Source organism: Mirounga angustirostris, unplaced genomic scaffold (assembly GCF_029215605.1).
Source record: "Mirounga angustirostris isolate CCGP_5_RB_7025 unplaced genomic scaffold, mMirAng1.0.hap1 SCAF_17, whole genome shotgun sequence".
NCBI classification, from domain to species: domain Eukaryota; kingdom Metazoa; phylum Chordata; class Mammalia; order Carnivora; family Phocidae; genus Mirounga; species Mirounga angustirostris.
Genome location: NW_026991725.1, coordinates 49,498,542 through 49,642,014, shown reverse-complemented (window position 1 = coordinate 49,642,014; position 143,473 = coordinate 49,498,542). Strand labels below are relative to the sequence as shown.

Here is a 143,473-nt window from a genome sequence, read left to right as displayed (position 1 = left end):
CCCCAAAAGCTCACATTTTTGAAAAAGCAAGAAATAACCTTCTCAACCACATCAAAGTTTTTGAGCTATTCTTTTCATCATGGAGTAAGAAGAGTTCTAATGTTATCGTATTCTTTAAATTAGTCATCTAGATGGCAGAACTAAATCATTCACGTTTTGTCTTTCACAGGTGAATCTTCACGACAGCTAGATGAGAAAGAAGCTCTGGTGTCTCAGCTATCACGAGGCAAACAAGCATTTACACAACAGATTGAGGAATTAAAGAGGCAGCTGGAAGAGGAGTCTAAGGTGAGAATTCTCTAATTGAGACTTTCAATCACTTGAACTTTGTAGTGTGACACACTATTGAACTTCACTTACAGAATATCAATGACCAGAACATAAATGTACAATGCACACTTTTTGGTTGGTCCAGGCCAAGAACGCCCTGGCCCACGCCCTGCAGTCTTCCCGCCATGACTGTGACCTGCTGCGGGAACAGTATGAGGAGGAGCAGGAATCCAAGGCCGAGCTGCAGAGGGCGCTATCCAAGGCCAACAGCGAGGTGGCCCAGTGGAGGACCAAATACGAGACGGACGCCATCCAGCGCACAGAGGAGCTAGAGGAGGCCAAGTATGGGCTCTTAATGATAGAGGCAGAAAGAAAAGTTTAAAGGCAGTGAAGGAAAAATAATAAAAAAAAATAATAATATTTCAGGCATGAAGATAGGAGGAATATTTCAGCCTATCTGATTATACAGTGGTGGAAACCACCATCTTCTCCTTACAGACCAGTCACCTCCACTGAAGAATGGGCCAAGACCACAGCTCTCCCCACATTTTGGTCTATTACAAAAATATCTTAAATTTCTTTCCACCAAAATGAATTAAAATTATCAGCATACCCTTTATGAATTAAGTAGAATTAATTTCCTTCAATATAAGGAAAAATGGAGATAGTGGTATATTATTATGAATATTATAATTAACAATAATCAGTTTATCCCTATCTAGAAGTTCAAAATAAGACTATCATACTCTGTCATTTAACTAACAACCAGTATCAATAAACTGATTCACTAATTACACACACTTCTTATGGAATAAAACTCATGGGAGTGACACATGGAAGGGAAATAATCATTATGTTCCCAGTGAAGGAAGCTTCTCTAAATTGCATTTATGTCAGTAGTTGCTAGAATTAAACAGAATGAGGAGGTTTGGCGAGCATTTGCAGAGGGAACACTCCAGTTAAGTGTGAGCTGGTGAAGGAAGCAGTAAGACTTTGGAGGGTATCTGGGAAATATAATTCTAGAATAACATTTGCTGTCTGGGGCATCAGACCCAGAAAGTTAGTGATTAATCATAATCATATGACCTCGTATGCATCACTTTGGGCCACAGTTTCATTTATGAAGAGGACCATGTTAAAAAATGCTTAACGACACTATCCAGTGCTAGCATGCTTTGATGATACGCCTCCGGTTCACAGCTGTCACGTGCTGCTCCCTCAGGTGATGCAGGGAGGGCTATGGTCTTGGCACATTCTTCAGTGGACATGACTGTCTGCAAGGAGAAGATGGTGGTTTCCACCACTGTATAATCAGATAGGCTCATTCATTCTCTCTCTCTCATAATGCATACACCACCGCCACCACGCATACAAAAAGACCTCATGAATATGTTTAACAACCCCTGACATAAAGATAAGAATTCACTAGGGAAAATTAAAGACACAAAATGGGTACTGATAAGACATTTTAGAAAACCTAAACAATTTGTGGACAGAGAAGCAAAGAATCTTGCGGAAAATATGCTTTCCTAGTCAGCAGCTTTATAAAGTTCACTGTCATAGCTCTGAATCTGCTCTTGGTCACTCGCACTGACCAACATTTCAGGAAGAAGCTGGCCCAGCGTCTGCAGGATGCTGAGGAACACGTGGAGGCCGTGAATTCCAAATGTGCTTCTCTAGAAAAGACGAAGCAGCGGCTCCAGAATGAGGTGGAGGACCTCATGCTGGACGTGGAGAGGTCTAACGCCGCCTGCGCCGCCCTGGACAAGAAGCAGAGGAACTTTGACAAGGTGGCCCACAATGACTGGCTTCCTGGGGGAAAGTGGCCTGATTCTTGATCACAGAGGCTTAGTTCTGATGTACTTCCAGGTCCTGGCAGAGCGGAAACAGAAGTATGAGGAAACTCAGGCTGAACTTGAGGCCTCCCAGAAGGAGGCCCGCACACTCAGCACTGAGCTGTTCAAGGTCAAGAATGCCTATGAGGAATCCCTGGATCACCTTGAAACCCTGAAGAGAGAGAACAAGAACTTACAGCGTGAGTCTTTGTAACCATTCTACTTCAAAAGTGGTGGGGAGACATCTTTTCAAGTTTTCATTTTTCTCAACTGAATCTGATATTTTATTATTAACTACAGAGGAGATTTCAGACCTGACGGAGCAGATTGCAGAGGGGGGAAAGCATTTCCATGAATTGGAGAAAGTGAAGAAACAGATAGATCAAGAGAAGAGTGAACTGCAGGCTGCTCTGGAGGAAGCAGAGGTACACGTTCCATTTGCCCAATTATGCATTACAAACAAACTGAAAAATTAATCCCGACTGAGAGCAGCTATCATGCTGCAAAGCTACTGGGGATAACTCCTTAATTCAGTGAGAAATACTGCACTGTTCCTTGGGAAGGCAGAACGAAGAGGCTAAATTAAGATGTATGAAAGTTTGTGGTTTTCTGAATGCCTTTTTCAAGAAAGCATCATATTGTGCAAAACAAACAAGCAGCTCTCTAGGTGACTACCAGGAAAACACCATCAAAAGGCGTGACTGCGGACTGACTGTTCCCCTATCCCAGGAACGTGGGTTCCGCTTGCCCTTCCTGCTCCCAGAGATTGCTCCAAAGACATAGCCTTGAGACAGCGGTTTGGTGTTAAGAACACCTACGTGGTACATGTGACTAAATCTACCTAGGGTCTCTTTGTAAACTTTTAAAATTGGGTGGGCAGATGTGGGATCCATTCATCTTCCCGCCACCCAAAACTAGCCTCTCACATAAGTTCCCTTTGCTGTTATTAAGCTGCCACTACCAAGCTGGAATGGCCTGCCTCTTCCTTTGGTCTTCTCACTGCCCTCCAAGTACAGGGGCCAGTTTCAGATTACACCAGGAAGATCCCGAGAGGATCAAAAGCCAAGAGTAACCTAACTGTTGCTTTTTAAAAAGGGATCTCTTGAGCACGAAGAAGGCAAAATCCTTCGCATCCAGCTTGAGTTAAACCAGGTGAAATCTGAGATTGACCGGAAAACTGCTGAAAAAGATGAAGAAATCGATCAGCTAAAGAGAAACCACATCAGGGTGGTGGAGTCAATGCAGAGCACCCTGGATGCTGAGATCAGGAGCAGGAATGATGCCCTAAGGATCAAGAAGAAGATGGAGGGAGACCTCAATGAGATGGAAATCCAGCTGAACCATGCCAACCGCCAGGCTGCAGAGACAATAAAGAATCTTAGAAACACACAAGGAATACTGAAGGTACACCGGGATAAACACACATGGTGTCATGCAGTCTGGGTGTTAACTGTAATTTATATGCCATAAATCTAAATAACATGGTAATCAGTTGAAAATTATACATACACAGCCAAAGAAGAGCTTACATCTGGAAAGTCTAAAAGTTCACCTTGTCAACTGAAGACACTGCACAAATCACTTCATTTAAATGAAATTCACTTGTATGATATATATAAATATATATACATACATTTTTAAATATACATATCTATATTTGTTTAATATATGTAAAACAACATCATTAGACCAGCTCATCTCTGAGGATGCTTTCTTGATCCAATATTTTATAGCTTTAGCCATGGTTATTTTTTTATGATTTAGAATCTAAAATATAACATCCTGTTCTTTTGAGGAGACCTACTATCCTAGGCTACAAAGAATTTGTCTTTAAAGGAACTTGCAGATTTTCCCTCCCTAATCATACTCTAAGTTATTGAGAACAAAGTGTGTACATGACCGAAATGTGTACTCGCTTTAATGGAAGCATGAGTAAGAGTCTTTGCCTCTTTCTGTGTAGGACACTCAGCTACATTTGGACGATGCCATCAGAGGCCAAGATGACCTTAAAGAACAGCTGGCCATGGTGGAGCGCAGAGCCAACCTGCTGCAGGCTGAGACTGAAGAGCTAAGGGCATCCTTGGAGCAGACCGAGAGGAACAGGAAGGTGGCAGAGCAAGAGCTTCTGGATGCCAGTGAGCGTGTGCAACTCTTGCACACCCAGGTGAGGTTCAGGACTCTGGCTGAGCAAATGGATTCCCTGAAGTTGAAGATAATTTGAGGGGAAAACCTTGGCAAGGATCCCTTCCTGAAGTTCTGGAAAATGTGTATTACTAAGAAGTACTAGGGTCTAGCCAGTTCACGGGTATATTTATGGGCTGACATAATCATGTTGATGTGAAAAAATTTAGAGTTCTAGAAACTTTTTTTAAAAAGCAGAAGGCCTTCTATTAATAACCATATATGTCACATTAGTGGCCATCTTGTCTTTTGCAACTCTAAGCTACAAATCAATAAGCAAGTAAACAGAGGAAAAAGAATAAGCCACCAAGTTATTTTTATGTATCGTGTATGCACATGAAGCTAACTACATGAAAGAAGCTCTTCAATTCAAATTCACAGAGGCCATCATTACTGCTACTCAGCATTTGCTGTTTACAATGCATGTGCTAAAATAAATGGCGGTGTAGCCTCACAAGGCTAATAAGCACCCATTATAGTATGCACTTATTGCCATGAAAAGATGTTCATAATACGTGAAAAGCGCAACTTAAAAATAATATATAAAGCATGATCATTTTTGTTGAAAATATATAGGAAACATCCAGAAGGATAAAAAAAGTGTTATCACTGGTTATCTCTGTGTACTGAGAGTACAATAATTATTCCTTACCTCTTATTTTGTTAATTTGTATATTCTATTTTTTACAATAAACATACATTATTACATACTTTTTAAAAATTGCAATATAAGGAAATAGCCATCATGGAAATGTTAAAATCACATACTACAAATACTTTTAAATTCAAATTAAAAAACATTTTTCTTACTCATTTTTAGTACCTTGAATTAAATATTTCATACTATCAACTTTCCAAAACATAACATATTCTTGGTTCATTTTAGTACTGATAATGATGCTACTTATGCTCTTTAAATATAAAGCTAATCAAACATGAATGAACTAAAAATTAATAATCCATTTTCCATGAGCTGTGTGGTGCTACATGGTACAGCACTTTAAATTTTTGGGGGGGTCAGGGTTGTGCTTCATGCTTACAAACAGCCACTGATAATTGTTGAACATCTCTGATACCAAAAATCAAATTTTACCTGGAAGAATTTCAGATAATGTTCATTAACAGAAGTATGGATAAAAAGAAGAGAGGGCATAACTCAAGAGTCAACTTTTGATTTGGTGTTTATTCTGAATTTTTCCTGGATCAAGAATTTTTGCCTGTATACACTAGTCAAAATGACAATGTAAACAGAATATAATTAAATGTGCTTCCCTTTCTTTTTTTATTAATTTGAAACAGAACACAAGCCTGATCAACACCAAGAAGAAGCTGGAGACAGACATTTCCCAGATCCAGGGAGAGATGGAGGACACTGTCCAGGAAGCCCGCAACGCAGAGGAGAAGGCCAAGAAGGCCATCACTGATGTGAGCAGAGGGCAACACGGTCCTGGTCAAACTTGAATCCTGATGTGCTAGCTCAGCTCTCTCAACTGGTTTTGTTTTACTGCTCATCAGGCAGCCATGATGGCCGAGGAGCTGAAGAAGGAGCAGGACACCAGTGCCCACCTGGAGCGCATGAAGAAGAACCTAGAGCAGACTGTGAAGGACCTGCAGCACCGTCTGGACGAGGCTGAGCAGCTGGCTCTGAAGGGTGGGAAGAAGCAGATCCAGAAACTGGAGGCCAGGGTGGGTCCCCATCACTTCATTCAATTCCCAACCTGCTCATACAGCTACTTACAGCCAAAGTGCTAAAAGCCTTTGTTCTTTTCCAGGTGAGGGAACTTGAAAATGAGGTTGAAAGTGAACAGAAGCACAACGTCGAGGCTGTCAAGGGTCTTCGCAAACATGAGAGGAGAGTGAAGGAACTCACTTACCAGGTGACCCGCCTTTCCATATTTCTCAGGCCTGCTGCTCTCTCAAGAAAATAAAAATAATGAGTCGTTTTCAAATAACACTATTTGCTACCTCTTTCATTTCAGACTGAGGAGGATCGCAAGAACGTTCTTAGGCTGCAGGACTTGGTGGACAAATTACAAACAAAAGTTAAAGCTTATAAGAGACAAGCTGAAGAGGCTGTGAGTAGCTTCATAATGAGAGAGAAAAGTTCAGGAGAAGGCCTGAACTTTAGGCCTTTGTGGAGCCTGAAGTTTATAGAATTTAAGAGCCTTTCTTTAAGGCAAAAGAGTACAAAATTAGGTATGAAAATGAGTATTTGGAATGAAAAAATTTTACCAGTAATTACTGGAGCCTTAGAGATTCAAGTGCATTTCTTCTGAGAACTCTTTAAGCAATTTTCCAGACATGTTAGTACAGAAATGTTTTTTGGTTACAACTCACTTCCCTATCTAGAACACTCCACCACTCCCAGCAATCTCCAGCACTCACAGGGGCTGTGCTAATGAGGGCTCTGAAGTCTAAGCTTTGTTAAATGACTTCACAATAAATCCATCAGAATATTTCTTTTTCATTTGGCTCCTTTCCCATCTTATCATCTTTCTCATCACAAACTTTCCTTAAGGTTCTCTGCACCCAATACTATCACCATGTCTACTTTTTAAAGATTCAGATTCCTGCTACTCTGATCTCCCTGTTGTCATTGTAGCATCTTAAGTTTGCCAGGAAGAGAATCAAGTGAGAGAGACCGAGCAGGGGGCATTGTGAGCCCACACGTTCAGAAGCAACTAGTGGGATGCCTTGCCCCCAAATTGTACATGACCAAATAACAGAACATTTTGCTTTCTCATGTATGAATTAAATCCAGTAGCTGCTCCTAGTAACAAAGGCAGTAACAATCAGAAAATGTCAAATTTTCTCGTTCTCTGAAATTTCTTTTCTCAGGAGGAACAATCCAATGTCAACCTTGCCAAGTTTCGCAAGATCCAGCACGAGCTGGAGCAGGCCGAGGAACGGGCTGACATTGCCGAGTCCCAGGTCAACAAGCTGCGGGTGAAGAGCCGGGAGGTTCACACGAAAGTCATAAGTGAAGAGTAATCCATTCTTATGCTGAAAGGTGACGAAAGAAATGTGCAAAATGTGAAGTTCTTTGTCACTGTCACATGTCACTGTAACATCAAGGCAATAAAATCTGCAGAGAATTTTCCAATCTAAAAATACATGTCTCTCTTAATTACAAGTTCTGTAGTGCTATGAGAACTAATTCATTTCTTCAACGCTTGTGAAGCTCCTAACTGTGCAATCAGATGAGTGTGGTCAGTGAACCAATGTTAACAGAAGGCAAATGTTCTCTGAGGGAATACAAAGGTGGTTAGTGCACCCCCAAACGCATTCAACCAATTCTACTGAGAACCAAGTGTGTGTCTGTACAGAAATGGGTACCAGGAATATGACAGTCATCCCTGCCTCTGAGGAGCTCAAGCCAGCAGGAGTAACAGCAATTCAAAAACAGCTCCTAGAAGATGAGTAGACAGTTATCTGGTAAAAGAGAAACGGAATTGGTCATTCTAAGAAGAGAAAACAAGCATGAGATTTCAGAGTAGTTTGAGCACAGGCCCCAGCCAGAGAGGGAAGGCCTGCCTGTGAAGGGAACAGCCTCCTGTGTGGTGCTGAGGAATCAGGATATGCATGGACCTGGTGAGATTTCATGAGAAAGAGAGCTGACCCATCTCTGGCAGTAGCCCAGAGGATGGAGCTGAGAGGAAAGACCAGAGCCTAGAGACTGCTGAGGCTATGAAAATAACCCAGATTAGGGGTGACAGTGACAGCAACAAACGAGAATGCAGAACGCAAGCAGGCCTCCAATTCTGGTCCAAGGAAAGGACTGGAAGAGCACTGAGGAGTAAATCAGTTTCACGGCCTTCAAACCTCGCAGTTAGCTTGTGATTATACATATTATTTCCTTTTGGGCGAAGTTCTCTTCCTCTGAACCCCTCCAAGAAAAGGGATAGAACCTTTTTTTTTTATTCTTATGTTAATCCCCATACATTACATCATTAGTTTTAGATGCAGTGCTCCATGATTCATTGTTTGTGCATAACACCCAGTGCTCCATACAGAATGTGCCCTCCTCAATACCCACCACCAGGCTAACCCATCCTCCCACCCCCCTCTCCTCTAGAACCCTCAGTTTGTATTTCAGAGTCCATCGTCTCTCATGGTTCGTCTCCCCCTCCAATTTCCCCCCCTTCACTCTATCCCTCCTGCCAGCTTCTTCTTCTTCTTTTTTCTTTTTTCCTTAACATATATTGCATTATTTGTTTCAGAGGTACAGATCTGAGATTCAAAAGTCTTGCACAATTCACAGCGCTTACCAGAGCACATACCCTCCCCAGTGTCTATCACCCAGTCACCCCATCCCTCCCACCCCACCCCCCACTCCAGCAACCCTCAGTTTGTTTCCTACAATTAAGAATTCCTCATATCAGTGAGGTCATATGATACATATCTTTCTGTGTTTGACTTATTTCGCTCAACATAATACCCTCCAGTTCCATCCATGTCATTGCAAATGGCAAGATCTCATTCCTTTTGACGGCTGCATAATATTCCATTGTATATATATATCACATCTTCTTTATCCAGTCATCTGTCGATGGACATCTTGGCTCTTTCCACAGTTTGGCTATTGTGGACACTGCTGCTATAAACATTGGGGTGCACGTACCCTTTCGGATCCCTACTTTTGTATCTTTGGGGTAAATACCCAGTAGTGCAACTGCTGGGTCATAGGGTAGCTCTATTTTCAACTTTTTGAGGAACCTCCATACAGTTTTCCAGAGTGGCTGCACCAGCTTGCATTCCCACCAACAGTGGAGGAGGGTTCCCCTTTCTCCACATCCCCGCCAACATCTGTCGTTTCCTGACTTGTTAATTTTAGCCATTCTGACTGGTGTGAAGTGGTATCTCACTGAGGTTTTGATTTGGATTTCCCTGATGCCGAGCAATATTGAGCACTTTTTCAACCGTCTGTTGGCCGTTTGGATGTCTTCTTTGGAAAAATGTCTGTTCATGTCTTCTGCCCATTTCTTGATTGGATTCTTTGTTCTTTGGGTGTTGAGTTTAATGAGTTCTTTATAGATTTTGGATACTAGCCCTTTATCTGATATGTCATTTGCAAATATCTTCTCCCCTTCTCTTAGTTGTCTTTTGGTTTGGTAGACTGTTTCCTTTGCTTTGCAAAATCTTTTTATCTTGATGAAGTCCCAATAGTTCATTTTTGCCCTTGCTTCCCTTGCCTTTGGCAATGTTTCTAGGAAGAAGTTGCTTCGGCTGAGGTCAAAGAGGTTGCTGCCTGTGTTCTCCTTTAGGATTTTGATGGACTCCTGTCTCACATTGAGGTCTTTCAACCATTTGGAGTCTATTTTTGTGTGTGGTGTAAGGAAATGGTCCAGTTTCATTCTTCTGCATGTGGCTATCCAATTTTCCCAACACCATTTGTTGAAGAGACTGTCTTTTTTCCATTGGACATTCTTTCCTGCTTTGTCAAAGATGAGTTGACCATAGAGTTGAGGGTCCATTTCTGGGCTCTCTATTCTGTTCCATTGATCTATGTGTCTGTTTTTGTGCCAGTACCATACTGTCTTGATGATGACAGCTTTGTAATAGAGCTGGAAGTCCGGAATTGTGATGCCGCCGGCTTTGCTTTTCTTTTTCAACATTCCTCTGGCTATGTGGGGTCTTTTCTGGTTCCATACAAATTTTAGGATTATTTGTTCCATTTCTTTGAAAAAAGTGGATGGTATTTTGATGGGGATTGCATTGAATGTGTAGACTGCTCTAGGTAGCATTGACATCTTCACAATATTTGTTCTTCCAATCCATGAGCATGGAACGTTTTTCCATTTCTTTGTGTCTTCCTCAATTTCTTTCATGACTATTTTATAGTTTTCTGAGTACAGATCCTTTGTCTCTTTGGTTAGATTTATTCCTAGGTATCTTATGGTTTTGGGTGCAATTGTAAATGGGATCGACTCCTTAATTTCTCTTTCTTCTGTCTTGTTGTTAGTGTATAGGAATGCCACTGACTTCTGTGCATTGATCTTATATCCTGCCACTTGACTGAATTCCTGTATGAGTTCTAGCAGTTTTGGGGTGGAGTCTTTGGGGTTTTCCACATAAAGTATCATATCATCTGCAAAGAGTGAGAGTTTGACTTCTTCTTTGCCGATTTGGATGCCTTTGATTTCTTTTTGTTGTCTGACTGCTGTGGCTAGGACTTCCAATACTATGTTGAATAGCAGTGGTGATAGTGGACATCCCTGCCGCGTTCCTGACCTTAGGGGGAAAGCTCTCAGTTTTTCCCCATTGAGAATGACATTCGCTGTAGGTTTTTCATAGATGGCTTTTATGATATTGAGGTATGTACCCTCTATGCCTATACTCTGAAGAGCTTTGATCAAGAAAGGATGCTGTACTTTGTCAAAAGCTTTTTCTGCATCTACTGAGAGGATCATATGATTCTTGTTCTTTCTTTTGTTAAGGTATTGTATCACATTGATTGATTTGCGGATGTTGAACCAACCTTGCAGCCCAGGGATAAATCCCACTTGGTCGTGGTGAATAATCCTTTTAATGTACTGCTGGATCCTATTCGCTAGTATTTTGGTGAGAATTTTTGCATCCATGTTCATCAGGGATATTGGTCTGTAATTCTCCTTTTTGATGGGGTCTTTGTCTGGTTTTGGGATCAAGGTAATGCTGGCCTCATAAAATGAGTCTGGAAGTTTTCCTTCCGTTTCTATTTTTTGGAACAGTTTCAGAAGAATAGGTATTAATTCTTCTTGAAATGTTTGGTAGAATTCCCCCGGGGAAGCCATCTGGCCCTGGGCTTTTGTTTTTTGGGAGATTTTTGATGACTGCTTCAATTTCCTTAGTGGTTCAGGTTTTCTATTTCTTCCTGGTTCAGTTTTGGTAGTTGATACATCTCTAGGAATGCATCCATTTCTTCCAGGTTATCTAATTTGCTGGCATAGAGTTGCTCATAATATGTTCTTATAATTGTTTGTATTTCTTTGGTGTTGGTTGTGATCTCTCCTCTTTATGATTTTGTTGATTTGGGTCATTTCTCTTCTCTTTTTGATAAGTCTGGCTAGGGGTTTATCAATCTTGTTAATTCTTTCAAAGAACCAGCTCCTAGTTTCGTTGATCTGTTCTACTGTTCTTTTAGTTTCTATTTCATTGATTTCTGCTCTGATCTTTATGATTTCTCTTCTCCTGCTGGGTTTAGGCTTTATTTGCTGTTCTTTCTCCAGCTCCTTTAGGTGTAGAGTTAGGTTGTGTACTTGAGACCTTTCTTGTTTCTTGAGAAAGGCTTGTATTGCTATATACTTTCCTCTTAGGACTGCCTTTGCTGCATCCCAAAGATTTTGAATCGTTGTGTTTTCATTTTCATTGGTTTCCATGTATTTTTTTTAATTCTTCTTTAATTTCCTGGTTGACCCATTCATTCTTCAGTAGGATGCTCTTTAGCCTCCATGTATTTGAGTTCTTTCTGACTTTCCTCTTGTGATTGAGTTCTAGTTTCAAAGCATTGTGGTCTGAAAATAGGCAGGGAATGATCCCAATCTTTTGGTACCGGTTGAGACCTGATTTATGACCTAGGATGTGATTGATTCTGGAGAATGTTCCATGGGGACTAGAGAAGAATGTGTATTCCGTTGCTTTGGGATGGAATGTTCTGAATATGCCTGTGAAGTCCATTTGGTCCAGTGTGTCATTTAAAGAGGGATAGAACTTCTTAGATAATTCCTAATTTCTACATACAAGTCTACTTACCAAGCCCAAGAAGCCTGATTTTTCTCAGTACCATACCTATTTTAAGGAGGAATCAGAAAGGGAATTGATTTGTTAATATCAAAAAGAATGTGACTGAGATTATACCATAGCCATTGCCAGAGTGGTCTTTTCTTTGATACTTTTTTAAAACTTACCGTTTGGCTTCATTGTGTAAGATATTTTAAAAATAAGGTAACAGAATCCCAATTCATTCTTTTATGGTGGTGGATATCCCTTCCTAACAAGGTGGCTGCTTCAGGAATCTCCTTCCCCAGTGTGAGAATCCTAATTAGTAATGAGAAGCCTGCTTCATGAGAAGAGGATTTAAGAGAGGTAAAAAGTAATTAATAAGGAATATTTAACATAGGCCATGATGAAGACTAATGAAATATCCTGCAGAGGGTAGGCATTTATTATCAAATTTTAATTAAACTCTGTAGACTTAACCTATTGACCTCAAAAGCACAGGGCAATTGCTTTATTATTCTGTCTCCTATTTAAATAATTGCTTATGTAGAGAGTTGGGAGTGGATCTCATTATGTATGGGTCGATTATCCTGGGGTCCCTGATTAAAGCAGAAAGGATTTAGGGTCACAGAAACACTGATTAATATTCTTCTTTATCTTCCTCACAGATTAGATGATTTATAGATGTATTTCCTTCTCTCTCACAACAAAGCCACACATGAACATACAGAAATGTTTACAATACTCTTGTCTTTCCTTTCATTGAGATGTGGGAACTTTTCCTAACCTACTGATGAGGGATATGAGGACCCAAATGAGATGCATGCAGGGAGGAGGGAGGAGGAAGGAGGGAGGAGGGAGGAAGCAGGAGACTGTCTCTGAGAACAACTCTGAATTAGGAGCAAGAGGGAGTTCACTCCTCCCAGACAGTAACACTAGGACTTACTGTGATGGGGAGAAACTGAGACTGGAAGGAGACTCTGGGCTGTCACAAAGGGCAACCTTGAGGTTACCTATAGATAAACCTACATAAAGCACATAAGTAAGGAACTAGGCAGAGATGGCCATGCCCTAGTATTTTTGGTATCCAGCCAGGCATCGTTACACTAATAAAATCTAAGAATCTGTAATAAGGCCAGATTCTTTACTTCTTTATCTTCTAAGGACTTCAAGACCATGGTTACTGAAAGCAAATACTGGTACCATTCACATACTGCTACTTGAAAATACCATGAATCTTTTTCCTCAACTCAATTCATAACCAAACAGGTATCAAGAACAAAAGAAATCTCAAGATCCCTCTCCTCTGGGGGCGCCTGGGTGGCTCAGTCATTAAGTGTCTGCCTTTGGCTCAGGTCATGATCCCAGGGTCCTGGGATCGAGCCCCACATCGGACTCCCTGCTCAGGCAAGAAGCCTGCTTCTCCCTCTCTCACTCTCCCTGCTTGTGTTCCTGCTCTCGCTATTTCTCTCTCTGTCAAATAAGTAAATAAAATTTAAAAAAAAAAAAAAGAAAGATCCCTCTCCTCTGAAACACTACCTCCCCTTCTCTTTTATATGTAAATCTCCCACTATGAGACTGAAATCTTAAGCATCCTGAAAGATGCTTATTTAACCTCCTATTAAATTCCTAGTAAATATACTAATTTCCACTAACACCCTAGCTAGCATTACTGGATAATCAGCTGAGAAAGCATCTAAAGAAAGAGGTCTCTTGAGATGTGCCTGAAGGGAGGGAAAGGGAGAGATGTAAAAAGTGCCTCTACAAAAGCCATCTGCCTGCACTGAGGCCTGACCCTGGGTATCCAGGCACCTGGCACCCTTCCTCATGAGGCTAGGGTCTATGTGAGCCTCCACATCAAGGGCTCTCAAATTCAGCATGCATCAGAACTATCTGGAGGCCTTGCTAAAACACAGATTAGGGGGCCCCACCTCCTGAACTTCTAATTTAGTAGGTCTAGGTTGGGCCCCAAGAATTTGCATTTCTAACAAGTTTCCAGGTGATGCTAATGTGGTTGGTCCAGGACGGCACTGAAAACCACAGTTCTACATTATCACCAAATCTTTCAAAAGGAATTACACATGATAACCTATAGTCCTGCATTTACACCTACAAATTCAGCTAAACCTCTCTGGGCCTGCCATGTAATAAGTGCTCAAGAAATATTTGTGGGACGCATAATAATTTAAGAAGAACTTAATCTGTGCCAGGCACTGAGCTAGGTATTTTACATTTATCATCCAAAAAAAATAAATCCTAAAGCAAAGGGTATTTTAGTACCTTTATCTAGTAATTGATTAAAAAAAAAAATCAGTAAGAAGACTTCTATTTCCAGGAAAATGGAGTTGACCTACTTTTCCCTCCCACTAAGTGCAATTAAACCCCTGGACATTATATATAAAACTAACTCAAATGATTCTGAATGGTGGAGAGAAGTAGATGGACTAGTAAGTTCCCTGAGTTTTCTTTTTGCCTCATGTGCCCCAGACTTGGAATTGAAGAAGCAGACAACACAGCAACACCAACAGGTACAGACAAAAAAGCCTCATAAAAAGCCTACTCACGCTAGTCAAAGGATAAAATAATGGGCAGCCGAGCAAGGTTGGTTTAACATTCAAAATTCAGTATAATTCAGCATATTCACAGAATAAAAGTGAACATTGTATGATCATCTCAATAGATGCAGTAAAATGATTTGACAATATCCAGCACCCATTCATGATTTAAAAAACAAAAACTCTCAGGGCACCTGGGTGGCTCAGTCCGCTGAGCGGCTGACTCTTACTTCAGTGCAGGTCATGATCTCAGGGTCCTGGGATCGAGCCCTGCACCTGGTTCTGTGCTCAGTGGAGAGTCTGCTCGAGGATTCTCCTTCTCCCTCTGCCCCCACCCCCGACTCATTCTCTCTCACTTTCTCTAAAATAAAACAAATAAATTTAAAAAAACACTCTCAGCAAACTAGCAATAAAAGAGGACTTTCTCAATCTACGTAACAGGTACTTACTAAAAAAAAGGGGGGGGGGGCGCCCTGGGTGGCTCAGTCGTTAAGTGTCTGCCTTCGGCTCAGGTCATGATCCCAGGGTCCTGGGATCGAACCCCACAACGGGCTCCCTGCTCAGCAGGAAGCCTGCTTCTCCCTCTCCCACTCCCCCTGCTTGTGTTCCCTCTCTCACTGTGTCTCTCTCTGTCAAATAAATAAATAAAATCTTTAAAAAAACAAAAACAAAAAACAGCACAGGGGCATCTGGGTGGCTCAGTCAGTTAAGTGGCTGCCTTAGGCTCAGATCATGATCTCAGGGTCAGGGTCCTAGGATCCTTGGACCATTGGGCTCTCTGCTCAGCAGGGATTCTGCTTCTCCCTCTCCCTCTGCCCCACCCCCTGCTCATGTGTGCTCTCTCTTTCTCTCTCAAATAAATAAAATCTTTACAAAAAACAGCACAGCTAAAATATCATGCTTAACCATGAAATAGTGAAGACTTTCTACCTAAGACTGGGACCAAGGAAATGATATCCACTTTCACCATCTCTAGCTAACTACATTGGAAGTCCTAGCTAATGTAGTAAGACAAGAAAAGGAAATAAAAAACATAGACATTGAAAAAAAAAAGAGGTAAAACTCTCTTTATTTGCAGTTGACAAAATTGCATAGAATATTTAAATAAGTCTACAAAAAACTACTTAACCCAAGAAGTAAACTGAGCATGTATCAAACTATAAGGTCAGTATATAAAAATAAGTTTGATTTTTATATTAACAGGAAACAATTGGAAAGTGAAATTCTAAAAATCAGGACCATTTACATACAATAGCATCAAAGAAATCACAAAATATTCTAGGAATAAACTTAATAAAAAATTTTTATAACCTCTACATCATAAACTATAAATCACTGCTGAGAGAAAGTAAAGAATATCTAAATAAATTATACACACATGTACATATACGTGTGTATGTACACACACACACACACACACACGGAAAGAGGGGGAGAGAGATACAAGTATCTTGGTTTGGAAGACTCAATATCGTAAGTCTGTCAATTCTCCCCAAGTTGATCTAAGTATTTAATGTAACCCTAATCAAAATCCCATCAGACTTTTTTTTTTTGAGAAATTGGCAAGCTGATATTAAATGCGTGAGAAAGAAGTACAAAGTTGAAGGATTCACTCAATGGTTTTAAAAACTTAATATAAAGCTACTCTAATTAAGACAGTGTGGTACTAGCATAAGGGTAGAAAAAATATAGATTGCTGGAATAGAACAGAGAGGAAAAGAGATCTTAAAAATAAATCCACTATATATACCATCAAATGACTTTACTAAGATGCAAATGCAATTCAATGTAGAAAGGAAAGTCTGCAAGAAATGATACTGGATCAATTAGACTTCTGTATGAACAAATAATAACTCATACAATATGCAATAATTAACTCAATATGGAAAACAAACCCATATGCAAGTCCTAAAATTATAAATCCTCTAAAAGAAAACGTGGAAAATATCCTTGTGATCTTGAGCAAAAACTCTTAAACAGAACACAAGTACTAAGTAAGAGAAAAAAATGATAAACTGTCCTCTTCAAAATCAAAACTACTGCTCCCCAAGATACTGTTGGGAACACAAAAAGGCAAATCACAAGCTGGAAGAAAACATATGCAATACATAAATGCAACAAAGAACTTCATTGTATCTATAAGAACACATACAAAACAATAAGGAAAACAATCCAATAAAAATGGGCAAAAGAATTTGACAGACACTTTCAAAAAGAAGGTAGATGAAGGTCCAATAACCACATTAAAAAGATGATCTATACCATTGGTCTGGAGGATACAGTTTAAAAACCACAAGGAAATTCCACTAGACATCCATAAGAATGGCTAAAATTATAAAGATGGACAATGACAAATGCTGACAAGGATGTTGGGCAACCACATCTCTCGTATATTACTAGTGAGAATGTAAAATAGTTCTATTTTTGAAAAACTGTTGGCCATTTCTTGTAAGTTAAATACACCCCTATATAGCTTTTCATCTGGCAATTCCACTCTCTCGAATTTAACCAGAAGAAATGAAAGATACATTCACAAAAAGATAAGAATATCCATCAGCAAAAGAACAGATGAACAAAATATGCTATACCCTCACAATGAAATACTACTCACCAATAAAAATAAATTAACTACATGCAGGAACACAGATGAGGGGTGCTTGGGTGGCTCAGTCAGTTAAGCGTCTGTCTTCAGTTCAGGTCATGATCCTGGGGTCCTGGGGTTAAGCCTGGCGTCAGGCTCCCTGCTCAGCCAGGAGCCTGCTTCTCCCTCTGCCCCTCCCCGCTTGTGCTCTCTCTCTCTCTTGCACTCTCTCTCTCTCTCAAATAAATAAAATCTTTTAAAAAAAGAACAGAGGAATCTATAATATTCCTCTTTGGCACGAGTCTTATGAAAGGCGAGTTGTTTCTTTGTTTGAAGATGAGATAATTACAGAGTTTCATACAGAAAGGCAGAGATGGGGCGCCTGGGTGGCTCAGTCGGTTAAGCAACTGCCTTCGGCTCAGGTCGTGATCCTGGAGTCCCAGGATCAAGTCCCACATCGGGCTCCCTGTTGGGTGGGGAGTCTGCTTCTCCCTCTGGCCCTCCCCACTCTCATCCTCTGTCTCTCTCTCTCCAATAAATAAATAAAATCTTAAAAAAAAAAAAAAAGGCAGAGATGCCTTTAGTGACTGTAATTCCTCTGCTTTTCCTCGCTGGAGGGAGAGAACACATAAATCCTTAGGGCAAAGGGAATCTTAGGAATTGTAAGCTAACTTCTAACATGAACCCCTAGAGTAGAAGGATCATTAGATAGAGTAATTTAATGCTAGCCTTGGGCTTAACTGTAAGCAGATACTAGCAAGAACAGCAAGGGCAAGGAATAAGAGCCAGACCCTGGAAGGGCTTTTACTCTAAGTTAAATGAGTTGTCACACAAGAATTGTGTGAAGAGATATCTGCACCTTGGAGAAGGGTTGGAATATACCAATAAATAGGCTTTAGCAAAAATCTATCTTGCAGTTCAGTTTTCTTATTTATATTGCCCATTAAAACTCTTCATTGTTATTTTAAATAAGGTTTTCCATTTCCAGGGTTACACCTCAAAGAAAACAAGTGGAAAACGTATTATGCTAATCCTATTCTCAAATTAAAGTGAGTGTTAGGTATCAACCACTGACCACATAATCGGAGCACCGTCATTTAACAGGTGGCCACTCAGCTAAATTACAAAGTAACTGAATGGACATTTGTTTCCAAAGTTTTGTTATTAGAAGAAATGCTAAATATACAAACTTGACATATCTTCCTAGTTCCCTGTGCTTCCGTAGAAAAAAAGAGTAAGAGAGGAAATTGCTGCAATTTCACATTTCAAAAGAAGCAACGAACTGCCCTGGAATTTTACACCCTTACCCAAACCATATGAGGGCATCCACTCTCCAACACCACCATGTGCTACTACGAAATTGTTTTATTTGTCAAGCTGATGGGTGAGAGAGAAGCTGTTATTTGATATTGCACCTCCTGGGGTTGAGTGTGTTACTAAGTTTACTGCCTCTTCCATGAACTGTCCACTTACATCTTTTCGGCTATCTTTTTCTATTTTCTTGTATCTCCCTTTCTTCTTGATTTGAAGGATGTGTATACCACTTCTACTACATTTATGATTGTACTTTGTTTTAATGCTTAAGACTTCAACTCACCTAGAACTTACTTTTATAAATGGTGTCAGGCAAGGACCTAACGTAATTACTTTGCAAATGATAAATCTCAACCCCACTTACTGCTTAGTCCTTCTTTTCCACCCTGGGATTACAATGCCATCTTTATCGTATTTTAAACTGCCATACATGCAAGAACCCATTTTGGAGCTATATTATGTTCTACTGATCTACTTGTCTTCACCTACACTAATGTTATACTATTTTAATCACCATATTCCTAAAATATGTTTAATGTCAGATAGGGTGACTTGTTACTTCATTGTCTCATGAAAGCTCACTCATAATTCCCAGAAATTTGCATTCTTTTACCACAAACTCTGAAATTGCAAGGCTCCACTGAGTTATATCTCTATCTTTTGTCTAGTACTTCCAAATCTATTCCATTTCCATGAGAAATATTATCCCCCAGTCTCAGGAAATTCAGTTTAATTTTAGTTGTCTTGAGGTAGAATAAACGTAGATGATTCCTGAACATCTAAAATTATTTCTATTTCACCAGCAGCAAGCAGTCGGTCTACAACCCAAGTACTTCTTGCTTACATCCCCTTCTTTTCTTTTCCAAGAGCTGCTGGCTTAGAGCAGGCTCTCAGCTCTCCTAAAATAGTACAACTGTTTAAGTGGGTTCTTTATCTCTGCCTCACTCCTCCCATCCACCTTCCATGCTGCTACCGTAACTGTGCTTAAAACGCAAATCTTAAGATGTCAGTTCCTTGGTTAAGACTCCAGTGATATTCCATGACTCACAGCGATAGAACCCTGTTTTTTTTAAATTTTCTGATTTTTTTTATTCTTATGTTAATCCCCATACATTACATCATTAGTTTTAGATGAAGTGTTCCATGATTCATTGTTTGTGTATAACACCCAGTGCTCCATGCAGAACGTGCCCTCCTCAATACCCACCACCAGGCTAACCCATCCTCCCTACCCCCCTCCCCTCTAGAACCCTCAGTTTGTTTTTCAGAGTCCATCGTCTCTCATGGTTCGGATAGAACCCTATTTTTTACACTGTTTTAGACACAGTGATAGTAGCCAATATTTTTTAAATAGTTTCTGTGTTGCCAGATGTTGTTCATCTTTGACAGATGAACAAACTGAGGCTTGCAGGAATTAGGTAGGACTTGCCTAAAATCATACAAAATAACATCTGATTCAATTGATATTTAAAACTGGATGGGTTAGCCTGGTGATGGGTATTAAAGAGTGCACGTTCTGCATGAAGCACTGGGTGTTATACGCAAACAATGAATCATGGAACACTACATCAAAAACTAACAATGTAATGTATGGTGATTAACATAACATAATAAAAAAAAATGCAACAAAACAAACAAAAAAAAAACATTGTACACATCATAAAAAGCATGCTAGCCAGTTTGCTGTCTTTAAAACTTACCTATTAAAAAAAGGCTCTCATACTGGATTTTTAAAGTAGCTACTACTTGTTTTTTAAAAGTTAGATATAAGGGGTGCCTGGGTGGCTCAGTTGTTAAGCATCTGCCTTCGGCTCAGGTCATGATCTCAGGGTCCTAGGATGGAACCCCACATCGGGCTCCCTGCTCCGTGGGAAGCCTGCTTCTCCCTCTCCCACCCCCCCTGCTTGTGTTCCCTCTCTTGCTGTCTCTCTCTGTCAAAAAATAAAATCTTTAAAAAAAGTTAGATGTAAAATAGCTCAGAAAGGCTAAAAATAAAGATATAGGAAAAGATCACCCATTTATATGCTACCAAAAAGTAAAAGCAAATATAGCAAAATATTAGAAAAAATAGAATTCAAAGAAAAATAATACTAAATGCAGCAGGGATACTTCATATTTTATTTTTAAAAGACACAATTTACCAGAAAGATAAAATGATCATAAATTTCTATGGAGTTATGAGCAGCTATCTTTGAATTATACAAACAAAACCTAAAAGATCTGAGAACAATAGTAGTGGAGTTTAACTTCAGCCTACTAGAGAAATTACAGACCAAGTAAACAAAACTAAAAACATAGATGACTGAATAACACAACAAGCTCAATTGTGAAGATAAATATTAAATTTTGTACATTTCAATAAAAAAAAAAAATCTAGAGTTTGCAATGGTGGCAGCCCCAGTCCCCTCAGGCTCTAACTGTGGAACCTTTCCTTCCCAACCTCCATGTTGAATAAATACTAAATTTTGTAGCCAACAATGAGAAACTATAAGTGCTTTTTAAGCATCTAATATATGCATTCTTTTTTTTTTTTTTTTTTTTTTTTTAAGTAATCCCTATACCCAACATGGGGCTCAAACTCACAACCCTGAGATCAAGAGTCACATGTTCCACCAACTGAGCCGGCCAGCCACCCTGATACGTGCAATTTCAATAGAAATGATATCACTCTTTAAGAAGTGGAAAATTAGTTCTTAGAGGAGCAAAACAAATCTTGGGCATTATAATTCTTGCATCTCTTCCCTCCCCCTGCCAAGCACAACCCTACCTGAAAAAAATCTTACTTCTTAATTTCTCTTGTTGGGGAGAAATTAATTGAATTTAAATGTATTTAATTAAAATACTATTGCTTAGTGTTTTATTTCTTAGCAAGAATTAAACTTAATTAATCAATTTAATTCATTTTCCTCTTCAGGGGGGGAGTAATGGGGAAAAAAGGCTAAAAACACTGATATAAAACACTCTTGGGGCACTGGGGTGGCTCAGCCGGTTAAGTGCCAGACTCTTGATCTCAGCTCAGGTCTTGATCTCACCATTGTGAGTTTGAGCCCCACGTTGGGCTCCACACTGGGTGTGGAGTCTACCTAAAAAAAAAAAAAAAAAAAAAATCCTCAAAAGTTGAGCCATGTAGGGAAAAAGAAAAAAAAAAGAACATATGTGTATTTGTTAATATATGCTTAAAACACCTATTAAGGGCACACAAGAATCCGGTAACTGTTGTTGACTCTGGGGAAGAAAACTATATAGTTTTCTCATACAAAGAGTATACGAAACGGTTTTCATTGTATATTCTTCTGTGCTTCTGGAATTTTGAAGCATGTAAAGGCATAAACTACATGCAAAGCAAATAGTTTCACAGTTTTAAAATAAGAAAAATCATCAACAGTTTTTGGCACAGGTACCAAGGTAATCTAGTAGGAAAGGGACAGTCTTTCCAACACATGGCACTGAAAGAACTGGCTATCTATATGTGAAAACAAATGAACCCAGACCCTTCCTTCAACCATACACGAAAATTAACCTGAAACTGAAATAGACCTACACATGAGAGTTACAAATACAAAATACATAGAAGAAAACATAAAAAATACTGGTGACTTTGCATTAGGAAATATTTGTAAAATGTATCAAAAGCATGATCCCTAAAAGAAAATACTGACTTCATCAAAAAACTGGACTTAAGGAGGGCACATGATGTGATGAGCATTGGGTGTTATATGCAACTAATGAATTATTGAACACTACATCTGAAACTAATGATATACTATATGTTGGCTAATTGAATTTAAATAAAAAATAAAAATAAATTCTAAAAACCTGGATTTCATCAAAGTTTAAAACCAACTCTTCAAAAGAACTCATTAAGAAAATGAAAGGAGGGGCGCCTGGGTGGCTCAGTCGGTTAAGCGACTGCCTTCGGCTCAGGTCATGATCCTGGAGTCCCGGGATCGAGTCCCGCATCGGGCTCCCTGCTCGGCGGGGAGTCTGCTTCTCCCTCTGACCCTCCCCCTTCTCATGCTCTATCTCATTCTCTCTCTCAAATAAATAAATAAAATCTTAAAAAAAAAAAAAGAAAAAAGAAAATGAAAAGACCCCACAGTCTAGAAAAAAATATGTTAGTCATACATCTGATAAATCTATCAACAACATACATATATAACTTCTAACAAGTAAATAGTAAGAAAATGACCCAATTTTTTAAATGGGCTAAAGATTTAGATAGACACTTTACCTAAAGAAAATACATAAATGGCAAAGAAGCACATGAAAAAGTAACCAAAATCATTATTCATTAAGGAAATGAAAATTAAAACCACATGAGGGACCTACCACATTACACTCAGGAGAATGACCATAAGCAAAAAGAAAGGACAACACAAGTGTAGGTGAGAATATAAAGAAACTGGAAGCCTCATATTATTGGTGGAAGTGTAAAATGGTACAGCCACTGTGAAAAAGAATTGGGCAGTTTCTTAAAAAGTTAAACCACCTAGCAGCTCAACTCCTAGTTATCTACCTAAGAGAAATGAAAACAAATGTCTACACAATGCCTTGTATGGACCATTCTTAACAGCAATTCATAACAGCCAAAAACCGGAAACAATTCAAATGTCCATCAGCTGGTGAACGGATAAACATGATGTGGCACATCCATACGAGGGACTCATACTCAGCAATAAAAATGATCAAACTACTGATACAAGCAACAACATGCGTGAAGTCCAAAACAGGCTAAGAGAAAGGAGCCCTACACAAGAGAACCCACACTGTAGGATTCCATTTATAGGAAATTTCTAGAAAAGGCAAAACTATAGACAGAAAGCAGATCAGTGTTTGCCTGCGGTCTGGGGCTGGAATGAGACCTGAATGCAAATGGGCACAAGGGAACATCTGAGTTGATGAAAGTGTTGATAAAACTGGATTACGGTGATGTTGCACAACTGCATAAATTTACTAAAACCCTCTGAACTATACTTAAAATGGATGCTTTTTAAGGTATATAAAATTCTACCTGAATAAAGGTGTTAAAGAAGAGGAGGAGGACGAAGAGAAAAACTGACCCATTACAAAACCACAAAAGAAATATCAACTATTTCTAGAACAAGATACCACAGAAGTGACAGTCACTGTTCATCTCGCAAAAAAATAAGTAAAATAAAAAGCTACAGCAAAAAATTAACAAGTCAGGAAATGACAGATGTTGGCGGGGATGCGGAGAAAGGGGAACCCTCCTACACTGTTGGTGGGAATGCAAGCTGGTGCAACCACTCTGGAAAACAGTATGGAGGTTCCTCAAAAAGTTGAAAATAGAGCTACCATATGATCCAGCAATTGCACTACAGGGTATTTACCCCAAAGATACAAAAGTAGGGATCTGAAAGGGTACGTGCACCCCGATGTCTATAGCAGCAATGTCCACAATAGCCAGACTGTGGAAAGAGCCAAGATGTCCATCGACAGATGAATGGATAAAGAAGATGTGGTATATATACACAATGGAATATTATGCAGCCATCAAAAGGAATGAGATCTTGCCATTTGGAACAACATGGATGGAACTGGAGGGTGTTATGCTGAGCGAAATAAGTCAATCACAGAAAGACATGTATCATATGACCTCACTGATATGAGAATTCTTAATCTCAGGAAACAAACTGAGGGTTGCTAGAGTGGGGGGTGGGGTGGGAGGGATGGGGTGGCTGGGTGATAGACACTGGGGAGGGTATGTGCTCTGGTGAGCGCTGTGAATTATGCAAGACTGTTGAATCACAGATCTGTACCTCTGAAACAAATAATGCAATATATGTGAAGAAAAAAAAAAAAGAAGATAGCAGGAGGGGAAGAGCGAAGGGGGGGAAATCAGAGGGGGAGACGAACCATGAGAGACAATGGACTCTGAAAAACTGAGGGTTCTAGAGGGGAGGGGGGTGGGGGGATGGGTTACCTGGTGATGGGTATTAAAGAGGGCACGTTCTGCATGGAGCACTGGGTGTTATGCACAAACAATGAATCATGGAACACTACATCAAAAACTAATGATGTAATGCATGGTGATTAACATAACAATGAAAAATTTTTTTTAAAGCTACAGCAAAAAACTGGGAACCCCATATTTTGTCTACAATAGAATACTATCATACAGGGGCGCCTGGGTGGCACAGTTGGTTAAGCATCTGCCTTTGGCTCAGGTCATGATCCCAGGGTCCTGGGATCGAGTCCCACATTGGGCTCCCCCTGCTCTGTGGGGAGCCTGCTTCCCCCTCTCCCTCTGCCTGCCGCTCCCCCTGCTTGTGCTCTCTCTCTCTCTGTGTCAAATAAATAAATAAAATCTTTAAATAAATAAATAAATATATATATATATATATATAAATAATACTGCACAGTAAAGAAAATAAAATAGTTACATGTAACCTCATGGGGAAAAAAAATCCCACAATAATGCTGGGTAAAAGAAGTGAGATACTAAAGAATAAATAAAGCTGTATTCATGTGAAGCCCAAAAACAGGCAGAAAAATGTATATGTATTATTTACAGATTCATACACAAATAACGAAACTATACAGAAAAGCAGAGAAATTATTATCATAAAAGTAAAAATCAGAGTTACCTTTAGGTGAGGGAAATCAGAGTTATAATGAGAAGGATCCTGAGAGGTTTCTGGGGAGATGATAATATCTTACCTGGATGCTATCTGAATTTTCTTATTACTTACACACACAAACAGAAACATACACACATGAACAACATCCCTCACTCCCATTGGGTCTACCAGGAAACAAAATGAGCACACATACACACACACGCACGCAATGAAAAGAATTAAAGCTAAAAGAAAACCCTCCCTCCATGCCCAAATTTATTCATCTGAAAATCTAAAAAACAAACATGCTTTAGATAATTTGGGGATTGAAATGGACACAGAAATTTTAAAGTAATTATAACTGAAGGTCAAGCAGAGTAGTACCTATCAACCTGTGAGAAGGATTCAGCCAAAGTAGTTACCAAAGAAAAATTTATAACCACAAATAAATCTGTAAGATCGTAAGAAAGAATGAAAATAAATGAAGCTTTCAATTTAAGATGGTGAATACAGACCAATAAAATAAACCTAAAGAAATTAAAGAAAGGAATGGATGAGATTAAAAGCAGAATAGAAACTAGAAAATAGGAAAAACAGGGAAAGAGAGTTATTTGGTAAAACTAAATTTAAAAGACCAACATAAAAGACAAAACTTTAGCAAATATGATTTGAAATAAAAAGAACAAAATTAAACTGTGTAGAAGAGGAATAAAAAGGAATAAAGAATACAGTGAAATCAATTAGGAAGTTTTTACCATAAAAAGATATGCACAAAAAAAGTCAAAATATCTGAAACCTCACATGAAATGGGCAATTTTCTAGGAAAATATAAAATTTCTAAATGGGCCAAAGAAAAAGGATAGAAACTCTGAACAGATTAATCAATAACCATTAAAAAAAAAAGCTTATAATACAAGAGTAAATAAAAGATTCCTCCTCCAAAGAGACTACAGGCAAAAGAATTCCACAAAGGAACTCTACCAAATGTCCGCAAAACAGAGTATTCACATTCTAAACACAATGCTGCAGAAAATAGAAACGGGAAGCTACTTATTTTACAAGACCTAGCATGATGCCGATATCAAAACCAGAAGAGGACAGCATAAGAAAAGAAAACCATGTCGTAGTCCCATAATGAACTCAGATGCAGAAATCCCACATTAAAAAAAAAAAATTAGTATACTTGATCAGCAGGAAATTAAACAATGTTATTTCTATAGGTTTCATTTCATGAATTTTAGTGGTAAAAGTGAGAAAATTACTACATAATTCTCTACATTAATGAATTTGAGGAAAAAAAATAAGCTCAATAAATGCAGAAAAAAAATTGATAAAATCCAATGCATTTTTAAAGGTATAATTCAGGGGTGCCTGGGTGGCTCAGTCGTTAAGTGTCTGCCTTCGGCTCAGGTCATGATCCCAGCGTCCTGGGATCCAGTCCCACATCGGGCTCCCGGCTCCACAGGAAGCCTGCTTCTCCCTCTCCCACTCCCCCTGCTTGTGTTCCCTCTCTCACTGTGTCTCTCTCTGTCAAATAAAATCTTTTTTAAAAACTTTTAAAAATTTAAAAAATAAAGATATAATTCACATGCCATAAATTCACCATTTAAATGTAAATTCAGTGGTTTTAGTAGATTCACAAAATTATGCAATCATAACCACTAATTTCAGAACATTTCATCACCTCAAAAAGAAATCCCATTAGCAGTCACTCCCCAATCTCCCCCCTTCCAGATCATCTTCTGGCAAGCACTAATCTATTTTTTGTCTCCATGGATTTGCCTGTTGTTGACATTTTTATAGATATGGAATCATCAAATGTAAGTGCACTATGTCTGTCACTTCAGCATAATATTTTTGAGGTTCAAGGTTCAAGGTTCATCCATGCTGTAACATGTATCAGTACTTCACTCCTTTTCATGGCTGAAGAACACTCCATCATATGGATATATCACATTTTGTTTATCCATCTGTCTGCTGATGAACATTTGAGTTGTTTCCATTTTTTTGGCTATTATGGATAACGTTGCTATGAATATTTGTGTATGAAATTTTGTATAAGCATATGTTTTCAATTCTCTTCGTCATGTACCCAGGAATGAAGCAGTTTAATTCATTTTTATGATTAAAATCACTGGCAAACTAGATATAAAGTATCTTGAAACGTCAGAGGCAATCCAATTAAAGTCAGGAACAAAATAAGGATCGCTTACCTTGTCTAGGGTGTAAGTACCTAGAGTGTTACTATTCAACATTGTCCTAAGTGTCTCAGACAATTCAATTAGAAAAAGAAAAAAAAATAACATAAAAATTATAAAAGAAAGAAGACACAAAATTGTGATTATTTGTGCATACTACATCAAAAACCCAAGAGAATCACATAAATTGTCAGAAGTGATAAGGAAGCTCAGCAAGGGGGCCAAATGAAAGATACCAGCTAAACCAACTTTCTGAAACACCACATATCTGCTAAGGACTGAGTTTGTATGTAACAGAAAATCTGAGTAAATGGTGCCTTATTAATATCAGTGGTTCATTTCCTTCTTCACGTATTAAAATTCAACTCACAGATGTCAACACTGTCTCTGAAATTCTCTTGATCTTTCTTTCAAGGCTATAGCTCTGCCATTACATCTGTGTTCTACACCAAAAAGGAGTGAGACAGGGAAAGGGAAAGGTAGTTACCAGTGGCGTCTGCTCTCTTTTCTGGAAGTCCCACCCAGCAACTCCTGCTCGCACTTCATCTTTAGCCAAAAGAGTGTCACGTGGCTGCCCTTTGCCACAAGGCATCTGGGAAATGGAGAGAGGTGGCATAGGGCTGCCACAGACAGACCTGAGCTTCTGAGCAGGCCATGCTGGCTGCCACATGCCAGTAATAATCAAGTGGGAAGGATAATCAGAAAAAGAATCCCATTCACCACAGCAACAAAACACTAAAAAATGTATACAATAGAATGTAAGAATGGTCAAGACATCTTTAAAATAAATGAATTAGGGATAATGTGTCCTCCTAGATATCAAAGCATATGTGCTATTGGCTCAGAAACAGTGGTACAAAATATGGAATTCAGAAACATTACACACACACACACACACACACAAATACAACTAGATTACAAATGTCAATATATATTTTTAAAGCATTAGATTGGAAATATAGAAGAACGTATTTATTACGCTGAGTCCTTGAGTTAGAGAAGGCCTCCTCTTACAATACACACAAAAAAGCAAAAATACAAATGAAAAGTGTTCGTAACTTTGACTACATAAAAATTTAAAACTTCCATTAAGACTGAGATGCCAAAACAAAGTTAAGATCACTATTAGACAAGGAGAAACCTTCTGGAATTTGTACAAAAAAGAAATGATTATAATCTAGAACAAAGAGAATTCTACATAGCAAATTTCAAATGAGTGATATCAAAATAATCCAGGGACAGAGTAGTAGGTTGGGATATATACAAAACAAGACTGACCATGAACTGATAATTACTAATGCTGGATGATGACTGCAATGGGTTCATATACTACTTTCTCTATTTCTGTTTTAAATTTTTGCTTACTTTATGTACTAACATGGAAAATGATCTAAGAATACAGAATGAAAAAAAACAAGTTGGTAAATATGTAAAGCATGATACTATCTCTAACATATTTTAAACATCTCATTATGTATTTTCTATGGGTCAATCTTCTTAGGCCAGTTTCATTAATTTATATTTTTCCAAATATAACTTAGTTAAGTTCACAGAAAAGGTCTGGAATATTACACACCAAACTGGTGTAAGTGGTTACCTCTGGAGAGAAGGGAGCTACCTCCATTGTGAGTTCATCAAAAGGGAATTTTAGCCTCATCTCCAAGGCTTTAATTTTTCATGTAATTTGAATATAAGAGATTACACAATGACACATATTTATTAAAACTCACAGAAATGGAACTGTTCTGTGTCCTGTCTGTGACAGTGACTACAAGAATCCGTTCATGTGTAAAAACTAGAACCATGCAACAGAGAAAGGGAATTTTACCATCAAGGTCAAAAATGTTTTAAATAGCAGCAAAAAATCTCATACAACTGCCAGCTAAAGAATGAATTTTGCTGCATATAAATTAAACCCCAATGTACTGGACCTTTTAAAAAAAAAAAAAAGGAAAGATTTTAATTTAAACAGAATGATCATAATATAATCTGTTTAAAGAATAAGGATGCAAACTAGATCACTGATATGAAAATTACCTACAATATAACTTTTTAAGTAGATTGTATACGTACTATATACACATATAGAGTATGATCCCACTTACACATCTTTATCTTATTTTATCTCTGCATGTTGGGATTATAGACATTTCTTCTCTCCGCTTATCTGTGGGTTTTTTTCCTACGATGAATACATACTATTTTGTACTGAAATAATAATGTTTTTCAGTCTTGAGGGGGTGGGCACTGGCCAATGGTGGAGGCTCAGCGGAGATTCTCCTCTCACCTTGGCCCTGCTGCCCAAGCCCAGACTCCAAGGGTGAGCCTTGGCAGTGACCCAGGGGGATGAAGTGGAGGGCTCCTGTGGTAACAAATAAGGAAAAGCGGAGAAGGCCCTGACAGCAATGTGTCGCTGAGAACCGGATCACTGGGTTACCACAGGTATGTGTAGAAGAGTTCGCCAAATCGAATATAGCTCGTGGGAATGGACTTTGAGGCCCCACCAGGCAAAGATCACCTTCCCAACATACTAGAAAGCATTCTCTGCCAGCAGATTGGTCCCTGTCAAATTATTTATAGGAGATTGGTCCACATACTCAAAATGATATGAATACTTCTAATTATATCCAAACATGCCAAATGTCAGTACAAATTATGCCGAGGGTCATGCTGCCAAATGTCCTGCCCTAACAAAGCGGAGAGAGCGCAGCGTCAGCACACTGGTGCCCATATAAGCGCGGGGACCCCGCCTGCCGTATCTCCACCAAGAACCCAGAGGTGAGTGATGGGGGCCTTGGGGCTTGAAGGACCCCCAGGGACAGGAAGAGCTGATCCCAAGGCCCACCTCTGAGCATGAAACTGTCCCTCCCCAGTCTGATTTTTATTTTCACAAAGCTGAGCGTTAGAGCAGGGCAATTATAATTCTGTAACTGGTTTTGCTGGCATGTCAGAACTTTGCTAAGGAGAGACCTTATTTTTCACAGTGTCAGCCACTTCTGAACCTGCGATTCATCTGGAACTCCCAAGGTAAGCCTCAGGTTTCTGGGCATGTTGACGACACAGGGCATTCGGGCTAACGAAGCTGGGAACAAGTCTTAATTGTACACCACTTCCATGTTCCTGCTCTTACCTAAGCAGGCGGTGCTTCCAAATGACTGCTTATAAATGCTGGGAAAATGCTGCTCCCCAAAAGCCTTCTCCTCTGCACTCCCCTCACCTGAGTTCCAGGCTTGAAGGACCATTTGGGACAGAAGGAATTCTGACAGACCAGGGGCAACAGACCAGTCCATGCCAAACTCCCTTTCCTGCAAAGCACTGACCCTTAGACATCTTACAAATATTTTTTAAACACCCCAGAAAAATCCTTACCAAAAAATGAAAAGACAAACAACTTGTGACAACCATGTTTTAACTACTTTTGATGATTCACTGTTACTTGTTTTTAGAAAGATCGATTATTGCTCTTCTAAAAAGTCCCCGGTGGTACACCCACACAGTGCTAAATACCGTGCCTAATTTAGAAGAGGTCCTGGCCCTTCCCCAACTAATTTACACCTGAAAGGAAAGACTCAACCAATCTAACAGGCCAACCCTGCAGAGGCATATCTATCAATTAGAGGACAATGGCTTACATGTGATGAACCCTTACATTTCTGTCTCTTTTTATTGATGGAAAGAAGAGAAGCCTGGGGAATGTACGTGGGAAGAAGGGCCTTCTTCATGCTGAAGCTCTCATTTCTCTGTGGTTAGATCTGTTAACTGGCAGTTGAAATCTCTCATGCAAAAAAAGAAAGTGTCAAAAGAGATTTTGGAATTAAGGCAATGCTAAGTCTCTTGGTAACAAGCCAAATGACAAAACCATACGGTATTAAGAATTTATTATGAGGTTCTTTTAACAACCCACTGAGAGATTTAACACTAAATATTAACATAAAGTAGATATTAAAAATAACACAAGCCTTGGGGCACCTGGGTGGCTCAGTCCGTTAAGCATCTGACTCTTGACTTCGGCTCAGGTCATGATCTCAGGGTCGTGAGATCAAGCCCCTCACCAGGCTCTGTTGCTCGGCAGGGATTCTGCTTGAGATCCTCTCTCTCCCTCTGCTCCCCACCCCCAATAAATAAATCTCTAAAAAAAATAACACAAGCCTTAAGAGAGAAAAAAAAAAAAGGCCACCTAAAAAGGTAAAGCAAGTCTTTGAAAGCACTGAAAATACCAACCTTGCTTTTGCACAAGACAAATCTTCTCTCCTAACGATGTGACTATCCTGGTATATGGCAGATGCAAACATCATGCAGAAGGAAAAGTAGGGATTAAAGAAAGACAGCTGCTAGAGAACAATCCCCCAGCTGTAGATATTGTTAACAGTGTAGAGATTCAAACATGCAAGGGTTCCACTGAAGGCACTCTGGCCCTGAGGATCAAGGTATGTGTCCCAGAAGGAAATCTGCAAAGTACTAAGAATGAAGCCTCCAGTCACAACCTCATGCCCGCCCAGTCCTTTGGCCTGTGTGAGAACACGGGTCAAGGGCAGCCTGGGGGAGCAGACAGCCCAAGCGATGCGGGCACAACACTTCTTTCATGCCACATCCTAGCTCGAAGGTATAACTTCTGGTTGCTTTTTCTCCCTCTGCCCCATTTCTTCCCCAAGGCAGAATCCTCTGCTAAATAAACTGTAGCCATGAGTGCGAGTTCAGACACTGAGATGGCAGTTTTTGGCAAAGCCGCTCCCTTCCTCCGAAAATCGGAAAAGGAGCGGATCGAGGCCCAAAACAAGCCCTTCGATGCTAAAACATCGGTCTTTGTCGCGGAGCCCAAGGCCTCCTACGTGAAGAGCACCATACAGAGCAAAGAAGGAGGGAAAGTAACTGTGAAGACAGAAGGTGGAGCAGTAAGTAAACACATGGGGAGAAAACGCTCCCAGTTGTCTTCTTCAGTTTCCTCATTCAAGGTGAAGCTCTAAGCCTCCTGCCACCACAGACACCCTCCTGGTCCATTATGGATGCCAGATTTGGACGGCAAAGGAGGTTCCCAGCAGTCACCTTGGGTGCCCCCTTCCCGGCTACCCACAGGACTTCAACACGCTAGAGTCAGCCACCACCATATCCCTCAACTCCCCACTTCGCATTATAAACCCCCAAACTTGGGGGAAATAGAAGCCAGCTTCTCCTGTCAAGAAACTATTATTTACTTAGCCAAATAATGTATTAGTATCCCCATTACTTCCCCCCAGAAGCTTCTTGTAATGAATGGCCGGGAAAAATTAAAAATTTAACCTATTAAGAGTTAAAAAGATATAAACTGATAAAAACTGGGAACAGGACAATATGGGAAGAAAAAAAATCTTTAAAAAAAGGGAGTATCCGGGGCGCCTGGGTGGCTCAGTTGGTTAAGCGACTGCCTTCGGCTCAGGTCATGATCCTGGAGTCCCGGGATCGAGTCCCGCATCGGGCTCCCTGCTCGGCGGGGAGTCTGCTTCTCCCTCTGACCCTCCTCCCTCTCATGCTCTCTGTCTCTCATTCTCTCTGTCTCAAATAAATAAATAAAATATTTAAAAATAAATAAATAAATAATAAAAATTAAAAAAGGGAGTATCCTAGTTCATCACAGGAGACCGATTTTCTTAGCATCAGACTCTGAAATAAATATAATTTCATGCCTTGATTTAAAGAATACTGAATAAATGAAAAGTGTCAGTAATTATAGTTTTATAAGCAAAACAGACAAACCAACCCTACGTCCCACCATTAATACAAAGTGGTCTCTCACTTTACTTGCCAGACTCTAACTGTCAGGGAGGACCAAGTCTTCCCCATGAACCCTCCCAAGTACGACAAGATCGAGGACATGGCCATGATGACCCACCTGCACGAGCCTGGAGTGCTGTACAACCTCAAAGAGCGTTACGCAGCCTGGATGATCTACGTGAGCGCCCTTCAGCATCTCCCTATTCCGTCCATCTCTCTGAGTAAAGACAAGATCCACATGTCACATCTTCTGGTTTTCTCAGACCTACTCGGGCCTCTTCTGCGTCACCGTGAACCCCTACAAGTGGCTGCCGGTGTACAATGCAGAGGTGGTGGCCGCCTACCGAGGCAAGAAGCGCCAGGAGGCCCCGCCCCACATCTTCTCCATCTCTGACAACGCCTATCAGTTCATGCTGACAGGTGAGTGACACAACTATTTATGTGCAAAAATGCAGAAACAGAACCTTTAACAAGCAGCCTCTGTCTGGGCCCTGATTATAATAATACATTGCAGCCACATGGGGCTTCACTGTATTCAAGGAACTTCCAGAGCTCCAGTGTCATATATGCTTCCCAGCAGCCATCCCCATTTTAGAGAGAGGAAAGGGAAGCTGGTTGAGCTCACTGACCTGCCCAAGCTAACCCAGCTAGTAAGCGGAAGCCAGGAGGAAACAATTAGCAGACCTCTGTAAACGCGTCTGCCGATTTCCCATAGGTTTTCATTTCTGATTCAACAGAAGAAAAGTTCAAATCAATTATTTTAAAACAAGCACATCCACAGCAATCAAGGAAAATAGTTACCAGCTACAGCTGGAAAGCTTTGTAATTCTTATCTTTATCGTTAAACGACACAGCTAATAGTGCCAGCATTTGGGGTAGAACACATGTAAAGAAAGAGCTACCAGGGCGCCTGGGTGGCTCAGTCGGTTAAGCGGCTGCCTTCGGCTCGGGTCATGATCCCGGAGTCCTGGGATCGAGTCCCGCATCGGGCTCCCTGCTCTGCGGGGAGCCTGCTTCTCCCTCTCTCTCTGCCTACTTGTGTTCTCTATCTCTGTCAAATAAATAAATGAAATCTTTAAAAAAAAAAAAAAAAAAAAAAGAAAGAGCTACCACTTTCCTCCCGAAGATTCTGAATCATTTTCCTATTAGAAATACCTCTTCCTCTGAAAATATTTTTGAAATCCTATCAAAGTCTGTTATTCCTGTCTTATCAAAGCATAAACAAACAGCTCTGATATGCATTACAGGCCCAAGTGCAGCATTTAAACCTTTTATTTTCACACACCAAATGTACTGCCTTTGGAAATACTCTGAATTCCAGAGTTTCCTGTTGTTCCATAGGGTTTTGGAAACTGAGAGGGTTTTGTTCTTTTTTGGTTTTTGTGTGTGTTGCTGAACTTGTTTTTAGGTTGTCTGTTAAAGGAGGAGAGAAGAGAAAGGAATAAAACGGGAATCTTCCATTACAAATTGGCCAGCAATTCCACAAGGATTTCATGCCAGTCAACTGTTCTTTGGTCGTCAGCAGAAGCTAGCCACCTTCCAGAAACGATCCAAAGGCTGGCTTGTTTCGGAGGGTTTAATACTCGGCAGCTGCACTTACTCTGCTTTGTACACCACCACCTCTGTGCCAAGGTCTCCACTCCCCAGGCTTCGGGACTGCTCCAAATTCAAGATCACTTACGGCTCCCAAACGTGATTTGCATAGAAAACCATGCTAAACTGTGGCATTTGACCTGGTTCATGTTACTTTAGCATCGCCAAAAGAGACCAGAACTTTTCTTATCAGTGCTCCCATGAGATGGGATACGATCTTTCATAATTTTTCTGCTACTGGAAAAAAAATCAATTTGACTATGTTCTAAAATCTGTATCTACTGCTCTGAAGAGAACTCTGAAGTTCTCTAAAGTCTACATGCACATCGAAATAACATCCAGATTTGTATCTATTTCTCTGATAGATTTTTAGATTTGAGAATCCACTCAAATAGAACTGGAGATTTAACATATCAGAAAATTGGTATAAATCCAACATACCAGTCATATAACTAGTGACAATGTCTGTTTTTATTATTTAGAAATGTACATAAAATCAAAAGGAATATAAGACTAAATGAACATATTTACAATTCCAGATCCCTTCCCTATTTAGTGTTACCAGCAGTCAAATTAGTCATATCAATAGCTGGGAGGAGGCCAGGTAGCAGAAAAATACATAAAGTGGCAGTCAGAAGACCTGAATACCTTTGACCTTATTAACAAGCTCTGTAATTATTATTCGAAAAGTCACTGATTCCTCTCTGGGTCTCAGCTTCTTTATCTGTTAAATAAAAGAGTTGGCCTCGGGAATTTTTCTAAGATCCCTCATGACTTCAAAATTCTATTAATTCTTACTGAAGTATTGATAGATGACATTATAGGATGCCTGGGATTTTTTTTTAAAATAATCCAGGAAGAATGGGACAGGAGTATAGAGGATATAAAATTGGCCAAGTGATGATAATTGTTGAAGCTGTATGATGGAGACATGGGGGCTCTCTATGTTATTGTCTCTACTTGGTATCTGTTTGAAATTTATCATCACAAAGTTTTTAAAATTAGTAAGATACAAAAGGAAACAGATGATAGCTTGCCTCTCATTGTCACAAATTTTACTCCAAGAGCCAAGTACTCTTTTTTTTTTTTTTTTAAGATTTTATTTATTTATTTGACAGAGAGAGAGATAGCGAGAGCAGTAACACACGCAGGGGGAATGGGAGAGGGAGAAGCAGACTTCTTGCCGAGCAGGGAGCCCGATGCGGGACTCGAACCCAGGACCCCGGGATCATGACCTGAGCTGAAGGCAGACGCTCAACGACTGAGCCACCCAGGCGCCCAAGAGCCAAGTACTCTTGGGGGACTAATCACAAAACCAAAATCATAAGTGACATCTTGCAAATATTAAAAGAACAAGCTGTGTTTGATCTAAACTGACTCAATAATCTTTATATCAAATGTTCTTTTTCTTTTTTAACTGCTGGTCTTGATTTCTCTTTCACAGATCGTGAGAACCAGTCCATCTTGATCACGTACGTGATTCTTCCCTTCTCTGGTTTTGATTGTCTTAGACATAGACAACATGAGCTGTAGTAGTTCTGATCTTTTCTCTGGTCTCTGTTTGACAGCGGAGAATCTGGTGCAGGGAAGACCGTGAACACCAAGCGTGTCATCCAGTACTTTGCAACAATTGCAGTCACTGGGGAGAAGAAGAAGGAGGAAGCTACCTCTGGCAAAATGCAGGTGGGTCTGGGGCCAGACTCAAGACTCTCACGGTTCTTGGGAAGTCTGGAGCCCCAGAGGTGAGGACCGCTCTTGCCTTTGCAGGGGACCCTTGAAGATCAAATCATCAGCGCCAACCCCCTACTGGAGGCCTTTGGCAATGCCAAGACCGTGAGGAATGACAACTCCTCTCGCTTTGTAAGTCTCCTGGTCACAGAGGGGTCTTCTCGGTCCTTCCGTGCTAGAAAAAGCACGTCTGAATTATCATTTCGATTGCATCCTTCTGTGTGTTTCAACTTTTCAATACTAAATAATCTTTCTCTTTTCAAGGGTAAATTCATTCGAATCCACTTTGGTACCACAGGGAAGCTGGCTTCTGCAGATATTGAAACATGTGAGTAACAGGACCACCAAAAATCAAAAGACAGACGAGTGATTTCATGTGCAGGATATTCAGGAACACTTGGCGTGTGCTGAGCCTGCTGCCAGTGTTGCCCATGAGCTCATGCCAGACTTACCCATAAGTCCACTGTGTGCTCCATCAACCTCAATGGAGACTGGCGGTTCTGGAGCACATTCTGAAATTCCTGCCACAGAAGCAGCTTTGGTATTTTTTCCAGGACAAACACTTGGGCTACTTCAGGTTCCTATGAGTTACCTATAGGTTTACAATATTGCTCTGTGACTTGCTCTTCATCTGAGCTTTGGTAGGTATTTCTAAGTAACCACTCACCACAAAGTCTCAGGTGACGTGAGGAAGGAGGAGATACTACAGATCAATAATAATACAGAAGTCACAGGTCCCCCATATTAAAAGCTTATTTTTACTAGAGCAGATAGGTTTCAGTCTCTACTCTTAGATAGTAAGAAACGTAGGCAGTTACCATATGTATTTGGAATTCTTATATCCAGCACCAAGAGGATCAGGCAGAAATCTCAGTGGAGTCTAATGTAATGTTCCCAGTCTCAGCAAAGACACTGAGGTTCATTTAATATTTCAGCAGCATTGGGGTGCCAGGGTGGCTCAGTTGGTTGAACATGCAACTCTTGATTTTGGCTCAGGTCGTGATCTCAGAGTCATGAGGTTGAGCCCCATGACAGGCTCTGCACTGAGTGTGGAGCCTGCTTAAGATTCTCTTTTTCGGGGAGCCTGGGTGGCTCGGTTGGTTAAGCGACTGCCTCCAGCTCAGGTCATGATCCTGGAGTCCCGGGATCGAGTCCCACACATCGGACTCCCTGCTCAGCAGGGAGTCTGCTTCTCCCTCTGACCCTCTTCCCTCTTGTGCTCTCTGTCTCTCATTCTCTCTTTCTCAAATAAATAAATAAATAATCTTAAAAAAAAAAAAAAAAAGATTCTCTTTCTCCCTCTCCCTCTGCCCCTCGTCCCACCTCACTCCCTTCCCTCCCTCCCTCTCCCCCATCTAAAGTGTGTGTGTGTGTATTTCAGCAGCATTGATTTTTTTTCTAATTTAATATCTGTTTCTATTTCCAGATCTTCTAGAAAAGTCCAGAGTTACTTTCCAGCTGAAGGCAGAAAGAAGCTACCATATTTTTTATCAGATCACTTCCAATAAGAAGCCAGATCTGATTGGTAAGGAATTTATAGATGAACATTAAATTTATAGGTGAACATTAATATTTTTATTAACAATTTCTAATGTAAATGTATACCCTGAATTATATGTACCCAGAAATGCTCCTGATCACCACCAACCCATATGACTATGCCTTTGTCAGTCAAGGGGAAATCACGGTCGCCACCATTGATGACCAAGAAGAGCTGATGGCCACAGATGTAAGTCACACACACACACACACACTGTAAAAAAAATTCCATTATGTGCAGGAACAGCCCACTGTAGGTGTGGTTACCCTAGGACACAGTATAAATTCTCCAAAATAAGTTAGTCTCTTCTGCCCTAATCTTTGTTCTGTCATTTCTCCTGGAAGAGCGCCATTGACATCCTGGGCTTCACTCCTGAAGAGAAAGTCTCCATCTACAAGCTCACAGGAGCTGTGATGCATTATGGGAACATGAAGTTCAAGCAGAAGCAGCGGGAGGAGCAGGCCGAGCCAGATGGCACCGAAGGTACCAGATGAACCTCCTTCTGGGTCTGAATTAAAGAATATGGCAGAAAAAAAAAAAAAAAAAAGGCCTATTCTAAACTCACATCTCCATCATAGCTGAACTTCTGAAGAGCATATACATTATCTACACACACCGCACACTTTCCTCACCCCCCTTCCTCCCTTGTGTGTCCATATCTCCATCATTTCTAAGCAGCCCAAATAAGTTAAAACGAACCCTAATAGGCGCTTATAAAGACATATCTAAAAAGCACAACCGGGGCCAGATCGTGAGAGAGAGAAAGAGATGGCACAGTGCTCCCGCTCTGCCGTGGCAACGGTGCCTGTGTCCGCGAGCCAACCTGGCACGTGAGCCTCCTTCAGCACTAGCTAGGTGAACTAGTGGCTGGCGAGACAGGAGCTGCCCAGCACAAAGCTGGGGGCGAAGGGCGTCCCTAGACATCTGTGCACATGTGTGCTCTGTCTATATATAAACCCGCAGGCACTCTAGGCAGTCAGATAAAAAAAGAACTGAGAAAGAAAGTCCTGTATTCCATGTGCAGAACATAAAGGACCTACCAAGGAAGCTAAAGTTGTCTGCTCTTTGAAGCCTTTCTGACCCCCACCCCCCAGCCTGTAAGATTCTCTCCCTCCTCTAAACTTTTCAGCAGTTACTGTGGTACCTGACCTGTGGCATTTACGTTACAGTCCTTGGCACAATTTCAGAAAGAGACTCCGTAGGGGGCACATAGTGAAATTTAATACCTACATTTTCAGATAATGAAACTGAACAAGTGGGTTTAACTTGGGAGGAGCAAAACTGAAATAAGGATCCAAATATTGGGACTTCTATCTCTCCCTAACAGCAGATATTACGATGTATTTATCTTTTCCCTCCAACCACACCTAATGTGTCTGCCTTAAGAGCAGGCACCATGGCCTTTGCTTACATAAAGTGTTGCCATAAACACTGGACACGTTAACTCTTGATGAATTTCTCAAAAGCTACTTGCAATAATCCCCAAAGACCAGTGTAACTGACTATTTATTAGCAAGTATGAGCTCTAATGTACGGGGAACCTCATCTGACCTCCTATAGAATTACTTAAAGCTTTTTATTTAAATAATAAAGAGAATGGACTGGAGAAAAATAGAAAAATTAGGTAAAAGGGGATATCCACCATTAAACAACATTTCTTGAATTGTGACTCTGCAGTTGCTGACAAGGCAGCCTATCTCCAGAGTCTGAACTCTGCTGACCTGCTCAAAGCCCTCTGCTACCCCAGGGTCAAGGTCGGCAACGAGTACGTCACCAAAGGCCAGACTGTGCAGCAGGTGAGTGCATGACCTCATTGAATGACACCCATCCCAGGCCTTCACAGCATGTCTTCTGTAGCATCACGATCACTACTCTGTCCACGAAGGTGTACAACGCGGTGGGCGCCCTGGCCAAGGCCGTCTACGAGAAGATGTTCCTGTGGATGGTCACCCGCATCAACCAGCAGCTGGACACCAAGCAGCCCAGACAGTACTTCATCGGGGTCTTGGACATCGCCGGCTTTGAGATCTTTGACGTGAGTTGTCTTCATATTAACAAAAAGTGACGGGCGCCTGGGTGGCTCAGTCGTTAAGCGTCTGCCTTCGGTTCAGGTCATGATCCCAGGGTCCTGGGATAGAGCCCCGCATCGGGCTCCCTGCTTGGCAGGAAGCCTGCTTCTCCCTCTCCCACTCCCCCTGCTTGTGTTCCCTCTCTCGCTGTGTCTCTCTCTGTCAAATAAATAAAATATTTAAAAAAAAAAAAAAAAAGTGAGAGAAAAACAACGTGGGCTCTGACATACGAGGAATTCCTGTACATTTACAGTGTCCACATTGCTTCCTCCAACACTGCACCCAGAACAGGAACTACCTCCCCCATATCTAGGCAATACCAGAAATGTAATGTTAACCATAACTGGCATTTGTGGAGGAGTGAGGGTATTTCTGGCACTCCACTAAGCACTTCAAAATGTTACCTCATTTAATCTTCAAAACAACCCATGAAAGGGTAACGAATATTACTATTAATTACATGTGGAGAAACAGAGATGCAGGAAAATGAAAACCCTTGCTAAAGATCCCACAGCCATCTAAGGCAAAGCCAGGACAAGAACCCAGACGTGTAGACAGGGCATCTCCCATGGAGGAGAAAGCACACAGGTCATGGTCTCTCCTGTTCCAAGTTCATCTGACATGTACTATTTCACCTCTGGGGTATCAGCTGCATCATGTGTAAAATGCGGGTGTAAATTATTACAAAGACTCTTTCAGATCATCAATTACTTCACCACGTCAGGTCCCTACTTTCACAGACCTGACAAAGGGAATTTGCCAGATGTTTGACATGAAGACGAGACAAACTTGCCTATTATTCCACTTTGTACATCAACTAAAAGGTCTTAGGAGAAGCTTTTCTTATGTGACAGCCAAGAGTGAAAATGTGAACTTTATCCTGAATTGGAGAGTGGGGTGGTAAAAGAAGTGAAACTTTCCAATAAATTACTTTCACCCTTAAATCCAAACCATAACTCATGGGGACCATGGTTGTACTTTTAATGTATGCTTTTGCTATGCAATCTTAGAGCTGGGAAGGGGTAGATCTTACCAGAAGTCTTGTGTATAATTGATACCTGTGCCTTTAAATAATGCCCAGAATTCATAATAAAGGCTCATGTCAAAAAAAAATGATCGTTTTTTTCCTTGAGACTTCTGAAGGAACAACAATTAGTTTAAATTTTATTTCATTACTGTATTTCATATTTTTTCAATAAAAGAATTTTTCAGTAATGAATTTTACTGCTAAAAAATCCATTTAATGTTGAAAATTTTGTTTTATGCAGTTCAACAGCCTGGAGCAGCTGTGCATCAACTTCACCAACGAGAAGCTGCAACAGTTCTTCAACCACCACATGTTCGTGCTAGAGCAGGAGGAGTACAAGAAGGAGGGCATCGAGTGGGAGTTCATCGACTTTGGGATGGACCTAGCTGCCTGCATCGAGCTCATCGAGAAGGTCTGTTTTACTTTTTTTTTTTTTTTTAAGATTTTATTTATTTATTTGAGAGAGAGAGAATGAGAGACAGAGAGCATGAGAGGGAGGAGGGTCAGAGGGAGAAGCAGACTCCCTGCCAAGCAGGGAGCCCGATGCGGGACTCGATCCAGGGACTCCAGGATCATGACCTGAGCTGAAGGCAGTCGCTTAACCAACTGAGCCACCCAGGCGCCCCAGTCTGTTTGACTTTCTTATTTGTTTTGTTAAGTAGGCTCCATGCCCAGCATGCAGCCCAACTCAGGGCTTGAACTTACAATCCTAAGACCAAAACCTGAGCTGAAATCAAGAATCGTACACTTAACCAACAGAGCCACCCTGGCACCCCAGTCTGTTTGACTTCTAAAGAAAGGCAGGCTGCAAGGATAACTTTCCCAAGTGTCTGAAGCAATTCTAGAAAGTATCACTGTGACCTTAGATAGACGGGTATCAGAACAAATAGAATTACTGTTTAAAACTAACTTCCTCTTTTCAACTTCTACATAAGGAGGATCAGAGTGTTTAGTTTCATTCTGTTCTAGCCAGTTTTGTTCTAACAGCAACTCAAATCTGATTTTAAAGCAGCACTGAAAACTCAATTGAGACGATCTGCTCCACCAGCAGAACTACCTCACTAGTTCTGAATCTATCTCCATTATGATCCAAGACGTCAGCCACATAAATAAATCTCTTTTCTAGATAAAAATTAGTACACATGTAACCCAGCTAGGACCTCTATGAAAGATAAACTGTATGGAAGTCAAGAAGTCTAATTGCTTACGCTTTTCCATAATCCAACTTTAAGGAGATTAAATACAGAAAATGTTTAAATAAGTCTGGAATATGTATACTACTGAACTACTGCATATAAAGTAAACATCACTCTTAAGTCAGTAAATCCTTTTCATAATAAAATAAAATAGTGACAGTAGATTAATTTAATAAATAGGCAAAAAGTGTGATAATACAGAACACTTTAACAAACTGCCCACACATGTTGTGCTGACTGACATTTGAAGTTTGTATTCCGCTATTCTTTTAACTGAAAGTGCTGCTATGGACTAGATATGACAAGGAATGGTGGGAAAGTCACTCCAGTGATAACAAAAGGATTTCTTTGTGAGCTATGACCCTGGTTTACTTCATATACATATTTACTTGGCAGTTCTGATCATTCAATCAGATACAAATACAGCCACCATGTTTGCATCTTTTGGGAAAGATACATTGAGGCTAATGTCCACCTTTCTGAATTCAGCCACTGGGCATCTTCTCTATCCTGGAAGAGGAGTGCATGTTCCCCAAGGCCACAGACACCTCCTTCAAGAACAAGCTGTATGACCAACACCTGGGCAAGTCAGCCAACTTCCAGAAGCCCAAGGTTGTAAAAGGCAAGCCTGAGGCGCACTTCTCTCTGATCCACTACGCCGGCACCGTGGACTACAACATTGGTGGCTGGCTGGACAAGAACAAGGACCCCCTGAACGACACTGTGGTTGGGCTGTACCAGAAGTCTGCGATGAAGACTCTGGCCAGTCTCTTTTCCACCTACGCTAGTGCTGAAGCAGGTACATTCTGTGCCCTTAATCTAAATCAAGCCCATTCCCACAAAATGTTCAGGTAACATTCCAGCCTCTAGGATTCTGCTCTAATTGATGGGTTTTTCTTTCTACCTCAGATAGTGGCGCAAAGAAAGGCGCTAAGAAGAAGGGCTCTTCGTTCCAGACTGTGTCAGCCCTTTTCAGGGTAAAGTACAAATTTCACCCAAAAACTCTATTCGGTTTCTATGACTTATCATAATTACAGGGTTTAGAATAAATTAGGAGAGAAGAGAATGTTCAAATATTCACTCTTATCATGGTAGAACCAAGCAACACTTCTCTTACAGGGTGAGATGCTCTACCCATTATTCTTCATTATGATCATCTGATGTGTTCAGGAATGCCAAAATATCATTAGAAGCTTTCTTACTATGTAATTAGGCTGATTTTTAAAGAAGCACAGCCAAACTTCAAAGCTGTCCCTAAGGAAAGCTGTTATCTTCATTCTACTAATGTTGCCCTTTGAGAATGCTCCTGAGTTCCTCTTTAAAGACATACTCTTTAGCACATCCTTCCCTCAATACACATCTCTGTCCTCTGAGGAGGATGTAATTTTTTGTAATGGCTGAAAATCATCTAAAATCAAGCCTAGTGATTTACATGAATGATTAAGCTAGAAAATATCTCTTAAGATTAAAATAACAGGGTGCCTGGGTGGCTCAGTTGGTTAAGTGACTGCCTTCGGCTCAGGTCATGATCCTGGAGTCCCTGGATCGAGTCCCGCATCGGGCTCCCTGCTTGGCAGGGAGTCTGCTTCTCCCTCTGACCCTCCCAACCCTCCCCCCTCTCATGTGCTCTCTCTCTCAGTCTCTCTCTAATAAATAAATAAAATCTTAAAAAAAAAAAAATTAAAATAACAAATAATTTTACTACAAATCATGTGATTTTGTTAGGTAGCTTAACAACTGACTCTTCCAAAGGGAAGTGTGTGAAATGTCTAGACTCACGGCTGCTTTGTCAGAATCTGTATGGCTAAGTCTCATTCCTTTTAAAGGATATAACCTGTGACTGAAACAGGAAAACTGGCCTGTTCTTTTTCTTTCTCACTACCAATTTGCATTATCTCACCAAGTAGGCTCTTGCTTCATCAACTTATCCTTGTACATGTCTTCAAGATTAGAAGACCACAGTACTCATTTTGTTTCCTAATAGTTAACTGAGATATGAAAGAAAGAAAAAAAAGCAACTCTGCCTTCCCAAAAACTATACCTAAGAAATATTGAGAAATATTTACATGTGAGTTTTCTACAAATGAGTAAAACAACATCATCGGTCATAAGCAACTACTCTATTTCTGGAATAACGCCCCCCAGATGCTTCAGGCTGTGGATCATTCCCAGGCACCCAAGATCCACCCACACAAGATTATGTAGTAGCATGATTTTAGACTCTTCAAAAAAAAAAGGAAAACAGTACAAACAAGAAGTCACAGGTCCCAGGGATAATAATAACCTCGAGGAAGGAACAGCAAAGGTGGGACAAGGGCTAACCTAGGTTCCCAGTGTAAACTACAACTGTGAAAATTACTAGCACTGAGACAGATGGAAGAGGCTTTAGAGGTAATCTCAACTCTTTTCAGATTAAGGCCCAGAGAGACGAATGGGATTTTACAGAGTCAAGCAGCTCATTAGTGGCAGAATGAGACCACAGTCTTTTGTCTTCTAATTCCCAGTTGAGAACAATTCCTGTGCATTAAGGCTACGAGATTTGCAGTTTGTTTATAGAATAGATCCTAGTTGTTATAAATGAATACCTTGGAGAGCTGCATTTCTTCCCAGCACTTTGGCCTTGTGGTTATTTGGCAGGCTAGAACTCTGGAGACCTTAAAAATACAGAGCAATTGAAGCCTCGGAGGCTTATACCTAACAGTTAAAGGAGTGCCTAGGTTCACTCCAAATAATTACAAAAAAGCAATCTGAGATAAAACTTTCTCATCAAGTCCCTTCTGTCTGGTTTTCTAGGAAAATCTAAATAAACTAATGACCAACCTGAGGAGCACTCACCCCCACTTTGTACGGTGCATTATCCCCAATGAAACCAAGACTCCAGGTAAGACCCTTCTGATGCCCAACCAAGCTCCAGGGTGTTTGCTTTAGACCATGAAATAAGGCATGCATTCTTCCTCTCAGGGGCCATGGAGCATGAACTTGTCCTGCACCAGCTGCGGTGTAATGGTGTGCTGGAAGGGATCCGCATCTGCAGGAAGGGTTTCCCAAGCAGGATCCTTTATGGGGATTTTAAACAAAGGCCAGTCTCTCTTTGTTGTATTTCAGTGAATGGTGTGAACATTTTATCATCTTAATTGTTGTCCTCTGTTCATCACATTTCATGTGCCCTGTTTAGTAAATACTGTAAAATTAAGAAGTCAAATAATATAGTCTTGTGGTAGCAGGACAGGATAATAGTTCGAAGAGGTGGTATTTCTTACAAATAGGAAGGACACATGCATTAGACTACAGAAAAATCATACTGTTTTACTATCTGAACTTAAAGGACAGCTGGATTTTCTACTTTTACTTTTTCTCTCAGATTTTTGGGGTCATTTGGTTTCCCCATATAATCATACGGCCCTAATCATTCTTTTCTTTGTTTGACTGAACAGATACAAAGTTTTAAATGCAAGTGCTATTCCAGAAGGACAGTTCATCGACAGCAAGAAGGCTTCTGAGAAACTTCTTGCCTCTATTGATATTGATCACACCCAGTATAAATTTGGACATACCAAGGTATAGCTGTCATTTATTCCTACCTGATCCACACCGTTCTGCCATTTCTGTGTCTCCTGTACCACGGGGAAGACTCGGGATTCTCCTTTTTCCCAGGTTTTCTTCAAAGCTGGCCTTCTGGGTCTTCTGGAAGAAATGAGAGATGAAAAGTTGGCCCAGATTATAACAAGAACTCAAGCCGTCTGCAGGGGATTCCTAATGAGGGCTGAATATCAGAAGATGTTGCAAAGGAGGTAACAACAGTGCAGATTATCTGAATTGTACGGTCCCTTTGGGACTATCACTCAGCCTTTCTCATTTATTAACACTCATTTTGTGGCTAATACATGCTTCTCGTGCAGTTCAGAACTCACTCCTACAACATATCCGCCTTTGCTTAACCTCTCATACTTGCACTCCCTCCAATTTCTCCCTGTCCATCCCCCTCAAATAGAGCTGCCAGAATAATTTGCAATAAGCAGTTTTCATCATGCTATAGCTCGGTCTGTGGCTCCCCCTGGCCTCCCATGACAAATCCGTGTTGCCTTGCGTAGCTGTCAAGGCTCTCTGTATTCCCCAGTACATCTGTCATTCCCAACCACACAGCCTTTTCCAGCCGGCCTGAACAATTTGCTTATCTCCTGTTTTCATGTTTGCCCCAGCCCTTCCCCCTCATCCTAATTTACCTATTTACCAATTCAGAACTTGCACTTTTCCTTTCTCCAATGAGCCTCATCCAGCTCTATCTACCCAGCACTGATGCACTCCCTGCCCCCCCGACACACACACACACACACATTTTGCATTCATTTTGCTCCTCTGTGCTTATTTGGATTTGTATTATAAGTGTTCCCAAATCCTCCCCATGTGTCTACATTATGGTTTGTCATGGTATTTGCCTTCTCAGAGTCATGGTTCTTATAATTTGGACCTATACAGAAAGAGAATTTACATTTTAATAAGCTTGAAGAGGCATACAGCAAACCTTGCTAGTCTAGTGCTACACTTTGCAGAAGGAGCATCTTTTATTACTATTTAAAAATTGTACTTAGATAAAACAAATTTGTGTGCTCAATGCATGCTAAATCATCTGTAGATATTAACAATCTAATTAAGCAAATAAGAATGAGGCATTTGAAATAATCTGAGGAAAGCCAGTACATTATGTGAAAAAGCTAACAAAAGTTTACGAGTGGGTAATTCAGTGTTAATCAAACTAAGACGAAAGGCTCCAAGAAAGATGTGCTAAATCCTAAATTCCTCCAGTGGGGCAAATCAGAAAGCACCCAGTGTCATCTCACAGCTCACTCTGTAGGCCAACAGCCCACAGCACAACCAACTCACAAATGCCACGTCCACTCCCAAATCACCAATATTGTAATATCTCAAATGAACTTAAATTGGTTTGTGTTTCTCATACGTGCAAAGTATTCCCACTCTAAGTCTGCTCCTTTGCTAGTGTGGTGAGGGTCTTGAGAACACAAAATTACTCAATATGAGCAGTACACATAGGCAAAGTGGTTACACTGAGCACTACTATGAGTGTGTCTGTGTCTCTATAAAGCCTGCAGTTAACATATACAAAATCTGATACATCATTTACACCTGGGGGAGCATCACAAGGGGAACTTATGTGTAAAAAAAAACGCCAACAATAACACTGCCCCTATTGAATCGATCTACACGGATATTTTTACGTCATTTCAGAGAAGCCCTTTTCTGCATCCAGTACAATGTACGTGCGTTCATGAACGTCAAGCACTGGCCCTGGATGAAACTCTTCTTCAAGATCAAGCCTCTCCTCAAGAGCGCGGAGACCGAGAAGGAAATGGCCACCATGAAGGAAGAGTTTCAGAAAACCAAAGATGAGCTCACCAAGTCAGAGGCAAAAAGGAAGGAACTGGAGGAAAAAATGGTCACTCTCTTAAAAGAGAAAAATGACCTGCAGCTCCAGGTTCAATCTGTGAGTATTCTGTATTCTGAATGCAACATGTTACTGAAGCGTTTCTAGAAGGCATACGTACTTCGGATTTACAAAGAGCTTTGTCTTGAAAAAGAAAAATCTCAAATTACTTTTTTTAGTATTTCACGTATCTTTCCGTAGTCCTATGACGAAGATACACACAATGACTTCTGAATTACAAATGGAAAACGGAGGACTGAAGAACATATTCAATAATATCACAAATCTAGCAGCCATGAAGGAAGCAGTTTAAAGGCGATGCCCCAGATCGCAGCCAGATATCTTACCCATTTGCCTTGCATGCTTCATCCCAGCCTTACAAGGATCGTCCTATTCTCTGAACGCAAGTCTGAGATTGTATTGAAATTAAAGAAAGACCATTATTCTTTTTTAATTCAATTAGCCAACATATAGTATTTCATTAGTTTCAGAGGTAGAATTCAGCGATTCATCAGTTGCATATAACACCCAGTGCTCATCACATAAGGTGCCCTCTTTAATGCCCATCACCCAGTTACCCCATCCCCCCACTCCTCTCCCCTCCAGCAACCCTGTTTGTTTCCTATAGTTAAGAGTCTCTCATGGTTTGTCTCCCTCTCTGATTTCTTCCCGTTCAGTTTCCCCTCCCTTCCCCTATCATCCTCTGCACTTTTTTTTATATTCCACATATGCGTGAAACCATATAATTGTCTTTCTCTGATTCACTTATTTCACTCAGCATAATCTCCTCCAGTCCCATCCATGTTGATGTAAAAGTTGGGTATTCATCCTTTCTGATGGCTGAATAATATTCCATTGTATATATGTACCACATCTTCTTTATCCATCTGTTGAAGGACATCTAGGCTCTTTCCACAGTTTGGCTATTGTGGACATTGCTGCTATAAACACTGAGGTGCAGGTGCCCCTTATTCTTATTTCTCTCCATCCTTACCCCTGAGATTTAGCTCAATAAATCTGTTTGCAGTTATGTGAGCTGAGCAACCAGAGTGTAAAGTAGAGCCAAGTTCCCTCTGTGATTCTTCCTTTGACAGACATCCCGAGTTCTTAAGGCTTCTGTTTACTAGCTCGGGAAGAAGTTGTAATCAGGGTGGGGGACAGTCTGGACCAGTGCTCTGTCCAAGCATAACCTCCCATTTCCATGGTCCAAAAGCCCACCAGTGTCATGAAGAAACCTGTGAAAGGGATAGTCTTCCTAAAATCTTTAAGCTATTTTCAACTTTCCCTTCTGATACCTTCACTTATGTGAAGGTTACATTTTCCCAAAACACACAACCAACAACCACTTCAGCCTAGCGTCCCTTCACAGTTCTTATCATCAGTCAGTGTGTAAACACTGACTGAATACATCACTATTAAAAATAAAAGCAAAGGAACCCTGGGAAGTCCCCATTATCATCCATTTAAGCATTTAAAAAACATAAGCTATGAACAAAACAAACACTGACTGAAAAGTTAAAGAAATTCCCCAGGCCAGAGTAATCTAATAAGGCTGAGCTGATTTTTATCTGAGTTCTTCAGTCACTCATAGAAACTGTATGGAGCTATGTAATGCCTCAAAATTATACATTCTTGTGTATTCTAAAATTCATGTTGAGACTAATAGGTGATCCTTAAAATACAAATGAAAACTGTGGACATTTACAGCACTGCTATGGACTATCAGGAAGGTTGTGAGTGTATAACAAATGGTGCATGGAAATGTATTCACAGGCATAAAATTATTTAAGTTCTTTTTCCTTTCCTTTTTAAATTCAGTCTAACAACTAGTTGCTTGAAATGAACAGGAAATGATCAAAACCAAATCTAACCAATCTAAGTCAGAATCTTTGGGGACGCCTGGGTGGCTCAGTCAGTTAAGTATCTGCCTTCGGCTCAGGTCATGATCCCAGGGTCCTGGGATCGAGTTCCGTGTCAGGCTCCCTGCTCAGTGGGGAGCCTGCTTCTCCCTCTGCCTGCCACTTCCCCTGCTTGTGCTCTCTCTCTGACAAATAAGATCTTTAAAAAAAAATCTTTGACTATCACAGCTGAAATGTTCCTAGTGATCATTTATTCCCACCCCCTCAACTACATATGAGAAAACTGAGGATAAAGGAATAAAATAAATTTGCCTACATTCATCCATATGGAGACAATGTTGAGACAAGACCTCAGGCTTCCTGTGGCCTATCACTCTTCTAGACACTACTTTATAGTCGACTGATTCAATCCAATCATTTTTCAGATTAATTTGCTTCTAAGTCTATAGTCTTGCTTTTAATTAGATCCATTTCTCCAGGCCATATAATAATGTTCAATTAAGTTTAATTTATATTCACACTGAAAAAGTCACCAGAAGTCAGCAAATGCTACTATTTTGTGCAAAGAACAAGTTCAAAATCGTAACAAACTCTCTAAAGACCTTAATGAATCTCTCCACAGGAAGCTGACGCCTTGGCTGATGCAGAGGAAAGGTGTGAGCAACTGATTAAAAACAAAATCCAGCTGGAGGCCAAGATCAAGGAGGTGACCGAGAGAGCAGAGGATGAGGAGGAGATCAACGCCGAGCTGACCGCCAAGAAGAGGAAACTGGAGGACGAGTGTTCAGAGCTCAAGAAAGACATTGACGACCTTGAGCTGACCCTGGCCAAGGTTGAAAAGGAGAAGCATGCCACGGAGAACAAGGTAGGAATCATATTCTGTTCCACCATATAGAGGGTCTGCCACCCTACTAAGATGCTTTAGCACAGCTATCATTTCTCTTTTTAATTTTTCAAGGTGAAAAACCTCACAGAAGAGATGGCAGGCCTGGACGAAACCATCGCAAAGTTGACCAAGGAGAAGAAGGCCCTCCAAGAGGCCCACCAGCAGACCCTGGATGATCTGCAGACAGAAGAAGACAAAGTCAACACCCTGACCAAAGCTAAAACCAAGCTAGAGCAGCAAGTGGATGACGTAAGTGTGTTTTTGATATCCATTTGAAGGATTTTTTTAAACACACTTTCAATGTTTAACATATTTTCCTTTCGCGTTAGCTTGAAGGGTCTCTAGAGCAAGAAAAGAAACTTCGAATGGATCTAGAAAGAGCAAAGAGGAAACTGGAGGGTGACCTAAAATTGGCCCAAGAATCCACAATGGATGTAGAAAATGACAAGCAGCAACTTGATGAGAAACTCAAAAAGTAGGAACTCCAGAAAAAAATTCCATGTGATATCATCTTTCAATTCATGAGTACTAATATGTCTTATTCTTCTGTCTACAGGAAAGAATTTGAAATCAGCAATCTGCTAAGCAAAATTGAAGATGAGCAGGCAGGAGAAATTCAACTACAGAAGAAGATCAAAGAGCTGCAGGTGAACCATCTCACCTTCATTTTTTTCTGTACCCCGAAAACCCTGAGATTGAGATGAGTTTATGTTAATGTTGATGTGTCACTCCCAGGCCCGCATCGAGGAGCTGGAGGAGGAAATTGAGGCAGAGCGGGCCTCCCGGGCCAAAGCAGAGAAGCAGCGTTCTGATCTCTCCCGGGAACTGGAGGAGATCAGCGAGCGCCTGGAAGAAGCCGGCGGGGCCACTTCTGCCCAGATTGAGATGAACAAGAAGCGCGAGGCTGAGTTCCAGAAACTTTGCCGGGATCTGGAGGAGGCCACCCTACAGCACGAAGCCATGGCGGCCGCACTCCAGAAGAAGCACGCGGACAGCGTGGCCGAGCTCGGGGAGCAGATAGACAACCTGCAGAGGGTCAAGCAGAAGCTGGAGAAGGAGAAGAGCGAACTGAAGATGGAGATTGATGACCTTGCCAGTAATGCAGAGGCCATTTCCAAAGCAAAGGTACCCAATACCAACTCTAAATGATGTTCATTAATAACCTGATAGAACACTCATTGTTCTGTCACTAAACACTGTTTCCGGCAGTTTATAGCACTAATCTAATATTTCCTATTATAATATATTCCATTCTACTTCATTTTTGATAGTGCTTGCTTATGACCTATTAAGACTGTTTCAAAATCTACTTTAAGCAAGTGTCAGTATCACTGGAAAAAATATACGGGCTCCAACAATGGCCACGTCCGGGACATCCCTCACTCACCATGCTTGAATCTTAGCCTGTCCCATCAAGTTGGTGCCATAACTTTCTACTCACACTTGAATTTATTCACTCTAAAAATAGTTGAAGACTCAAGTTTTAACTTTTTTTTACTGCATTCAGTGTCTCATCTTTCACTGCCACATACCCTGTAGGGGAACCTTGAAAAGATGTGTCACACTCTGGAAGATCAGGTGAGTGAACTTAAGACCAAAGAAGAGGAGCAGCAGCGGCTGATCAATGACCTGATGGCTCAGAGAGCACGTCTGCAGACAGAAGCAGGTGAGGACCTTTCTCTGGGCCCTGAAACTACATACTAGATAAAAGTGATTCCGGAGGTTCTGGAGAAATAGCACTATTTCCTCCCATCTTAGAGGGGAATAAACAAACTGGTAGACTCTGCTGAGCAGGTCAGAAAGAATGCAAAGCAAGAACTGGAAGAATAGTTTACTTGTTACACTTCTGTGGCATTTCTGCTTTTTGTCTCCAGTTCTAACCAGTTCTATTCTCATATTTAGAAGCAAATAAAATATATTTAATATATATAAGTATACAGTTATATATATATATATATATATATATATATATATATATATATGAAAGCTTAAGCTTATTTCTATGCCATTAACCAATTCATTTACTTCTATTATTCCTAGGTGAATATTCCCGACAATTAGATGAGAAAGATGCTTTAGTCTCTCAGCTTTCAAGAAGCAAACAAGCATCTACGCAGCAGATCGAGGAGCTGAAACGTCAGCTGGAGGAAGAAACTAAAGTGAGTTTTACCAAAGATCTTGGCTGAGTAAATCCAAGCATGTCCAGTTACATTCTACTCTGGGTATGTAAATTATGTGTCACTGAATAAATGAATTTAAGGCACTGAACTAGTCCTTCTGCAGGCCAAGAACGCCCTGGCCCATGCCCTGCAGTCCTCCCGCCACGACTGTGACCTGCTGCGGGAACAGTATGAGGAGGAGCAGGAATCCAAGGCCGAGCTGCAGAGGGCGCTGTCCAAGGCCGACAGCGAGGTGGCCCAGTGGAGGACCAAATACGAGACGGACGCCATCCAGCGCACAGAGGAGCTGGAGGAGGCCAAGTACGGGCTGTGAACACTGGGGGAGGAAGAGGACATGGTTTCCTAGGTGCACAACTCAGCAACTCCCAGAAACACTATGATGATGACGTTGATGATGGTAACATAATAGTAATAGCAGACACTAAATTTACTGAGCACACACTACACGTCAAGTACTATAAATACACATTAGCTCATTTCGTTTTCATAGCAACGTCATGTTTTATTCCTACGTTACAGATGAGGAAACAGGCTGTGAGAAGTTAACCAACAAACCCAAGGGCACATGATTAATAGATAGTACAGCTAGGATAGAATCAGACATTCTGATTCCAGAGCCCACCTTCTTAAGTACTGCAGTAGGAAGATACAGCTCTTCAAACTCATGCTGGAGGCCACCAAACTGTACATAATGTACAGGGTTGGTCTAAATAAAATAAAGCCTTAGCCTGTGTATAGACCAAAGTAGATCTTCTTGGGCTTCAGGGCGAAAGGCTTTTCCGTACCATAAAGATGTAGAGTTGGCACACAATGGGGAATGAAGAATGTAGGTGATTCAGAAGGAAAAAAGAAAACCCACCTTGCGTAACTGTCCTGATTTATCCATCAATTTCTTTCTCTGGTGAGAACTCCAAATATATATGAAAAGAAACTACTTTTCTTTAGGGAAAAAGTACATAAAATGAAAGAAAAAGTCTGAGAAAGCAAATGAATATGCTCAGTACATTTTTGCCCAATAAAATATCTAGTTAGCCTCAAATCCTTTTTGGAATGAGATGAGATATATAAATCAATCAATAAAATTGTCCTGGATAATCATTTTCTGCAACTCAATCAAAAGTCCTGAAAACCCCGAATTATTTATATAGTAAGACACATACAACAGAGCACTAACAGCAGCCTCTAAGAACTGAATTCAGGTGCCCACCACTTTGGACCTTTTCATGCAGGACCAACGGAGAAAGCAGCTCTGGCTGCCACAGTTTGGATAACCATATCTTATCTGCCATTATAGAAGCAGACTGTCAAAGGACATTATTGCTGGCCCTGTTCCAGAGCACTCTCCTTAACTGCCTGGCTAACGTTTCAGGAAGAAGCTGGCCCAGCATCTGCAAGAAGCCGAGGAGCACGTAGAAGCCGTGAATGCAAAATGCGCTTCCCTTGAGAAGACAAAGCAGCGGCTCCAGAATGAGGTGGAGGACCTCATGCTGGACGTGGAGAGAACCAACGCGGCCTGCGCCGCCCTGGACAAAAAGCAGAGGAACTTCGACAAGGTGGCCCGGCCTGCTTAAACTTCATCAATGTTTACTGGGTCTCCCTTTCTCCTTGCAGCGGCTGACAATTTGCTGCTTTTCAGGTCCTGGCAGAGTGGAAACAGAAGTATGAGGAAACTCAGGCTGAACTTGAGGCCTCCCAGAAGGAGGCCCGTGTGCTCAGCACTGAGCTGTTCAAGGTCAAGAATGCCTATGAGGAATCCCTGGATCAAGTGGAAACCCTAAAGCGGGAGAACAAGAACTTGCAGCGTGAGTGCTCTTGAACTTCCGTACCTCCAACAGCCCTGGCAAGACCCTTCCATGTTGCATGAGTCTGACCACCCCTCCCTTATCTGTTCACCCACAGAGGAGATTTCTGACCTCACTGAGCAGATTGCTGAGGGAGGGAAGCAAATCCATGAATTGGAGAAAATAAAGAAGCAAGTGGAACAAGAGAAATGTGACATTCAGGCTGCCTTAGAGGAAGCAGAGGTACATATTATTATGTTGTTCGGGAAAATCAAAGACATGGGTGAAAACACTCAAAGTAGGTGATGGATCCATTATTACAGAGCTTGTGAGAATATGAACTTGTACAGCCTTTATGAAGGACAAGCCTTAAAAATGTAATACTATGACCCATCAATTCTATAAGAATCTACCTCAAGAAAATTATCTCAAATGGACGTAAATCTTTAAGCACAAAGATGTCCAATTCAAGAACAAGATGAAGCTAACTATGGAAAATTCATATGCTGCAACTGTATATGACCATTAAATATAATATGGGGAAATACTTATGGTAGACAATAATTTTAAAGCAAACACACATAAATATATATAATTTCATGATGCAAAAATATATATATAAGTAGGAAAAAGTCTAGAAAAAATGTACCACATTTAAATGGTCATCTTTGGATGTGGTGCACAATAGGAGGTTTTTCTTTGTTTTTATACATTGCCCCATGTTCTACACTGTATATTTTGTAATCAGAAAAATGTTTTTAAATTGAGAATTTCTACAAACATTTTAATGTATAAAACAGACTGAGAGTTCATGCTTACTACATGAGTTTAACTATAAGTTTTGTTAGTACTCACATGAATAATACTTACATAGCACTTCATAGTTTATAAAGCACCTTTATTACAGAGCTGCCCTATATAATCTATGACTGAATAAACAAGAAAAAAAATGATTTACCTAACAGGCTCCTGGAACTGTTGTATTGTACTTTGTAAAATCAGACAAACTGATGTTAGTAAGAATTTGGCTCACAAGGGAATACACTCCAAATATTCAAGTTATTTTCCATTATTAATTGATCACTGTTTTGTTAAGGCATCTCTTGAACATGAAGAGGGAAAGATCCTGCGTATCCAGCTGGAGTTGAACCAAGTCAAGTCTGAAGTTGACAGGAAAATTGCTGAAAAGGATGAGGAAATAGACCAGCTGAAGAGAAACCACATCAGAGTGGTGGAGTCGATGCAGAGCACCCTGGATGCTGAGATCAGGAGCAGGAATGATGCTCTCAGAGTCAAGAAGAAGATGGAAGGAGACCTCAATGAGATGGAAATCCAGCTGAACCACGCCAACCGCTTGGCTGCAGAGAGTCTGAGGAACTACAGGAACACCCAAGGCATCTTGAAGGTAAACGGGTCCACATAAACAGCTAAGTCAGGGAAGTGACCTGTCCTCCATTCAGCAAAACATCTTCGTGTTAAACAATCCAGTTTTTTACTTAACAAATTATACAGCTCACAGTATGGAGACAACTAAATTAAATATGCATAGAATATATTTTTACAGAAATGCTATATAAAAGAACAAACAGAAACCCAGAGATAAGCTTTGATATGAGAGAAAGTACAAGACTTTGGTACCAATAAGCCTGAGGCTGAGCCTTAGTTGTGTTACTTACTGGCTGCCTGATTTTAGGCAACTGATTTAACCTCTCAGAACCTCTGCTGCTGCTTCTACAAAATAAGAATGAAACTACCCAGGGCGCCTGGGTGGCTCAGTTGGTTAAGCGACTGCCTTCGGCTCAGGTCATGATCCTGGAGTCCCAGGATTGAGTCCCTCATCGGGCTCCCTGCTCAGCAGGGGGTCTGCTTCTCCCTCTGCCCTCTTCCCTCTCCTGCTCTCTGTCTCTCATTCTCTCTCTCTCAAATAAATAAAATCTTTAAAAAAAAAAAAAAGAATGAAACTACCTACTTCACAGGGTTCCTGTGAGAATCAAATGAGATAACAGATGTCAGGTACTAGGGAGAGCATATGGAAAATGCTCTATAAGTGACATTAGTTACTTGCACATGAAAAAATAACCAGTTAATGGCATAAATAGAATGAGACTCTGTCTCCTGATCATTCTCGCTCACCTTAGCTGGTGACATCACCATTTGCACACTCATTCAAATGACAGGCCTGTCACTTCCTGCTCCTGGCACCAGGACATTCTTCCAGTTCGCCTCCTGGGATGTTCACATCCTCTTCAGAGTGTCTAAGGTTTTGTGTTGTTTTGTTTTTTGTTTTTGTTTTGTTTTTTTTTTTTTTACTTAACAGGACACCCAGCTACATCTGGATGACGCTCTCCGGGGCCAGGAGGACCTGAAGGAGCAGCTGGCCATGGTGGAGCGCAGAGCCAACCTGCTGCAGGCCGAGATCGAGGAGCTGCGGGTCACTCTGGAGCAGATGGAGAGGAGCAGGAAAATCGCAGAACAGGAGCTCCTGGATGCCAGTGAGAGGGTCCAGCTCCTGCACACCCAGGTAAGACCCCCCATCAGACAAATGCTGGTGTACTGTTAAGTGATGGATGAGAATTATAGTATAGAAATACTCCATTTATATAAATACGTGTATATAAAAAAAAGGATGGGGGATATGCTCTAAAATATTAACTGCAGTTATCTTGGAAAGATGGGATTGTAGGCAATTTTTTGGTGTGTGTTCCTATACATCTTTTTTAAGATTTTCTACCCAAAAAAGGAGAGAGTTTTATTTAAAGATAGTTTGGCTCTTTAGGTTTTGAAAACCATGATACAGAATAAACTTGAATAAAGATGATTTGTTAACTCCAGAATCCAAAAATGTGCCACGTAGTATTTCTCATTAGGAGTCCACACATTTAGCATTGTGTTTACTGTCCGTGAGTCTTGCAGGACACTGCTGATCTGCCTGGACATTAAATGCAGTAACACCAGGTAGTCATTTTAACAAGCAAAAATACCTACCTCCAAAGGTTTCCAAATACCTGTTGAGGCAGTGTCGATTCCCTTTGAGAAGCACTGGGTTAAAATTTTAATAAAATGTTTTCTTAAAACTAATTCAGTATTCCCCCAGGGAGCAAACCATGAAAGTTAACAGAGAATAGATCCTTTCTAACTGAAAAACTCCCAATGCCAGGCACTCACAAAAAGAATCAATTATTTTCTATTATTTCCAACCTTTTAAGGATAGAATACTAGTAATGTCTAATTGAAATATAATTGAAAGAGCAATTAATTAATATAGGCATTCTCAAATCTCAAAAGTCCTTATGCATAAATTAGACACTGAGACAGTGGGGGGGGGGCTGTTCCAACCTTTCAAATGATTAATATTTTGCACTGGACAAATATTTAAACTTGAGTAAACTGTTGCCATCAGGTCCCCTGCACAAGCCAACAAGTAAGACATCTGTAAAATCCTGCGTTGGCAAATAACAAGTCTTATAAATTTCCATTGACTACTTTTAACAGAACACCAGCCTGATCAACACCAAGAAGAAATTGGAAAATGATGTTTCACAACTCCAGAGTGAAGTGGAAGAAGTCATTCAAGAATCACGCAATGCAGAAGAGAAGGCCAAGAAGGCCATCACTGATGTGAGCAAGCTAAGCACTGGTTTTTCTGATACACGTGTGTTGCCTGCCATTACTAGGTTTCCTTATTATCTTGGTGTATTTTCTAAATAGGCAGCCATGATGGCCGAGGAGCTGAAGAAGGAGCAGGACACCAGCGCCCACCTGGAGCGCATGAAGAAGAACATGGAGCAGACGGTGAAGGACCTGCAGCACCGTCTGGATGAGGCTGAGCAGCTGGCCCTGAAGGGTGGGAAGAAGCAGATCCAGAAACTGGAGGCCAGGGTGGGTCTCTCAATCTCTCTGAATCTGGGAAGGGGAAAAGGGCACTCCCTCTATCTTTCTCTCTCTACATATTGATGCCCATCTTTGTCCTGAGGCTGAGGACATCCGCCCAGTATCTTCAGCAGGTCCTGAGCTAATTAATATCCCCCAAGACTGGCTGTGTACATATCTTTCTTGGTTATAGGTACGTGAGCTTGAAGGAGAGGTTGAAAGTGAGCAGAAACGTAATGCTGAGGCTGTTAAAGGTTTGCGGAAACATGAGAGAAGAGTAAAGGAACTCACCTACCAGGTAAAGGGAATAACTTTCTAGAAAATCCAGACTTCCTGCCCAAAGGGAAACTGACAATCTGTTAACTGTTTATGTGGTGCTCACAAACAGATCCACCTGAACTCGATATATATAAATATAAGGGGCAAATGATAAAATTGTTTATCTCAGACCCTTTCCTAAGCTAGGAAAGGCATGGAAGTCTTTAGAAAATAGCATACCAGAGAAAAGGATACAGGTTTTAAAGCCACATAAACTGGGTATTAGTCTTAATTTGGCCCCTTAATTTTTGAACGTGGGTAGGTTACTTAACACTCTAAACCTTAGTTTCATTCCCTATAAAACAGAGTAACAGCATGTACTCTCCGGAGCAGGGAGGCAAGAATCAGAGAAGATGTGTAGAATTCCCTAACACAGCACCTGCACAGAGTGAACATTTAGCAAGAACGGCTACTGTTAATACTATGGAGGAAGGCTCAGAGTTGACCAACTTAACCCCAGGCCCACCTGCCATCATATCAAAGTGGTTTATTTTACCCCTTGTAGGAGGCTCATTTCACTGTACTGAATGCAGACTATTTTTTCAAACCCCCAGACAGAGGAAGACCGCAAGAATGTTCTCAGGCTGCAGGAATTGGTAGATAAATTACAGGCGAAGGTGAAATCATACAAGAGACAAGCTGAGGAGGCTGTGAGTATCTTTAAGCCCTTGAGGGAGGAAGAAAACTTCTTTTGGGGTAGAAAGTATATTAAGAGAATGTGTCAATGAGAAAAAAAGCACAGTAAGAATATACCACTCATATTTTTTAATTGTTTTGTTTTTTAATTTAAATTCAATTAATATACCACTCATATTTTAAGAGAGATATTATAAACATGAATTTACCTCCAAATCCTGATTACAGAATAAGACTTTAAGAGGAGATGTTTTTATTATTAAGCATTTTGTAAGGGTTGGGGAAAAAAAACAGTAACCTACCTTGATAGCTGCAGAGACTATACTATCACAACTGTAGTCCATGATAAATACTCCTCTCCCTCTAGAAATGCACAAAATCAAGTGTTCTAAACATAAATCTTTTACCCCAGCTGACTCCTTCATATACTACCAGTATCATCAGGGGCTCACCTCTCCACATGTACTGTGGCAAATAAGGACATGCTGGAAGATTCTCCAGCCGCACTTTTCCTGATTGTTCCCCATTCTTCCAGACACAATGTGGTAGGTCGGAAGTAGACAGTAAGTTAGGAGAGGGAAGAAGGAAGGGAAAGGCTCAAATGGTAATAAGTAAAACCAACAGATGCATGCTTCTTCTCAGACCCACCTTTTCCCTTTCTCTGTATACCAGAGTCAAAATATATGACAAAACTTGTTAAGTGAGGTTGTCTCAAAGTTGAAATTTGACCTTGTATTTACTTACTAAACTCTGTCAGGGTACATGGCTCTCTTCCTTCTTTCTACCCAGTCCATGCATCACAAATAGATTTCATGTACACATGAGTTTGACACACTAAGGTTGTCCTTCCACTCTAAAAGTGTTTCTTTTTTCATTCATTAGAGTGAAAAAAAAATACACAACTGAAGTCACAAGTTCTGTCCAGATTTAAAGTCAGACATGGCAAACACCGTAAGAAGGACATATCTGAGTTGAGGAAATAATCCTGTTTGGTGACAAGCGCAGTGAGAACCACAAAGTCTAATTCTCACAATTTTATCTTTCCTCTTAGGAGGAACAATCCAACACTAACCTTGCTAAATTCCGCAAGCTCCAGCACGAGCTAGAGGAGGCTGAGGAACGGGCTGACATTGCCGAGTCCCAGGTCAACAAGCTGCGGGCGAAGAGCCGGGAGGTTCACACGAAAGTCAGTGCAGAGTGAACACATCTGCCTGATGCTGCCAAGGGGCTGAAGAAATGAACAAAATGTGCTATTCTGGGCCACTTATGAGGTTTATTTTTCTCTTAATGTTGAGTAAATAAAAACTCTAGTAAACTTATAAATTAAACCAAACTCATTTTTTCATTTGCAAACTTATTTACTCTTAAATACAGTTCTCACCTATTTTTTAGTACTATATATGGCTTTGCAAAGCATTCGATATTTTGTACTTCCATTACCATGCAGCATCACCTTTCCCACCCCTACCACACACACACACAAGTATCTTTCGCTGGACTTGATTTTATTAAATCTCTCCAGGTCGTTACAAATACTAAGGAAAACACTCCCTAAGGCTACTTCTCCAGACAGGATCCATTCATTGATCCACTCCACAAGTAGTTATTGAGCATCTACTCTGTGCCAGGCACTGTTCTATGCTCTGTGGGTACAGCAGTGAGCAAAAAGAGTTCCTGCCCTCTGGGAACTTACATTCTACAAGGGCAGAAAGGCAACCAACAAATAAGAAGGCATGTAACATGTCAGATGATAAGTGCTAGTGGGAAATAAAGAAGCAGGGTCGGGCTCCCTGCTCAGAGGGGAGTCTGCTTCTCCCTCTCCCTCTGCCCCGCTCACGCACACGCAGACACACTCTCTATCTCTCAAATAAATAAAATCTTTAAAAAAAAAAAAGACATTTGAGCAGAGACCTGTAGGAACCAAGAGAGTAAGCCAAATGAGTATGTGAGGTCAGAAATACTTCCAGGCAGAGGGAAAAACAGAAAATGCACAGGCCCTGGGGCAGGGGCAGGGGCAGGTTGGCATATCTCAGGGGCTGGAGGAGAATGAGCAGGACAAAGAGTTATAACATAAGAGAGGAACCAGGGGCCAGATCATGTAAGGTCTGAGGGTCTTTCCACAGACTTGTGTCTTTAGAGTGAGATGTCAAAGCTTTGGAGGGTTTAAAGTAGAGAAGAAATATTAACACACATTTTTTAAAAATTACTCTGGCTGCCGTGTTGAGAAGCAGACTAAAGGTGGCAAAGGTGGAAACTGGGAGACTAGTTAGGAGCCTACAGTAAAATAAAAGGTAACAAATGACAGTGGCTCAGACTGGAGAAACAGCCCCGGGAAATGATGAGAGTACAGGATGCTAGGTGAATTATGAAGGTAGCACACAAGGACTTTCTGACCAACTGAATGAGGAAGTCAAGAGAGGAAGAGAGAGGGGGAAAAAAAAACTTAAGAGGGACAAAGGATAAGCCAAGAAAGAAGTGGTGGAGTGCAAACATTAGGAGTTTGGCCTCCAGAAAGAGGGGAGTCAGTAGAGCAAAAATGGTGACCTAGGCGAAGATCGTATTTTATGGGCTCCTATCCCTCTTCCAGCATCTACTCCCCCCTAGCTGCCAACCCTGTCAGCTTCAGTCTTTTACAGTATGAACTGTACAGCCCACAATCTCAAATATGTCTAAGATTACTAACAAAAGTTTAGTAAAATGAAAGAAATTTCAAAATAAATAAAATTTTCTTAAGGAAAATTTTCGATCAAAGAGAAAACTAAAACTACAGTCACAAAAACTTCTAGAAGTAAACATGAGAGTAAATCTTTGTGACCCTGGTTTTGGCAAAGATTTCTTAGCTACAACCAAAAGTACAAGCCAGGAAAGAAAAATTGATAAATTGGACTTTATCAAAATATAGTTTCTGCTCTTTGAAAACACTGCTAAAGAGGATGAAAAGACAAGCCACAGACTGAAAGTATTTGCAAATTACATCCCTGATAAAGGACTAGTATCCAGAAGATTTGAAAAAGTCTAAAAACTCAATAAAAAGAAAATAGATCACCCAATTTCTAAAGAGGCAAAAGATTTAAATAAACATTTTACCACCTATTACCTGACAGAATGGACAGGCGAGAAACAACAAGTGTTGGCGAGGATGTGGAAAAAAGGGAGCCCTTGTGCACTGTTGGAGGGAATACAACCTGGTGCAGCCACCATGGAAAACAGTACGGAGGTTCCTCAAAATTTTTTAAAAAGAACTACCCTATAATCCAGCAATTCCACTTCTGGCTATTTACCTGAAAAAAAACTGAAAACACTAAGTTGGAAAGATACACGCGCACACACACACACCCCCCACCCCGTGTTCACTGCACCATTATTTATAGTAGCCAAACTGTAACATGCAGTCTTACATGCTGTGACATCCCTTATGTTGAATTTTTGCAATGCAGTCATAAAGGATGTCCTTTTTTGCAAAAATGTATGATGGCTTCATCAGTATTTTTAAGGGACTTCCTAATCCTTTGATATTGAACTCATTCTTGTGAAACACTTACTGGATCATCGTCATTTTCAGTTCTTCAGTTGTCCGCTTGAGACCCTCTCTCCCTCTGCCCCTCCCTTCCCTTCTCTCCCCCTTCCTCCCTTCCCCTCTCTCTCCCTCCCTTCCTTCCCCCCTCAAGTAAATAAATCCTTTGAAAAAAAATCATGATGTGGAAGAAGAGTTAATACCACAAGAAACTTTTCATCATCTCTTAAATTTTAAAGGCAGGCCACAAAATCCTGTCTGTTGGCTGATATCCCAGTTGCGTGCGTGTTTAAAAACTTGTTTTTAAAAATTGTGTATAGGGGCGCCTGGGTGGCTCAGTCGGTTAAGCGTCTGCCTTCGGCTCAGGTCGTGATCCCAGGGTCCTGGGATCGAGCCCCTCATCGGGCTCCCTGCTCGGCGGGAGGCCTGCTTCTCCCTCTCCCACTCCCCCTGCTTGTGTTCCTGCTCTCGCTATCTCACTCTGTCAAATAAATAAATAAAATCTTTAAAAAATAATAATAATAATTACACTTGGGGCACCTGGGTGGCTCAGTCAGTTGAGCATCTGACTCTTGGTGTCGGCCCAGGTCACGATCTCAGGTCATGGGATGTATCTGCTTGGCCCTCTCCCTCCCTCTCTGCCCACTTCCCCACACCCACTTGTGTATGCAGATGCACACTAACTCAGGGGAGCATGCTCTCTCATAAATAAATCTTTAAAAAAACTAAAAGAGGGGCGCCTGGGTGGCTCAGTCGTTAAGCGTCTGCCTTCGGCTCAGGTCATGAACCTGGGTCCTGGGATCGAGCCCCGCATCAGGCTCCCTGCCCCTCGGGAAGCCTGCTTCTCCCTCTCCCACTCCCCCTGCTTGTGTTCCCTCTCTCACTGTCTCTCTCTGTCAAATAAATAAATAAAATCTTTAAAAAAAAATATTAATCTTGGGCGCCTGGGTGGCTCAGTCGGTTAAGCGACTGCCTTCGGCTCAGGTCATGATCTCAGGGTCCTGGGATCGAGCCCCTCATCGGGCTCCCTGCCCCTCGGGAAGCCTGCTTCTCCCTCTCCCACTCCCCCTGCTTGTGTTCCCTCTCTCGCTGTCTCTCTCTCTGTCAAATAAATAAATAAAATCTTTAAAAAAAAAAAAATTGTGTATATGTCTACAAACATGGGGGGGGGGGAAATGCAAAAGAATTTAGCCCAAAATTTAGATAAACGCCACACTAAAGTGTTAGGAGTGACTTAAAATTCTCCTTTGAGGTCTGATTCTATTCTGCAGTCTTTCCATAATGCAAACACTAGTCGTGCAGAATTTTTTGGAGTTTATTTAAGCAATCTCTCTACCCAAGGTGAGGCTCGAATTCACGACCCTGAGGATCAGGAGCCCCACGCTGCCCTGACTGAGCCCGTGAGGAGCCCGGGGTTTGGAAATTTTTTTTTTTTCCTAAAGATTTTATTTATTTATTTGAGACCGAGAGAATGAGAGACAGAGAGCATGAGAGGGGGGAGGGTCAGAGGGAGAAGCAGACCCCCCGCCGAGCAGGGAGCCCGATGCGGGACTCGATCCCGGGACTCCAGGATCACGACCTGAGCCAAAGGCAGTCGCTTAACTGACTGAGCCACCCAGGCGCCCAAAATGGACCTTTTTTTTTTTTTAATTTTATTTATTCATTTATTTGAGTGAGAGAGAGAGAGAGAGCACATGAGAGGGGGGAGGGTCAGAGGGAGAAGCAGACCCCCCGCCGAGCAGGGAGCCCGATGCGGGACTCGATCCCGGGACTCCAGGATCACGACCTGAGCCGAAGGCAGTCGCTTAACTGACTGAGCCACCCAGGCGCCCAAAATGGACCTTTTTTTTTTTTTAATTTTATTTATTTATTTATTTGAGACCGAGAGAATGAGAGACAGAGAGCATGAGAGGGGGGAGGGTTAGAGGGAGAAGCAGATTCCCTGCTGAGCAGGGAGCCCGATGCGGGACTCGATCCCGGGACTCCAGGATCACGACCTGAGCCAAAGGCAGTCGCTTAACTGACTGAGCCACCCAGGCGCCCAAAATGGACCTTTTTTTTTTTTTAATTTTATTTATTTATTTATTTGAGACCGAGAGAATGAGAGACAGAGAGCATGAGAGGGGGGAGGGTTAGAGGGAGAAGCAGATTCCCTGCTGAGCAGGGAGCCCGATGCGGGACTCGATCCCGGGACTCCAGGATCATGACCTGAGCCGAAGGCAGTCGCTTAACCAACTGAGCCACCCAGGCGCCCTGGAAGTTTTTTTAAAGGCTCTTTTTTTTTAAATAAAGAAATAAAAGCAGCCTGCTCCTTGCGGAGATTTCACACGCACTTCTCACCAGAGACGTGCATACAACTGACTACAGAAACGTGAAGGGGGAGAGGGGCATCTGACGGATGAGCCCATTAGCCCAGCTGCTGAAAGCCTCCGCCCTTCATCCAAGCTTTCGGGCGGGACTCACAGCCCAGGGCGAGCGCCGCAGCTGCCACGCAGCAAAGCTCAGTTCTGCCTCCCGGCCGTGGCAGGCGCTGGCGCCCATGATACCCGTGTCCCCGGCCTCCTTCGCGGCGGCCTCCCCGGGTCACGTGTTCCTGAAAGACCCTCACTCAAGGATGGGCTTTACCAGCCTGATTCCTCCCTCCCTCCTGGCTGCCAGGGCCGCCACCGAGCCGCTGCCTCCGGGGCCCACAAGGAAAAGCAATGCCCCTCCGGTGGCGGAGGTTCGACGAGCAGCCGCCTTTGCGGAACGCGCCCCGAAAAGGGCTTCACGGGAGGGCGGGCCGTGCCCTCAGCCCCTCACAGAAACGAGGGGCCAAGGCTCGCCCTCCGGGCAGACGGAGGTCCTGGTTTCAAGGGGCCAAGGCCAAGGGCTCAAACCCGGAGACTCGCTGTGAGCGGCGGGGATGAGAAGGGTGGCGCCTTCCGAGCGCCCGAATCCCACCCTTTCTCGGGACTCGGAAAAACGACGCCGCTGCCACCCACAGCGCGGAACCCAAACCGGATCCGGCACGACACGGTACAGGGCCACGTTCACTTTGACCCCACGCCAGCGCGGGATTTGGACGCTCAAGAACGTTCCAGAACTAGTCCCCCGGCCCCGCCTTCAAATCCGCTCCCCAGTCCCAGTTTCGTGCCCTCCCCGCCGCACTGCCTCAGGGGGTTCGCCTCTGTCACCTCGAGCGCACACCCCTCCCGCCTCACAAAGCCGGCCGCGCGCACACTCACCGGCCACGTCCCGCCGTCGTCGCCGCCTCCCGCCGGGTCCCAACCATGGCGGCGGGTCACTTCCGGCCTTTCCTTCCCGCCACCGGGCTCCTCCCATGATGCTCTGGGGCGCACCGGAAGTGGCCCCTCCCCTCTCCGGGCATTGAATTCTTTGCAGTAGAGCCGTGAGCCATGCGCCACCGCCCTGCAGCCCCCAACTAGATTATAAACTGAGACCCGGCTTTTTGTCCCCGTTGCGTACCACAGTGTCTTCATGAGCCGTTTGTTGAGTGGAGAGCAGACACCAGATTCTTTCTGTTCGGCAGAATGAAGCAGAGACGCCAAGAGGGGCCAACACTCAGAGCACAATAAAGAAGAATAAAGCTGCCATTGTAATAACAACTGATGGGGCGCCTGGGTGGCTCAGTTGGTTGGGCAGCTGCCTTCGGCTCAGGTCATGATCCTGGAGTCCCGGGATCGAGTCCCACATCGGGCTCCCTGCTCGGCAGGGGGTCTGCATCTCCCTCTGACCCTCCTCCCTCTCATGCTCTCTGTCTCTCATTCTCTCTCTCTCAAATAAATAAATAAAATCTTTAAAAAAAAAAAAAAGATAAGGGGCACCTGGGTGGCTCAGTTGGTTAAGCGACTGTCTTCGGCTCAGGTCATGATCCTGGAGTCCCGGGATCGAGTCCCACATCGGGCTCCCTGCTCGGCGGGGAGCCTGCTTCTCCCTCTGACCCTCCCCCCTCTCATGTGCTCTCTCTCATTCTCTCTCTCTCAAATAAATAAAATCATGGGGCGCCTGGGTGGCTCAGTCGGTTAAGCGACTGCCTTCGGCTCAGGTCATGATCCTGGAGTCCCGGGATCGAGTCCCGCATCGGGCTCCCTGCTCGGCGGGGAGCCTGCTTCTCCCTCTGACCCTCCCCCCTCTCATGTGCTCTCTCTCATTCTCTCTCTCTCAAATAAATAAAATCATGGGGCGCCTGGGTGGCTCAGTCGGTTAAGCGACTGCCTTCGGCTCAGGTCATGATCCTGGAGTCCCGGGATCGAGTCCCGCATCGGGCTCCCTGCTCGGCAGGGGGTCTGCATCTCCCTCTGACCCTCCTCCCTCTCATGCTCTCTGTCTCTCATTCTCTCTCTCTCAAATAAATAAATAAAATCTTTAAAAAAAAAAAAAAGATAAGGGGCACCTGGGTGGCTCAGTTGGTTAAGCGACTGTCTTCGGCTCAGGTCATGATCCTGGAGTCCCGGGATCGAGTCCCACATCGGGCTCCCTGCTCCGCAGGGAGTCTGCTTCTCCCTCTGACCCTCCCCCCTCTCATATGCTCTCTCTCTCTCTCTCTCTCGAATAAATAAATAAAATCTTTAAAAAAAAAAAAGATGAGGGGCACCTGGGTGGCTCAGTTGGTTAAGCGACTGCCTTCAGCTCAGGTCATGATCCTGGAGTCCTGGGATCGAGTCCCGCATCGGGCTCCCTGCTCGGCGGGGAGTCTGCTTCTCCCTCTGACCCTCCTCCCTCTCATGCTCTCTGTCTCTCATTCTCTCTCTCGCAAATAAATAAATAAAAAATCTTAAAAAAAAAAATTGATAAACCTTGGGGCGCCTGGTTGGCTCAGTTGGTTAGGCGACTGCCTTCAGCTCAGGTCATGATCCTGGAGTCCTGGGATCGAGTCCCGCATCGGGCTCCTTGCTCGGCGGGGAGGCTGCTTCTCCCTCCGACCCTCCCCCACTCATGCTCTCTCTCATTCTCTCTCTCAATAAATAAAATCTTAAAAAAAAAATTTTTTTTTTTTTTAATAATAACAACTGACGTTTAAAACCCGAAGTCCTTACCCTGGCTTGCAGGGCTCTAAACCATCTGGCCCGTGGGCACCTCTGCCGCTTCATTCCCTGCTACCGTTTCCCTGGCTTCCTTTGCCCCCGCCCTACTGGCCTTTTTTCCCTTCCTGTGCAGGCACACTCACCTCCCAGAGCCTTTACTTCTGTTTGCTCTGCCTGGAGTAGAGTCCCCCTTTGATGTTCTCATGGTTTGCTCCTTCCCTTCCATAGGTGTCCGCTCGAACATCACCCCTTCAGAGAAACTTCCCCGGATCAGTCTGTTTAGACACCGCACGACCACTACATCCTTACCCTGCTTTTCTTCCCCTTAGGAGCATTTATCACTAATTGGCGTCAGATAGGTCCCCAGACAACAATGCATTCGCGCTCGAATAGAACCTCCGTGAAGGCAGAGACTTTGCCTATTTTGTTCCCCGGCACTTAAAATCAGCATATAGTAGAGGCTCGATGAATGTTTGATGAATAAACGATTGAACCAGTGCATGCTCACTATTTTGCTAGTTCTGTGCATTACAGCCTCAAAGTTAACAGTCCCAGGTATGAATTTTGTCACCATCCTGGCTTGGTGGGAGATCTTCAAGCTGGTTCCATGGAGCCCCACCTTAGCCAGGTTTGAGGGCTTTGCCATCATACCCCCAACAACCTTTCAGATAGGGTGATGAACTTATCTGGGTTGACCCAGGACTGTGCTGATTGTAAAACTGAAAGTCTCAGGAACCACTTTGATCCCACGCAAACTAGGATGGCTGCTCATCCTACTTTCCAGTGTCCAGGCTCCATCCTGCTTATTTTGTTTTATTGTTGTGTGTGTGAGTGTGTGTTTGGGGGGGACCGGGGGGAGTTGCTGTTGCCTTGAGAGTGTTCTGAGCCATCTGAACAGGAATTTGGCTAAACTCTGGGTAGGATGGGAGGAGTGGATGGACAAAGGTCAGGCTGTGGTCAGCTGGCAAGCTTCACCAAATAGCAACATAAAAGACATGAAATAACAACAAAGACCTTGTCCTGGCTTCCAGGGCCCTCTGGCACTGACAGAGAAAGCTCTAGAGAAAGCTCCAGGTTTCTAAATCTTAGGCTGTCCTGGTGACATAACCCCACCTACTCTTCCCTTTCCCAAACCATCACCTCACTTCCATGATGGCATACCCTGCCGTGCATCCATTAACTCGATTGTCACAAGAACCCCATGAGTTATGTATTATTATCATCCCCATTTTACAGATGAAGAAACAGGCTCAGAAAAGTTAGCTAGCTTGCTGAAATTTACAGAGTTTAAATGATGAAGTCAGGATTTGAACCTCAGTATGTTGACTCTCAAAGTCCACTCTTAGTTATTACGTTACATGCAGATTTTATCCGTATAAATACACATTTTGGGCTATGTCCGGCAAGGAATGTATACATTTTAGGATACATCATTTAAGACCCCAACAGTACTGGGGCGCCTGGGTGGCTCAGTTGGTTAAGCGACTGCCTTCGGCTCAGGTCATGATCCTGGAGTCCCGGGATCGAGTCCCGCATCGGGCTCCCTGCTCGGCAGGGAGTCTGCTTCTCCCTCTGACCTTCCTCTCTCTCATGCTCTCTCTCATTCTCTCTCTCAAATAAATAAATAAATCTTTAAAAAAAAAAAAAGACCCCAACAGTACTAATTAAAAGTAATCAGTCATGGGGCGCCTGGGTGGCTCAGTCGTTAAGCGTCTGCCTTCTGCTCAGGTCATGATCCCAGGGTCCTGGGATCGAGCTCCACATCGGGCTCACTGCTCGGCCAGGAGCCTGCTTCTCCCTCTTCCACTCCCCCTGCTCGTGTTCCCTCTCTAGCTGTCTCTCTCTCTGTCAAATAAATAAATAAAATCTTTAAAAAATAAAAAATAAAAATAAAAAAGTAATCGGTCATGCTGTTCCTCGTTCTAATGAGACTTTAAGCAATCGAACTAACCAAAACACAACTAATAGACAAAAATGACAGGCAAAGGACAAGGAGACCCTAACGCTCCCAGGCACCGATCCAAGTTATGAGACCAGGCAGGGAAGTCGGAAGTTTACTGAACAGACCTAGCCAGTAGAAGTTCTTCCTCGAACAGTGTTCCCAGATCATCCACACCATCTCTCCGTGTTGTTTCAGAGAAGGATGCCTGTAATTCTGAGAAGCGTGTATAATTCTGAGAGCATTAGTGTCTCACAGGATCTTACAAAGCCAGAAGCAGCTGTCTTGTACTGAAAAGACAAGCCGGACTTGGAGACAAAGATGTTTGTCCTAGTTCCCACTCTGCCACTGACTAGCTGTGTGACTAGTCCCTTAGTCTTGCCAAGCCTCCGTTTTCCCACAGGTAAAACTGATTAATCTATCCGCTCCTTGAGATTTAAGGATAATCCATTTAAATGATTCTCTTGATAATCCTCTATCAACTGTGCTTTGCAAAATTTCCATGTATAAACGCGAACAGTGAAGAAGGGTATACGTTGCATCTGAACCAGTTCTGAACTAGGTCTCTTGGGTTTGGGAGTAGAACGGGAATGTGGGGGGCGGGGGGTCTGTTTCTACCTTAGCTTTAACGAGGTACTTTGCCCAGAACCTCAATCTCTGATTCTGTAAAGTCAGAGTTAGATTAGCTAATATTCCAGGGCCCCTCTGGTTCTGGAATCTAATATTCTCACCCAAATTTTAATTAGGCAATTCAGATAGGCATTAGTGTCATTCACTAATGTACCTGTCCTACAACATTCACCCAGAAATTTCTGTTCCTGGCTGAGGAACTTCCTGCTGCTTTTTGAAATTTCATCTGTTACATAAGTTCTGGCATAGCTGAGAGGGATAAGGTATGATCCCACCATCAGCACAATTAATTGCCCTTTCTTCTCAAGTAGCCCTCTGAGGAATGACCTTCATCACACTTGTTTCCTGGTCCTCTCTATTTGGCCTCGCTACTGCTCTCTCTCTCCTTCTTGCACCAACTAAATCTACGGTTCCTCTGAATGCATCTTGTGTAGTGATTGGCAGAGAGATTCGCTCCTAGGAAAACCAGGAAAACTTCTTCCTCCTCCTTAACACATGCTCACTCCTTAATCCTTTGCCTTCAAAGCTTCCACCCCCACCATCCTGCTGACGTGAATGTCAAGATCACCTCCCTGACCACTCCAATGCCCTTTTTGGGTCCTGTTTTCCTCTGGCTTCTCTGCAGTGCTCTCCGTGAGATCCTCTCTCTCGGAAATATCACCTCCCTTGACTTCTGACAAGCTGATTTTGTAACAAGAAGGGAGAAAGCCCTCGTTCACAGAACTCATCTCGGATGTGGGAGAGATGGGATGATGGTGTGGTGTGTGAGCTACGGACTATGGGGGATAGCAGTGGGATAAAGATAAGAACCCCAAAAGGGCGTATGAGTATAAAACTAGGTGGTCACCAAATTGCTAAGGCCAAAAGTGGTCTTCTTTACTTGAAGACGTTTATTTTGTTGAGTAACCAGATGAATAGGATGGGAATGCAGGTCTAAGGCAAAGCTAAAAGGCTCCCATAACAGAGGCACAGCTGAGTACCAGCAGTGGTTGGGGGAGACACCCCGGGGAAAGAAACGAAATAAACCACCGGCATCCGTGTGAAGGAAAATGGACTTTGTAGAGTGACATTTCTCTTCTTTTTTTTTTTTTTAAGATTTTATTTATTTATTTGAGAGAGAGAGCACAAGCAGGGGGAGAGGGGCAGAGGCAGAGGGAGCAGCAGGCTCCGTGCCGAGCAGGGAGCCCGATGCGGGACTAGATCCCAGGACCCCAAGATCATGACCTGAGCCGAAGGCAGACACTTAACCAACTGAACCACCCAGGTGCCCCTAGAGTGACATTTCTGACGCACCCTTTGAATAGTTAACTCTAGGGTATGCAGTATAACCCTCCCATGTCTCTGCTACAAAATCTTTAGTAAAGTCCACATTGCTCACTTGGGTTTTTGGTGCTAATGGATTATTTGCTTCGGTCTACATCAAGGATGACACGGATGGAGACATAATGTTTGGCATGGACTGGAAACAGACTGCATGCAGAAACAGCCATATCTAGATGGAGATGACAGTATTTCATTTGATCCCCCACACCATCCTCATTGCTTGGGCAGAAACAGAATTATCTGCATACTTTTGCAGCTACAGGGAAAACACCATAGTTGCTAAAAGAGGTAATGTGATTTGCCACAGTCAATAAATGGCAGAAGTAAAATATGGACCCATTGGCTCTTTTGGCTCCAACAAGACCTCACTCAGGTATTTACTTATCTACAGAATAACCTTTTCTCCTCACTGTTTCTGTCTTCATTCCCTCCTCCCACCTCCTACACATGCAGGCGTCCGCTGAGAGCTCAACCTACTTAATGAGTTCAGGTGTCACCCCATACAGGGGACAACCCCCTGCCACTGCCCCCTACCCCATAGACCTACATCTTCCACCTTGACTTTTTTAAACTTTAACACTTGTCACTCCCTCCTGTCATCTCAACCTCAAAATGGCAAAAATCTAAACTCATCTTTTCCCTTTTCTGTATTTCCTCTGGACTGGGGTCATGCCCCTAGATTCCCAGGCTGAAATGAGGGCCAGAAGAAAGGTAGGAAAATCCTTCCTCCCTCCTCAAACTTGGCAGTCATCTAAGTCCTGTGGATCCTGCCTTCGGGGTATTCCTTGCATTTTCTCTTTCTTTTCTTTTCTTTTCTTTTTTTTAAGTAGGCATCACACCCAATATGGAGCCCAACATGGGGCTTGAACTCACAACCCTGAGATCAAGACCTGAGCTGAGATTGACAATCAGACGCTTAACCAACTGGGCCACCCAGGTGTCCCTTCTTTTTCCTTTTAAATCTCATTTCTATCTTACTTAATCAAGGCCCTCTTCATTTGACACCATGATTATTTTTTGTATTCAATGCAAGCAGATTTCAATAAATTGATATAACATGGGATTAAGTCTTCAAAAAATAAGCCTACAGCTCACAGAGGTTTTTTCACCTCCGGGGTTTAAAAGTTTTCTTTTCTTGCTATGCCTAAGTGGGCCAGTGAGGCAGAAAAACTTTGATCCACATAATGTTCTTCTTGAATCTGAAGGACTCAGAGACAGCTAGGCATAACCACTGTGACAGCCAGCCCTCCATTGCTGCAGAGAGTTTTCACACAGATCTGAGTTCATAGGGACATCCAGGGGATAATTCCAACTCTCTAAATGCCCACCTGCCCTGCTGGCTCTGATGAGCCTGTATAATCATTTCAGCAAGTTTTACAACAAGGTTTTTTAAATAGTTGCTAAATGGCTCTAGGCTCCCCTGGGTTCTCCCCTGTCCATTAAATCCTACCATCAGTTCTAGAATCATTCTCAAATATATATACATATATATGTTCATTTTCCTACTTAGAACCTCAAATGGTTCCCCAGTGATCTCAGAACAATGTCCTGACTCCTTCACTGGGCTTTGGAAGCTCTTTACAGACGAGCCCAGCTCATTTGTCTGGTCTTTACCTTCATACTACCCCCCAGCCCACCCCAACCCTCTGCTCCAGGCTTGCCCGACCAACCTTCCTGAAACACACCCAGAGCAGTCTTGTTCCAAAGCCAGGATCCCTAAGCCTAGAACCTCCTCCCTATTCCTCTCACCCATGTAATAGTCCCCCTTCTTTAAGACAGGACACAGAATGGGGGTGCCTGGGTGGCTCGGTCGGTTAAGCATCCAACTCTTGATTTCAGCTCAGGTCATGTTCTCAGGGTCTTAGGATCTAGCCCCCAGTCGGGCTCCACACTCAGCGAGGACTCTGCTTGAGATTCTCTCTCTCTCCCTCTCCTCCCCTATTTGTGCTCATGCTTTCTCTCTCTCTATCTATCTATCTCTCTCTCTCTCTCCCAAATAAACAAATAAATAAATCTTTAGGGCGCCTGAGTGGCTCAGTTGGTTAAGCGACTGCCTTCGGCTCAGGTCATGATCCTGGAGTCCCGGGATCGAGTCCCGCATCGGGCTCCCTGCTCGGCAGGGATTCTGCTTCTCCCTCTGACCCTCCTCCCTCTCATGCTCTCTGTCTCTCATTCTCTCTGTCTCAAATAAATAAATAAAATCTTTAAAAAAAAATAAAATAAAATAAATAAAATAAATCTTTAAAAAAAAAAAGAGCAAACAGAATAAAAGAGAAAGCAAGGCTTTGGAATCAGAAACCCTGGATTTCAATTCTGCCTCTATCGTCCACCAGCTGTGGGGCCTTTTAGCCAGTCACTTAACCCTCTTTGGCCTTAGTTTCCCCTTTTGGAAAATGGGAATAGTAATAATCTGAATATGAACACTATAAACCCCTAGGCTTGCAGAGAAAATTAAACATAATAAAATACACAAAAGTGCTGTGTGAACTGGAAAGTACCGCAAGGAGGTCATGATTATCTCCACAGTTCCTACTCCTCTCCAGATCTCCTTCTGCTCCAAAAGAGGATCACTACATCAATAACAAATCTGATCAGATTTTGCATATACAACATGCTTTAGGGGTTTCAGATGCCCTGTACCTACATCGAACCCACGGCGCATCCCACTCATTTTGGCACCTAGCTTGACCTTGGAGAAGTGGCTTATTCTTTCCTGTCCACGTGCTCCGTCCCCACGTCCCCATCAGCTCCTCTGGGGCAACGACCTTGTGGTTCTCAAGCCAGAGAAGGTTTGAATCCCATTTCTGCCACTTACTAGCTGTGTGGCCTTGGGCAGGTCACTTCAGTCGTCAGTGGCCCAATTTCCCTCCCTGTAAAAAGGTCAGTAGAAAAATATCAGCACTTAACCTCATGGAAGGAACCATTATGAAGTTTCAGCGAGCCAATATGGATCAAGCCCGGTGTGCAGTGAGTTCTTAATAAATGTAAGCCACGACTATTAAGTGAGACTGAATCTGACTCCATCCTTCTTCTTACCGCTTCACAGCTTCCCCATGAATCCTCTTGATTCATTTATTCACTGGAACATTTACTGAGCATCTGCTACACGCAAAAGGCTGTCCCTCGAATAAAAGCAGCTGTGTTTATGCCTCATGGCTCTGCTGCTTTCTTCTGGGCCAAATGCCACTAAGGAACAGAGACAACCTCTATGTGGATTACAGCCTTCAGGCTTCCCCCTGGTTTTCTGAAGCAGGGACTAGGATGCTGATCCCCCATCAGATCACCAGGTACAAAAGTTACTCCTCTTTCTTCCCCGAGAGACGGCTCCTATCCCTGAATACACGAATATCTGCGGTGAATCTCTGCGGCAGGGAACAGGATTTGCCACGTTTCCTAAACTCAGTTAACTACGGGACTGTTTATTTCACAGCTTCCCTCAGAACCAGCATTCTGTCAAACCCGCTTCGGAAAACACCATGCGGAGGTCCTATTCCTGTCTATTCCTCCTCTACCCACAATTTTATTCTGACTGGCACCAACTGTCCTTTGGCAATCCCCCACCTGTACAAGACTACCCACAGGAGGACTGAATGAGAATCTCGCTTCAGCAAACATTGCTCATATACGATTGAAACAGGTCATTCTGTATTGCTGTCAATGGCTAGGGGGGTCCTACACATTCAACCACCACTTATGTTTTAGCAAAAAACAAAAAACAAAAAAAAAATCCCTCACGGAACCATAAAAGTTGTCACAAAGACCATGTATTTGAACTCCAGAACTTCACTTGGAACTTACTAACCCTTCCTTTAGCCTGATCTGAATGAACTTTTTGGTCTGCTTCCCGGTCTATGGCAAATTAGAGAAAGCAAACTCAGGCTAGTAGAGTCAAGCATACTAACCATACCTGAGAGGCTGGCCATGAAGGTGAAGCTATGAAAAACTAAAAGATAGGGCGCCTGGGTGGCTCAGTCATTAAGCATCTGCCTTCGGATCAGGTCATGGTCCCAGCCCTAGCATTGGGCTACCTGCTCCGCGGGAAGCCTGCTTCTCCCGCTCCCGCTCCCCCTGCCTGTGTTCCCTCTCTCGCTGTGTCTCTCTCTGTCAAATAAATAAATAAAATATTAAAAAATAATAATAAATAAATAAATAATAAATAAAAAATAAAAAACTAAAAGAAACACAATTCATAACGTTCTAGAAACAATCAGCACAGGGGTAAAACCAGTCAAAAAAACCAATATCCCAGATGACTACATTCCATCATTCCCAGATGCCTGAGCAATCAAGAAAAAGTGAAATTCTATTCCAGATACAGATTTAAAAACACAAGATGATATGTAATACATTTTAGAAAGCTGTCCTTCACCAGCGGATTTTTTTTTAAGAATAAACAAATAATTAACACTGGATGTGTTAAATGGTCCATCTTAAATTTGCAGAAATTTCTGAGAAGGGGCACAAACCATCTCATATCAATGCTAGATGGTTGAGATGGATTTACGGTCCATGCTATTGATCGCCCATTGCTTGACAATTTATCCTGTGGTTCTGCCCTTCACTGACCTTCTTAGCACACTCTGCCCCAGTGCACTCAGCCCCTAGGACTCTCTAAGTCTCAAAGATCTGTGTCCAACGTCAAAATCCCTACACAGCTGACTTGGCATTATGCAGCCTCCGCTGATCATTTATCCAAGTAATTTAACAAGAGTGAGAGATCAGGGCTACGACGCATTTACATCTCACAAGTAAATGGTGATCCCCCAAATATAGCCAAGTTAGAATGCTGGGCTGGCAGATTTGGGAGTATAAAGAGAGCTGGGGGCCCACACTCTCGAAACTGCTTCGCCGCAGCATCTCAAGGTAAGTGCCCACAAGTGCCCACTTGTTTGCTCCATGTAGCTGTGATTAAACCTGATCAGGTTACTGGTCAAGGAGGACCGGCCACACAGTAGTCTTCACTGAAGACCTACTAAGTGTAAGGTCCGGTGTTAAGGGCAAGATGGGTGATGAGACGGCAAGACAGGTACCCGCCTTTCAAGAAGCTTTTACAAGGAGTAAAAAGACAAGAATATAAGCAATTATGAGACCAAAAAAAAAATAATAATAACCTGCAGAATAAAATGGAATATGATGCCTAACTCCCCCTCTCCTAATTGTTTAGGTCAGTGTTATACCATGCAGTTAGCAAACAAACACGTTAATTTTTTTTTTGTTTTAAAGATTTTATTTATTTATTTGTCTCAGAGAGAGAGTGAGAGCACAAGCAGGGAGAGAAGAAGGCAGAGGGAGAAGCAGGCTCCCCACTGAGTAGGGAGCCTGATGTGGGGCTTGATCCCAGGACCCTGGGATCATGACCTGAGCCAAAGGCAGACACTTAACTGACTGAGCCACCCAGGCATCCCTAAACACGTTCATTTGTGATATCTCTTCTGTAATTGCCTTGAACTAGTATTTGAAATTTTTAGTTACTGAAAATTTTGTTTCCATGTCAGGATTTCTGAGAAATGATGGCAGGAAGAATTTCTCCCAAGCATTTGATCCACCGTATGTGGACCACCATAGTGTGGTCATTATTGGCTGGTTTCCAGACTGGTCTTGCACAGCATGCCTTGTGGATTGTGCGCTGGGTCGTGTCTGACCCTGCAGGAGCATCCCTCGGAGGGGCTCCAGGCTTGGGAGGCTTGTGACATTTTGATTCCCAGCCACCATCTCTACCAGAGTACTTTCCATCATACATTCACAGGGCTAAGAGGAATCTTGGAGCTTTTTCTGGTCCATCTGTCCCATTTTAAAGAAGAAACAAAGTTCAAAGAAATCTTAGCCTGTATTAAGAAACTGAGATTCTGTCTCTAAGTCTTACTTCTTTTAAACTAAGGATTCGGGATATAATATGTAACCATTTAATTTTTTCCTGAAAAATTTGGTAAGACTTTTAGGGGATAGCTGGAGATTATCAGAGACTCATAAGAGAAAGAGAAGGAAGGGGCAACCAAAATAGTAAGCCAAGTGTTGAAATGTCTCTTCCTGCCCAAATGGCATTTCATGACATGTTCCCCCTTGGTTTCACAAAAGTACTGCGTAATAAATGGGAGTTTCTTTAAATTAAATTTGATGTTGAAATTTTTCCGACTCTCACAGCTCCTGGAGATCATCATATAGGTTATAAACTCCTGGACTGGAGACACTTTAGTCATAGATGAATTTTCAGCTGCCCTACCTACCTTCATCTTCTCTCTTTAAAGGAATGCCCTTCCTCGACTCCTTAAAGGAGCCTTTCCCATAATTCACCACTTTCTCTTACCGCCAAAATAATTTGGCTACTAGCTCCAAGCATCCAGGTTACAATTTGGATCATTTCCCCTCCCTCCTTTCTTTTTTTCCAGACCGCCCACAGCCCCCTACTGTCAGCCTGTAACATCATCTCTCTAAGTCCCCATAACATTTCATTTAGGCTCTTTTACAACTGGTGTTACTCTCCCTGGTTTGAAGATTTATTTGAGCGTTTCTCTTTTTTTTTTTTTTAAGATTTTTATTTATTTATTTGACAGAGAGAGAGATAGCGAGAGCAGGAACACAAGCAGGGGGAGTGGGAGAGGAAAAAGCAGGCTTCCTGCCGAGCAGGGAGCCCGATGTGGGACTCGATCCCAGGACCCTGGGATCATGACCTGAGCCGAAGGCAGACGCTTAACGACTGAGCCACCCAGGTGCCCTGAATTGAGTATTGCTAACCTAAGTTTTTCCTCTTCTTCGGATGACGTGTATCTAATGACCCTGTGTCTCATGGAAATGGTGGGAGAAGTAGGTCTATAAAGGAGGAATGGGGATATTTTACAAAATCTTCAAGTATCACAAGCTCATACAATGAAAGATTTGTGAATTCCATACAGTAAGTCCTGGCATGATACCTTTATGAAATATAAGAGCTCACCCTGAGCAAGGGGAGGTCGGTGACTTGTGCTTCATTCCAGACCAGAGCCAGGGGGAACAAAGTGAGTCAGCTGGGTGTTTGGACACTGTGGATGCTACGCGGTTGGCATCCTATTTGAGCATTTCTCTTAACCCTTACTAAATTTTGCATTCATGTAGGGCAGAGACTGTCTTTTTTTTTTTTTTTTTTTAGATTTTATTTATTTGACAGAGAGAGACAGAGAGAGAGGGGACACAAGCAGGGGGAGTGGGAGAGGGAGAAGCAGGCTTCCCGCTGAGCAGGGAGCCCGATGCGGGGCTCGATCCCAGGACCCTGGGATCATGACCTGAGCCAAAGGCAGACGCTTAACGACTGAGCCACCCAGGCGCCCCCAGAGACTGTCTTTATTCTTCTCTGCACCTCGTCTTAAGGAGCTGACATGGTACTTTGCACAAATAAGAGATACTTCTAAAAAAACTATTAATCAGGGGCACCCGATTCATTCATAAGAAACTGAAAATTGAGGAAATTGAACCCAATTACTTAAGTATTCCTAAAGGCGGATTTCAAAATATGTCGGTTTTACCAAAAGAAAAATCATTCCCCAAATTTGCTTATTATACTAATAGGCATAAAATACAGTGCAGATTTTTGACATGCAAGCTCCAGGTCACTATAGTTAGTTGGCCCAGAACATAATGTTTATACCGTCGTGATTCAGTTTTCACACACAGGCTAATTTTGCTATTCCTTGAGCAGAGTCTGCGCCCCTAAATCCACCCAGCTGTGCCTTCACTCACAAATAATGCTGAAAGGATAAAGAGCGATCAATTCAAACCTACACTCAGGGTGGTAATAAAAAACCCTTTCCTTGCCATCCCCCTACAAAATCTGTGTTTTATTAGAGACCATTCTAGATGAATTAGGACCAAGGAAAGCAAAGTATGATTGAGTTATGACCCCACGATTGCTGACAAGATATAGTGGCTGAGAAATTCCCAGGGGAGGGATGAAAGTCAAGAGCAGCGTCAGGTGCCCTGAGAGTAAACAGAGGAAGGGGGAGGGGTCAGAAGGTGGCAAATGGAGATTAGGTGGGCTGGGACGGCTGTCTCAATGAGAAGACACCTAAAGACAGGAACAGAGTTGGTGGTTGAAGGGACACAGCTATGCAGATATATAAGCAAGTCGAGCTTTTGGAATAGAGAAGGAGCTAATTAGGGGACTTTGGGAGGGTAGAGCCCAGGGGCACCATGAGTCATGCCTAGAGAGCGGGATCAGACCTAAGCAAGATGATTTAAGCTAGTGATTCCCAAACATCACGCACGCAGGCAGAGGATCGAGGGGCTTTGCTTGACGGTGAGCAGTGAGTCAGCACCTGGGTCAAGAGAGGTGAACCACAGGCTGCTGGAGGGCAGCATGTGGTTTGGATATCACACTTTGGGAGATTAACAGGAGTGGGGTCACCATGACAGTAAAGGAGATTCAGAAGCACATCATGGAAGAAGCAGATGAAGATACAGCTGGGGTTGTGTAACATGGAGAAGATAAAGCGAAGGAGAACACAGAGCAGACATCACATGGGTACAGGGTCGTCCTGTGGGAAGATGATTTGAACTCCTTCTGCTGTTAGCGAGAGCAGGAATGAGGATCGATTGTCCTGAGGTTACAGGAAGACAGATTTTAGTCTAATGCAAGAAGAATCTTCAGCCTGTGAAAACTGCCCACAAGGAAAAGAGCTGTCTGTCCCTGAAGGTGTTCAAGTAGGCAGGATAACGCCTTAGCGGGAATATTGCTGACACAAATCGTGCGTCATCCAGGTAGCAAAATTAGGAGATACTGGGTGCTGAGTCCTGGTTAGAGTAGTGGCCAAAAGGAGAAAAATCTGCACCTCCAAACTGGTCGAGACTTGAAGCCCACATGAAAGTCTTGTTTCTCGGAGATGCCTAAAAACTGAGTTTGACCAAGAGCTGTTATAGTTTCCCCCCAACTTTAGGCTTTAGTCTTATGCTACCATCACACATTTTGTGATATCCATTTAACACCAGTACTGCTAAATTCAGCTAACATTTTCATTTACATTGATTCCTTTTTTCCCTTAGATTTGTTTTTGTGTTTTTTTCTTTTTTAAGTAGGCTCCCCGCCCAGCATGGAGCCCAATGCAGGGCTTGAACTTAGGACCCTGAGATCAAGACCTGAGTTGAGATCAAGAGTCAGATGCTCAAGCCACCCAAGCGCCCCTCCTTAGATTTGTTTTTTTTTAAGATTTTATTTATTTATTTATTCGAGAGAGAGAATGAGAGAGAGAGCACAAGAGGGGGGAGGGTCAAAGGGAGAAGCAGACTCCCCGCCGAGCAGGGAGCCCGATGCGGGACTCGATCCTGGGACTCCAGGTTCATGACCTGAGCCGAAGGCAGTTGCCCAACCAACTGAGCCACCCAGGCGCCCCTTAGATTTGTTTTTTAAAGTCACCCCACCCTGTATGCTTGCTATGAAAATGTGGACCATCAGCTGAGATATGTGTTAGGTATTCAGAATTTCAACCCCACCCCAGATCTGCTGAATCAGAACACACATTTCAGCAAGACGCCCAGTTGGATTCGCATGCAAACTAAAGTGTGAGAAACACTGCCTTATATCACCGGCATAAACAGATAGAACACATATCACCCTACTTGATCAATTTTAATTTTCTTCTCATTTTTCACAAAATATTATCTCTGAACTTGAAGAGCATCTTACAATCAATGAAAGGAATACTGTCATAAGACACATTTTTTTCTTTATTTCTGAAACTCAAAATAATTTCTCTTACGCTTGATGACAATTCGATTTTGATAAAATAATAGATTTAATGAGCACATCATTATTAAAATTAAGAAATATTTGCCTAAAGTCATTTTGTATATGACCAACGGGACCATGCCATGGCTTTGGGAAGCAAGATAATGATTTAAGCTAGTGATTCCCAAACATCACTGGTTTTGAGGCCCTTGGGAAAAATTCAGATTCTCCAGTCCCAGCCACAGAGATTCTGTTGCAGATGATTTGGATGTGGATCATTTTCCAACATTTTGAGTACCATACTTAATGCTAAGTCATGCTGAATCATGTATGGGTCATAAACCTGCAACCTGACAAGATCCCCTCATAGTGCAACCATTCTCAAGAGTGGCCCATGGATCTTTGGAGATCCCTAAGAACCTTGCTAGAGAAACATGAGATCAAAACAATTTTCACCATAATACCTAGACACCATTTGCCTTTTTTCACTGTGTTAACCTAATGATGCAAAGCAAAGGCGGATAAAACTTCTGATGCTTTATTACAAATCAAGGCATGGCACCAAACTGGACTAATAGTCATTGTCATTGTTATATGCTAGCCCTGGGGGGAAAAAAGCTTTATTTTATTTAAAAATTTTTACTTAAAAATTACTTAAAATTTCCAGCAGCAAAAATTATTACTTTTAGTATAATTCAATTCTTGCATACATGTATTAATAATACTCTCTGAAATGGGAAGTCTGCATAAGGCACTCCAGCTGCATACCAGAGTTTGATGGTTGTCTCGAGGAAATGCACATGTACATTTGTCTGAGTTGCAATATGAACTAGCTGCTTTATCCATGCAGCACCATTATTACTTGAAAGAACTTCTAGTGTGCTTATCATTTCAAGGAAAACAACTGACAGCTTTTGTTACTAATGCTATATTTGAGCTTTCAAGCAAGAATTAGAACTTTGGAAAACATGCATCTGCTACCACTAACTTGACCACTTCCTAATACTTAAAGAATTTTCTAGTGAAATCAGTAGAGATGTTAATGATTGTGATTGTTTTATATTCTATGATGAAATGCGTCAACATTCAGAAGTTCTGTATAACTCCATGAACCAATATTTTCCAAATGACTAATGTAGGATATTCATACTTGGGGAAAGATCCATTCAAAGTTGAAATATAGACCAATGGATTATAATGTAACAGAGTACAAAATATTCATGGATACAGTTGCAGGTTTTATTCCACATTGCAACTAGCCATTAAGAAGTGACCACTTGTCAAGTTCTGGGATAATATCTAAGAGGATTATTCAAAATTATTTGAAAAGACAACAAAGGGGCACACCTGGCTGGCTCAGTCAGTGGAACGTACAACTCTTGATCTCAGGGTCATGAGTTCGAGCCCCGTGTTGGGTACAGAGATTACGTAACTAAATAAATAAATACATACATACATACATATATAAATGTTTAAAAAGAAAAAGAAAAGACAATGAAAATACTCTTTCCTTTTCCAAATTACATAACTGCATAAGGGCAGATTGTATTTACTTTAACCAAAAAAAAAACAAAAACAAAAACAAAAAGCCTTATGGCAACAGACTGAATACAGAAGCAGAAATGAAAATCCAGTCTTTTTCAGTAGGCATTAAAGAAAGTTCTAAAGGGGAGCCTGGGTGGCTCAGTCGGTTAAGCGTCTGCCTTCAGCTCAGGTCATGATCCCAGGGTCCTGTGATTGAACTCCGCATTGGGCTCCCTGCTCAGCGGAGAGCCTGCTTCTCCCTGCTCCCACCCCAACCCACCCCCCTCATGCTCTCTCTCTCAAATAAATAAATAAAATAAAGAAAGAAAGTCATAAAAATGAGAAACAATGCTACTCTTCCCACTAATTTATTTTCATTTTGGAAAATAGAATCATTTTCATAAAAATACGTTATTTATGTTAACATGCAATGTAATTTCTAGTATGATAAATATCAGTAGATATGACCAACATAAGCCAAAGCTTGCTGGGTTCTCAATTATTTTTGAGAGTGTGAAGGGATTCTGAGAACACAAGACTGGAGAATCACCACTATTGTAAAGCTCACTTAAGCCACAACCCTGGGGACCACTGTTAGGGAAGGGGAAAGCTATGTGTATGAATTCTTTGTTTTAAGATTTTATTTATTTATTTGAGAGAGAGAGAGAGAGCACAATTGGGAGGGAGGAGCAGGCTCCCCGCCGAGCAGGGAGCTGGTCACGGGGCTCGATCCCAGGACCGCGGGATCACGACCTGAGCCGAAGGCAGACACCTAAGCAACTGAGCCACCCAGGCGCCCCTGCACGAATTTGTCTTGATCCACTAGCCAGGAACAGATAAAGTCTGAACCAGCACAATGGCCACAGGCCAGGGGCCCTCTTTCTGGGACCGCTACTGACTTCCAGTCTCCTTCTGTGAAAATCTAACCACCATGGTTCAGCAGAGCCAGTGGCCAAAGTAAAACTACGATGCAACTTAGCCAAATAAGGTCCAGAGGGAAGCAGATGCTTTTCTTTCTGAAGGAATAAAACCCCACAGCAGCGCAGGAAGGAATAATAAAACAAGTTACCAAATGAAGAGTGATTTCATAACGGGGGAGCTGGGGGAGGCTGGCTTCCAAGAGAGAACCATAAAATGTTCAATTCTCCTACTTCTAATAGGAAACGTAAAAATCCTCATTAAAAAAATATGAACTTTTCTGAAGAGAGCTATGGGGATACGTGTGTGTGACTTCACTCTATAATCAGTTACAGGAGAATGAGTGGGAAGGGAAAGGGAAAGAACAGGGAAGGGAAGCGACGTGGGGAAAAGTGGAGGGGTCCAGGGGTGAGAATCCAGAGGGAGCTGGACAACCAGATGCAAATGCAGAAAAGGAATCTGAGAACCGCACCACCTGTAGGGGACTTAGAAATGAGCTCGACTTGCTACTTCATTTTTAAGTGGAAATACACAGCAGGCCAGAGAAGCTAAGTGGTTTGACCAAGTTCAGTGCTGGGACTTTAAAGCCAGATTTCCTGGCTTCCAAGCAGGGAAAAACAGAGAAGGGCCCAAGAAAAGGGGGATGGTTTGGGGAGGGAGTTATAGAGAGGATGGGTGGGAGGGAACGGGAGAGAGGGAGAAGCAGAGGCAGAAAGGCACTTACACACACACACACAAACACACACACACGCACCAGCCAGTGAATTATAAGGCAGATATTAATCTAATTAAGCACTGCTTGTCACACCCTGACATTGCTCTACACAACTGAAGTTTGGAGACCACTGCACTTAGACCTGATACTTCTCAGTCTGCTATGTAATCCCCCGGAGATCTCATTAAAAATGCAGCTTCTGATTCTGTAATCTGGGGTGGGTCAGAGATTCTGCATTTTTTTTTAAGATTTTATTTATTTATTTGAGAGAGAGAGAATGAGAGACAGAGAGCATGAGAGGGAGGAGGGTCAGAGGGAGAAGCAGACTCCCTGCCAAGCAGGGAGCCCGATGCGGGACTCGATCCCGGGACTCGATCCCAGGACTCCAGGATCACGACCTGAGCCGAAGGCAGTCGCTTAACCAACTGAGCCACCCAGGCGCCCCGAGATTCTGCGTTTCTAACACACTCCTGGGTGGTACGATATAACAGATTCTAGGACCACACTTGTAGGAAGGCTTTAGGCCAGCCTTTCTCAGATGTGGTCCCCGGACCAGCAGCATCAGCATCCCCTGGGAACTTGCTGGAAATGCAAATTCTCAGGCCCCATCCCAGACCTAAGAATCAAAACTCCAGGGTCAGGGGCTTGACCATCTGTGTTTTAACAAGCCCTCCAGGTAACTCTGGTGCACATTAATGTCTGGAATCACTGCATTTGGCCATAATGCCTCCCATCAGCTTGCTACCTAGAATGTGCTAAGCAAGCATGGCAAGACTTTACGTTAAAGTCATTACTATTCATTGGGCCGTCTGAGATTTCTACTAGGAATTATCAACATTCCAATCATTCTTTTCAGAAGCCCTTAAGATTTGGGGATGGCGCTGAGATCATGCGGCTCAAACATGATGTGTAATTAAGAAAGTGCTTCTCAAATCCCCCTTCATTGGGCTTACCTTTATTGGGCGCACTCTAATTGGTTCAGACTTCCTTCCATTCATGGGACTGAACAAATAGATATCCCCCCAAATCAGCACTCAGGGATGAAAACAACCCCTCAAATGTTTTTCCTAGAGTACGGTCTCTCCTTTAGCTCACTCCCACTTGCCCAATCTAAGTCCCTACACCTGGTTCTGGCTTCCCCAGGACCCAAATTAATACCAGGAGCTTTTGATCTGGCCCCCTGTCTGCATGGAAATAACAGGGTGCGGCCCTTCCCATTCAGGAGTCACTGCAAACTCCAGACTCAACCATCTCCCTGGTCTTCCCAGCGCCCCCTGCAGTCATGAGCTCTGATGCAGAAATGGCCATTTTTGGAGAAGCAGCTCCCTACCTGCGGAAGCCAGAGAAGGAGAGAATAGAGGCACAAAACCGCCCATTTGATTCTAAGAAAGCCTGCTTTGCAGTAGATGATAAGGAAATGTACGTGAAAGGTATAATCCAGAGCAGGGAAAATGACAAATTCACAGTCAAGACCCTGGATGACCAGGTAAGTGTTGATCTCCGATGTTCTCGATCACTTGCCTTTGGAGCAGGATATTAGAAATCGCATGCTGGTCCATAGGAATCTGAAGGTAGAACATAATGCATACACTTACCTCTTCCATAGTGAAGTAACAGGTGAAAGCTCCTATTGCAAACACCTTCACTCCTGCTTCTTTCACTGTTCCAGAACTTGGGCTTTGAGAGTTTTTGTGACGTTTGCTTTGGAGAAAGGGGAAATTGAGGGTGGCAGAGGTTGGACCGTTTAAGGGAGAGATTGGTGCTGATCACGGCTGGGTGGGCCTGGCAAATATCCCTCCCTGGGCTATGGAGTGACTTCCAGAGGAAACACTGGAGGCGATGCCTAGCTTAATGTCGAGAATTATAGTGCATCGTTCAATCCAATATTTACTGGACACCTACCACGTCTAGCATCTGTCCCTTTGCAAATGAAAGCAAATCTCAGCACCTCAAGATGTGCCTGGCAGGTATGACTCTCAGTTCACAAACTCAGGCATACGAGGCAGATCTTTCTTTTATTTCTTGTTTGTTTGTTTGTTTGTTTGTTTGTTGAACTTAACCTCTCATTTCAGCCTCTTTTCACTGGGAGGGAAATAAATTTTCCTCAGTCATTCTTGGGGTCCCCTCCTATGGTTGTGCCTCATTTTCAGGACCTTACACCATACCACACTGAGGATCTCACCACCACCACCCCACCCCACTCCGAACTATCTGCTAAGAAACAAGTCCTAGTCTTAAAGCTTCAGGATGCACAGACTTTTCCATCTCCCCTGTGCTACTTTGGGTGTCTCTAGTGTAGGGCAGTGGGGCAAAAGTCTCCTTTCCTCAAGAGATTTGCATGTACCAACAAATCCCCTTCCTTTTGTCTTTTCACTAAAACCCTCAAAGCTTCTCTAAGTCCTTAGGCTTTGGGAAAACAGAAGCCAGAAATCTTTATAGGCTCTTTCTCTTTTCTGCCCTATTTTCTACCTCTCCTGAGTAATGGAGTGCAGAGCCAGCTGTATGCTTGAGTGGGGGAGTCCGGAGGGTGCAAACCCAGAGGAGGAAAATGAAGTAATAGTCTCAGAAATATTGTTCAGCCACGGGCCATGCTGCAAGTTCAAATGTTATAACTATTAGAGCAGAGCTGTAAGGAATTATGGAAGCCTTGAAAAGACGGGGAGACAGGAAACGGGTCACGGAAGAGATGTGGCTTGAGCTGAACTTTGAGGGTTTCTGAACATAATTTCAATGAAGACAGTCCAGACAAAGGAACCCATGTAAGCAGAAGTATTGAGGTGGAAACGCACAGAATACATTGGAGTATTCCTTTCCCACCTTCCAACCTTGGTTTCATTGAGGCACTCAAAGCAAATGGGATAAGCAGAGGCAAACCGCCGTGGGGCCTGGGCCATCCTGAGTCTGACCGGGACCCTGAGGGCTGAAGGGCTCTGTTGCTGTGCTCACTGGTAACTCATCCTTGAGTTGGTGGCCGCCTACTGAGGCAAGAAGCGCCAGGAGGCCCCGCCCCACATCTTCTCCATCTCTGACAACGCCTATCAGTTCATGCTGACAGGTGAGCAATTTCTTCAATCCCTATTTTTCAAAAATAGTTTTTAGTTAATTATGCAAGCCATTTAACTGGACAGGTTCTTAGCTAATTATTCAAGCCTTTCAGAGGGACTTGATCATCTGAATGGGGCGATGGTCAAGGTGACCTTCAGAGACTCTGATGATTTCATGATGAAGAGCCAGAGGTGCATATCTCCCATTAGCAGCCACGGTGCATAGGCCAGTGCTCACGACTGGAGCCCCGCTGTGCACCTGCTTATTTGGGGGAATGCAGAATCCAGGGAGATGCCCTGCCCCAACCTCCAAAGAACCCCCCCCACACACACACACGGACATGAGCATGCTTAGAAGAAGAGAGATTAGATTAATAGCCACTAGGGTGCAAAATTGGAGAACCGGGCATAGCAATGTCCCTGTACAGCCTTCTTTCCTAGACTCAGGTTCTTCTTTCTCTTCCCTAAATTCCCAGAATGGCACAGGACATAGACACGTGGTAATACTGCCATGTCACTATGTTTTGAGTCACTTTTGTCTGTCCCACTTTCACCTGACTTGGTCTGGTGCAGACTCAGGAGGCAGAAGCAAGCCTGTGAGATCTGAAGACACTGATAGTCATCTACTAAACCTCCAGTTGCCCAAACCTCAGGCCCTCCTCTCTCACACTCAAGCCTAGCCATTCCTGCACACTTAATATTTGTCTTCAAATTGACCGAAGGTGCATCGGTTTTCAAGGGAAGATCAATAGCACTATTTGTAGGAGTTTCCTAGGGCTGCCGTATCAGAGTACCACAAGACGGGTGGCTTACACAGCAAAAATTATTGTCTCCAAGGCTGGAGGCAGAAAGTCCGAGGTTGGGGTGTCAGCGGGGTCCTTTCCTCCCCAGAGCTGAGAGGCAGAATCCGTTCCCTGACTCTCTCACAGTTACTTGGTGGTTTGGTGGCCGTCTTGGGGGTTCCTTGATAGAAGCGCCCCCCTGCTTACACAATCACCTATAGGCGGCATTCTCCCTGTGTGCACCTGTCTCCAAATCTCTCCTTTTGATAAGGATGCCAATTGTATTGGATTAGAGCCCCCCCCACTCCAGTATGACTTCATCTTTTTTTTCCTTAAGATTTTATTTATTTATTTTTGAGAGAGAGAGCGAAAGAGAGGGCCTGAGCAGGGGCGGAGGGGAGAAGAAGCAGGCTCCCCACTGAGCAGGGACCACGACGCGGGGCTCGATCCCAGGATCCTGGGATCATGACCTGAGCTGAAGGCAGACACTTCACCGACTGAGCCATCCAGGCACCCCCAATGTGATTTCATCTTCACTAATAACATCTACAATGACCCAGTTTCCAAATAAGGTCATATTCTGAGGTCCTGGGGGTAAGAACCTCAACAGATGAATTTGGGTAGAGGGGGCTACAACTCAACTCATAAATGATTGTAAGTGGAAAACCATGATCACCTTCCACAAGTATAGAGTAAAGGTAAAAGAAAAACCCAAGGACAACCCATCGGTCTTCATGGATTCTAATTAGAAGCTGCACCTTCCCACAAGCCCCAAGTCTGAGACTTGCTCTCTTCGTTAAAAAAGGAGATGAGGGCGCCTGGGTGGCTCAGTTGTTAAGCGTCTGCCTTCGGCTCAGGTCATGGTCCTAGGGTCCTGGGATCGAGCCCCACATCAGGCTCCCTGCACCGTGGGAAGCCTACTTCTCCCTCTCCCACTCCCCCTGCTTGTGTTCCCTCTGTCGCTGTGTCTCTCTCTGTCAAATAAATAAAATCTTTAAAAAATTAAATTAAATTAAATTAAAAAATAAATAAAAAAGGAGATGAGAAATTGCTGGTCAGCAGTTGAAGATCTATGAACAAGAATCACTTTCCGCTGTGGGATTCACTGTTCACTTGCCATGCGGAAAATCTACACTAATTGTCTCGAGGAAGATTAGCCACGCCCAAGTCCTCACACTGCTAGTTCACGGCAAAGCCATCCACTCCAATCACCCCCGATGCTGCCCTATTTTTATATTCCATGTGTTTGCTGTTCCTTTATTTTGTTTTCTCCCCTCTGCCTTTCTAGATCGAGACAATCAGTCCATCCTCATCACATGAGTAACCTGAATTTGCACCACGATGACTTGGAAGCCAGAGCCGTCCCTTCCACTCCTTTATCTTACTTGCTTTTAAATCGACAGTGGAGAATCCGGGGCGGGGAAGACGGGGAACACCAAGCGTGTCATCCAGTACTTTGCAACAATTGCGGTCACTGGGGACAAAAAGAAGGAGCCGCAGCCAGGCAAGATGCAGGTGAGGAGCTCCCTGCATTTAGAGGTTTGCTGGAGTAAGGACAGCTTAAAGACAGGGTGAGCACCGAGTGGATGCAAGGCTCAGTGCTCAGCAGAGATGCACCAGGCGGGGTCTGGTCCCACAGGTGCTTGCGGGGCAAGGCTGGTGGTGGACGCAAGAGGTAGCACCGGCTCCATCCTCAACAAGCCGAGGGACGGTGAGCAGCAACCTGCGTGCTCACCTGGAGAAAGGATGCTTTGGCGGGGGGGGGGTCTCTCAGACAGGAGTGCACATCAGGATCACTAGGACAGCTTGTTAACAACTGATTGTTAGGCCCCGGGCCCAGAATTTCTGATTGAAATTCCTAACTCCCATGCACAGTCTTGCTACTTTGCATTTCTATCATGTTCCCACTGTTCAGGCAATGGGTTCAGGGATCACAATTTGAGAACCACTGGGCAGGACAATAGTTTGAAAACGGCTCCGGAAGCAGAAGGATAAGCAGTCGTGGGGGGTGGGGGGAGTAAAAATTCTGCTTTCTATAAGCAGACTTTTTTTTTTTTTTTTTAGATTTTATTTATTTATTTGAGGGAGAGAGAGCACTAGAGAGAGAGGGCAAGCATGAGTCGGGAGCAGAGGGAGAGGGAGAAGCAGACTCCCCACTGAGTAGGGAGCCTGATGCAGGACTCAATCTCAGGACCCTGGGATCATGACCTGAACCGAAGGCAGACACTTCACCGACTGAGACACCCAGGTGCCCCTATAAGCAGACTTCTGAGCAAAAATTCTCATGACATATTTAATTCTCATGACTTAAAAATTTTTTTTGAGAACCACTATTTCTATTGTATGATTCCTTGGGTGACTTTCTTTGCTCAATTCTATTTATACTTCTGAACCCAAATGTCTAATAGATAGGTATGATGCATGCTGTAGCAGAGGATTCTAAAAATCCATGATTTATAATGGAGTGTTATCAGAGAGGAAAGAAGGTCTGAAAAATCAAGAGGAAACCTGGAATCTGGTATGGCCAGACTCACACTGATGCTGAACTAATGAGATCCTCTCCAAGATGGGACCTTGAAGCCTTCTCGGGTGATGGAGATGGGCCCATGGGTACCTTCACCCATCTGCACTGGCCACCACGCTGGGCTGGTCAGCTTCTCTCCCCGGACCCTGCCCAGAGCATCCACACTTTCGAGTCACCATGGGCTCCTTCAGAGGACCCTCCAAAGTCCTCCCTTTGCTTTTCCTTATTTATTATTAGGGGACTCTGGAAGATCAAATCATCCATGCCAACCCCCTGCTTGAGGCCTTTGGAAATGCCAAGACCGTGAGGAATGACAACTCCTCAAGGTTTGTAAGATCCAGTCCAATTTTAAGTACTCTCCTCCCCGCCCCCCCCCACCACCACCACCAAGAACCAAACCCTCTCCTCAAATGCTGGATATTAAAAAAAAAAAAAAAAAAATCCGACATAAACTAGAATATAGCCAGCCTTATTCTACCCTCAAGTGATTCAGATCAATTGAGCTGCTGGGATAATCAGATACACCATTGGCTCATTGTCGGCGGTGGGGGGGACGGGGGGGGGGGGGGACGGTTATCTGTCCATTCCTAACTAAGCTCATCACCTCAGTCAGAGCATCCTGAAGTCATGGTGATTCAAATTCCCCAAGTAGAGAGCAAATCCTTTATGCTACACTTGGTCTCACTAGAGGGAAGCATTTTAAAATTCTGAAGTCCATTGAGCAATCTCCATTGGCTTATTAGCCACAGAAACCTTAGTTTGAATTAAGTGAGCAGGTTTGAACTCCTCCAAGTCAGAAGGCACTGAGAGAAGGAAAAACCTGGGGAAGACAGGAGAGCTCAAAACTTGGGCATACGTTGATGTTGTAGATACTGAAGGATATGTTCCATCCTTCGACGTTTCGCTTAAGATTCGCTCATCCAAAGAGGTCTTTACTTCCCCATGGGCAAATAAACAAACATCCAGCCCTCTACCTAATCTCACTATATCACAAAATGAGCAACTACCATGAGGCGAAGCCCTCGCTTATGCCTATCGTTGCAAGAGAATATCAGGACTCCACACATCTCAGGAGCTGGATAATCTCAAGCTTGTGTTTTATTGTTGCTTCTCAAGGATAAATTGGTCACTGATGAGAAAGTAGATGCAGCCATCAGAGACTGTGGCTATGAGCCCTGACCTTTCTTTCTTTCCCTTGGTCCTCTGTGCATTGCCCATCCTAGTGCACAACTAAAAACTCTTGATTGTAGGGGATCTGGGTGCGTGTTACACAGCAGAGATGTGGGGTACATACTTGCACCAAGTTAGTAATTATGCTAACCTGGCACCAGCTTTAAAATGAAAGACAATGCCTTTAGATACTCCCATTGCCACTCCCATTTATTTAGTACTTGGGTCTCTCCTCTTGGCCCTGAGCCAGAAGTCACGATTGCCCCGGTTAGCCTGTCCACCTTCCACCCACCAGCAAACATTTGCAGGCTAAAACTTCCATCATCTTCTACTGAGCAGCTAGCAACACTGAAGACCAACACTTACAGTCCACTCATGCCTCCAATGACCCTTCAACTCTCCCCAAGCTTCATTTGGAAAACAGTGAGAAGATTATGAAGTGCTGACTACAGTCCAGACTCTGTGGGTAGATGAACAAAGCAACATTTTTGCCTTCAGATTTGCTCACGGTGTGGTAGAAACCAGTCGCTCATAAAATTTCACCTCTTGCCTCCCCTCCACAGGGGAGAACTCAGACTCTGAATGTGTATTTGGGGAGCCAGAGAACCTAGCCTGAGCCTAGGAGCTAGGTTTGCGTATAGTAAGGGATAAGGAAAACCAAAGCAAGAAATCTCAGAAAGAACACCCAGAGGCAAAAGAAAGAGAGAAGGGAGGGAGTAAGGGAGGAAGGAAAGGAAGAGAGAAAGAGAGAGAGAGAGAGGAAGGAAGGAAGGAAGGAAGGAAGGAAGGAAGGAAGGAAGGAAGGAAGGAAGGAAAGAAAAAGAAAGAAAGGAAGGAAGGAAAGAAAAAGAAAGAAAGGAAGGAAGGAAGAGGAAGGAAAGAAGGAAAGAAGGAAGGAAGTTTGGCAAGACGGTCCAACCAGGTCTATCAAAGGTATCATGAAGCATTTGGGAATCCAGGTATCAGAGAGCAGGATAAAAATCAAGGGGACCATCTAGAGTGATGGTGACCCCAAGCAGAAGTTGGAGAGGGAGCCTGTGGGTGTCCCCAAAACTGGAAGAACAGGGTCAGGTGCTTTGGGTAGAACTACCTGAGTCTTGGCTAAGCCAACTTGGGAATTCTGGGTGCCAGGCAGACAGAAAGGAGGGAAGTCCTCCCTTCTAGCATCACTTCCCTGACCCTACCCTTCCCACCTGTGGCTGGTAGCACCTGGCAAAAGCCAGCCACAGTACCATCTACATAAAATAACTGTGATGTTTGTCTACCTGCCATTGGACAGGGGAAGTTCATTCGGATTCATTTTGGAGCTATGGGAAAGCTGGCCTCGGCGGACATTGAAACCTGTGAGTCCCAGCGCCATATTGGGCCCCATGGTATTTGGCCACAAAGGCACCTCCCAGGAGCCTGAAACCACATTCTTTCTTATTCCCCTTAGATCTCTTAGAAAAATCCAGAGTGACGTTTCAGTTATCCAGTGAGAGAAGCTATCACAGTTTTTACCAGATCTTGTCAAACAAGAAGCCGGAACTCATTGGTAAGTTCTTGGGGTATTGGTCTCATCCTCCAAGTCAGTCACGTTGGAGAGATAGCCAGAGTGCCTCGCGCATGTGTGAGATGCTAACGGGACCTTCGTGTTTCGCAGACTTGCTCCTCATTTCAACCAATCCCTTTGACTTCCCCTTCGTGAGCCAGGGAGAGGCCACCGTGGCCAGCATTAATGACAGCGAAGAACTGCTAGCGACTGATGTAAGCACTTTCTCTCCTCCTTCTTCCTTTCAGCACAAAATTACTGAGTTTGTGAACTGAGAGGCACGCTAGAGATCGAATCAGAAACTGGGACCCAGGGATGCTCAGTGATCAGACCGGAGCTCTCAGAAATCAAGATGTCGAGGGAAATTTGTCCGGATGGTACCCCTCCCCACTCAACTCCACCCCAGGAGATGCTCGGGGGGCGTGGGGGGACAGAAAGTTCTCCAAAATGGGCCTCCAGTTTCGTTCTCTAGCATTTTAGAGTGGGGTTTTGCACGTATGAGATTTTTTAAAGGTTTTGTGGGAACTTCTCCGGCCACAAAACCATGTGGTTCTTTAAGAAAATTGTAAAAATACAGCAAAGAGCAAAGCAGGAAAAACAACCCACTCTGTAGGAGCAAGACGCTGCACACCTCATGCTACCTGCCCCCGCCCCCCAATCAGGCTCATGTTCGGCTTCCACACGTCCTCGGCGCACCTGTCAGGCCTCCGACCATTAGCTTTGGGAAGTATTTCCAACATTCATAACTAGAATAATAATAATAATAACTAAGTGCACTGAGCACTTACATGTGCTGGGAACTGAGATAAGTGGCTTTGCCTGCTTTATCTCATTTAAGCCCCCCCCAAAAAAAACTCTTGTAAAATGCCCCCATTTTACGAAGATGGAAGCTGAGTCTTAGAAAGAAAACACACAATTTGTTTCAAGACAGAGTTTGTCAAGGACAGAACATTTGAGGCCAGATCTGCCCAACCCCAGAACCTGCATTTTTTTTTTAAGATTTTATTGATTTATTTGACAAAGAGAGACACAGCGAGAGAGGGAACACAAGCAGGGGGAGTGGGAGAGGGAGAAGCAGGCTTCCCTCCGAGCAGGGAGCCCGATGCGGGGCTCGATCCCGGGACCCTGGGATCATGACCTGAGCCGAAGGCAGACGCTTAACAACTGAGCCACCCAGGCACCCCGAACCTGCATTTTTTTTAAACTAATAGACAACATCTCTGAGCAATTAATCTCCTGCGGAGATTCTCCTGGGTGATGGTTTATGGCCGAGCAGAGGGGGATTGCTCCCTATGAGGGTCTGCGTTCCCCAAGAGGCTCCCCAGACAGTAACACTTTCACCTGGTTCCTTTCAACCTGGAGTGAGAGGTTTTCCCTTTTAACCTATGGCAACCCCTTCCTACGACAGAGATACGCATCAGCTGGGGTGGGATATGGAGCCATTATGGCTCAGAATCTCTCCTCCCCAAGGTTGGCTCCTGGCCTGGACTCCCCTTCTCCAAAAGGGGGGCACCACCCCAAGAGTGCCTCATTGTTCAATATCGTCCTGCTGACACTGATCTACCAGCTTACCAGACACTTTCCAGACATGTCAACTCCTCCAGGGGGCATTGCTTAGGCTCAGGCTGCAAGTCCTGCTATATAATCAATACACATACCCCAAAGAAGGATTTTCTAGTTGACATCTTTGTGGTAGAAGATGGACCGAGCGGTTATAAAACCGAGTCGGCAACTGCCTATAGGCTCTGAAGTGACCCAGTGCTTACTCCAGCCCGTTTTATCCACAAGCTACCTGTGTGATTTGGGGCAGGTCCCTTACCCTGTTAGAACCTCCGGTCTCACCTGGAACTTTGGAAAGATCTGCACACCTCTAAGGTTCTCATAGAGATGTAGTGAGATGACATATGGATGGTGCTTCACCCCACACCTAGCACAGGGAGGCTCTGCAGAAGTTCAGCCCTTTCTTATTTGAAAAATGATGGCATTCTTTTGGATGACCTTCCCTTCCAGTTCTAACAGGCTGGCACGCCATATTGTCTCAATTCTGAACAACATCAGAGTTCCTGGGTTATAATGCCAGACTCTCGAGGTGTTGGACACTATTTCTCAGACACTCTCCATGAGAATTCCTTCTCCTGGTATCACACGGTGGTTCCCAGTGGTCTCCTCCAGAAAACAGCCCCAAATCTGTGTAAAGGATTCAAATCAGTCCTGATTGGATGGAAGAAAACGGAGTATTCACATTTTCTTCCCATCATCTCCACCCTCCCACACAAACATGTTAAAGAAACGGCTTTTAACCCCTAACCTAACATACCATCCCGTCATCCACTTCTTTGGGCAAATGCTGTCTCACGGGCTGGACAGAAAGGGTGACAACGGAGGGACAACTGAGTCCCTGTGACAACTGTCTTTTCTCTAACTCCCAGAACGCCATTGACATCCTGGGCTTCAGCTCAGAGGAGAAAGTCGGGATCTACAAGCTCACGGGGGCTGTGATGCATTACGGGAACATGAAGTTCAAGCAGAAGCAGCGAGAGGAACAGGCTGAGCCCGATGGCACCGAAGGTAACCACGTCTGGGCAGAGACTGCCGTCTGACTCTGCCCCTGTGTTCATGTGTGGACGGGGCCCCGTGGGATGAGCTCTGGGTTCATCCTGAGAGCTGCTCTTCAGAAGTCGCACAAACGGAATGTGAGGTGTCCAAAGCTCATTGTGCTTGCCCTGGGGAAGTCCACTCTCTCTGTCAAGGAATCCTATAGTGGTGGATCCTTGAAAAACAAAAGACATCATTCTCGTGAGTGAATAATCACTGTCCACCCTGCAGTTCACCTGTTATGTTAAGGTGGGCATTGGCGAGAGGATATAGTTCCGTGAACTTCACTTTCTCTCGATGCACATCATTATTCATATGCAGAATGCGGTCCTAAGCACCTGGGCCAGGTGAAGAGGTTTCCTCCTCCCATTGCCTTCAATTGCACTCTGATATCTGTTGAACTTGACCCTGAACCAAGGACTGGTGTACAAATCTCCGACCTTCCCCACCCCATGACTCTCACCTGGGTGGTCACCCCACCCCCCTCTGCCTGGTCCTGGAAACTGAGCAGAGGGCAGGGGGAGGGGCTACCAGCAGCAGGACCCACCCACCATGCGCCCTGCTCATGGGGCCTCATCTCTCACACTGTGTCTTACGAGCTCTGTAAGGAAAAGACTGCTTCATCTCCAGTAATTCTATCTATTGTTACATCCCCACAATGTGTGAAGCAGTGTGTCTTGAGCCCCAGATGATAGGCGAGAACAATAGCCTTGAAAGCAAGGCCAGGAAAATATATGGGACTTTATCACTGCCCATAAAGGCTCACCTGATTAGGGTCGGGTTGCCCGGGATAATCTCTTTTTATTAATTCCAAGTCGACTGATTAGTGACCTCATCGCAGGAGTAACAAAATAGCCCATCAACTTTGATCGATCCCACCCTTCGCACAAGTGGAGGGGATTATGCAAGGAATGTACACCAGGGGCGCCAATCCTCGGGGCCATCTTGGAATCCGGCGTGGGGCAGTGGTGCAAGATAAGTGGGCGCAGAGAAACTCTGTTCAGAGCAAGAGACGCTTCTGATTGGGGTAATCAGGGAAGGCTTCCTGGAGGAAGAGGGCACTGAAATGGACTTTGAAGGATGGGTAGGATTCTGAACGGTGTGTGGGGGTGGTGGGGGGAGAAGGCAGTCTGGGCAGAGGAAGCATAATGATCAAGGGGCGGGGGAAGGAATGTGAGGGGACTGAACAGCAGAGGGGTCCACTTTGGCTACAGAAGAGGATGTGTGCGGTGGATTTGTAAGAGATGGGGATTAAAAAGCGGCTATTTTGGTATCAGTTGGAGAAGGCCTTGAGTGCCGGGATGAATGGTTTAGAATGTACATGGTAGGCACCGGAAAGCATGAACTCTCCACGTAGCAGGGGAAGTTCATGGGAATTAATCTGTGAGCAGTCAGGCTCACCAAGAGTGTGGGACCTTGAAAAGAAAGTGTATCAGGCTCCTCAGCAAAGATGGATCATATGATAAATATCACGGTGGGGGCTCAGGCCCCCTTCAGCCCCAGCTGCTGTGTGTTCTGTGTGCAGGAGTTGAAAGATCCTACAAAGGGGAAAGTGGGGCTATAATCCAGCCCTGAGGTCCTCTGATGATGATGCCAGTCCAAGTGAACATTTGCTGAATGCTCGCCACACAACAGGCCCCCACTTCACGACAACCCAGCCAATGGGGTCCTGCCACAACCCTGCCCCCCACCCCCCACCCCCAGTTTACAAATGAGAAAACTGAGTAATAAGGAAGCAAAACCCAAATTTGAATGTCAGGCCGTCTGAGTCTAGAACCCAGGCTCTCTTCCACTATACTATTCCAAATGAGGGAGATGCCAGCTATTTTGAAGGGGCAGCGAGCGGGATTTGGTGCCTGTCTGACCACAGGCGGGTCAGGGATAAGGAGGAAAGATGTAATCACCCCAGGCTTTCAAGTTTAAGTGACTAGAAGAATATCATCCTCCTACATGGGCAGAGCAGGAGAAAGGGATAATTTGAGCAAAGAGGAAAGCATGCATTTGGCCTCTTATTAAGCACTTGACAAATACAGTCCTGGATTTTTAATGGCTCAACTCCCCAGCCAGCAATAATGTAATGGTCTTAACCAAGGAGGAGCTGGCCCTAGGGGAGCGATATTTCTCTACCTTCTCGATGAGCTCAGTGCAGGCAGCCAGGTCCATCCCAAAGTCAACTGAAGTCCCAATGAACTATATGAAATTGCCAATTCTCAACTGCTTTTGACCCTCTCCCAACACCTGAAGGCTGGGACAAGGTTTTGTAGTTCTCTCTCAGCTATGGGCATAGCATCTTGCAGAAATTTAGGAAGATGCTTTACATATATTGTTAACTGCCCAAATGGTGCCTCCTTTATTCATACTCCATTTTGTTCAATTATCAGACTCCAATATTACTGTGTAACTGTATCCTCCTAAAAATGAAATTTACGGGCACCTGGGTGGCTCAGTCAGTTAAGCATCCAACTCTTGGTTTCAGCTCAGGTCAAGATCTCAGGGTGGGGAGATTGAGCCCCAGGTCAGGCTCCAGGCTGACTGTGGAGCCTGCTTAGGATTCTCTCTCTCCCTCTCCCTGTACCCTTCCCCTGCTCTTTCTCTCTCTGAAAAAAAAAAAAGAAATTTAAATATCAGTAGGTCAAGATCAACCTTCAATTCAAGATTGCATCTAGAAGGCAAACTAAAAGTTCTGGAAAACCTGCACCCCTAGACTATGAGATCAAAGCCTCCTCAGACAAGCCCAGTCCTGGTGCACATAGGAGAACATAAAAACACCAGAAAGGATTATAGGAAACGTTTCCCGGAGGACCCGGGGCCTGACTGGCCATGTCAACTGCTGCCGTCTTTGTGTGACACCATTTCCCTCTTCTTTCAGTGGCTGACAAAGCTGGCTACCTGATGGGTCTGAACTCTGCAGAAATGCTGAAAGGCCTGTGTTGTCCGAGGGTGAAGGTTGGGAACGAGTATGTCACCAAAGGGCAGAACGTCCAGCAGGTAATGGAGATGCTCTGAATTCAGCTGACTCAGTTATTCCGCTATTTTAACCACCATCTTAAGGTTCTTTCAATTGCAAGCGTCAGAAATGCATATGCAACTGACTTCAGCATTAAGGGGAATTTCATTCTTAGGCCCCTGGGGTAGCTCAAGGAATGCACATTGAGGAGCGCCGTTGGGCACCAGGAGGGCTGGAACCAGGAACTGAAGGGCCCTCTGGAACTGGGCAGCCCCTCGGCAGCTCCTTCCCTGGGGCTCCAGAGACAGTCATTGCTCTCCTCTTCTGTGTCCTCACTGGGCAGACAAGCTCTTTCCACCTCTCCTGCCCATGGCCACCCCATAGCTCCCAAGTTCACATCTCTATAGTTCAGCCTCCCGCAGAGACTGAGACCAGTATCTTTGATCCCAATTCCAAATTCTCAGGAGAGACACTCTGCATAACCCAACTTGAATCAGAAGTCCACCTCTGGTTCAGTTATTTGCGGCCAGGGTCTAGAGTCATGTGTTATAACCATGGTTGTTAGAATATCCTGTTCAACCATAGCTGTTAGGATGTTAGGGGAACATCCTAAGCTGGCAAGTGCTCTAAGGAATATTTAATATTAGGTTGGACTATATGAAATGGCCAATCTCCAACCGCTTTTGACCTTGAAGATGTCATCGGCTTCATGCTTCAACTTTGAGGGTTGAGTGGGTGATCTTTCTTCACGAATTTGAGGGTTGAGTGGGTGATTTTTCTTCAAGGTGACCAATTCGGTGGACGCTCTGGCCAAGGCCATCTACAAGAAGATGTTCCTGTGGATGGTCACCCGCATCAACCAGCAGCTGGACACCAAGCAACCCAGGCAGTACTTCATTGGGGTCTTAGACATTGCCGGCTTTGAGATCTTCGACGTGAGTTGTTTGAATAAATGGCCTTTTTAAGGACCTTCCACTTTGTGTCTGCTTTGCTGAATCCCCACTGGATTTTCCAGACTCACTCAAATTCCTTGCTATTTGCAACACCTAGTTCAACAGCCTGGAGCAGCTGTGCATCAACTTCACCAACGAGAAGCTGCAACAGTTCTTCAACCACCACATGTTCGTGCTGGAGCAGGAGGAGTACAAGAAGGAGGGCATCAAGTGGACTTTCATCGACTTCGGGATGGACCTGGCTGCCTGCATCGAGCTCATCGAGAAGGTAGAAAAATAGATGCTGCTCCCCAGGGACAGCTCCTCCTTGGTTGGGAGCATCATCTCTTTGCTCTCACTCTAACCTGATGATAGAATGGTGATCCTAACCCAACTCTTCCAGCCTTCAGAGAGCTGAATTCCCTTGCACAGAAAAGTGTTTGGAAAGCATGCATAATTCAGACGCCTAAAGAGGTACATGGGGGTTAAGATCCAAGGGCTCAGTTCTCCCCAAGAATGTGAAGGGGACCCCGGGAGGAACTGTAGCATTTCATACCTTTTTGACTTATCCAAAGACCCAAGGATGACAGACTATGGAGCAGTAGAGTTCTTAGAATAATGTTACTATAAAAATAGCAGAGGAGGGATGCCTGGGTGGCTCAGTTGGTGAAGCGTCTGCCTTCGGCTCAGGTCATGATCCCAGGGTCCTGGGATCGAGTCCTGCATTGGGCTCCCTGCTCAACGGGGAATCTGCTTCTCCATCTTCCTCTGCCCCTCCCCACTGATTGTGCTCGCTCTCTCTCTCAAATAAATAAATAAAATCTTAAAAAAAAAATTTTTTTTAAATAGCATAAGACATTAACTGAAAAAAGGGAATTCCCATAATGTTTTGAGCACTGGTCATGTTGGAATGAGTTTATCTTCCTAAGGTGGCTACTGAGAAATCCAGACATGATTGTTTCAATATTACTCATATTATTTTATGTCTGTGTATGTAACTTTACTTTTTTGGGGGGTGGGGTGGTAAGCCTATTGCTAAAAGTGAGCCACATGTATACACATACATATGTATGTGTATGTTTCTTCCCATGTTCTCTTGTTCAACAAGCATTCATTAAGCGCCTACTCCGTGTCTAGCGCTGTACCCTGCGGTGCTCCTTAGCGACAGAGCAGTAACCACCGGAGAGGTTGTGTTTGGCTCCTGCAGACAATGGAGTCATTGAAACGTGCTATTAAATGCTGAGTCATGGTCTGTCATCCTACTCTCAGCCCATGGGCATCTTCTCCATCCTGGAAGAGGAGTGCATGTTCCCCAAGGCCACAGACACCTCCTTCAAGAACAAGCTCTATGACCAACACCTGGGCAAGTCCAACAACTTCCAGAAGCCCAAGCCTGCCAAAGTCAAGGTCGAGGCGCACTTCTCTCTGATCCACTATGCCAGCACCGTGGACTACAACGTTGGTGGCTGGCTGGACAAGAACAAGGACCCCCTGAACGAGACCGTGGTCGGGCTGTACCAGAAGTCTTCCCTAGAGTTGCTGTCCTTCCTTTTTTCCAACTACGCTGGTGCAGAAGCAGGTGAAATTCTTCTCCCCCCGCCCCACCGCCCCGGCCCCATGGGAAGCTCTGCATAATTACTTCTTGAAGTACGAGTATTCGAGTGTGAACTTCAGACTGAGCTGGATTTATTTGTCTGTCTCTGATATCCAATTTTCTTTCTCCTATTCTTCTTCCTTAAGAGATTGAGTTCTGTAGAGGTAAACAGGGCCTCTCAGGGGACAAAATAGCCAACACCACATTTTTAAATAGCTTTTAAAAATTGAGATAGGGTGGCTGGCTGGCTCAGTTGGAAGAGCATGTGACTCTTGATTTGGGGGTCATTGAGTTGGATGTAGAGAGTTCTTAAATAAATAAATGAAGACTTTAAAAACTGAGATATAGGGCGCCTGGGTGGCTCAGTCGGTTAAGCGACTGCCTTTGGCTCAGGTCATGATCCTGGAGTCCCGGGATCGAGTTTGGCATTGGGCTCCCTGCTCGGCAGGGAGTCTGCTTCTCCCTCTGACCCTCCTCCCTCTCATGCTCTCTGTCTCTCATTCTCTCTGTCTCAAATAAATAAATAAAATCTTAAAAAAAATAAAAAATAAAAAATAAAAAAATAAAAACTGAGATATAATTCATATGCCATGCAATTTGCTCTTTAGAAAATTCAGGGGTTTTGAGTATATTTACTGGGTGTGCAACCATCTCCACTCTCAAATTCGAGAGCATTTTCATCACCCCTGTTACCCCTTCGCCAGGTCCTGGCAACTACAAATCTACTTTCTGTCCGTCTCTATGAATTTGCCTATTCTGGTCATTTCAGGTAAATGGAATCATTTTGCATCTGGCTTCTTTCATGTAGCAGAATGTTTCCAGGATTTGTCTGTGTTGGGACACACTTCTTTTTATAGATGAGTAATATTCCAGTGCATGGTAACACATTTTGTCTATCCACTCATGAGTTGATGGACATTTGGCTACTGTGGATCATGCTGCTATGAACATTTGTATATAAGTTTCTATTTGGGCATATGGTGTCAATTCCCTTAGATAGATACCTAGGAGTGGAATTGCTGAGTCATACGGTAACTCTATATTTAATTTCTTTTTTTTTTTTTAAGATTTTATTTTTATTTGCGAGAGAGAGAATGAGAGACAGAGAGCATGAGAGGGAGGAGGGTCAGAGGGAGAAGCAGACTCCCCGCGGAGCAGGGAGCCCGATGTGGGACTCGATCCCAGGACTCCAGGATCATGACCCGAGCCGAAGGCAGTCGCTTAACCAACTGAGCCACCCAGGCGCCCTATATTTAATTTCTTGAGGAAACCCCAGACTGTTTTCCAAAATAGTTGCACAATCCAGGATCACTTGTTACCTTTACTCACATTATATTTTTAAAATAATTGCCAAAATAGGGTTTTAAGATTATGGACTGTCTTAAATGCATCAATTTAAAAACTTAATGTTCTTAATGTGAAAATACAGGCAAAATAATCATTCGTTCTATAATTAGATCATTTTAAAAAACAAACAAGAAGGTGCACCTGGGCAACGCGGTGGGTTAAGCGTCAGACTCTGGGTTTTGGCGGAGGTCATGATGTGGGGGTCCTGGGATCGAGCCCCGTGTCAGACTCCGGGCTCAGTGCAGAGTCTCCTTGGGATTCTCTCTCCCTCCCCCTGCTCTCTCTCTCTCTCTCAAATAAATAAATAAATCTTTAAAAAAAAAGAAAAGAAAAGAAAGAAAGAAAGAGAAAGAAAGAAAGAAAGAAAGAAAGAAAGAAAGAAAGAAAGAAAGAAAGAAAGAAAGAAAGAAAGAAGGAAGTTAAAAGAAACAAAAACCTTCAGCCCTGTTACATCAAAAGAAAACCGAAAGTCGTATTTCAGGGTTTCAAGGACATGGCCACCACTAAAAAAAGAAAATCCTTGAGGACTGTTGGTGGGAATGTAAGTTGGTGCAGCCACTGTGGAAAACAGTATGGAGGTTCCTCAAAAAATTAAAAATAAAATTACCATATGATCCAGCAATCCATATCTGAAGGAAGAAAAGTCACTATCCTAAAGAGATTACCTGCACCCCCATGTTCACTGCAGCATTATTTATGATAGCCAAGACATGGAAACAATCTAAGTGTCCATCGAGATGAATGGATAAAGAAAACATGGTGTATATTCAGCCATAAAAAAAAAGAGAAAATCTTGGGTTTGTGACAACGTGGATAGACCTTGAGAACCTGATGCTAAGGGAAATGAGGCAGACAGAGAAAGACAAATCCTGTACCATCTCACTTATATGTGGAATCTAAAAAAACCGATCTCTCATGGAAACAGAGGTCAGGCTTCGTGGTTGCCAGAGGTGAGGGTGAGGAGTGGAGGAACTGAATGAAGGTGCCAAAAGATACTAACTTCCAATTTTAAGATAAAGAAGCTCTGGGATGTAATGTACAGCATGGTGACTATAGTTAACAATACCGGATTGCATATTTAAAAGTTGCTAAGAGAGTAGATCTTAAAAGTTCTCATCACAAGGAAAGTAATTGTAACCATGGATGGGCACAGATGTCAACTAAACTTAATGTGACTATTTCAGAATATATACATGCATCAAACCATTATGTCAGGACACCTGAAAGTTACACGGTGTAATTTATATGTCAATGATATCTCAATAACATGGGTGGGGGGCAGGGAGAGGGCTCAGGGCTACATCTGATGCACCCTCTGTGTCTGTCTCCAGGTGACTCCGGGGGAAGCAAAAAAGGTGGGAAGAAGAAAGGCTCCTCTTTCCAGACCGTGTCAGTGGTGTTCAGGGTTTGTGTTTTGGCAGTTTCTACGTTCGGTTGTTTTTCTGCCCTGTGAAATGGCATTTGCTGAGGTAAATGCACTTGTTCTGATTTGTGTCCCAGGAAAATTTAAACAAGCTGATGACCAGTTTAAGGAGCACTCACCCTCACTTTGTGCGATGCCTGATTCCCAATGAGACCAAGACTCCCGGTGAGTAAGAATCCACCAGAACAGGACTCCCCGAGACGTGTGCAAACTTCTGCGTGCGTGCGTGTTTTCCTGAGCAGAGGGTTATGGTGTTTATCACCTCTCAACGTCATCTATGAAGTAACATGTCCAGATTTAGCAAATACCCATTAAGTTCAAATTTCAGATAAACAATAAAAAATGTCTTCATGTAAGTATGATCCATGCCGTATTTGGGATACACTTACACTAAAAAACGATTTATTGTATCTGAAATTCAAAATCACCTTGGCATCCTGTATTTTATCTGGCACCCAACTCTGAAATCATATCCCAAATAGTTAAATACATTTAGAGACACATCAGAGCCGTGATTTTCATAAGGTTCTCCAAGGGTTCTGTGACTCCTTTCCCTGAAAGAGCACGACTGCATCTCGAGTATTCCACAGTTAAAACACCTGTTTCCCGAGCCTATATGGTATACTGTTACCCTATCATCTCTACTGCTTCTAATAGTGAGGTGAGTATAGTTCTCCCCATTTTACAGATGGGAAAACTGAGAACTGTAGATCTTAGAACAATGCGCAGTATAGTAGATCCTTAACCATCACTCAGTCCCCGATTCAGAAATATTCTTCGAGGGTAGCAGCATCTCAGTGCCATTTGTCACAAGAGAAGAACACATAGTCACACGGAGCTCTGACTCAGAGACAGCTCACTTACAGCTGATAGAATTATCTATCCCAAACATGAGTAAGCATTCTGCCTCGCAATGTGAGAAGGGATTCAGAGGCCGAAAGGAAAAAAAAAAACCCATCTCCGTCTGTTACTGCCCATGGGACCCTTAGCTGCATACTCTAGCTTTCTGGGCTATAAAATGAAGATTAAAGTGGCATTTCATGCATGCACTCAGCTATTCACTTATTTATTTAATGAGCGCTTATAAACTGTAAATATTAATTCACTCAACCTGCTTTACGGGGTGGTTGTGAGGATCGCTTGAGTGAGTGCATGTCAAGCATTTCAAGCAGGACTAAGTGCCTTGTGAACACCCAGTGTATGGCTGTCAATGATAATACTAATAATTGTTATTAGTATAATTACAAGAAGAAGAAGAATTATGTAATAATGTTATGTATGATAATAACCATGAGAGAAATTATAACATCATGGGGAAATAATTTTATTATTACATTAAAGATTAATTGCTTGTGATATTATTACAGTATAATTACATTATTAATTCTTACGATATTTATTTGTATTACTATTATTACTGAAAACCGGGCATTTTAATTCTCCAAATGACCATGGCTGCTATGTGTAGTGGGATCCATCTTCCGTGAATAAGTCAAAGGCAAAAACCAGCCAGCGCCCTGTTTGGACCCTCGTTGTCTTTGCAGGCTGCACCCCTCCCAGTGCGCCCAGCACAGCCCATTTCTCCTCCAGGGTTGGAACAGAGCTGTTTCTCTGGTTACGCATCAAACGAAATTGCTGGCTTGTGTGTAGCTGTCTTGTCACAAAGAAAGCGGATTTCCATTATCGTTTTTGAGCACATGTCTGCACAAATCAAATGGGCCATCCATAAAGCACCTGCCTGCAAGGATCAGGTGACAGGGGATGGATGGCCCCTCGCTGGGTGCAACCTCTACCTTTAGGGGCCCCCAGGGGTCTGGGCAATCCACCGGTTTCCTTTTTCTCTTGGAAGGTGAATTGTGATGAAATCTCCATCCCTTCCTGTGGATTTTGCTTCTCCTTCGTTCTGGTCCCTCTCTGTTTTCTTTCTTATTTCTGAGAATAGACGAAGACCCTACGATAGGAACATGGGCGAGGCTTTGGAAAGGACCTAGTGGGGCCTCTTCATTTTCTAGAAGAGGGAGTTGAGACTGCGGAAATTGAAGGGCCTGCCCCAGGGCGTCCGGAGCTGGGGCTGGAGTCCTGGTCCTGGATCAAACGGCTGGCACACTCAGTGCATGGTGGATGGTGGCCGCTCGAGCAAGGGGATCGAGGGGAAAGCGTAGGGAGGAATGGGCGAGCAGGCTGAGCAGGTTAAGAGGGGCTAGTTTGGATCATTTCAGCAGGCCCCAAGGTGTGGGGGCTGCCCTGGTTGTCTGGTGCCTGGCCTGAGCGCGGCGGCAGCCTGATGGTTGGGGGACATGGGCTTTGGGTTGGTTAGCTTGCGGGGGGTGAGATGTGTGCTTCCAGGGGAGCAGTCTGCCACCCTAGGAACTGGCTCTCAGGGGCAGGCTCTCGGGCTCCGCCAAGGCCCCAAGTTGCCAAAGCATCATAAAATACAGACCGTAAGACACCCTGATTCACGCAAATGCCCCCGAAGCTGAGATGGCAGTAGAAAGGAATTTGTTGGAGGAGACGAATGAGGGATAAAGAGAAAATTCTTTAGCGACGGTAACGTGAGAAAGATAAGGCAATAGCTCAGGGGACTTTTAGAAGGTTTGCACACGGGTCAGAGGGCAGAGAGGATTGTCTTTACAGGCTTTCCAGACACCGTCTCTGCCTGGGTTGGGAGGGACACGGGGAGAGCCCTGGAAGAAGTCAAGCCAGTTCTGAGCCTGCAGCAACAGCAGGGGCCCCCGGGAAGGAGGGAGCCCAGTCTCAGCTCTGCGACTAGGTGGCAGGGCCCTCACCTCTCCAGGAAATGGGGGCACACAGCTAGCAAATGCCAAAACCGGCATCGGAGCCCCTCAAAATCCTCATCCGAGAAGTACTGGGAGCTGGACTTGGTGATCCGTCAGGTTCACTCCCACGAAAGGTCCTCTGAGTGTCTGATATGATTCTCCTGGGTCTTAACCACTCCTTCCTCGAGAGAATCGCTGGCCAGTAGAATCTTCTGGAACGATGGAAATGTTGCACGTCTGTGCCATCCAGTACGTTAGCCACTGGGTACGTGACATGCCGCTGGTGCAGGTAGGAAAATGAACTTTTCATTTTAATGAATTTAAATTTAAATAACCGCATATGGCCAGAAACTATTGTATCAGACGGCACAGCTCCAACAGAACCTTGAAAATTGTGTAAATGAGTAGTCATCTCTCCTCCCAGCCACCAAGGAAAGCTGTGAGCCTTCTAGCAGTTTCCAGAAGGTTCATCAGACACAGCTTTAGCCCTCCCGCTCCCCAGCAACCTAGGGAACCCACAAGGAAAAGCCATTATGCAGCCATAAGATGGCTCCTAACCCCTCACACAGCCCCAGTACAGAATTTTCCCAGTGCCCATTTGATTTGTGCCTGACCCAAGAGAATCCCTGATAAGAGCTTGTCCCTATGGCTCCTCTTCTTCCTCCCAGCATTAGCCCCCCCACCCACGCCTTCCCAGAGCTCATGCTCAGCAGCTAGCGGATAACTGCTCTGCATTCAACTCCCTGCACCCTCTAAAGCATAGCTGTCCTTCTCTCTGTTTCTCTGCTCCCACTAAAATCACAGCCTGCAGATGCTATTGCCCTGACCTTGAGTAGAGAAGGGCACATCACGTTATCTAATGGGAAGTCCAGAGGGTACCCATGCTCATTCCAGCCTAGCTAAGTCTCAAGGGTCACGAACAGGGTAAAGATCAATATTTTGGCTTTTAGCCCATAAGAATGGGATGCTCGAGTGTCCCCAGGAGGTTGGGATTATTTCTACTGTGAGACTATAGATAGGCTCCAGGCTCTCCCAGCCCCTCCATCTTAGAGTTGGCACTAACTTTATCCACTCAAGTCTGGGTGCACTGGCGTGTCTCTCGGTGGCCAGACCGTCAAAGACAATGAAAAAGCCACCGACATATCCCCGGGACACTCTCTCCCCAGGCGTGATGGACCACTACTTGGTCATGCAACAACTACACTGTAACGGGGTCCTCGAGGGCATCTGGATTTGCAGGAAAGGGTTCCCCAGCCGGATCCTCTATGCTGACTTCAAACAGAGGTAAGTCACCTGGCTTTGCATCTCTCTCTCTCTTTTTTAAGATTTTATTTATTTATTTGAAAGAGAGAACATGAGCTGGGGGAGTGGCAGAGGGAGAGGAAGAAGCAGATTCCCCCCCTGAGCAGGGAGCCCGACACGGGGCTCGATCCCAGGGACCCCAAGATCATGACCTGAGCCAAAGGCAGATGCTTAACCAACTGAGCCACCCAGGCACCCCGCATCTCTCTCCTTCTGAGGTCACCTTGTACATTCCCCAGAGGAACTCCTTGGGCTGGGTGTTTGGTGAGCTCACAGCTTCCCAGGGTTTCCATGAGCCTTGTCTTTAGCTGGGGGGATGATCTATGCCCAAAGTGGTCCCAGGATCAGAACCCTAACCCTCCCAGCTCAACTGTGCCTCCAGAGCGAGTTTCTCACCTTCCACACTATTGACGTTTGGGGCTAGGTAATCCTTTCTTGTGGGGGTTGTCATGTGTGTTGTAGGATTTTAGCAGCATCCCTGGTCTCTACCTACAGTGTTGGGAGCAAACCACACCCCACCCACACACTGGGACAATCAGAAATGTCTCCAGACATTGCCAGATGTCCCCTGGGCAGGGGGGAGAAGGGGGGGTTAAGTTGTCCCCAGTTGAGTCCTGCTGTTCCAGGCCAGCTCTCTCCTCCCAGCTGCCATCTGGGCCCACAATTCCAGGCCTTGTCTGGAGTAGAGGAAGGGAGAGAACACTCCAGAGGTAGGAGGACCAAGGTCTGCAAGTCACAGAGGATGTCAAGGATCTTTTATGCCGATAAGAACTATTTCCTCTGAAAACAAAATTCCAGCTGTGTACCCCCCTCTCCCAGACTAGCTGAATGATATTCCATTTCCTCCTAAGGCTGGAGCAGGAGAAGGTTCTAGAAGGCCTGGTCTTAGGTAGGGGGCGGGCCTTGTCTCAGCTATGGAGCCTCTCTCGGGGATTGAATCCATTCAGGAAATTTTGTCCCTCGATGGAAACTGCCTCCCAACCTAGCACTGTCAAGCCAATGAAGAGGGCCTAAGTAGATGCTAGGCCTGACCCAGCTTCCAAAGCTTGGAGTGAGGGTAAGGCGTCTTCTCGGCTTCCCGTGTGCTTGGCCAACTGCTCGGCGACTCTTTTTTTTTTTTATTTTTTTATTCTTATGTTAATCCCCATACATTACATCATTAGTTTTAGATGAAGTGTTCCATGATTCATTGTTTGTGCATAACACCCAGTGCTCCATGCAGAATGTGCCCTCCTCAATACCCACCACCAGGCTAACCCCTCCTCCCACCCCCCTCCCCTCTAGAAACCTCAGTTTGTTTTTCAGAGTCCATCGTCTCTCATGGTTCATCTCCCCCTCCGATTTCCCCCACTTCATTCTTCCCCTCCCGCTACCTTCTTCTTCTTCTTTTTTTTTTCTTCACATATATTGCATTATTTGTTTCAGAGGTACAGATCTGAGATTCAACAGTCTTGCACAATTCACAGCGCTTACCAGAGCACATACCCTCCCCAGTGTCTATCACCCAGTCACCCCATCCCTCCCACCCCACGCCCCACTCCAGCAACCCTCAGTTTGTTTCCTGAGATTAAGAATTCCTCATATCAGTGAGATCATATGATACATGTCTTTCTCTGTTTGACTTATTTCGCTCAGCATAATACCCTCCAGTTCCATCCACGTCGTTGCAAATGGCAAGATCTCGTTCCTTTTGATGGCTGCATAATATTCCATTGTATATATATACCACTTCTTCTTTATCCATTCATCTGTCGACGGACATCTTGGCTCTTTCCACAGTTTGGCTATTGTGGACACTGCTGCTATAAACATCAGGGTGCACGTACCCCTTCGGATCCCTACTTTTGTATCTTTGGGGTAAATACCCAGTAGTGCAATTGCTGGATCATATGGTAGCTCTATTTTCAACTTTTTGAGGAACCTCCATACAGTTTTCCAGAGTGGCTGCACCAGCTTGCATTCCCACCAACAGTGTAGGAGGAGGGCTCCCCTTTCTCCACATCCCCGACTGCTCGGCGACTCTTGTCACCTAAACCGGGGTGGCTCTCCAGAGTCCGTGTTCCCTCAGGGGATGGCGTGGCCTTTCTGGCCATAGGTCATCACAGAATGGGCTGGGCCCTTGCAGGGGTGAGGCCCCTGAGCAGAGAGGAGCAGGGTGAGGCCCTCAGGAAATTGCACGGAGGGAGCACCCTCCCAGCTCTGTGCGGCCAGAGGCCCTTCTACCCCAAGACCCCCCACACCCAGCTGTCTCCAGGTAGCCGACTGACCGTGCTCCGCATCCCGCCCCGCCCAGGTACCGGATCCTCAACCCCAGTGCCATCCCCGAAGGGCAGTTTATTGACAGCAAAAAGGCTTCTGAGAAGTTCTGAGCTCCATCGACATACACGCGAACAAGGGACACCTCCCTGCTCCACCCCATGTCACCCACAACCCCAGGCTGCTTGTCAGCTGGTGGGAGGAAAGGGCCTCTTTCCCCGTCCGGCCAACCTGATGACCCCATTGCGCAGGAGCCCACGCAGAAGGAGCCTGGGTCTAGGTATCGAGAATTCTGTCTCCATGTTGATTTCTAAGTGTCTAGAGGCTTGATTGGAAGCCAGCCCCCCTCACCCCCAGCAATGGAAGAAAGCAATAGAAAGCTCTAGGGTCCTAAAAGAGCAGAGCAAAGGCACTCTTACATGGGACGAGAGAGCCAAGGAAGGAGGAGAATGCAGCAAGGATTCCAGGAACAGTGAAAACTGGGAGGCAATGATGATAACAGATAAAAACGGCTACCATTTATTGAGCACAGGGGGATCCGGCCCTGTGACTCGGCCTCTATGCACCTTGCATTCGGTCCTCCCGATAACCCGAAGGTGATAAGGCTAGTCCTGACCTCGTGGGGTTACAGGGAGGGCAGGGGAATAAAGGCTCCCAGAAGGCAAGAAACTTGCTCGAGTTCACGTGGACAGTGAGGGACAAAGGTCAGCTTCAAATCCTGGCCTGACTGCAGAGCTCTCCCTCCTGGAAAGGGCCAGTCCGGGGCCTGTGTCCCGCCTCCCACCCCCCGGGAGTCCTGCTTCCTCGGAATGTCGGCCGTGTGGGCCATGGGTGAGTGGGCCAGAGGGTAGGACAGAGGGCAGACAGAGAGGAGGATGGGGAGGAAGAACCATCTCTGAATTTCTCCCAATCTGGGCACAGCTGAGCTCGGAGGGTACTTTCTGGACCCATCCTTGCCTCCTGTGAGTGAGCTCTGTCCGAATCGGTCCGTGGGGGTTGGAGGGGCCTAGACGTCCTGTGGAACAGAGCTCGGGAGAGGCCACTGTGGGGCCCAGCGGACTGCTGGGCCCAGGCCACGGCTCTGAAGGCTGAGGGCTGGGCTGGGCAGAAACAGGCTCCCAGGAGGGCCCCGGTTTGCACGGTGGCTGAGAACAAAGCAGGGCTCGTCTCTCCTCTGACGCAGGTGTTTTTCAAAGCTGGACTTCTCGGACTCCTGGAGGAAACGAGGGACGAGAAGCTGGTGACCCTGATGACGTGCATGCAGGCCATCTGCCGGGGGTACCTGATGCAGGTGGAGTTCAAGAAGATGACGGAGAGGAGGTGATGTGGACCCTCGCCCCGCCTTATCCTGCCCTCCCTACTTCGCAGGGGCTGGTTGCTTCCTGGTTTCGGTCTCAGGCATCTCTGTCCTCGCTCCTTCATTTAACCAACACCTGCCGAGCAGCCCCTCTGTGCTGGGGACCCTGCATGGCACTGGGGATACAGAGAGGAGTCCTGCCCTCCAGGAGCTCAGGGGTGGGTTGGAAACAGACCCTTGCATGGCTGACTGTAACATGCATGACAAGTGCCAAGTCAGAGTCACATTCGGGGCAATGGGGGATGGTGAGAACAAGCCCTCCACCTGGCCGGGGGTTGGGGCAGGCTGAAGGAGTCAGCAAGAGGAAAGAACTTTCGGAAGGAAGCTTTGCTTCCTTCCTGAGAAAGGATAGCCTGGAGGCCACCACGGTGGGAGCGAGGAGGGAGATGCACCCAATACAGGCTTTCCTGTACCACGTTCATGAGACCAGACGCGGGCGTCGGCTGGAAAGAATTGGCAGGTGCATATGGGGACAAGGGAGAGGATTGGGTTTGCAGACGATGACAAGGACCTGAACTAAGACGTAGTCCAGCTGTTGAGGGAGCAGGGGATGGATTCCAGGGACACTGAAGAGTTTTACTCCTTCGATAATTCACCGGCAACACTGGTGGCTGGTTACGTGCGGGAATTTGAGGGAGGGGGAATTTGGGGGGAGGTCCGTTCTCCTTGATTCCCTGATGCCCTCTATTGCCCAAACACTGGCGTTGCCACATGGGCCACCATCATGCATTCGTCAAGAACACCTCGTGGGCATCTAGCTGGGTGAAGTGAATGGAAGCCAGCACAGAAACAGGGGAAAGAAGAGCCCTCGGCAGGAGCCGGTTTATGGGAAAGGGAAGCAAGTTTTCAGGCACACGTGAACTCTGGAGGATACGGAGTAGGAGGTAAGGCAGGTGGCCCTGGACACAGGCAACACTCAAAATCAGGAAACTCGGCGAATTCTAGGAGAGCGAGTGTCGGGGAGACGGTCTTGGGTGTACATCCAGAGGTAAGCAGGAAAAGGGACCCCACACATCAGAGCACCCTGAGGCAGGAATCATGGAATCAAAGGCAATGGGGTCTTTCAAAAAGATGAGAGCCATTCAAATGTGGGAGACGGGCGCCTGGGTGGCTCAGTCCGTTAGGCGTCTGCCTTCCGCTCAGATCATGATCCCGGGGTCCTGGGATCGAGTCCCGCATTGGGCTCTCTGCTCAGCAAGGAGTCTGCTTCTCCTTCTCGCTCAGCCTGCCGCGCCCCCTGCTTGCGCTCTCTCGCTCTCTCTGTGTGTCAAATAAATAAGTAAAATCCTTAAAAAAAACTGGGAGGGGAGCAAGATGGCGGAGGAGTAGGAGACCTGGATTTCGTCTCCTCTCAGGAATTCAGCTGGATAGGGATCAAACCATTCTGAACACCTACAAACTCAACAGGAGATCGAAGAAAAGAAGAGCAACAACTGTCTCAGCAGAAAAGCGACCACTTTCTGGAAGGTAGGACGTGCGGAGAAGTGAATCCGAGGCGATATTCGGGAGGATAGACGGCGGGGGAGGGGCCTCCGTCGGCCGCTTCTGGCAAGTGATAGAGCCGCGGAGCACAAAATCGGAACTTAAAAGTCAGCTCCGCCGAGGGACGTCACTCTGGTGGCTCAGCGGGGGGTGGAACCCTCCGGGACAGTGTGGTCTCAGGACCCTCGGGGTCACAGAAAGACCGGGGGTGCCTGAGGGCAGCAGAGCTCCCAGGTAACGCAGCAGGGAAGCCGGCTGCAGAGGCGGAGCCCAGGCGCGGGCTCTCAGCTGGGGTTGCCATTAACCGCGATCCGCGGCCCAGTCGGGCCCCTGCTCCTCCAGCAGGGACCCCACAAGCGGCAGATCCGGGGAGACTCACCTTCCTCCCCCGGGAGGAGCCGCGCGGGAGTGCACCGCAGGGATCTGCTGGGTTTGGAGACTCCAGACCGGGTCCGGTGCCAGAGATAGAAACGCGTGGTCACAGGCCGGTTGAGCACGGAGTGCAGCTGCAAACCGGGGAGACGGGAGTGACTGACGGCTTTTCTCTGGGGGCTCACTGAGGAGCGGGCCCGAGTTCTCGGCTCCTCCGGGGCGGAGATTGGGAGGCCGCCATTTTCACTCTCCGCCTCCAAAGCTGTACGGAAAGCTCGCAGGGAACAAAAGCCCCGGAGAGCAAACCCGAGCAGATTACTTAGCCGGGAGGGGGCAAGGGCGGGGCACTTCCGCCTCCGGCAGAGACATTTGGAAACCACGGCAACAGGCCCCTCCCCAGAAGATCAGCGAGAACAGCCAGCCAAGACCAAGTTTACCGATCAATGAGAACAGCAGAACTCCAGCGCTAAGGGACTACTGCACATAGAATTCACGGCTTTTTTACCATGATTCCTTAGTCTTTTAAAGTTAATTTTTTTTTAACTGTCTTTTTGTCTTTTTATTTCTTTTTGAATTTTTCTTTTTCCCTTTTTCAAACAACATCTTATCAATCCCTTTTTTTAAAAAAAACATTTTTATTTTTCATTTTTAGAGTCATATTCTATCCCTTCATAGTAGTTACCCATATTTTTGGCTTATATATATAAGTTGTTCTCTCTTTAAAATTTTGAGATAGTTTCTTCTAACAGATTAAAATATACCCTAAATCTCTAGTATATGGTGTTCTCTATTCCCCTGCCTGATCACATCCTCTCCCTTTTTTTTTCTTTTTCTTTTTTCTTTTTTTAAATCCTCTTTCTTTTTTCAAACAACTTCTTATCAATTCCTTTTATAAAATTTTTTATAATTTCCATTTTTACAGTCATTTTCCATCCCTTCATCATATCAACCCTTATTTTTGTACATATATAAGTTTTTCTTTCTTTAAAATTTTGGGAGACACTTTCTTCTAAAAGACCAAAACACACCCCAAATCTAGTGTGTGGCACTGATCTATATACCATATAGATCATATTTGATCACATTCTGGTTTTTCTTTTGTTGTTGTTCTTTTGTTTTGTTTGTTGTTGTTTTTATCTTTATCTTTTTCTTTTTTTTTTCTTTTTTTTTTTTTCTCTCTTTCCCCTTCTTATCCCACTGCTTCAGGTCTTTTCTGATTTGTTTAGAGTATATTTTCTGGGGACGTGGTTACTCTGCTAGCATTTTGTTCTCTCATTAATCTATTCTCCTCTGCACAAAATGACGAGACGGAAAAAATCACCTCAACAAAAAGAACAAGAGGCAGTACCGACTGCCAGGGACCTACTCAATACGGACATTAGTACGATGTCAGATCTAGAGTTCAGAATCATCACTTTAAAGATACTAGCTGGGCTTGAAAAAAATATGGAAGTTATTAGAGAAACTCTTTCTGGAGAAGTAAAAGAGCTAAAATCCAACCAAGTAGAAATCAAAAAGGCTATTAATGAGGTGCAATCAAAAATGGGGGCACTAACTGCTAGAATAAATGAGGCAGAAGAGAGAATCAGTAATATAGAAGATGAAATGCTGGAAAATAAAGAAGCTGAGAAAAAGAGAGATAAACAACTACTGGATCATGAGGGCAGAATTCGAGAGATAAGTGATACCATAAGACGAAACAACATTAGAATAATTGGGATCCCAGAAGAAGAAGAAAGAGAGAGGGGGGCAGAAGGTATAATGGAGCAAATTATAGCAGAGAACTTCCCTAATTTGGGGAAAGAAACAGGCATGAAAATCCAGGAAGCACAGAGAACCCCTCTCAAAATCAATAAAAATAGGTCAACTCCCCGACATCTAATAGTAAAACTTACAAGTCTCACAGACAAAGAGAAAATCCTGAAAGCAGCTCGGGAGAAGAGATATGTAACCTACAATGGTAGAAACATTAGATTGGCAACAGACCTATCCACAGAGACCTGGCAGGCCAGAAAGGACTGGCAGGATATATTCAGAGCACTAAATGAGAAAAATATGCAGCCAAGAATACTCTATCCAGCTAGGCTGTCATTGAAAATTGAAGGAGAGATAAAAAGTTTCCAGGACAAAAAAAAACTAAAGGAATTTGCAAACACAAAACCAGCCCTACAGGAAATCTTGAAAGGGGTCCTCTAAGCAAAGAGAGACCCTAAAAGCAACATAGACCAGAAAGGAACACAGACAATATATGGTAACAGTCACCTTACAGGCAATACAATGGCACTAAATTCCTATCTTTCAATAGTTACCTTGAATGTAAATGGGCTAAATGCCCCAATCAAAAGACACAGGCTAACAGACTGGATTAAAAAACAAGATCCATCGATATGCTGTCTGCAAGAGACTCATTTTAGACCCAAAGACACCCCCAGATTGAAAGTGAGGGGGTGGAAAACCATTTACCATGCTAATGGACACCAAAAGAAAGCTGGGGTGGCAATCCTTATATCAGACAAATTAGATTTTAAACCAAAGACTGTAATAAGAGATGAGGAAGGACACTATATCATACTTAAAGGATCTATCCAACAAGAAGATCTAACAATTGTAAATATCTATGCCCCTAACATGGGAGCAGCCAATTATATAAGGCAATTAATAACAAAAGCAAAGAAACACATCAACAACAATACAATAATAGTGGGGGACTTTAACATCCCCCTCACTGAAATGGACAGATCATCTAAGCAAAAGATCAACAAGGAAATAAAGACTTTAAATGACACACTGGACCAAATGGACTTCACAGACATATTCAGAACATTCCACCCCAAAGCAACGGAATACACATTCTTCTCTACTGCCCATGGAACATTCTCCAGAATCGACCACATCCTAGGTCATAAATCAGGTCTCAACCGGTACCAAAAGATTGGGATCATTCCCTGCCTATTTTCAGACCACAATGCTTTGAAACTAGAACTCAATCCCAAGAGGAAAGTCGGAAAGAACTCAAATACATGGAGGCTAAAGAGCATCCTACTGAAGAATGAATGGGTCAACCAGGAAATTAAAGAAGAATTAAAAAAATACATGGAAACTAATGAAAATGAAAACACAACTGTTCAAAATCTTTGGGATGCAGCAAAGGCAGTCCTAAGAGGAAAGTATATAGCAATACAAGCCTTTCTCAAGAAACAAGAAAGGTCTCAAGTACACAACCTAACCCTACACCTAAAGGAGCTGGAGAAAGAACAGCAAATAAAGCCTAAACCCAGCAGGAGAAGAGAAATCATAAAGATCAGAGCAGAAATCAATGAAATAGAAACTAAAAGAACAGTAGAACAGATCAACGAAACTAGGAGCTGGTTCTTTGAAAGAATTAACAAGATTGATAAACCCCTGGCCAGACTTATCAAAAAGAGAAGAGAAATGACCCAAATCAACAAAATCATGAATAAAAGAGGAGAGATCACAACCAACACCAAAGAAATACAAACAATTATAAGAACATATTATGAGCAACTCTATGCCAGCAAATTAGATAACCTGGAAGAGATGGATGCATTCCTAGAGATGTATCAACTACCAAAACTGAACCAGGATGAAATAGAAAACCTGAACAGACCTATAACCACTAAGGAAATTGAAGCAGTCATCAAAAATCTCCCAAAAAACAAAAGCCCAGGGCCAGATGGCTTCCCAGGGGAATTCTACCAAACATTTCAAGAAGAATTAATACCTATTCTTCTGAAACTGTTCCAAAAAATTGAAACGGAAGGAAAACTTCCAAACTCATTTTATGAGGCCAGCATTACCTTGATCCCCAAACCAGACAAAGACCCCATCAAAAAGGAGAATTACAGACCAATATCCCTGATGAACATGGATGCAAAAATTCTCACCAAAATACTAGCCAATAGGATCCAACAGTACATTAAAAGGATTATTCACCATGACCAAGTGGGATTTATCCCTGGGCTGCAAGGTTGGTTCAACATCCGCAAATCAATCAATGTGATACAGTACATTAACAAAGGAAAGAACAAGAATCATATGATCCTCTCGATAGATGCCGAAAAAGCTTTTGACAAAGTACAGCATCCTTTCTTGATCAAAACTCTTCAGAGTATAGGGATAGAGGGTACATACCTCAATATCATAAAAGCCATCTATGAAAAACCTACAGCAAATATTATTCTCAATGGGGAAAAACTGAGAGCTTTCCCCCTAAGGTCAGGAACGCGGCAGGGATGTCCACTATCACCACTGCTATTCAACATAGTATTGGAAGTCCTAGCCACAGCAATCAGACAACAAAAAGAAATCAAAGGCATCCAAATTGGCAAAGAAGAAGTCAAACTCTCACTCTTTGCAGATGATATGATACTTTATGTGGAAAACCCAAAAGACTCCACCCCAAAACTGCTAGAACTCATACAGGAATTCAGTAAAGTGGCAGGATATAAAATCAATGCACAGAAGTCAGTGGCATTCCTATACACCAACAACAAGACAGAAGAAAGAGAAATTAAGGAGTCGATCCCATTTACAATTGCACCCAAAACCATAAGATACCTAGGAATAAATCTAACCAAAGAGACAAAGGATCTGTACTCAGAAAACTATAAAATACTCATGAAAGAAATTGAGGAAGACACAAAGAAATGGAAAAACGTTCCATGCTCATGGATTGGAAGAACAAATATTGTGAAGATGTCAATGCTACCTAGAGCAATCTACACATTCAATGCAATCCCCATCAAAATACCATCCACTTTTTTCAAAGAAATGGAACAAATAATCCTAAAATTTGTATGGAACCAGAAAAGACCCCGCATAGCCAGAGGAATATTGAAAAAGAAAAGCAAAGCCGGTGGCATCACAATTCCGGACTTCAAGCTCTATTACAAAGCTGTCATCATCAAGACAGCATGGTACTGGCACAAAAACAGACACATCGATCAATGGAACAGAATAGAGAGCCCAGAAATGGACCCTCAACTCTATGGTCAACTAATCTTCGACAAAGCGGGAAAGAATGTCCAATGGAACAAAGACAGTCTCTTCAACAAATGGTGTTGGGAAAATTGGATAGACACATGCAGAAGAATGAAACTGGACCACTTCCTTACACCACACACAAAAATAGACTCCAAATGGTTGAAAGACCTCAATGTGAGACAGGAGTCCATCAAAATCCTAAAGGAGAACACAGGCAACAACCTCTTTGACCTCAGCCGAAGCAACTTCTTCCTAGAAACATCGCCAAAGGCAAGGGAAGCAAGGGCAAAAATGAACTATTGGGACTTCATCAAGATAAGAAGCTTTTGCAAAGCAAAGGAAACAGTTAACAAAACCAAAAGACAACCGACAGAATGGGAGAAGATATTTGCAAATGACATATCAGATAAAGGGCTAGTATCCAAAATCTATAAAGAACTCATCAAACTCAACACCCAAAGAACAAAGAATCCAATTAAGAAATGGGCAGAAGACATGAACAGACATTTTTCCAAAGAAGACATCCAAATGGCCAACAGACACATGAAAAAGTGCTCAATATCGCTCGGCATCAGGGAAATCCAAATCAAAACCTCAATGAGATATCACCTCACACCAGTCAGAATGGCTAAAATGAACAAGTCAGGAAACGACAGATGTTGGCGGGGATGCGGAGAAAGGGGAACCCTCCTACACTGTTGGTGGGAATGCAAGCTGGTGCAGCCACTCTGGAAAACTGTATGGAGGTTCCTCAAAAAGTTGAAAATAGAGCTACCATATGATCCAGCAATTGCACTACTGGGTATTTACCCCAAAGATACAAAAGTAGGGATCCGAAGGGCTACGTGCACCCCGATGTTTATAGCAGCAATGTCCACAATAGCCAAACTGTGGAAAGAGCCAAGATGTCCATCGACAGATGAATGGATAAAGAAGATGTGGTATATATATACAATGGAATATTATGCAGCCATCAAAAGGAATGAGATCTTGCCATTTGCAACGACGTGGATGGAACTGGAGGGTATTATGTTGAGTGAAATAAGTCAAACAGAGAAAGACATGTATCATATGATCTCACTGATATGAGGAATTCTTAATCGCAGGAAACAAACTGAGTGTTGTTGGAGTGGGGGGTGGGGTGGGAGGGATGGGGGGACTGGGTGATAGACACTGGGGAGTGTATGTGCTCTGGTAAGCGCTGTGAATTGTGCAAGACTGTTGAATCTCAGATCTGTACCTCTGAAACAAATAATGCAATATATGTTAAGAAAAAAAAAAAAAGAAGAAGAAGAAGAAGGTAGCGGGAGGGGAAGAATGAAGCGGGGGAAATCGGAGGGGTAGACGAACCATGAGAGACGATGGACTCTGAAAAAGAAACAGGGTTCTAGAGGGGAGGGGGGTGGGAGGATGGGTTAGCTTGGTGGTGGGTATTTAGGAGGGCACATTCTGCATGGAGCACTGGGTGTTGTGCACAAACAATGAATCATGGAACACTTCATCTAAAACTAATGTTGTAATGTAAGGGGATTAAGATAAGAATAAAAAAATTAAAAAAAAAAAAAAAAAAAAAAAAAACTGGGAGGGACACCTGGGTGGCTCAGTCCGTTAAGCGTCTGATCTGACCTCAGCTCAGGTCATGATCCCAGAGTCCTGGGATCGAGTCCCACATCGGGCTCCTTGCTCAGCAGGGAGCCTGCTTCTCCCTCTGTCTCCCTCTGCTTGTGCTCTCTCTGTCAAATAAATAAAATCTTAAAAAAAAAAAAAAACTGTGGGAGACAGACTCAGGAGAGTAGAGATGAAGATGCTCCTAGCATTGGTAATCAGGATCTCAGGCACCGCATCTCCAGGCCAGCGATGGGGATGGAAGCCCGGGGGCGGGAGGGGGGAGGGTCCACAAATGACCCCGTGTCCTCTCTCACCTCCCCCCCTCTGTGCATGCTGTTGCCTCTGCCCCCCATCTGCAGAGCACACCCCAGGGCCCAGAGGAGCTGCAGACCTCGGCTGCCCCTGCTTCCCACCTAGCGGGGAAGGGTGAAGGGCCTGGGCCCCCAGGGCAGGGGGGGCGGACCCCAGTCCTTGCTGTGGTTCATTAACGCAGTCCGACGGGATGCACAGGGACTCCATCTTCCGCATCCAGTACAACATCCGCGCCTTCATGAAGGCCAAGCACTGGGCCTGGATGAACCTGTTCTTCAAGATCAAGCCGCTCCTCAAGAGCGCGGAGGCAGAGCGAGAGATGGCCACCATGAAGGAAGACTTCGAGAGGGCCAAGGAAGAGCTGGCCAGATCTGAGGAGAAGATGGTGGCCCTGCTGCAGGAAAAGAATGACCTCCAGCTGCAGGTCCAGTCTGTAAGTACCTTACCTGTGAGGATAGAGACGAGGCGCAACGCTCAGGCCCCAGCAGGTGCGTCAAGGTAAGGGGCAGTGGTGCCACCTCGTGGGTGTTCGGAGTATTGCAGCGCAGCCCAGCCGGTCGGAAGAGGGAGGGGGTGGGGCTTGGCGGCCGCAGAGATGCTGTTGGAAGCATGTCTGCGAAGGGAATTTCGGCTCACCCTCATTTCTGTCTGTCTTCCACAGCGGAGTTAGACCTAGTTTGCTGTGGGTATGAGGGGGAATGTGTCCTCGTAATTAAAACCTGTCAGGAATGCACCAGGTCTTTAAAAAAAAAAAAAATCATGTAAATAAAAAATTAAAGTAAATCACTAAAACAATTCAAAGGAGGAATGATTTTATTTGATAAGTGTATCAATTCACAAGTTAGGGCCTTTTAAGAAACTCCCAAATGCCTTGCATACAAAGCATTTTCTCCTCCCTTTTATACTTTTCCCAATCAGTACAGTGTGGTCATTAGGAGCACTTTCCCAAGCCCAGTGGGCAAGAGGATAAGTTTTGGAACCAGATAGCTGGGTTTATGTCCCAAACTGTCCACTTGATAGCTGTGTGGCTTCAGGCAAGTTACTTAGCCTCTCTGTGCCTCGGTTTTCTCATCTGTAAAATGGGCACAGTAAAAGCACACATGTCATGGGATTGCTGGGAGAATCGGATGAGTCCATGCATGTGAAATGCTGAGCCCATAGTACGTGTTCAATTAACACTGATGCTTATTCTTATCCATAACCTTGAAATGTGGGTCCAGTTTTTACAACACTCTCGTACAAGAAGATATAGCCCAATTAGGTTTAAGAATAGAATTAGCTAATCTTGGCCTACACAAGAAACTCATTACAGAGCCTTCTGGGACATGTATCTACTTAATCACTTTATCCCTATTTTGAACTTCCTGTTCCATGGCTCGAGGAGGCAGAGCTCACAGGGAGAGACCACAATTTTCCATTGGAAGTTAAAAGGTAGTAATGTTTTGAAAATACCAGTTAGCTTGTGGTAACATCGATTAGAGGAGTCATTTTTCAGTGGGTGGTGAAAGGAAGAGTGAAATGGCCGGCTGGCTGAATTTGGGCAAATTGACAGAAGCTTCGCGAACTATATGGACTCCTTTGTTTGGAATTATTTCAGGTGAATTTCTATTAAGTGGAAGTCTTTGGTGGTTAGAGAAAGGTATACGAATAATATACAAGCGGGGTGTGTGTGTGTGTTTGTGCATGTGAGTGTGTGCGTGTGTTACCCATTCCTTGGCTCAGGTCCAGAGAGTGGGCTTCTGGAGGGCAGAGCACTCCCCATGTAAGGTTTGCTGAGAGCCTTACCGAAACACAACCATCTGGTTCTTTCAGGAAACAGAAAACCTGATCAATGCAGAGGAGCGCTGTGAAGGGCTCATCAAAAGCAAAATCCTACTAGAAGCCAAAGTCAAGGAGCTGAATGAGAGACTAGAAGAGGAAGAAGAGGTGAACTCTGACCTCGTGGCAAAGAAGAGGAGCCTGGAAGATAAATGCTCGTCTCTCAAAAGGGACATCGACGACCTGGAGCTGACCCTGATGAAAGTGGAAAAGGAGAAGCATGCCACCGAGAACAAGGTGGGCAAACTGGGGAGTCCCACGGCTTCTGGAACCATCCTTACTCCCTCTCGGTGAGGAGCACTCATTGCCTGAAGTCAGAGGCAAGAGCGAGCAGACAGGCAGTGAGGTCCCACCAAGTTCTGTCCTTCTCTGCCTTGCTCTCTGTCCCACAGGCTCTTCTCAACCCTCCTCCTGCCTGGCTGGTGGGACCCCAAACTTCCAGCCCCCAACCCATCCTGCACAAAGCAAGAGATCCTCAACAAGGGTGGCGTCCTATTCATCCTTGTTTGCACTTGGCTCAGGAAGAGCAAACCAAAATGCCTCCAGGGGCCAGGCAGATGATGAGGGAGGCAGGTGGCAAAGGAGGCAGAAAGCGGGGTGACCCCACGCACTGGCAGGGACGTGGGCAAACAGGGACCCTCGTGTGTTCCTGGCAGAGTATAGACTGACGCAGCCTTCGGGAAAGCATTGGAAATACTTGGTCAAGTTAAGGATCCTCACATTTTACAGAAATGCGTGAAAAATACAGCACTTGATTCACATAATAATGGTTGCTCATGAGGCAGAGCAAGGGATGGGGCTGCCCTGGTGTGAGATGACCCAGAGTTGGTGTGGGCTAGACTCCCGGGAATGGTGGAAAGGGACAATCAGAAGGCATGGAGACTTGGCAGAAGCCCTGACCCAGCTGCTTCCAAGGGGAAATGCAAATCCCGCATCACAAAGCTCTGGATTTTCCATGTGCAGCCAGGAGTCCAGATTTTATGTGAAATTTCACTGCTTCTTTCAATGTTGATAACTTATGCAGCAGTTGTAAACTATTATGTGAATTAAAGAAAACCTGTCCCTGGCCAGATTCAGCCCACGGGGCAGGAGTTTAGCAACCTCTGATCTGGAAGAGTGTCGTACGTAGAGCGAAGTTCGATTTAATGCTTTAAGGCTTCATGTGTGGTGTCTCCCCTCCTGCTTCCTGACAGCACAGGCTTCCCATTCTGGATGTTCTTGCATGGCACGTTGTATCTTTCCTTACTCTTCCTGCCTTATTCTAAACCCCAGTCCCCCAACCTGGAAAACACATTCCCGTGGATATGGAATGATAAAGAGAGATTGATGGGTTGCCCTTCAGAAGCATCCTATTTGCATGTATCAGGGTACTCCCTCCTAAGATATAAACCCCTCTATGAAGGAACGATGCTAACGGGGGGATTTGAGGCTCTGTGGCGGGCCAGCAAGGAAGTGAAGAGCTGGGAGGCTTCCAGTTTCAGGATGATGCAGCCAACACAGTGAACACCTGTGGGGGAGGTAGAGACGCAGTAGCCAAAAAAGAAAGGAAAAGGAAAAGGAAAGGGGAAAAAAATCAATAGCTTCTGACTGAATTGTTTGAGCACTCCATTGGTGTTGATATCTTCCCAGGTAAAGAATCTTTCTGAAGAAATGACAGCACTTGAGGAAAACATTTCCAAACTGACCAAGGGGAAGAAGTCTCTGCAGGAAGCCCATCAGCAAACACTGGATGATCTCCAGGTGGAAGAAGATAAAGTCAACGGTCTAATGAAAATAAATGTCAAGCTGGAACAGCAAACAGATGACGTAAGGATATTTTACTACTGTGTTCTAATGGCTGTTATTTGCAGAGGCAGGGGTTAAGAGGGGGGTCTAACTTCTGATTCTGAAGCCAATGAACTGAGTCTGGACCTCAGCCCCCTCCACACGAGTCTGGAATGCTGAGCGAGCCACTTAAACTCTGCAGCCTTTGTGTCTACCTTGTGAAATGGGGCTACAACCAGCTCCATTTCAGAGGGTTTCCATGGAAAGCTCAGCACGGGGGCGCCTGGGTGACTCAGTCGGTTAAGCATCTGCCTTCAGCTCAGGTCATGATCCCCGGGTCCTGGGATCGAGCCCCACGTCGGGCTCCCTGCTCAGTAGGGAGGCTTCTTCTCCCTCTCCCTCTCCCCCTGCTTGTGCTTTCTCTCAATAAATAAAATCTTGAAGGACGGAAGGAAGGAAGAAAAGAAAGAAAAAGAAAGAAAGAAGGAAGGGAAGGGAAAGGAAAGGAAGAAAGAAGGAAAGGAGAGGAGGGGAGGGGAGGGGAGGGGAGGGGAGAGGAGAGGAGAGGAGAGGAGAGGAGAGGAGAGGAGAGGAGAGGAGAGGAGAGGAGAGGAGAGGAGAGGAGAGGAAACTCAACACGTAGAGAGTGTTAGTAAAACATTAGTCCCATCATCATCATCAACATCATCGTAATTAGCATGCATTTGCAGGTCCTTGGGTTCCAAAATCTCCAATCCTGTTCTAACATTGTTAAAATTGAGTTACTTTAACATTGTTAAAAATGAGTCCCGTTTGTGGCCATGACAATTACCATTTTTCCCCCCGTCGTGTTACTTTTTTTGTTTGTTTCTGAGGTAGACTGTAGTGATTCATCAGTTGCATATATGTTCCCTGGTGAAAGAGCCAGGCCTGACATTTTCAGGCTTACTCACGATTGTGGCTAGAACTTTTCCAGATTGCATGTTTTCCTGAGGCCAGAGCAGGCGAGCTCCACCCCTACCACCCTGTTCCCCACACCCACACGTGTGCACACATTCATGGACACACACACACACAGAGTAGCCCTGATCTCCCCATCGATGCATGGTGTCAGCTGGGAGGAGTGACAGTGTGCAGTCTAGACCTTCCCGGGCTTGGCTGTAGCAGAGCCCGTCCACAGATGCCCGGCTTGTTCCCGTCTGTGCACAAGCATGCACCTATGGGCACAATGATCCTACAGGGAATGGACAGGCCAAGTGGGAATCAGCCAAAAGAGGCACCAGAAGGCTCCCGAGAGATCCAGCCCCCTGGGGTAACCTTTGCTGCAGGAGGGAAGGGTGGGGACACAGGGGGAAACTTGCTCCCTCCCCGGGCCAGAGGCCAGCAGTCACGCCCCCATGGGAGCCCAAGGAAGCCGCGGGCATGGGTGCAGCTCAAAGGGCGAGCTCCAACCTTTCTGCCCATGTCTTCCCCAGCTTGAGGGCTCCTTGGAGCAGGAGAAGAAACTGCGGGCAGACCTGGAGAGAGTAAAGAGGAAGCTGGAAAGGGACCTGAAAATGTTCCAGGAATCCATTATGGATCTAGAAAATGACAAGCAGCAAGTGGAGGAGAAATTGAAGAAGTAGATATCTCGTGTTTGACCTCTGTGTTTGAGCCCGGATGCCAACTTAGCCCTTTATAAAAGGCTTGTATTTCATGTTATTTTAAAATATATACATATACATATGTATCTATTTGCAGGAAGGAGCTTGAAATCAGTCAGTTACAAACCAAAATTGACGAGGAACAAGGGCACAGTTTACAATTACAAAAGAAGATCAAAGAGCTGCAGGTAGAAGTTTCAAAACCCTTCCTGGGGCGCCTGGGTGGCTCAGTTGGTTAAGCAACTGCCTTCGGCTCAGGTCATGATCCTGGAGTCCTGGGATCGAGTCCCACGTCGGGCTCCCTGCTCAGTGGGGAGTCTGCTTCTCCCTCTGACCCTCCCCCCTCTCATGCTTTATCTCATTCTCTCTCTCTCAAATAAATAAATAAAATCTTAAAAAAAAAAAAAAAAACCCTTCCTGACCCCAAAAACCCTTTGCAAGGGTCCCTCCTGCCCTTTTGCCTTTGTTTCTTTAGCTGCTCATTTTCTTACTGTCCTCGGAGCTGGAAACAATGTCCTGTCCTTCCCTTTATTTTTTCTGAAATTAACATTTTAATTTTGTCAGTAGCACATAGATTTCCTTGAGAATATTACAGTGTTACCAATAAGGCTAAATATGATTGATAAGCGTGCTTTGATCACCACCAATAACCCTCCCTTCTCAGAAGTCGCTCTCACTTTTAGCTGGATTGTGTATCCTACCAGATCTCTTGCTATGGGTTTATGTATGCATTTAAGACCCAAAGACGGGCACCTGGCTGGCTCAGTTGGTGGAGCCTGCTACTCTTGATCTCGGGGTTGTGAGTTCGAGCCCCATGTTGGGTGTAGAGATGACTTAAAAATGAAATCTTAAAAAGAAAAAAGACTCGGGGCGCCTGGGTGGCTCGGATGGTTGGGCGTCTGCCTTCGGCTCAGGTCATGATCCCAGGGTCCTGGGATCGAGTCCCGCATCGGGCTCTCTGCTCCTTGGGAGCCTGCTTCTCCCTCTCCTCTCTCTCTCTGTCTCTCATGAATAAATAAATAAAAATCTTTTAAAAAAGAAAAAAGACCCAAAGAAACTGTCTATGGGAAATATATATATATATACATATGATACACACATATATATGTATATGCACATATATATTAAAATATAAAGGAGCAAGAACATAAATATATGCAAGCGTATATTATATATCTTTACATTTATGTTTATGCATATAAATATGTTCATTAAATATATGTGTATTTCCTATTCTGTATACTTTATATTTTTTAGCTTCAATATGATAATACAGAGACTATGGTTCTGCAACTTGCTACTTCCATGTAACAATGCATCTTGCAGAGCTGTCCGTGGTAGACGTGGGTCAAATCTTAACTGCTCCATGAACTTCTGGAACATGGTTCCATCATGGTGGATTTGACCATTCCCCTACTGATGGACATTTAGATTGTTTCCAAGTTTATTCCTCACTAACTTAATATTATCGTATAGTCTTTTCTTTGTGGTGCCTACCCCCAGTACCTCACCCTCACCCTCCCAAAGTGGGCTCCTCTCTCCCCCCAACATTCCTGATGCGGTGACCCTTTCAGGCCCGCACAGAAGAGCTGGAGGAGGAAATCGAGGCAGAGCGGGCCTCCCGGGCCAAAGCAGAGAAGCAGCATTCTGACCTCTCCCGGGAACTGGAAGAGATCAGCGAGCACCTAGAAGAAGCCAGTGGGGCCACCTCTGCCCAGATCGAGATGAACAAGAAGCGTGAGGCTGAGTTCCAGAAAATGCGCAGGGACCTGGAGGAGGCCACCCTACAGCACGAAGCCACGGCGGCCACCCTGAGGAAGAAGCACGCGGACAGCGTGGCCGAGCTCGGGGAGCAGATAGATAACCTGCAGAGGGTCAAGCAGAAGCTGGAGAAGGAGAAGAGCGAGCTGAAGATGGAGATTGATGACATGGCCAGCAACATTGGAACTGTCTCCAAGTCGAAGGTACCTGACCCCCTGCTCTTAGCAAATGCGAGGCAGCCACGTCCACCTACCCAGGGAGCAGACGTAATTTGATGCTCCCAAACTCACTGCCTGTTCTAAACTGCAAGGCTCTCCTGCCTTCTGCTTGCTCCCAGTCCTCCCCAAATCCATTCCTCTCTTGGAGCTTGACTCAGTGACCTACTATGACTCAAGGTCTCATCATCCTTCCAGAGTTTCAGAAAGCTCTCAGAATTTTCCAATCCATCTGGCATTTTCTAGAACGGATGGATTGTACCAAAGGGCCTTGCTAGGTATGGTTGTCTACATGCCACCTCCTTAGCCCATGGTATGAATCCCTGGGAGGCATAACCAATGTGAAGTTATGCATGAGAACCGGGGTAGATCCAAGTTTTATGCCACTCGAAGCATGTAAAATTCAGGAGGGGAGGGGCTCTTTAAGAAAATGTACACAAAATTATAAATACAAAGTTAGGCATGAAAGTAAATACTCATTTAGAGTGAGAAAAAGGGGCGCCTGGGTGGCTCAGTTGGCTAAGCAACTGCCTTCGGCTCAGGTCATGATCCTGGAGTCCCGGGATCGAGTCCCGCATCGGGCTCCCTGCTCGGCAGGGAGTCTGCTTCTCCCTCTGAGCCTCCTCCCTCTCATGCTCTCTGCCTCTCATTCTCTCTCTCGCAAATAAATAAAATCTTTAAAAAAAAAAATATTATCTATAGAGTGAGAAAAAGAAGTCACAGATTACTGACACCCTGGAGACTCATACCATCTGCCAGAAATGCCTCCCTAGAAATATATTCTGCTTGCATGTAGCTTTCCTTCTCCACCTGGAACCTTCTACAACTACCTGCATGATCTAGGGCCCATGCAAGTGAAGGTCATGAAGCTCAAACCTCACCAGCTTGCTGGTAAACCCACACCTGTGTATGACTTCAAGGCAAAGGCTTCCTCAGAGAGCGACAATGTGCTCCTAGATTCATGGGGCCTCTTGCTGTCTGGACACCCACAGCCTGGGCTTTCTCTTTATTTCTTCCTCAGTGCCTGACTGCCACTCCTTCTTTCTCTCTTGCCAGCTTCCCCATTTTTCTGCCCTTCTTGGCTTTTTCCTCCCTCTAAGAAGTTATGTCTGTATGTATTCTCTGTCTCTGTCTTTGTCTCTCTCCCCTGTAGCACCCAGGCCAGGTTGCAGAGTTGTCTGGATTGGAAGAGATGACAGCACCTCCTTACCATCTCCCTTCCTCCATCACTTCATGCTCTCTGTTCTCAATTTTAGAATCCAGTGGAAGAAATACCTTATATTGCTTTATATATTTTAAGTTATTGTATCTTTTGATTTTTCTCCTTGTGAGTTGCTGTCTCTTTTTCAACTACCCTAGATAAAATTATTTTATGTTCATATGTCATTTTCTCAAAGATATCCTAAGCCCCTGGAGACCTTCCTTTGAATCTAATATCCCTGCCTCTTCTGCCACCATCTTATACGTCCCAGTCTGAGGAAAAATATATGTTCAACATACTTGTTTTATGATATATGAGGTAGAAGGAGGAACTCTACAATATATGCAAGGTTTTTAAACAAACTTCACAAAAATATGGGCCAACTAGAGGCTGGGGGAGTGACTCCCTCCGTGCCACCTCCAACATAGGGAATCTTTTGTATTATCAAATGAAATGTGCAACAGCGTCACCTGAATAGACTGCTTGCAAACAAAAAAAAAAAAGTAATATTATTCACATGGCAACAGAATTACTTATATTACAAGAGGATCCTGGGATTCCTTTGAGTAGCATCTTCTCAAAGGGTTTTTTACAAACCAGTCAATTATCTACCTAAGATAAGTAGATAAGTAGATAGTTGAAAGCTGTTGCTTCAACCTCTTGGTGACTAAGCAGTCATCACAAATTAAAACTAAAGCAAATCTGAAGTGATTATAATTTTTTAAACTGACATGTATGTATTCTGCATTTTTATTTTTATTTGACCTGACAAGAAGCTAAACTATCCAACTTCCCAGTTCAGTACTGGACACCAGAAACCCATTTTTTCCATTCATGTTGACTTTTTTTTTTTAAGAGTATAACATGGAAAGAATGTGCCGGACTGTGGAAGACCAATTTAATGAGATAAAAGCCAAGGATGACCAACAGACTCAATTAGTCCATGATCTGAACATGCAGAAGGCAAGACTGCAGACCCAAAATGGTAAGGAGGGGCTGGGTTTCAGAAGCTACAGGCTATGGGTCAGCAATGGTCAGCAACACTCATACATCTGTTTGGTAGGGGAGCTGAGCCACCAACTGGAAGAGAAGGAGTCGCTGATTTCACAGCTAACCAAAGGCAAGCAGGCCCTCACCCAGCAGCTGGAGGAGCTTAAGAGGCAACTGGAAGAAGAAACCAAGGTAAGAATGCCTCTTTCTGGAATGGCAGAGTCAGAACCTGAGAAGCCACGAAAACTGGTTGGAGGTAGGGCTGCCGCATGAAGTCTGATACTTCTCCTCTCTGCTGTGTTTGAGGGTAGGAACCTGTTCTTTGAGGTCACAGGGCTTTGGCGTTGGATCTCCTTCCTCTGGGCTCCTCTGTCCCTCAACAGGGTGGTCTGATAAACACCCCTCACCAGCCAGGGCATCCCCTCCCGCCACTGCACCAGCTTGACCATCTCTGCCTCTGTGTATTCTTTCACTCTGCTCAGCCATTCAGCCTGGCCCCCCGAGATGCCCTCCTCTTTCTTCCTCCTCACTCACGTGTCACCTGCCACAACACCCGATTTTAAGTTCTCCTCCTCCGAAAAGACTGCATGGCTTTAGGGACACACTTGGGACATATGCATAAACATGAACCTCATCATCGTGTTCTTGACTTCCATATCTAGATATTTATGCTCATCATGCCCATCTCCCCGCTGACCTGTAAACTCCTCCTAGGCAAGAATGATTGTTCCCTACTGCTAAACAGTAGAACAGTGCACACAGCAGGTGCCTCATAAATGCTGTCAATGTGCGTTCAAGCATTAGAATAGGAATCCAGAAGTCCACCAAAACTGCATTCTGGGATTTTGAGGTTGCCGTGCACCAGCTAAGGCTTACAAGGCAATCTTCTGGAATTTTCCTGAACCCTACTTACTTCTTCTAAAAACAAAACCAAGCACTTTATTAGTCTCCCATCTTTCCGCTCTATGGTAAGGGTCTTCGGTGGACTGGGGTGGGGGTTGTGATAAGAACCAGAGTCGGAACGAGCAGTGAGAAGATCCATTTCAGGAAGGAGGCTGTCCTCTGGCCAGGATACAGTAGCAACTGAGTTCTCTTTCTTGGGTTAAGTTTTGCTGTGTTTTTAAAAAACAAAACAAAAACAGAAATGTACACATGACTGTGCTAGGTCAACAAAACTCTTTCTTTGATGGTGGCCTCAGAAAGTGTTTTGTGGGGTGCCTGGCTGGCTCAGTCGGTAGAGCATACGACTCTTGATCTCAGGGTTGTGAGTTCGAGCCCCATGTTGGGTGTAGAGATTACATAAAATCTTAAAAAAAAGTTTCGTGACCATCAAGATGAGAGCTAAATTGTCCTTCTGACCAGGCGGGAATGAGTGAGGGAGGCCTCTGGGCACATCCTCCCCTGCCCAGGAAGAGGTACCAGAGCCATAGAAACAGAACAACTCACATCAGAGTTCCCCAGAGTGTGGGGACACAGCCCCTGATGACACCAAAGAATACCTTTTTGGGTTTTTTTCACGGTGACAGCTTTCCATAGCATTGCATCACATAGCGAGAAAACGATCCCCTTCTTAATTCTGTTTTGATTCTTCTGCTTACATAAGGGAAAGAGCTCGATTTGGATACCATCTCTCTAGGGCATGCTCATTTTCCTTATTAAGGCGTAGAGCGAGTGGGCTTCAGGCACAGAGCCACACGGCAAGCACCTGGCTGGAAGGTGATCGATAACATTGCTTTACATTCATTCTTACGGTTCCCTTCTGTTTGTGGCGAATGTTAGTGTTTTTCTATTTAATGTAGTTTAATAGTTTACTTTTATTGAAATACAGTAAGGGAGTCCACTTGACAAAAATTAAATATATAAACAGGACATACGTGGATGTGGCAAAAGTTTGCAAAGGCAGCTTGGGAACAGCTCACGTTGGGAGATGCCAGTTTAGAGGAAAATACCTTAGCTTGGAAAATGGCCAAACGTCTTTGCAGTCTGTCACCACCGTCCTTCCACAGGCCAAGAACGCCCTGGCCCACGCCCTGCAGTCCTCCCGCCACGACTGTGACCTGCTGCGGGAACAGTATGAGGAGGAGCAGGAATCCAAGGCCGAGCTGCAGAGGGCGCTGTCCAAGGCCAACAGCGAGGTGGCCCAGTGGAGGACCAAATACGAGACGGACGCCATCCAGCACACGGAGGACCTGGAGGAGGCCAAGTATGGGCTCACCAGTGACAGCAAGAGAGGTGACCCCAAGATACTTCACAGTGAAGGGACAGAAAATTCTTCCTGCCTTGAGAGACTCTTTCTTCCAATCCAGGCCCTTGAATTTTGTTAAGCATTCAGATAGGGCGTCCCTGTCCTTCCCCAGGGACTGTCTTTTCCGCCCGGTTCCCTTGGTGGCTTCTTGGTGACCTGCTTTGCCGCCAAGCACTTTGGGATTCTTCAGATGATACCTAGACACTGCCCATGCATCCCATTCTATGTCTTGGTCTTACCCAGTCCCAGCCCCAAATAGACTGTTCATCCTCATCTGATCTGACAGTCATTTCTGAAATAGTCCACCTTTACCAAAAACAAAACAAAACAAAACAAAAAAATCTGGTTCTCTTAGGAAAACACTGGCCCAGAGGCTCCAGGAAGCAGAAGAAAACACAGAGGCAGGGAGCTCCAAGTGTGCCTCCTTGGAGAAAACCAAGCAGAGGCTCCAGGGGGAAGTAGATGAGCTGATGCTGGACTCAGAACTCACCAACACGGCCCGCGCCATCCTGGACAGGAAGCAGAGGGATTTTGATAAGGTCTGCCCCCAAAGAGCCACGGCCTCTCACCCTGGGATGTTGGAGAGGCACGGCAGTTGGGAGGTCCGCCGAGCATCAAGTCATAGTGTGGGCGGCTGGGCTTTGCAATGTCTCTTTGCTTTTGTGACAGTCCCTCCAAAGTGAATTTGTAGTCCAAGCTAATTCAGATTACTCTGAGATCCAAATACCTTTAAGAAGACAGTGGATGGCCCATAGGAACATCAGAGTCTGGAGCCTGTGATCTAGAATGGGGCCTACCCTGTTTCTTGGGTCCCCGGGATATAAGGGTAAAACCTTGGTGTTGCTGACGGACAGCCCTTGTTTTCGTGGGCTCTCCCAGGTGCCCTGGTCCTTCCTGCTGTTCACGTGTCCCTGTGTTATCTCCCAGGTCCTTGCAGAGTGGAAGCAAAAGCTGGATGAGAGTCAGGCTGAGTTGGAAGCTGCTCAGAAAGGATCCAGGTCGCTTAGTACTGAAATCTTCAAGATGCAGAATGCCTATGAGGAGGTGGTGGACCAGCTGGAGACGCTGAGGCGGGAGAATAAAAATCTGCAAGGTGAGCTTTCCCCTCCACCCATCCCAGGTGAGCACCTGTACCCCTTCTTGCCCCCTTCTTCCCACTGCCCCACAGAATCCTCCCATCTGCTCCGTTGACCCTGGAGCTCAGCCCTGCTGATAACACAGACACAGTCATAGTAAAGTGTCATTCTGGAACACGAAGGGCAAAAGGTGAGTCGCTAAACTCACCTCTTCTTAGAGAACAGGATCGTTTGTGGATTCTGTCTGTACGTGGCTTTGTGTCCTTGGGCATGTCGCTAAATCCCTTAGGACCTCAGACTCCAGATCTGCAAAATCAGACCAGACCCGATACCCCCTAAAGCCCCTTCCAGTCCCGAAAGGGTATGATTCTATATTCTATGCGTTGTCTCCAGAATTTTCTTCCCCGGCCCTCACCACACCCGTTTTATATACTTTGTGAAGTTTTAGCGTTCTTGCCACTCCACTCTCTGCATCGTTCAGGTGAGGCAACACACCTGTGTCGTGCCGAGACCTCACCCGAAGGGCTCTGCCGTATTCTCTCCTACATAAATGTAAATGAATCACCAGTCCCCAAGTTGCCAGGCAGGATGCCTCTGCTGTCAACTAGAGCCCCATCAAACAAGCTAAATCGAGCCTGTCCTTTGCAGAAGAGATCTCCGACTTAACCGAGCAGATTGCAGAAACTGGCAAGAACCTTCAGGAAGTGGAAAAGACCAAGAAGCAGGTGGAGCAGGAAAAGTCAGACCTCCAGGCTGCCCTAGAAGAGGCGGAGGCAAGTGTCTGGGAAGGTCAGGAGGGCAGGACACCGAAGGAGGGGGGACTAGACCAGACCTTCGGGGCTGCTTCCTGCCAGGAGGTGCCGAGGAGGCTCCATGGGGAAGAACATCCAGCCGTCCTTGGGGAAACAGCTGTGCTGTGCTTCATCTCCTGGGTGTCCTCTAGTTCATCACATTTCCCCTTTGGAAAATATATAAATGCATTCGTGATGTCCTCGATGTCTTCCTCCTGGGAAGCAAGAAATCAATCAGCAGGCATCCTGAGAGCTGGCTCAGAATTCCTCGGCCCTAACAGAGTCAGACGCCAGATGGTCTATGGCCACTGGGATTTCTGTAAAGTCAAAATAGGCCCAGTGTCCTGTGTGTGGCCAGCACAGGGCGGATGGTAGAGCTGTTTCTAGGGAAATTTGCATAATGCAGGATAAGGGGAGAGCGATTACCCTGTCATTTCAGGCAATAGGGTGGCTCCTGAGCCATGGTCCCTGTTAAAATAGACACACCCAATAAAGGTTTTACTAATTCAAAAAGGTGCTCTGTCCCTCTCCAGACATAAAATTGTTAATAACAGATACAAAGCTTTAGTCCCAGGTTCATTACTGGGAGGGACATTTGGGGGTCACATTATTTGACCTCTACTCATCTGTAGAATGGGTAGAATAATACTCATTTGATCATAACAGTGAAGAAAATACCCGTTCAGGAAGGGGGGCTGCCCATGATCCCCCCTCTGCTTTGATCAGGGTTCCTTGGAACATGAAGAGAGCAAGATCTTGCATGTCCAGCTGGAGTTGAGCCAGGTGAAATCCGAGCTTGACCGCAAGGTCACTGAGAAGGATGAAGAAATCAATCAGCTGAAAAGAAATAGCCAGCGGGCAACAGAGGCCATGCAGAGCATGCTGGATGCTGAGATCCGGAGCCGGAAGGATGCCCTGAGGCTGAAGAAGAAGATAGAGGGAGACCTCAACGAGATGGAGATCCAGCTGGGCCATTCCAGCTGCCAGGTGGCAGAGACCCAGAAACACCTGCGCACCGTGCAGGGCCAGCTCAAGGTGAGCGCGCAGGCTTTGGTGGACCTGGCCGGCGCTCAGCCTGTCCCAGGCTCTGGCCTCACATCTGGCTTTCCCTGCGGGACTCCCAGCTGCACCTGGATGACGCCCTGAGGAGCAACGAGGACCTCAAGGAGCAGCTAGCCATCGTGGAGCGCAGGAATGGGCTCTTGCTGGAGGAGTTGGAGGAGATGAAGGTGGCCTTGGAGCAGAGGGAGCGGACCCGCAGGCTGTCGGAGCAGGAACTGTTGGACGCCAGCGACTGCGTGCAGTTCCTCCACGCCCAGGTGCATCCCTCCTCCCTCCACTCGGGGCCCACCCTGGGGGCAGGCAGGACCCACACGGCAGAAGGGAGCACCCATCCTTCCTCCCAGACTGTTGCATTAAGCTTAGCTCTTGCAGGGAGGCTGGCTGGCACAGTAGAGCACGGGACTCTCAGTCTCAGGGTTGGGAGTTCGAGCCCCACTTGGGGTGTAGCGATGACTTAAAATCTTTAAAAAAAAAAAAAAAAAAACTTAGTTCTTGGAATAACGATGCTCCAGATGGACAGATTTCTGAGCTTTCTTTAATCTGAAGATAAAAGGTCGTGCATGTTGTGGGAACATCAGAGAAAGGAAGGATGAATTATTGCATCAAGGTGCTGGAGAAGGCTTCACGGAGGAAGCAACATCTAAGCTACAATCATAGAAAATTAGAATTGTCTTTCAAAATAATTATTTTTATTACCTTTATGAAAGTTTTTGTTTGTTTTTTAAGGAGATAGAAGTTTACTGAATACACCACAAGGGAGCAGTGAGCAGGACAACAGAAGACAGGCTGTCTGCCACCTTTATAAAAGTTTTATAAAAACAATTCTTTTTTTTTTAAGATTTTTTATTTATTTATTTGACAGAGAGAGCGAGAGCAGGAGCACAAGCAGGGGGAGTGGGAGAGGGAGAAGCAGGCTTCCCTTGGAGCAGGGAGCCCGATGTGGGGCTCGATCCCAGGACCCTGGGATCATGACCTGAGTGGAAGGCAGATGCTTAACCATCTGAGCCACCCAGGTGCCCCTATAAAAACAATTCTTTGTTACAAAATATAGAGCATACAAGCAAACAAATAGAAGAAAAATACCAGCCACAGTGTTACCACTTTGAGATCTTTCATTCCAAGCTGTCGAGGTCTACCATTATCATACTTTTGTAGAAATGTGATCAATGTTTTTGCAACTTATTTTCATTTTAACAACACGTCATGTACATATTTCCACACCTTTAAATAATCTTCTATGACTATTTTTTTTAAAAGATTTATTTATTTGGGTGCCTGGGTGGCTCAGTTGGTTAAACGACTGCCTTAGGCTCAGGTCATGATCCTGGAGTCCCTGGATCGAGTCCCGCATAGGGCTCCCTGCTTGGCGGGGAGTCTGCTTCTCCCTCTGACCCTCCCCCCTCTCATGAGCTCTCTCTCTCTCTCATTCTCTCTGTCTCAAATAAATAAATAAAATCTTTAAAAAAAAAAGATTTATTTATTTATTTGAAAGAGAGAACACATGCTTGCACTGTGGGGGAAGGGACAGAAATCTTCAAGTGGACTCCCTGCCGAGGGAGGACCCCCCCTCCCCCGTGCAGGTCTCGATCTCATGACCCTGAGATCATGACCTGAGCTGAAACCAAGAGTCAGACGCTTAACCGAATGAGCCACCCAGGCGCCCCCCACCATTACTATTTTCAGTGGCAGAAAAGTGGTCTGTTACAGTAGGGTGATATGGCACTTTTATTTAATCGATCCTCCACGGCTGGATGTTTTAATTATTCCCAATAAAATTTTTACCATTAGAAAATTTTCTTTGATGAACTTAGTTATAATTAAATTTTCACATTTTCCCATTATTCTTATTTCCTTAATATTCCCAGAAGTAAATAGATTGCTGGAAGCAGAATTTCATGGTCCAAACAATAAAGACATTTGCAACATATTGTAAATCAGCCTTCACAAGGTGGTCTCCATTTTTATTCTCATTGGGAAACTATGTAAGCGCTCTTGCCTCTAAATTCTCAAAGACCCCAGTTACACATCTTTTAATCCTCACCAACTTTATGGTTGGAAAACACCTCACCTTTATAATTTTGATTTTCTTGGGGTGCCTGGCTGGCTCAGTGGGTAGAGCATCCAATTCAACTCTTGATCTCAGGGTCATGAGTTCAAGCCCCATGTTGGGCGTGGAGCCTACTTAAAAAAATAAAATACAACAAAGTTTTGATTACTAATGAATAATTATTTCTTCTGGTGCGTTCCACCTATCTGTACTTTGTGCCCTGTTTTCTTGCATGATTTGCCTTTTTTAGATGTTAAGGAAGAGAATGTTTTTTTCAGCAACATACATTGCGAGTGTTTTGCACTTTTTCACAACCCTTACAATTCTATTTATGGTGTGTTTTGACCATTGGAACTATTTCTCATTTTATATACTATGTCTACCTATCCTTTGCTTGCTCTGACACCTTTTACTGAGTAATCTCTTCTTCCTCAAATATATGAAAATCTACCATTATCAGTTACTCAACTGATGTGCAGTTCTTGGGTCTGTTTGAGGACCTTCTGTTTGGTCAAGAATGAAATAGTATCTAGCAGATCCCCAGGTGAAAAATAAGAAACATGATCGTGATTGATTTCCTTCTGCATGCAACTTTCTCCCCCTCGATTGTTCCAAGCGTCCAAAGATAACCTACACCTCTGGCATCTAATTTTTCCTATAGAACACAAGCCTGATAAATACCAAGAAAAAATTGGAAGCAGATATAGCCCAGTGCCAGGCAGAGGTGGAGAACTCCATCCAGGAGTCCAGAAACGCGGAGGAGAAGGCCAAGAAGGCCATCACAGATGTGAGCTCTGTTCCTTCTTTTCAGAGCCAGTGTTTGGAGATAGGGATGGGGCTTCTAGGTGGGGACAAGGCAAGTAGGCTTTGTCTCCTGCTGACCTACAGTCGGTCGTGCTGGCTTCCTAGGGAGAGGGAGGTAGATGAAGCCTCAGCCAAAACCAACTGGGGAGGAGATGCATCACCAGTCATGGTGGAACGAGGGAGGCAGGATCAGCATGCACAGCACTGATTTTGACAACATCCTCTGTATACTCCCGGTCGGGATGCCAGTGGCCCACTATTACTTTCTATGAACTTCATCAGGCAGCCATGATGGCCGAGGAGCTGAAGAAGGCGCAGGACACCAGCACCCACCTGGAGCGCATGAAGAAGAACCTGGAGCAGACGGTGAAGGACCTGCAGCACCGTCTGGATGAGGCTGAGCAGCTGGCCCTGAAGGGTGGGAAGAAGCAGATTCAGAAACTGGAGAACCAGGTAGGGTGGCTCGAGAAGATGCTGGCTCTCAAGGTGATACCCGGTTCAGCCATCCAGGGCAGAGCCACAGTCCAGAAACAAGGTTGCAGGAAAGTGGGCATGGATGGAGTGCATGCAAGTTTGGTCTGCGGACTACTTGCAGAGCTCTCTGTGAGCTGATATGCCCACCTGTTTCTCTTTCACTGGTTCCTACACCCCAACACACACACACACACACACACACACGCGCGCGCTTTACAACACTCATGCCTCACGGAGCTGCAGAATGAAGACACTTGCAAATGTTCACATCCTGTTTTTATAGGAATTTAGTTCCTTGTAAGTGAAGGGAAATGTAAATTACATTCATAACATTACATAGTTGGTGTAAGTTACATTTTGGACCAGCCTCCACTCTGGTGAACAATGGCCCATCCTACCTAAAGTCTAGAGTCTCTCCTCACCTCCCACCCCCGGCTCCCATTCGTCTCAGATTTCTCAGTCTCTGAACACAGTCAGGCCATAATGCTGGTAAGCTGCTCGCTCACTCCGTCCTACACGGCAGATGACCGGCGCTTCCTCTGGGCCAAAGCCCCAGGAAAATGCTACCCCCTGCGCAGAGGCAATCCTGCTTTTTCTGTATCTGGGAGCTTATTTATATTTGCTTTTGTTTCTTTGCTAATGGATCCCTTTGTTGCTTGAACCCTTTGCTTTTCCCTTTAGACCCGTGATGGTTTATTTCCTTTGTTTTGCAAATGGACTCCATTACCAGTTGATGTTATGGAAAAGGGCTGTGAGGGGGAGCTTGTTAGAACGTCTTTGTTGTCCCGGGAGGGAGGAAATGGTGGAGTGGGAGAAGGGGGTGAGGGGCAGGCAAAGAGAAGGGGGTGACCTCTCCCAGCAGGGAGGCACCCCACATGCACTCAGGCTTCAGGCCAGCCTCCCAAGGATGTGGTCACCAGCACATGTACACCATGAATGGGAACGAATTTTTTTTCCCCCGCGAAAAACAGCAAGGCTATAGGCATGTAACAAAAGTCAACACCGGGGAAGTCACAGCTTCTTCCCCCCAAATTCTTTAAATGCCTACTTTTATTCTTCCCAGTCATCCTCTATTGCATGAGTTTAAGCCTGTCCTCACGGATCCCTCCACTGAGGGAGGGATTAGAGCCCACGCCTCCCTCCGAGATTCTTTGATTCCTGGGCCAGCCAGGCCCCCTCATCACATGGGGGGCACTTCGACTGGCCTCCAGGCCCAGCTGCCCCATTATCTTTATTTCCACGAACCCCACAGAGGCCACAAGAGCATTGGTAAACAGCTTCCCAGGGCTTGTGGGGTGGCGGGGAGTTGGGGCGGGGCGGTGAGGATCACTTTTGGAATAGCACCCAGCGTTAACCTGGGCCACTGGCGGATTCCAAGGCTGATTTGTTGAGTCCACAAGCCCAGAGCTGCCCGTGTCTGTGGCCAATGGGATTCCCCGTGGCTCTCTCTGGACTGTGGTATTGGGGCCACAGTTAGTGACCTATGTCCTCGGTGGATGTCCTGTCCCCTCCAGACTTCAGGAAAGCCAGAAGCAGCTGTGAAATGACCACCACCGGCGGGGTGCTTTATCATTTAAGACATATTTGCACAGGCGTTAATTTGACCCCCACGTTCGAGGCAGGTAGAGCAGGAATTCCAGTCTCCACCCTAAACATATAGAAACTCGCCATGGGTGTGCTTTGAATCAGTCAGCTCGCCCCGGGGCTTGAACACACCTTGACCATTCGTGGCCCAGGCTCTCTCCCTGACCCCCTGCGGCCTCATTTGACCAGAAATCAGGCCTCCTGAAACTCTCACACAGACTTCACCTGCAGGGATGAGTCGGGGCTGAAGCCCAGGCCTTGCCAAGCGGCTGACCCCAGAGTTAGAGGCGTCCGAGCCCGAGCCCGGCCTGGTGGCCCCGCTGTGGGCACCAAGGGCTGCATCTTGTTCTCATTTGCACGAGGCCACCGCACCAACAGTGGTGGCCCTGTGATCACAAGTAGTTCCTGAACCGTAGGAGGAGACATTTTTACAAACTGTAATAAGGGGATCCCGAGTTCATGCTAAGATGACCGACCAACGAGTCCGCGGGAGAAACCTGGCCACTCTGACCTCGACGCTGGGCTCTCTCCCCCCAAAACCCAGGTGCAGGAGTTGGAAAGCGAGCTGGATGCTGAGCAGAAGAGGGGGGCCGAAGCTCTGAAGGGGGCCCACAAATATGAACGCAAAGTCAAGGAGCTGACGTACCAGGTAGGCATCTTCAAAGCCTCAGTGAGCGCTGGGTTGCTCCAACCCCAGCAGAAGCTGCGGTGGCAAGGTGCTATGTTTGCAGGCAGAGGAGGATCGCAAGAACATCCTCAGACTCCAGGACCTGGTGGACAAGCTGCAGTCCGAAGTGAAGGCTTACAGGAGGCAGGCTGAGGAGGCTGTGAGTAGGGGGTGGTCCCCGGAAGCCCACGCCCAGGGACCCCCAGCCCTCAGCAGGAGTCTGTCCCGTCACAGGCCCAGGTTTTCATTTGCAGGCTACAAAGTCAGGGACGCCTGCCCTCCTCCCTCCCCTGCTCTGTGTTAAACAAGCCTGCCCACCCCCCAACTGCACTTCCTTGGTGCCTTCTGCTTCACCTCATGTGGCTGGCCCCCTCACTTTATCCCCCGCCCCCAGAACATTCTAGCCCACCCTGTGAGCCCCACCTCACCCTGATGCCCCAGCCAGCTCAGCCCACCCCACCAGCCCTCCCTGCGCCGGCAACCCGGCCTTAGACGACGCCCCGTCCTGGTTCACAGCATCCCACCTTGCCCTGTCCCTTGTCCCCATGGCCTCCTCCTTCCCACTCTCCCTAACCGCCTCCGTCCCATTCATTCTTCCTGACCTGCCCTTGATCAAATAGACCTCCGGGATATTATTACTAGCAGGAAGCTGGGCTGGGGCAGCAAGGGGTGGGGAGGACTTCTGTTTCAGAAAAGAAATAGTTTGGGAAACTCTAGGTTAAACCAAGTTGAGTGGTAGCTTTCGAGGATTTCTCAGATTTTGTCGGTGACGTGTAATGAATGCACTCTTCAAAGTGGACGAGCCATTCCAGAATGCAGCTTTCCCCCCCACACACAAACCAGAGTGGAACTTGGAGCCTTTTTATTGTATGCAGAACAGCCCACAGGACTGGTGTTCTGAGGAACAAAATTTGGGGGACTTTGCAGTTGATAAATGACTGAGCATATGGCTTCTCTCCTTGTCTTGTTTCCCTCCCTGCTCAGGGGCTGGTGGTTCCGCCTTGACCACAGGGAAGCAGATCTGAGCTGGTTAATTGGAGGGGGAGGGATCTGTGCCCATTGGATGAGCAAGGTCACAGCAGGACTGCCTGGGAGGGAGGGTGCCCAGGAGGCCACCTTCTTCAAGAACCTTCGGATTGCCCTCCCAAGACGTAGACAGTGGCCTGGCCACCAGGCAGACAATCCCAGGGCAAGGGGGATTGGGCCACTGGCCTCTGACCCTCCAGGTGCCTTGGGAGGACTGAGGACTTGGGTCCCAGCCAAAGAGCCCCAGCAGGGGGGCTTCCTCAGGCTCTTGCCTGAGGCTCTTGCCCCTCCATCTCGCATTCAGGAAGAGCATATTCATGCAGCTGTCCAAGTGCTGGAGGGTCCAGCACGAGCTGGAGGAGGCAGAGCAGAGAGCGGACATTGCCGAGTCCCAGGTCAACAAGCTGCGGGCCAAGAGCCGAGATGTGGGGGGCCAGGTGAGAGCAGACAGCTTCCCCAGAGCACCCAAGGGGAGTGTGGAGGGTGTCTCTTGGTGCCTCTTTCCTGCTGCTGGCCATGCACTCACAGACGCCACCCTTTCAGCCAGGCCCCTGCTGGTTCCAGAATCATGGGGCAATGAGCAGCAGGGGACAGGGGGCCACACGCCTTGTCACCCCCATCCCTCCCTGTCCTAAGTGGTGCTGCCCAGGAAGCCCTTGTTTTTTGGGGGACTCGTCCCTCTTCAGGGGCCCCACAGCTTTGTTTTTACAATGTGCAAGGGCAGACAATGCCATCCCTCAATATTTTTTCTGGAAGTTAGCCTTTCCAAGCTCTCCACGCGAAAGCAGTACTTAGCCTTGCCTTGGGTTTGACTCATTTCCCAATTGTTTTTCTGCCACAGAAGCTGGAAGAATGAGGCCTTCCTGATGCCCGTTGCCATGCGACACGCCGGTAGAGGGGAGGGAGGATGTTGGGAGAAATAAAGTCTCCTCACTCCTCGTCTCTCTGGCTCTGCGTGTTCATAATCACCGTCCATCCTGCTTGCTCGGGGTACTTGGAGAGGCTTGCCCTATCTGCTATACATATAAAGAAATAAGGGATGTGAGAGTGGGCCCTCTGACTCCAAGCAGGAAAGGTGGAGAGCCAACTCACCCCCAAGTAAATCACTGGCTTCCTTCGCACTCAAGTCAAGTCCCTTGCAGATAATTAGAGCACATTTTCCTCCTCAGAACGTGGAATTGTTTCAAATTCACTTCCCCAGTTTCTCTCTCAACTTTCAGACAGGGAGGGCGCCTGGGTGGCTTAGTTGGTTAAGCGACTGCCTTCAGCTCAGGTCATGATCCCAGAGTCCTGGGATCGAGTCCCGCATCGGGCTCCCTGCTCTGTGGGGAGCCTGCTTCTCCCTCTCCCACTCCCCCTGCTTGTGTTCCCTCTTTCGCTGTGTCTCTCTCTGTCAAATAAATAAAATCTTTAAAAAAAAAAAAAAAAAACAGGGAAACTGGGCCCAAGTAGATTAAGCCCTCTGACTGCAGTTACCCGAGGTAGGGTGGAGACGAGACGCCCAGGGTCCCAGACTCCCAGGGAGTGCTTTCTGCTAAGAAGTTCTGCTTTTCCATCCCTTCCTTCTTAGGGGCTGTGTTTTCATCCACTGCTCCCCATGAC

General features: G+C 44.6%; 3 protein-coding genes across 4 annotated transcripts in view; all 3 read left to right on the top strand.

Moving 5' to 3' along the window:
* The window catches only part of LOC123854520 (myosin-4), a 22,873-nt gene extending 15,517 nt beyond the window's left edge, over positions 1-7,356 (top strand). The window contains exons 27-38 of the mRNA XM_064583363.1: positions 170-288; positions 416-612; positions 1,877-2,060; positions 2,140-2,305; positions 2,406-2,530; positions 3,201-3,509; positions 4,066-4,269; positions 5,586-5,711; positions 5,802-5,972; positions 6,059-6,163; positions 6,266-6,361; positions 7,125-7,356. Coding sequence (XP_064439433.1) covers positions 170-288; positions 416-612; positions 1,877-2,060; positions 2,140-2,305; positions 2,406-2,530; positions 3,201-3,509; positions 4,066-4,269; positions 5,586-5,711; positions 5,802-5,972; positions 6,059-6,163; positions 6,266-6,361; positions 7,125-7,277 — 1,955 coding nt within the window. The 3' untranslated portion in view covers positions 7,278-7,356. The remainder of the gene's footprint in view (positions 1-169; positions 289-415; positions 613-1,876; positions 2,061-2,139; positions 2,306-2,405; positions 2,531-3,200; positions 3,510-4,065; positions 4,270-5,585; positions 5,712-5,801; positions 5,973-6,058; positions 6,164-6,265; positions 6,362-7,124) is intronic.
* Positions 7,357-29,902: 22,546 nt separating this feature from the next.
* On the top strand, positions 29,903-60,411 carry MYH8 (myosin heavy chain 8). Of its 2 annotated transcripts, none has more exons than XM_045889854.3 (40): positions 29,903-29,991; positions 30,198-30,240; positions 31,870-32,105; positions 32,996-33,139; positions 33,225-33,381; positions 35,999-36,026; positions 36,123-36,237; positions 36,322-36,414; positions 36,547-36,610; positions 37,709-37,807; positions 37,908-38,011; positions 38,167-38,305; positions 39,500-39,618; positions 39,708-39,857; positions 41,160-41,330; positions 42,604-42,913; positions 43,024-43,091; positions 44,908-44,995; positions 45,076-45,193; positions 45,549-45,672; positions 45,769-45,905; positions 47,359-47,614; positions 50,036-50,278; positions 50,372-50,548; positions 50,629-50,774; positions 50,856-50,946; positions 51,035-51,424; positions 51,839-51,965; positions 52,340-52,458; positions 52,583-52,779; positions 53,849-54,032; positions 54,116-54,281; positions 54,379-54,503; positions 55,357-55,665; positions 56,578-56,781; positions 57,753-57,878; positions 57,969-58,139; positions 58,324-58,428; positions 59,003-59,098; positions 60,136-60,411. In XM_045889854.3, the coding sequence occupies exons 3-40, from the start codon at positions 31,896-31,898 to the stop codon at positions 60,283-60,285; spliced, it is 5,820 nt and encodes a 1,939-aa protein (XP_045745810.1). In that variant the 5' UTR covers positions 29,903-29,991; positions 30,198-30,240; positions 31,870-31,895; the 3' UTR covers positions 60,286-60,411. The 2 variants fall into 2 exon arrangements, with proteins under 2 accessions (XP_045745810.1, XP_045745809.1); XM_045889853.2 differs by having other exon boundaries at positions 31,866-32,105.
* Positions 60,412-85,647: 25,236 nt separating this feature from the next.
* MYH13 (myosin heavy chain 13) lies at positions 85,648-143,260 on the top strand. Its single transcript, XM_064583353.1, is given in 39 exon segments — positions 85,648-85,851; positions 87,330-87,420; positions 89,480-89,507; positions 89,595-89,706; positions 90,953-91,045; positions 93,165-93,228; positions 93,321-93,419; positions 93,528-93,631; positions 95,846-95,984; positions 98,881-98,999; positions 99,744-99,893; positions 100,009-100,179; positions 101,160-101,469; positions 104,163-104,236; positions 104,332-104,419; positions 108,198-108,315; positions 110,627-110,694; positions 110,697-110,740; positions 111,773-111,909; positions 120,923-121,157; positions 122,537-122,779; positions 124,172-124,348; positions 125,761-125,906; positions 126,026-126,116; positions 127,503-127,892; positions 129,964-130,090; positions 130,169-130,287; positions 132,102-132,298; positions 132,696-132,879; positions 133,268-133,433; positions 134,065-134,189; positions 134,934-135,241; positions 135,322-135,526; positions 137,978-138,103; positions 138,403-138,573; positions 140,723-140,827; positions 140,910-141,016; positions 142,176-142,308; positions 142,713-143,260. Coding segments are annotated over 39 exon segments (5,583 nt in total). The 3' UTR covers positions 142,728-143,260.
* Positions 143,261-143,473: the final 213 nt, after the last annotated feature.

Bases quoted from the DNA above. Each gene is read 5' to 3' on its own strand.
- MYH8 (XM_045889854.3), top strand. From the start codon at position 31,896: ATGAGTGCGAGTTCAGACACTGAGATGGCAGTTTTTGGCAAAGCCGCT. The intron at 39,619-39,707 runs GTGAGTGCATGA...CTGTCCACGAAG, and splicing joins AAGGCCAGACTGTGCAGCAG to GTGTACAACGCGGTGGGCGC. The intron at 50,549-50,628 runs GTAAGTGTGTTT...CTTTCGCGTTAG, and splicing joins TAGAGCAGCAAGTGGATGAC to CTTGAAGGGTCTCTAGAGCA.